Source organism: Phyllopteryx taeniolatus, chromosome 2 (assembly GCF_024500385.1).
Source record: "Phyllopteryx taeniolatus isolate TA_2022b chromosome 2, UOR_Ptae_1.2, whole genome shotgun sequence".
NCBI classification, from domain to species: Eukaryota; Metazoa; Chordata; class Actinopteri; order Syngnathiformes; family Syngnathidae; genus Phyllopteryx; species Phyllopteryx taeniolatus.
In genome coordinates this window covers 15,890,330-16,034,508 of record NC_084503.1, presented here as the reverse complement: position 1 = coordinate 16,034,508, position 144,179 = coordinate 15,890,330, and the positions used below count along the sequence as shown (strand labels likewise).

General features: G+C 43.0%; 1 long non-coding RNA gene across 2 annotated transcripts; it reads right to left on the bottom strand.

The window, feature by feature from the left end:
• Window positions 1-74,049: 74,049 nt before the first annotated feature.
• On the bottom strand, window positions 74,050-128,272 carry LOC133472232 (uncharacterized). Of its 2 annotated transcripts, none has more exons than XR_009786658.1 (4): window positions 128,151-128,272; window positions 127,387-127,587; window positions 107,422-114,184; window positions 74,050-74,289 (listed from the first exon to the last, which is right to left on the bottom strand). It is a non-coding gene; the product is annotated as an uncharacterized LOC133472232 (long non-coding RNA). The 2 variants fall into 2 exon arrangements; XR_009786651.1 differs by lacking the exon at window positions 128,151-128,272 and adding an exon at window positions 127,938-128,113.
• Between the last annotated feature and the right edge of the window lie 15,907 nt (window positions 128,273-144,179).

Sequence of the window (144,179 nt, the reverse complement as noted above, 5' to 3'; positions counted from 1 at the left end):
AATTCCCTCCCCTCTGCATCCACTGGTCTATCGCCTTTTCACGTTGTACATGGTTACCAACCATCTCTGTTTCCTGCCATAGCCCCAGAATCCACAGTTCCAGCGGCATTAACCTTGGTGAGACGCTGCAGGAGGACCTGGGAGCGAGCCCGCCAGATGCTGCTGCGCCAGGGACGGTCCTACAAAGCCGCTGCTGACCGTCGGAGGACACCGGCCCCGAACTACAAAGTGGGTCAGCGAGTTTGGCTTTCGACCAAACATATTCCACTCCGGGTGGAGTCCAAGAAGCTCGCTCCCAGGTTCGTTGGGCCCTTCCCCATCACAAAAATAATCAACCCTGTCACCGTGAAGCTGAGGCTCCCAAGGTCTATGCGGGTCCACCCTACTTTTCACGTCAGCCTACTCAAGCCAGCCCGGGAGTCCCCTCTGGCCCCGCCTTCCAGGCCCCCTCCTCCCCCCCGGTTTGTGGATGGGGGCCCTGTCTTCTCTGTGAAGCGGCTGTTGTCATCTCGTCGGAGGGGCAGGGGGTTTCAATATCTGGTGGACTGGGAGGGCTATGGGCCTGAGGAGCGTTCCTGGGTACCGTCTGCGTTTATCGTGGATGATTCGCTCATTCGGGACTTCCACGTTGCGCATCCAGGGGCCCCAGGGCCGTCTGGGGCCGGCCGTTAAGGGGGGGGGGGGGTACTGTCATATGTGTGTGTGTTCCGGGTTTTGTCTTCCCCCCCTGTTTCACACACACCTGCTCATGTGAGCATCTTCATCACCTGTGCCTCGTTCACCCTAATTACCCCTTGTATATAACCTCGTGTCTCATTTCCTCTCGTTGCCAGTTCGTTGTACCTTGTCGTCGCGTTCCAGCATTCCTTGTTTCCACGTCATAGATTCACAGTAAGACCTGACCCTGTTCCGATTATCGACCTTGTCTCTTTGCCTCATGTTTTTGGATACTGTTGCCTCTCTTGGATTGCCTGCCTGTGTACCGACCTATGCCCGTCTATTAAACCTCTCTTTTTGGAAACTGTCAATTTGTTTTGGAGTCGTGCATTTTTGGGTCCTATCCTCTGTTCCGTTCATGACACATTAATGCTGAAAGGTACATACAGGTTTTGGAGAAACATATGCTGCCATCCAAGCGAAGTCTTTTACATGGACGCCCTTGTTTATTTCAGCAAGACAATGCCAAACCACATTCTGCACGTGTTACAACAGCTTCGTAGTAAAAGAGTGCGGGTAGTAGACTGGCCTGCCTACAGTCCAGACCTGTCTGCCATTGAAAATGTGTGGTGCATTATGAAGCGTAAAATACGACAACGGAGACCCCAGACTGTTGAACAGTTGAAGCTGTACACCAAGCAAGAATGGGAAAGAATTCCACCTACAAAGCTTCAACAATTAGTGTCCTCAGTTTCCAAACGTTTATTGAATGTTGTTAAAAGAAAAGGTGATGTAACAGTGGTAAACATGACCATGTCCCAGCTTTTTTGGAACGTGTTGCAGCCATAAAATTTAATTAAAAGTAAATGATTATTTGCTAAAAACAATAAAGTTTATCAGTTTGAACATTAAATATCTTGTCTTTGCAGTGTATTCAATTAAATATAGGTTGAACATGATTTGCAAATCATTGTATTTTTATTTGTTTAACACGTCCCAACTTCCTTGGAATTGGGGTTTTATATATATATATATATACATATGGCAAAAAATATCCTAAGCCAAAGAGAACGGTCCAGTTGCGATCGATTCAATGCCCTGAGGATGTCTTCCACAGGTTTGTAGTCATGTTCAGCAGGATGATAAGGAACACATTTCTCTGCCCAAAACATAAATCAAACAACACATAATGTAACCAATCCAGGCTTCAAGGGCTACCAGGAGGCCAGCCATAACTACCCTTCATTGTCTGCTGTCAGCAACACCTCCATTGGGACCTGAACATATTAAGGAACTTTACTTTCAGCAATGAATGCTGACTCCTACAAAACACCGTGCCTGGGTGGGTTTTCTCCGGGCCCTCTGGTTTCCTCCCAGATCCCAAAAACATGCGTGGTAGGTTGATTGAAGTTCCCTTAGGTGTGAATGTGAGTGCGAAATGTCGGTTGTTTCTATGTGCCCTGCGATTGGCTGGCGACTGGTTCAGGGTGTATCCCGCCTCCCGCCCGAAGATAGCTGGGATAGGCTCCAGCAGCCCACGACCCTAGTGAGGAGAAGCCATAAAGAAAATGGATGGATGGATAGTTTTTGACACACATTCTCAGTTGTGCTGCTAATGCCACAAATGCATAATTGTTAAGATTAGGGCATCATTTAAAAAGTGAAGTACAAGTAAGCAGGCTTTCCTATTGTAGGAAATGAATTGGAAAGAAGCTTCGTCGCAACAAAAAGTGATAACAATGCAGATTTCTTTTTTGTTTCATGTTTATTTTTTTTATTTTAGTGTCAAATATGAAGACGTTACCTAACTGTAAGTGATTAATAGACAATTTAAATCAGCGGCATACATTTTCTAAGGCACATTTGAGATGTTATGGACAGAAAAGAAAATTCCAAAACAACTTAATTGACAGTATTGTTTTCATTGGACAAAACGCATGAGCCGACACTTCAAGAAAAGGACCTGAAGCCCTCTTAAGTGCATGAATGTATGTACTTAATGTGTAATTAAATAGGCAAAAAAAAAAAAAAAAAAAAAACGACGAGGGGAGTTGTTATTGCACAGTCATTGCCCACAATGTCCAGATGAGTAGTTCAGTGATCTGTGATTCTACTTTAACATATTTTTTTTGTGGACTCCCTAGAAAGCATAGATGTTTTCTGGAATCTTATTTGGTGACAGTAAGATCCACAGTGCAAGGAGCACTGAACATTTGACCACCCTGTGAACACCGCGAAAGACTTTGGTAGTTTTGGATCCAAAAACTGTCATAGTTAAAAAACAAAACAAAAAAAAACAAAAAAAAAAAAAGAAAAAACCCATCTATTTATGGTAATATTAGCCTCAATAGGTTTCTTTAAATAGGTTATGTATTGGTCATTTGTTCATTTGAAGTCATTCAGGAATTGTTGAATTTAATGTGCATTTTTATGCAGTATGAATGTCATCAATCTCGCCTCGCTGCCCACCCCTAGAAACGGTCTCATCCACAGCTAAAAGGTTTTTCAGCGTACAGCTAGGAAGCAAGGGGTTGGTGAGGGGGGCTGAAGAAAAGCAGGTCAGTTGTTGACATGGACAAATGGGGGATAAAGCATCACCATAGCGACCCATATAGGACCCACTTGACAGCAGGATTATGTGTATTTTTTAGTGTATTTGTCTTTCTTTTTCGGTACACTCACGGGTAGTTGACTTGATGTGTATACCCAAAAACATTAGCAAGACATGGTAAGAAGTTCACAAGGTTCCCAGCCGTATATGCAATGCTCAGGATGTTTTTCTCTCCGGTCAAGACATGAAGGCAACCTCTGTGAGACGTAACCCAGATTTTTCAGGCACATGGTGGTGCTAGTGGACTGCTGACCACAGGGTCACAGACAGTTTCAATGCACACCATCAGTATGTCCCCCCACACACACACCAGATCTTTCTCTCAGTCCCACTCTCCTTCTTCAACATAATGTGAGGTATTTTGACAAATTCAGTAAAAAATAAGACAATACTATAGATAGGTTGACTCACCTATGCCATGGGTATGTTTTTATTGTTTCAAAAGCAAGAACCGTGTACCAGTTGTCCTTGAAATTGTGATTTCAATTGATGACAGACTGCTAACCATGAGAAGAGTAGGAATGTCATATTCAGTGGACATGCTGGTACAAGACATTAACGTTTACCCGCTATGATTTCTCACCTTTTTCTTTTCATATGTGTTAGACTAAGAATGTCATGTTGTCATAAATCCTGGTGCACCGGTCGAACCTGCCACTGGCGCACAGTTGTGCGGCCCGCCGCCCCTGAGTTACACCATTCACGACATAATTAGGTTTGATGTTTTTTGTTCCCAGGATTGCTTTTTAGCAACTATTTTAAAGTATATAAATTGGTTTTGATGCATATTATAATTTTGCAGCCATTTCTGAGGTCTGCACTCTACTAAGTACAATCCAATATTTTCCAAAACAGTGTCCCAGGTCTGAGCCTCTCCTCTGTTTAACTTCTTCCTTTCTCTATCACATTACTTTGTTAGGTAAAATGTGTTATTATCGCTCCTTCTGCAATTCTCCTTCATACCAGTCCTCCACGCCATCATCCAATTCTCCTTATACCCAGTCGGTGGTGCCACTCAGAGAATGCTCCTTCATCCTCCTCTTCTTCACTAACTGGCTCCCTCTGCCCTGGCAGTCTGACAATTGTTGGAGCCCACACTGTTAAGCAGTTATCACCAGCCTACAGAGGTGTGTGTGAGTTTGTGTATAATAATAGCAGGGGAATACATACACATATCCATGTGTGTCACCCTGTGCAATCTATTTACATTGATATGCACTGCTCTTTTGTTCCGTAAAACAATACAGACAATGTGTCAGGCCAGTCCCTATTATACCGGAGCCTTGTATTTGTCTTCTACAAGAATGTTTTTTTCAACAATGAGAGGTATATGATACTGAAAGCCTTCAACCCATTTCCTACCTCTGCCAAACATCCCTGGTGTCTGGCCTTCTCTGGATCCATATGAAAGGCACTAATTTGTTTGCCTTCAAGGATTTGATTCGAGTTATAGTCCCATCTGTCACTGGGAGGAAGTTGAAAGAGGAGAAATAATCCCAGCTGGAATAATGGGTCTGTTGAAGGTAGATCACGTTGTAGGAAGATGAGGACAATATTTTTCTGGCCTTGAGGTAGTGAGACACAATGGACACAAGCCAGACTTCTGACCTCAGGAGACATAGGAGGCAAACAATAGTGCTTGGGGAAATTAGGGGATTTGTCCCCCCCCGCTAGGCTTAAATCTTATTCTGTACAGTTGTTTCCACAATATTGTCTGTTTATAACATCAATTTTTTATTTTATTTTTGTGTTTCATTCTGGTCATCTATTTCCACAGTCAGTTCTAATTGAGGGTGTTCTTTTTTTTTTTTTTTTTTTTTTAGCAGCAATGCAGTTTGTAAAGCCACATTGTGGGATCTAGGCAGCTCAAAGACACAAAAAAATAAGACTAATTGATGCGAAGTCATACAAGTCATCAACGCCTCCAACAATTACTAGTGGGGTGCCCTTTAACTTTAACATCTCTCTAGTATGTCCATAGGATCCCGATTCTACATGCAGATATTTCTGGCCTATGTCTAGCATGTTTAATTCAGAATGTGTAAAAAAAATATATTAAAAAATCCCATTTGCGGGGCATGTTAAAGGACAGAAAAGGTGTTTTTAGCGGTGTGTTTGGTTATTATGCTCTTGGATAACAACTAATGAGTGAATTAGAGTTTCCAAGAGAAACTCCGTTGGGTAGACTGGTATAAAATGGGTAATAAGTAACGTTTTGCTCTCACTTGCCTGGAAAATGCCCTCCCCCAATCCAAAAAAGGGAACTAAGTTCAAAGAAGAAGAAGATAATCCCTTACAGTCCCCACAGTAGCGAGGACCCAGGCATATGGAGCAAATGGGGTTCAGTTTCTCCCTCAAGGACACGTTAACAGGTCTGGGGGGGAAACAAGGAGTCACACCAGCAATCTTCAAATTGCAAGACAGCTACTCTAACTCTACCCTTCAGCCATGTTGACCTAAAAAGAAATCAAATAGAAGGCTTTCTGGTCTTCCCACATTGCACAACCAATGTCAAGAGATTTTGTTGATTTCTTTACTCAAATCAAGGACAGTTCAGAAAGTAGTTCTGTTGTAGTTTAAATAGGCTAATAGATGAAGAGTTAGGATGTAGAAAACTGTGGCATTGTATTTTGAGTTGGTTCAGAAGTGCTAGGAGAAGCTGAAGTGACAAAGTGATTCAGAAACTAACCTGTTTCTCCAACAACAACCACATACTGTAGCTATGGTAACCTTCAGCAAAAAAAAAACACTCCACAGGACCATCCAGTGTGTTCACCCAGTTGAGGTGACAAGTGGTGTTTCATTCAAATGAGGCTTGTTTGTGTATACAATACTTCACTTTAAAGAAGGAAAACGTATATTTGGATTACTGGACAATTGGAGGTTAATTGTGCACGCCTAGTCTTTTAATGGGAAAAAGACCGCAGGAGTTTGTGTTGTATGTTGTATGCCTTTATTATCAATCTATTACAGAAATATTGTCTTCCTCAGCATTGTAGGAAGCAGATAGTACAAGCTACATATTAAAAAAAAAAATCAGTTTTGGACTATGGATATATCATTTGGATGCATGCTCCGTCCTTTACATTAAAACCACTTGATGCAGTTTATTACGCTCCAATTAGCTTTATTATTGGTGATGGGTTTATTGTGACCCATCACTGACAAATATACCAGAATGTCAGATGGACCTCTTTGGCTCTAAGAAGAGAGCAGCACAGTTTACTCTTTATTTACAGTATGAGGCCTTTTTTCAAAATTTACTTTCTTACTATACAAATTTGCTTCGCTTTAAGTTGTTTAGTTACTCCACGCATGCTCATAATCCCAAATGGCTCTTAATATTCCATATGGTAAGATTGAGGTTGGAAAAACTGCAATTTTGAGTATTTTGCACTGTGAATAACGGAATAATGTTTGATCACAGCTCCAAGTGGGTGCCTTAATTGCCTTGCCTGGTTGATTGTCTCTATGTGCCCTGCGATTGGCTGGCGACCAGTTCAGGGTGTACCCCGCCTCCCGCCCAAAGATGGCTGGGATAGGCTCCAGCAGCCCACGACCCTAGTGAGGATAAGCAGTAAAGAAAATGGATGGATGGATGGATATAACATGATTTTCCATGTTCGCCCCATACCTGCGTGGGTTTTCTCTGGGGACTCCGGTTTCCTCCCACATCCCAAAAACATGCGTGGTAGGTTAATTGAAGACTCTAAATTGCACGTAAGTGCGAATGTGTGTCCGAATGGTTGTTTATATGTGCCCTGCGATTGGCTGGCGACCAGTCCAGGGTGTGCCCCGCCTCTTGCCCAGAGTCAGCTGTGATAGACTCCAGCACACCTGCAACCCTAGTGAGGATAAGCGGTGTGGAAAATGGATGGATGTTTTTGTAATTCTGCTTTTTGTTTTTGTAATGAATGCTAGCTAGCTCTGTGGAAAAATACTGTACGTTAGTCATAACTCAACCCTTGGAAACCTTAAGAGTAGCGCTGGCCAGTAGATTAGCAACCCAGGCTTTTACCATACTGGTACATGTGATTCTCAGCCCAGGGAATAGTGATTGCATGAGTTTGAAAAGGACCCTGCTGGATGAAGACCCTCATACTTCGTCGAAACCGATCTGATCGGCTTCATTGGATCGACAGATAATTTGTATTTTATGCTTATTTTGTGATTGGCAGTATTGTCTAAATTTGGCAATCGATCAATGATGTTTGGATCTGCGAATTAAGACATTATCGCTGACACAATCTCATTTAATCCAGGGACGGTCTTCGCTGCCGTTTTGTATGTTTGAATCCGGAAGCTAGTTTATTTTTTAACTGTCTTGTGTTTTGTGACTACATCACGCAGTGCAGAGCCGCTCCTATAAATTAATAATTATCTAACTAATCTAATCTAAACTAACTAATCATGTCTTGTAACAGATACAAAATGGCAGTGCGGAACAAGACTGTGTTGCGTAGCCAGCTCCGCAGCTCTGCACCGTGTTTAGCAGGGCTAACCAGCTAGTTAGTATCACTAAACATCACGTCATGAAGTCATTAAATCATGGCCTCCATGGCAGCTTCATCACCAGATTATTATGTCCAATAACGCATACAAGACGGCAGCATGGAACATCCCCGGAGTAAATGACTGTTGGGACTTTTCCACCAACCAGCCCAGGAAATTAGCAAAAGGTTCCTGTGGCTCATGTGGTATGTGTTTCCATCACACTCATTAGTTCAGCGTAGCTGAAGCAAATTACCCTGATGTTGCTCAATACTGTCACCTACTGGATCTAAAAAAAATGCTGCTACTTCAAGCTTTCAAGTTTATGTCTTATTTTACATCTTAATTTGAATTTCAAATATTTCACATTATTATTATTTTTAAACCTAACTCTTTATCCAGGTGAGGCAATTGAGAACTGATTCTCTTTTGCAATGTTGACCTGGCTGCAGACAGTCTTTCAGAATCAGAATCATCTTTATTTGCCAAGTATGTCCAAAAAACACACAAGGAATTTGTCTCCGGTAGTTGGAGCCGCTCTAGTACAACAGACAGTCAATTTACAGAACACTTTGGAGACAAAATTGACAAAAAACAATTTTGCAAAAAGATGCAGAGTCCTCTAGCACTTAGAGCAGTTCGAATGACTAATATTGCAATAGACCGGTGCAATGACCATTGTGCAAGGGGCGCTGAGACTTCAAGGAGTGTATGCGGTTTAAAGTGACGAGTAGTGCGATAATCTGGGACAATGTTGGTTGTGCAAATGTTACAGATACTCCTCAAACAGTGTGCAATGGAGCAGATGCTACTCTGGCAAGAGTGGCCAGTATATGCAAATAGTGCAGCATGGCGAGACAACTACAGTGAGTGCACGAGTAATACATAATTGGCCCCACAGAAATGTGACAACGAAGTCAAAAAATTGCCAGCATGTTGTAATGGAATTGTAGGTCAGGTGTTTAAGAAGTTGTTCGCAAGAGGGAAGAAGCTGTTGGAATGTCTACTAGTTCTAGTTTGCATTGATCGGTAGCGCCTACCTGAGGGAAGGAACTGGAAGAGCTGGTGACCTGGGTGCGGAGGGTCCGAGAGGATTTTGCACGCCCTTGTCTTAGTTCTGGCAGCGTGCAAGTCCTCAATGGTGGGTAGGGGGGTACCGACAATCCTTTCAGCAGTTTTGATTGTCCGTTGCAGTCGGAGTTTGTCCTTTTTTGTAGCAGCACCGAACCAGACTGTGATGGAAGAACAAAGGACTGATTCGATGACCGCTGTGTAGACCTGTCTCAGCAGCTCCGGTGGCAGGCCGTGCTTTCTCAGAAGCCGCAGGAAGTACATCCTCTGCTGTGCCTTTTTGAGGACGGAGTTGATGTTAGTCGCCCACTTCAGGTCCTGAGAGATTGTAATTCCCAGGAACTTAAAGGTCTCGACGGTTGACACAAGGCGGCTGGACAACGTGAGGGGCAGCTGTGGCGAAGGATGCCTCCTGAAGTCCACGATCATCTCTACAGTCTTGAGCGTGTTCAGCTCCAGGTTGTGTCGGCGGCACCACAGCTCCAGCCGCTCCACTTCCTGTCGATATGCAGACTTGTCACCGTCCTTGATGAGGCCGATGACAGTGGTGTCATCTGCAAACTTCAGGAGTTTGACAGTCGGGTTCGCTGAGGTGCAGTCGTTCGTGTAGAGAGAGAAGAGCAGCGGAGAGAGGACACAACCTTGGGGCGTCCCAGTGCTGATGCTGCGTGTGGATGAGATGGTCTCCCACAGCCTCACCTGCTGTGTCCTGCCCGTCAGAAAGCTGTAAATCCACTGGCAGATGGCAGGTGAGACACTGAGCTGGAGAAGCTTGGATGAAAGGAGTTCAGGGATGATAGTGTTGAACGCTGAGCTGAAGTCCACGAACAGGATCCTCGCGTAGGTCCCTGCACTGTCGAGGTGTTCTAGGATGAAGTGCAGTCCCATGTTGACTGCATCATCTGCAGACCTGTTCGCTTGGTAGGCAAACTGCAGGGGGTCCAGCAGGGGACCTGTGACACTCTTGAGGTGGTCCAGCACGAGACGTTCAAAGGACTTCATGACCACAGATGTCAAAGCGACAGGCCTGTAGTCATTCAGACCCGAGTTTGCAGGTTTCTTGGGGACTGGAATGATGGTGGAGCGTTTCAAACAGGATGGAACTTCGCACAGTTCCAGAGATCTATTGAAGATCTGAGTGAAGATTGGAGCGAGCTGGTCCGCGCAGACTTTGAGGCAGGATGGGGACACATGGTCCGGGCCTGCCGCTTTGTTAATCTTTTGTTGGTTGAAGATGCGTCTCACATCCTGTTTATGAATGGTTAACGCAGAAGTCAGAGGTGTGATTGTGGTCGCGGGTGCGGCCGGGTGGGTGTGTGGTGTGAAACTGTCCTTTTCAAATCTGCAGTAGAAGGTATTCAAGTCGTTGGCTAGTGTGCAATTGTTCTCAGCTTGGGGGGATCGTCGCTTGTAATTAGTCAGCGATTGGAATGCATGCCAGACTGATGTAGAGTCGTTTGCGATAAACTGTTTTTCCAACTTTGCTGCATAGTTTCTTTTTGCAATGTTAATTTCTTTAGTAAGCTGGTTTCTAGCTCGATTATACAGGGCCCTGTCCCCGCTCTGATATGCGTCCTCCTTAGCTTGGCGAATCTGCTTAAGTTTAGCAGTGAACCACGGCTTGTTGTTGTTGAATGTGCGAAAAGATTTTGTTGGTACACAAACCTCTTCACAGAAACTGATATAGGATGTGACAGTGTCCGTATATTCATCCAGGCTGCCAGCTGAATTTTCAAAGACACTCCAGTCTGTGCAGTCTAAACAGCTTTGAAGTTCCATCTTGGCTTCATTTGTCCACTTTTTCACTGTTTGCACTGTAGGCTTCGCGCATTTAAGTTCTTGCCTGTACGTCGGTATTAAGTGAATTAAGCAGTGATCAGACGAGCCCAGGGCTGCACGAGGAATAGCGCGGTATGCGTTTTTTACCGTAGTGTAGCAGTGGTCTAAAGTATTATTTTCCCTGGTAGGACAGTCGATGTGCTGCTTGTATTTAGGGAGTTCGTGGTCGAGTTTAGCTTTGTTAAAGTCCCCGAGAATAATGAGGGGTGAGTCTGGGTGTTTTTTTTCAATTTCGTTGACTTGTTCGGCGAGCGTTAGCAGTGCGGCGTTCGTGTTAGCTTGAGGCGGGATGTACGCGCCAGCCAGTATGAATGATGCGAACTCACGTGGCGAGTAAAATGGTTTACAGTTTAAAAATAGCGACTCCAAATGCGGGCTGCAGTGTGTGCTGAGCTCCGTGACGTCCGTACACCATTTTTCGTTGATATAGAGGCATATCCCGCCGCCCTTTGTTTTCCCCGATGATTCCATGTCGCGGTCCGCTCGATGAATGTGGAAACCGGGAAGCATAACAGCGCCATCGGTTACAGCGTCGCAAAGCCAGGTCTCCGTGAAGCACATGGCCGCGGAACGTCCGAAGTCTTTACTGGTCTTTAACAGAAGATGAAGCTCGTCCATTTTGTTGGGTAGGGAGCATACATTCGCGAGGTGGATCGACGGGAACGCTAATCTGTGTCCTCTCTTGCGGAGTTTCACCTGAATGCCGGCCCGTTTCCCTCTGTGGCGCCGCTTCCGTCTCCATGCGGCGAAAACCGCGGACGCCGCTCCGGTAAGTAACTCGGGGAAAAAACTGAGCGGATTTGTGAACGTTGGTGACAGAAAGTTCGGAGTAGCTTCCTTGATGGTTAGCAGGTCTCCCCTTGTGTAAGTGAGTCGTGTAAGGTCTCCAAAGACGGACGAAAAACACAAAAACAAAAACAATACTAGAGAGCGCGTTACCGAGGCGACCACACTGGTAGGCGCCATCTTGGTTTGTCAGATGGGGTGTTTTATTATATACAGGTACATTTAAAAAAATAGAACATCCATCCATCCATCCATTTTCTGAGCCGCTTCTCCTCACTAGGGTCGCGGGCGTGCTGGAGCCTATCCCAGCTGTCATCGGGCAGGAGGCGGGGTACACCCTGAACTGGTTGCCAGCCAATCGCAGGGCACATAGGAACAAACAACCATTCGCACTCACAGTCATGCCTACGGGCAATTTTGAGTCTCCAATTCATGCATGTTTTTGGGATGTGGGAGGAAACCGGAGTACCCGGAGAAAACCCACGCAGGCACGGGGAGAACATGCAAACTCCACACAGGCGGGGCCGGGGATTGAACCCGGGTCCTCAGAACTGTGAGGCTGACACTCTAACCAGTCATCCACCGTGTCGCAAAATAGAACACTATATATTTATTCTATTTTATTGCGATGCCATACCTAAATAGATTCTGTAAAAGAAGCTTGCAGATCACTATCGATGTGATTTATCAGCTGGAAAATGCAATGGGGACATGAGCCTGAAGCCATACACAGTTCCACCACAAATTTGGGAACAATAAATCACATCTATAGTCATCTGCAGGTGTCTACATTTATGTACATATTTAGCTCTTTAAAAAGAAAAACAAGTTTTTCTAATGTTTTGCATTCAGGCAATTAGACTTTTCTTCATGCAAGTTCTCCAGCTTGAGAGAACATCCGCTCACATGCCTTTTACGGACCTTTTATTCACCACGTGCTATGATGTAATGTAATACTTAACTTGACTATATCACCACGTGACTATATCACATTGTACCATTTATGAGTGTATTTGCTTCTGTTTTGCTTTATTTTACTCTGCTGTCTGCAGCCAGGTTGGCATTGCAAATACACTACCTTACTTGTACATTACTTCAGTATTTATTTTTCTGGCGACTTTTTATTTTTACTCCTTATTTTTTAAACACAAATATCTGTATTTTCTACTCCTGCCATTTTAAAAATGAGCTTGTTACTTTTGAAAACCTTCTAAAGTGAGCGACAACTCAACGTAAAAAGCAAAACCTGATAACCGGAACGAGTATCAACGAGTCAGTATTGATCATAGACATCGTCAATATGACACTCTCCTTTGAGCCGCGTGCCTACGGCGACACTAGTGGGGCAAAATGTTGGGGCATTGTATGTAGCTAAGCTAGTGAGGGAAGAGTGTCGGTGGATTCCATGTTTGTGGACGTCATGTCTTCAATCAATCTACCAAGCATGTTTTTGGGGTGTGGGAGACACATGCATGTTCTACCCGTGCCTGTGTGGGTTTTCTCCGGGCACTCCGGTTTCCTCCCACATCCCAAAAACATGCAATGAATTAGAGACTCTAAATTGCCCGTAGGTGTGAATGTGAGTGCGAATGGTTGTTTGTTTGTATGTGCCCTGGCAACCGTTTCAGGGTGTACCCCATCTCCTGCCCGATGATAGCTGGGATAGGCTCCAGCACGCCCGCGACCCTAGTGAGGAGAAGTGGTTCAGAAAATGGTTGGATCGATGAATGGAGAAATGCTGCATTGATAAGAACTTGTGGTGGTTGGTAGACCGCCTTGATGATAGACAACACCTTTCCTTTTCCAGGAGAAATCATGTCGTTATTGTCACACTCCTCATCAAATAAAATCTTGTGGCACTACCCATCTAAATAATAGAAAAGCTCATATGCTGCTTTTGAGGGTACAGGAAGTCATATCTCTCTGTTGAAAAAAATACATTTTAAGCTTCAAGCTGTGTTTGTCATGTGTTCGTAGTGTACCTTCCAAGCTTGGAGAAAAAAGGCATGATTTGATCAAGAAATGACCCTGACTGAAAGTTAGGTTACAAGTTATAATGCTTTTTCAGTCAGAGACATTTTCTTCCTTTTACCTTTTTGGGGAAAGATGTAAAAATGACAGAAATGGAAAGAGACAGTGAGTTATATTGTCTTGTTCTTCCAGAGGAGAAAGCCAGGGGAGGTTAAAATGTTCCCAGAGAGGAGAGTCCTTGCAGGTAGTGCAGGTTAATATTACATCATGTATGAATTGTTAAAAATGTATGAATGTGTTTGTATATGTTAAGTAGCTAATCACAAACCAGCCTTAAGACAATGCCCCTTCCTGTAAGACTTTGCGTACAATGGTATGCTGCTGCGTGCTTTGCACAAAATTACAGAGCCAATTTCTGTAAAACTTAGTGGAGGGGTATTACATTTACCAAGAAAGAATAAAATTTTATGATAAGACCCTTACCTTGGCAGTTTCTCTGGCAGTGTCAGTAAATCACTGTGCAGCATTACAGTGACAACACAGTATTTATATGGTCAAAGCAATCTTACATGCAATAAATTCAACCTTGTCAAAATCAATGTTGTACCTGAGAGAGTTCAATGAATGAAAGTTCATGAACTAGTTTATATCTTCTGTGAACGTGAACTGAAATTAGTTCATTTCTGCATGATGAACGTCATTTTGGCATCAAAGAATGTTTTTCGAACGAAAGTTCATTTTCATTCAAGAGTGCCAGGTTTTGCTAGGGACTTGCAGGACAAAACCCATCTGGACACTTGATATATGAGCCTTCATATGACAGGGATGAATGCCGTATTTGGTATCTGCCATTCATGTTTACATTCAGCAGGCACATCACAGCAGCCTGTGTACACAAAGTGCGTTTACGGACACTATGTAAATGGGAGTAAATGTGTTCTTTGGTTGTTTTGTAATGCAGTACATCATTGAAAAACTTGATTACGAGGAAAATTATTATTTGTATGGGAATGCTTCAGTTAAAACACTATGTGATCACACTGTCATGATATGGATTTTTGTTTTGTTTTGTACTTTCAGACTAGATGACATAACATATTTTGTCAGTATCGTCAGCCAGAGCTCCAAGGAATGCAGAGTTACCAATGTCCTTTCACCATTGCTCCTGTTATAGTGTGTTGTGTGTTTTGGTTGGCACATTAAGGACAAAGGTCTTGTTTTTGTTTTAATTCCATATTAAAAATAAGACTATTCAAGCAACAAGTTTTTTCTTGTTTTTGAGATTGTAGGGTGAACGCTGCAGCTGGCTACTAGTGTGGACTGAATGGCTGACAACAATGGCAAAATGAAATGCCAGTATTTTGAGGGAAATATCACGTCAGCAACATATTGAGGGGAAAAAAACAAAAAACTGATTTAGTTCATTGTTGGATTGGGGAACTGAGTTCAAAATTTGTAATCATGAACTATGAACTGAACTAGTAGTTCATTTTTGGAATGGTCAACTTACGTTTGAACTAGTTCTTGTAGAAAATTAACTTTCCCAACACGCTGTCAAAATCAGATATCACATGTCACCACTCTGGAATGTCATGTAAATTTGAAACATTCAGTTTATAAACTGCATTGTACATTAGAATTAGGACTAATTAGTTGCAGACTTACAGTAGATAATGTGTACAAGTCATACTGTGTGTGTAGATTGTGATGATGTACTGTGTGTACTGTGTATTCAAGATGGCGCCGACCAGTCGCCTCGGTTACGCGCTCGCTAGTATTGTTTTTGTTTTTGTGTTTTTCGTTCGTCTTTGGAGGCATTACACGAGGGGAGACTTGCTAACCATCAAGGAGGCTACTCCGTACTTTCTTTCACCAACTTTCGCAAATCCGCTCAGTTTTTTCCTCGAGTTACTCACCGGAGCGGCGCCACAGAGGGAACGAGCCGGCATCCAGATGAAACTCCGCAAAAGAGGATACAGATTGGCATTCCCGTCGATCCACCTCGCGAATGTACGCTCCCTATCCAACAAAATGGACGAGCTTCATCTTCTGATAAAGACCAGTAAAAACTTCGGACGTTCCGCCGCCATGTGCTTTATGGAGACTTGGCTTTGTGAGGCTGTACCCGATGGCGCCGTCATGCTTCCGGGTTTTCATCTTCACCGAGCAGACCGCATCATGGAGTTATCGGGGAAAACAAAAGGTGGCGTGAGTTCACATCATTCATTCTGGCTGGCGCTCATATTCCGCCTCAAGCTAACACGAACGCCGCACTGCCAAGGCTCGCCGAACAAGTCAACCAAATTGAAAAAAAACACCTGGACTCACCCCTCATTATTCCCGGGGACATTAACAAAGCTAAACTCAACCACGAACTCCCTAAATACAAGCATCACATTGACTGTCCTACCAGGGAAAATAACATTTTAGACCACTGCTATACTACGGTAAAAACGCATACCGTGCTATACCTCGTGCAGCCCTGGGCTCGTCTGATCACTGCTTAATTCACCTAATACCGACGTACAGGCAAGAATTTAAATGCGCGAAGCCTACAGTGAAAACAGTGAAAAAGTGGACCAATGAAGCAAAGATGGAACTTCAAAGCTGTTTAGACTGCACAGACTGGAGTGTCTTTGAAAATTCAGCTGGCAGCCTGGATGAATATACGGACACTGTCACATCCTATATCAGTTTCTGTGAAGAGGTTTGTGTACCAACAAAGTCATTTCGCACTTTCAACAACAACAAGCCATGGTTCACTGCCAAATTTAAGCAGCTTCGGCAAGCTAAGGAGGACGCATATCAAAGCGGGGACAGGGCCCTGTGTAGTCGAGCTAGAAACGAGCTGAATAAAGAAATTAACATTGCAAAGTTGGAAAAACAGTTTAGCGCTAACGACTCTAAATCAGTCTGGCATGCATCCCAATCGCTGACTAATTACAAGCGACGATCCCCCCAAGCTGAGAACAATAGCACACTAGCCAACGACTTGAATACTTTCTACTGCAGATTTGAAAAGGACACTTTCACACCCCACACCCATCCGGCCGCACCCCCGACCACAATCACATCTCTGACTTCTGCGTTTACCATCCACGAACAGGATGTGAGACGTATCTTCAAACAGCAAAAGTTAACAAAGCGGCAGGCCTAGACCATGTGTCCCCATCCTGCTTCAAAGTTTGCGCGGACCAGCTCGCGCCAGTCTTCACTCAGATCTTCAATAGATCTTTGGAACTGTGCGAAATACTATCCTGTTTCAAACGCTTCACCATCATTCCAGTCCCCAAGAAACCTGCAATCTTGAGTCTAAATGACTACAGGCCTGTCGCCTTGACATCTGTGGTCATGAAGTCCTTTGAACGTCTCATGCTGGACCACCTCAAGAGCATCACAGGCCCCCTACTGGACCCCCTGCAGTTTGCCGACCGAGCGAACAGGTCTGCGGATGATGCAGTCAACATGGGACTGCACTTCATCCTTGAACACCTCGACAGTGCAGGGACCTACGCGAGGATCCTGTTCTTGGACTTCAGCTCAGCGTTCAACACCATCATCCCTGAACTCCTTTCATCCAAGCTTCACCAGTTCAGCGTCTCACCTGCCATCTGCCAGTGGATTTACAGCTTCCTGACGGGCAGGACACAGCAGGTGAGGCTGGGAGAGACCACCTCATCCACACGCGGCATTAGCACTGGGGCACCCCAAGGTTGTGTCCTCTCTCCGCTGCTCTTCTCTCTCTACACGAACGACTGCACCTCAGCGCACCCGGCTGTCAAACTCCTCAAGTTTGCAGATGACATCACTGTCATCGGCCTCATCAAGGACGGTGACGAGTCTGCATATCGACAGGAAGTGGAGCGGCTGGAGCTGTGGTGCGGCCGACACAACCTGGAGCTGAACACTGAAGACTGTAGAGATGATCGTGGACTTCATCCTTCGCCACAGCTGCCCCTCACGTTATCCAGCTGCCTAGTGTCAACCGTTGAGACCTTCAAGTTCCTGGGAATTACAGTCTCTCAGGGCGACCAACATCAACTCCGTCCTCAAAAAGGCCCAACAGAGGATGTACTTTCTGCGGCTTCTGAGAAAGCACGGCCTGCCACAGGAGCTGCTGAGGCAGTTCTACAAAGCGGTCATCGAATCAGTCCTGTGTTCTTCCATCACTGTCTGGTTTGGTGCTGCGACAAAAAAGGACAAACTCCGACTGCAACGGACAATCAAACTTCTTAAACACCTCTCCTACAATTCTATTACAACATGCTGGCATTTTTTTGACTTGAGTTCGTTGTCACATTTCTGTGGGGCCAATTATATGTTACTCGTGCACTCACTGTAGTCGTCTCGCCACACTATTTGCATATCTGTCGTTGACCAATACTGGCCACACATGCCAGAGTAGCATCTGCTCCATTTGCACACTGATTGAGGAGTATCTGCAACATTTGCACAATCAACATTGTCCCAGATTATCGCGCTACTCGTCACTTTAAACTGCATACACTCCTTGAAGTCTCGGCCCCCTTTGCACAATGGTCATTGCACCGGACTAATGCCATTACCAGATAACTATTCACCCTTTATTGCTCAGTGACTGTTTTTTGTCAATGTCCTTATGTCTCAAAAGTGTTCTCTGTCAATTGACTGTCTGTTGTCGTACTAGAGTGGCTCCAACTATCGGAGACAAATTTCTTGTGTGTTTTTTGGACATACTTGGCAAATAATGATGATTCTGATTCTGAGTAGAATCGTCTGGTTGTGTGACGGGAGTGAATTTAAGACAAATCAAAGTAGTGTCTTGTATGTCTTATCCTGCTAGTAGATTTTGACATCATAGATATGATCCAGGCGGCACGGTGGAAGACTGGTTAGAGCTTCTGCCTCACAGTTCTAAAGACTGGGGTTCAATCCCCGGCCCCGCCTGTGTGGAGTTTACATGTTCTCCCCGTGCCTGCGTGGGTTTTCTCCGGGCACTCCGGTTTCCTTCCACATTCCAAAATGGTAGGCATGGTAGGTCAATTGATGACTCTAAATTGCCTGTAGGTGTGAATGTGAGTGCGGATGGTTGTTTGTTTATGTGTGCCCTGCGATTGGCTGGCGACCAGTTCAGGGTGTACCCTGCCCCTGCCAGATGATAGCTGGGATAGGCTCAAGCACTCCCGCGACCCTTGTGAGGATAAGCGGCTCAGAAAATGGATGGATGGATGGATAGATATTATCCACTACAATCATGAAACTTTAGTTGGAGCACTTTACACTTACAGTAAATAGTCAGAAAAATAATTATAATTAATTATAACTGCTGTGCCATAGTAGAATATTGTGTTGCCACTATGTAATTCAATAATTTCAAAATCAACCTCAGATATTAGAAAATAATTATTAAATATTAAAAAGCAGGACAAAGCTTGTGTACCAAATTGGTGGATATGTATGTCTGTGTTGAGCTAAAGTACATATGGTGAAGCCAGAAGGTAAGATTCTAGCATCTAAAAACAAAACAATTAGGAAAATGTCTTGGGGATAGCTGGGAAAGGGAGCAGCATTAGTGAGGGGTATTTTAATAACTATCCTATGCATAACTTACAAATTATCAATGTTTTTTTTTCACTTTCTTTTTGCCACATATTGGTTGGCAAGCCCAGGAGACCTATTAAGGAACCAAGGGAAGAAAACACCAGCCTATCCCAGCTATCTGCGGGTGAGAGTCGGGGTCCAACCTGAACCGGTTGCCAGCCAATCGCAGGGCACATAGAAACAAACAACCATTTGCACTCACATTCACATCTACAGACAATTTAGAGTCTTCAATTAACCTACCGTGCATGCTTTTGTGATGTGGGCGGAAACCGCCACATTCCAAAATGGTAGGCATGGTAGGTCAATTGATGACTCTAAATTGCCTGTAGGTGTGAATGTGAGTGCAGATGTTTGTTTGTTTATGTGTGCCCTGCGATTGGCTGGCGACCAGTTCAGGGTGTACCCTGCCCCTGCCAGATGATAGCAGGGATAGGCTCAAGCACTCCCGCGACCCTTGTGAGGATAAGCGGCTCAGAAAATGGATGGATGGATGGATAGATATTATCCACTACAATCATGAAACTTTAGTTGGAGCACTTTACACTTACAGTAAATAGTCAGAAAAATAATTATAATTAATTATAACTGCTGTGCCATAGTAGAATATTGTGTTGCCACTATGTAATTCAATAATTTCAAAATCAACCTCAGATATTAGAAAATAATTATTAAATATTAAAAAGCAGGACAAAGCTTGTGTACCAATTTGGTGGATATGTATGTCTGTGTTGAGCTAAAGTACATATGGTGAAGCCAGAAGGTAAGATTCTAGCATCTAAAAACAAAACAATTAGGAAAATGTCTTGGGGATAGCTGGGAAAGGGAGCAGCATTAGTGAGGGGTATTTTAATAACTATCCTATGCATAACTTACAAATTATCAATGTTTTTTTTTCACTTTCTTTTTGCCACATATTGGTTGGCAAGCCCAGGAGACCTATTAAGGAACCAAGGGAAGAAAACACCAGATTTCTTCTGATTCCCACGAGACTACAAAGATAAAATATCAAGAATCTATTCTTGAAAAGTGTCCCAAGTATTGCAGAAGTTTTGCTGTAAGAGTTTTTTTTCTGTTATTGATCCACTTAGCTTTTCACTCTCCCTTGTGTCTGTGGCAAATTAAATTAGCCGCAATGCGCAACAGCGGCACGGTGACCGACTGGTTAGTACATCTGCCTCACAGTTCTGAGGACCCAGGTTCAAATCTGGCCTCGCCTGTGTGGACTTTGCATGTTCTCCCCGTGCCTGCATGGTTTCCTCCCACATCCCAAAAACATGCATGGTAGGTTGATTGAAGACTCTAAATTGCCCATAGGTATGAATGTGGGTGCGAATGGGTGTTTGTTTATATGTGCCCTGCTATTGTCTGGCAACTGCGATTGTCTGGCAACCAGTTCAGGGTGTACCCTGCCTCTCACAGACAGGGGGAAAACAACAACCAGAAAACACACACCCATGACAGGGATAGGCTCCAGCACGCCCGCGACCCTAGTGAAGATAAGCGGTACGGAAAATAAATGAATGAGTGTTTCCAGCATTCTTCTTCTTCTTCTTCTTATTATTATTATTATTATTTTTTTTTATCCAGCCATCCACTTTCTTTACCGCTTATCCTCACTAAGGTCACAGGCGTGCTGGAGCCTATCCCAGCTATCTGCGGGTGAGAGTCGGGGTCCAACCTGAACCGGTTGCCAGCCAATCGCAGGGCACATAGAAACAAACAACCATTTGCACTCACATTCACATCTACAGACAATTTAGAGTCTTCAATTAACCTACCGTGCATGCTTTTGTGATGTGGGCGGAAACCGGAGTGCCCGGAGAAAACCTACCCAGGCACGGGGAGAACATACAAACGCCACACAGGCAGGGCCGAGATTAGAACCGGTCCCCAGGACTGTGAGGCAGAAGTGCTATTATTATTATTATTATTATTAGTAGTAGTAGTATTATTTATTAATTATAAATATCTATTTGTACATCTATGGCGGCACGGTGGCCGACTGGTTAGAGCGTCAGCCTCACACTTCTGAGGTGCGGGGTTCAATCCCCGTCCCCGCCTGTGTGGAGTTTGCATGTTCTCCCCGTGCCTGCGTGGGTTTTCTCCGGGCACTCCTGTTTCCTCCCACATCCCAAAAACATGCATTAATTGGAGACTCTAAATTGCCCGTAGGCATGACTGTGAGTGCTAATGGTTGTTTGTTTCTATGTGCCCTGCGATTGGCTGGCAACCAGTTCAGGGTGTACCCCGCCTCCTGCCCGATGACAGCTGGGATAGGCTCCAGCACGCCCGCGACCCTAGTGAGGAGAAGCGGCTCAGAAAATGGATGGATGGATATTTGTACATCTATGCCAGCGACATATTGTGATGCAATGACAAACAGAAGAACTATTACATAGTCTTCTCTAGATGGCAGAACGCACAATAAACCTTGTGAGGGATTTGAGGGTGGAAAAGGGGTGCAGGTCAGCATCACGTCTAACATGTACTGAAATTATGAAAGAAATGTAATTAATTTGCACAAAATCAAGAACCAAAACAGCACAGATAACCTGTTTCTCCAAGTAAATTCACACCAAAAGACAAACAATCTACCATACACGCAAGTAACTTCGTGTGCATGCGTGTCCGTGAGTGTTGCAGTCTTCCAAGTAAGACAGTGAGTGAGTATTCTACTGTATTTCTTTTCTTTAGAGAAGAATACTGGTAGCAGCGTTGCCAGCATTTTACAGTTCACTATTGTTTTGTACTTGGCAGTATTTTACTGTTTTCTCTAACTTTATTACTCTAATTGATTACTGTTAAAATATGCCTACTTTTTTATAAAAAGTGCTAAAGTGCTTTATGAATTAAAAGTATATATGCAAGAAAGACAAATTACTTTCCCTTATCAATTTCACCCTCATTCCAAATACTGTACAAAACCGTGCAGTCCTTTTTGTAAATAGTGTATTTTACTGGCTGAAACTCAGTTATGAAGTAAGCTCTGTGTGTTTTGCAACACTTTCAGCATTATTTTAAATTTTTATATATACTGAAAGTGGGTGGCACGGTGGGCGACTGGTTAGAGCGTCAGCCTCACAGTTCTGAGGAGTGGAGTTCAATCCCCGGCCCTGCCTGTGTGGAGTTTGCATGTTCTCCCCGTGCCTGCGTGGGTTTTCTCCGGGCACTCCGGTTTCCTCCCACATCCCAAAAACATGCATGAATTGAAGACTCTAAATTGCCCGTAGGTGTGAATGTGAGTGCGATTGGTTGTTTGTTTGTATGTGCCCTGCGATTGGCAGTTCAGGGTGTACCCCGCCTCCTGCCCGATGTTAGCTGGGATAGGCTCCAGCACGCCCGCGACCCTAGTGAGGAGAAGCGGCTCAGAAAATTGATGGATGGATGGATATACTGAAAGTGTTAATTAAAATGTAGCCATTAAATAAAATCACCATACAGAGACTCAAAAAAGTTAAATTATGTTTTTGAAAGTTTTATTAAAATGGCACCAATGAAGCTCTTTCAGAAAACACTAAATCAAAGCAAGAGTGTTGACTGTTTTCGACGAAATAACTTTTAAAGGCAAAACAAAATATAGGTGACAGCAATTTATGAGCATATCCTGGAACAAATTAACATGGTCCCTTGTTGGTTACATTTTTACACTGCAAACAGAGCTGCCAGCCCTGTCTCGAATGTTTGTTGGAAGCCAGTGAACAGAACACTGATCATTCCCCGCTGAGCAATCATGCGTTCTATTCCACCTGAAGAGTAAAACAGACACATTTCAGTATTAGTATGTGACTACATGCTGTTTACAGAGCTATTTTTGTAGGTATTTAGTTTGCAGCGCTTGTCCCTTAAAGATAATTGGTGAGCTATTTTTTTATCATTCTATGTAGCTCTGTAATCTGAATGTGGTCACTACTTGCAGAGTTCGGGGGCGTGGGACTCTTCACACAGACTTAGTGATAGTAAAACAAAAGTATACAAGTAATGAAACGTCAGCCGACAAATACAATATATTGTAACTGACCATGTGAATTCAAAACAAAGGAGAGGATTCGGATGGATGACGAAAGGCAAAAATATATTCTTTTTATCAGGGTAGGCTAAAACTATATATAAAATCAATCAGTGTTGCCAATTTAGCATCTTTTGACCCATCCAGAAGTTATTTTTCAAATAAAGCGACCAACAACATATCTAGTGGCTTTTTGTGGTGTTATGTAGTCTAGCAGCCGTTGCTTGACAATAGCGAATCTTCGGCAAACCTAGCTGCCAAGTCTTGGGCAAAGGAACTCAGTGTGGGGGTGGTTATTATGTAAAATAAATAAGAACCCTAGGGCCCAACTATTTGCATACAAACAATTATAAAAGTCCATAACATGTACCCTTAAATAGCTCAAAATTACGCCCACACGGCCACATGAGCGATGACTCGACAATATGTCGCAAGAAGATGTGGAAATCCAACAGGCATGTGATGTTTCTATGTATCTTTCTTTTGGTGTTAGAGGTTAAAAGCAGATGACAGAATCCTTTGCAAGAGAGCATTTTGCCCATAGGATTAAGATTGGATGGCTGGGTTTAAAGCTGTCAAAAGAGCAGACTCAAATCCCTCACTCACAACCCTACAGTTCTCACATGAAGTACGTGTGAGCAGGGGTGGAAGGAGATATTTCTCTTTCATGCCACTTACTTCAGTAGCCATTCACCACATCATCTGGATTGTGGAGGTTTTAAAGAGCAGAAGCAAAGACATGAAATTGTAAAAATTTGGTATTTCCCTCCCCTACATTAGTGAGACTTCCGTTACCACTGTTGATGATTCTAGGTCATTAGTTACATGTACTGGCTGCAGTGCCAACCGTCGTGTATTGTATATATAAATAAGTACAGTAACAGCATTTATCGACAAAGATTATATTTTTACTTGCCTTAAATAACCATTTGTATGATAGAAGCAATAACGATTATTGATTAAAATATGCATCATGTATTGCAAACTTTACTCGATTCTTGAACCCACAAATAATTAAACTAGGCACAATAGTATTTTCTGTTTACCACTGCTTTTCTGGATATGTCATTGACTTGATGGTGAGCAGTCATGGGGGAAATTGGAGTGAAGCAACAAAAACGGCAGCTTTAACCTTGTGAGAAGTAATTTGAATAGAATTACAATGTCTAGGTATTTTGCAAAATGATGCATTGTTTGTCTAAAGTGCCATTAACTTGAGATTTATCTGATTAATGCAAATATGATTTGGTTACCTTATTTACCTTCATATTCATAGTGCACTGCCATAATGCAACAATATCAAAACACATTATTATTATTACACAATAATGAATTATTGGTGCTACATCTCAGAACACTGGCAGTTCAGTGCCTTGCTCATGGGCCAATCAATAGAACCTCTCTGAAGTGGGCCAGCATCAATCAAATAACTAGGCCCAGTTTTAATATTTGGGACCCCAGCGTAATTTTAATATATACCTCTCTGACAGTGTCATTCAAAGTTCTGCATTATTGAGTTTATCCCATTAGTTTGTGTTGGTCTACCTAAAATTGTAGTGGGGCTGTAAAAGATGAGGGTACAGTAGCCATGTAAGAGATGTCACTTTACAATAATATGACTCGTCTTCCCCCTACTCAAGTACTGACTAACTGGTGAGTAAATAATAATAATAAAATGGAAATTGTCTGATTAAAATATTGTTCAACAATATCACTTTAAAACCAAAAAGAAGGCTTATTTTACAAAATAGGAAAGTAATGCAATTTTAGCCATAATACATTTTCTTACCTTTCTTTTCTAACTTTTCTGGCACATTTGGATCACCAGGGAGAGATGATTAATTATATAATTATATATAACTTTTATTGTACAATTGTCAGCAATGCTGACATCTGTTTCATTACTCAAAAACATTTTGAGTTCTCCCAACTTACATTTTTTTTCCCCTTCAGTGCTGCTTTTGAATGACAACTATCCTTTCTACAGTGAGGAACTCCGGAGGAACTGCAATTTGCATTCACGTGCTGTGGTTGACCTGCTGGTTTTATGTCACAGAGCATTACACTATTTTGCAAACACGTACCAAGACAGCCTCCTGTAGGTTTTTTTAATTTCCAAGTCGAGTTCTTGTCGGCTAAAATTACATAGCTTTTAGTAGTGGGTGATACTGCAGATTTTATCAATGCGATACCAAATAAATATGGGGCCAGTGTTGCTGAAACCAATACTTTAAAAAAATGAAGGTAGATTGAATGTTGGGACTATGACAGGAAAATCTCGGGAGTTGGTTGACATGATGATTAGGAGAAAGGTTGATATATTGTGTGTCCAGGAGACCAGGTGGAAAGGCAGTAAGGCTAGAAGTTTAGGGGCAGGGTTTAAATTATTTTACCATGGTGTAGATGGGAAGAGAAATGGAGTCGGGGTTATTTTAAAAGAAGAGTTGGCTAAGAATGTCTTGGAGGTGAAAAGAGTATCAGATCGAGTGATGAGGCTGAAATTTGAAATTGAGGGTGTTATGTGATTAGTGGCTATGCCCCACAGGTAGGATGTGACCTAGAGGTGAAAGAGAAATTCTGGAAGGAACTAGATGATGTAGTTCTGAGCATCCCAGACAGAGAGAGAGTCGTAATTGGTGCAGATTGTAATGGACATGTTGGTGAAGGTAATAAGGGTGATGAAGAAGTGATGGGTAAGTACGGTATCCAGGAAAGGAACTTGGAGGGACAGATGGTGGTAGACTTTGCAACAAGGATGCAAATGGCTGTAGTGAACACTTTTTTCCAGAAGAGGCACGAACATAGGGTGACCTACAAGAGCGGAGGTAGAAGCACACAGGTGGATTACATCTTGTGCAGACGATGTAATCTGAAGGAGGTTACCAACTGTAAGGTAGTGGTAGGGGAGAGTGTGGCTAGACAGCATAGGATGGTGGTGTGTAAGATGACTCTGGTGGTGGGGAGGAAAATTAGGAAGACAAAGGCAGAGAAGAGAACCATGTGGTGGAAGCTGAGACAGGACGAGTGTTGTGCAGCTTTTCGGGAAGAGGTGATACAGGCTCTCGGTGGACGGAAAGAGCTTCCAGAAGACTGGACCACTGCAGCCAAGGTGATCAGAGAAGCAGGCAGGAGAGTACTTGGTGTATCTTCTGGCAGGAAAGGAGAGAAGGAGACTTGGTGGTGGAACCTCACAGTACAGGAAATCATACAAGGAAAACGGTTAGCTAAGAAGAAGTGGGACACTGAGAGGACCGAGGAGAGGCGAAAGGAATACATTGAGATGCGACACAGGGCAAAGGTAGAGGTGGCAAAGGCAAAACAAGAGGCATATGATGACATGTATGGCAGGTTGGACACTAAAGAAGGAGAAAAGGATCTATACAGGCTGGCCAGACAGAGGGATAGAGATGGGAAGGATGTGCAGCAGGTTAGGGTGATTAAGGATAGAGATGGAAATATGTTGACTGGTGCCAGCAGTGTGCTAGGTAGATGGAAAGAATACTTCGAGGAGTTGATGAATGAGGAAAATGATAGAGAAGGGAGAGTAGAAGAGGCAAGTGTGGTGGACCAGGAAGTGGCAATGATTAGTAAGGGGGAAGTTAGAAAGGCATTAAAGAGAATGAAAAATGGAAAGGCAGTTGGTCCTGATGACATTCCTGTGGAGGTATGGAAGCATCTAGGAGAGGTGGCTGTGGAGTTTTTGACCAGCTTGTTCAATAGAATTCTAGTGCGTGAGAAGATGCCTGAGGAATGGAGGAAAAGTGTACTGGTGCCCATTTTTAAGAACAAAGGTGATGTGCAGAGCTGTGGCAACTATAGAGGAATAAAGTTGATGAGCCACACAATGAAGTTATGGGAAAGAGTAGTGGAGGCTAGACTCAGGACAGAAGTGAGTATTTGCGAGCAACAGCATGGTTTCATGCCTAGAAAGAGTACCACAGATGCATTATTTGCCTTGAGGATGTTGATGGAAAAGTACAGAGAAGGTCAGAAGGAGCTACATTGTGTCTTTGTAGATCTAGAGAAAGCCTATGACAGAGTACCCAGAGAGGAACTGTGGTACTGCATGCGGAAGTCTGGAGTGGCAGAGAAGTATGTTAGAATAATACAGGACATGTACGAGGGCAGCAGAACAGCGGTGAGGTGTGCTGTAGGTGTGACAGAAGAATTTAAGGTGGACGTGGGACTGCATCAGGGATCAGCCCTGAGCCCCTTCCTTTTTGCAGTGGTGATGGATAGGCTGACAGATGAGGTTAGACTGGAATCCCCGTGGACCATGATGTTTGCAGATGACATTGTGATCTGCAGTGAAAGCAGGGAGCAGCTGGAGGAACAGTTAGAAAGATGGAGGCATGCACTGGAAAGAAGAGGAATGAAGATTAGCCGAAGTAAAACAGAATATATGTGCATGAATGAGAGGGGTGGTGGGGGAAGAATGAGGCTACAGGGAGAAGAGATGGCAAAGGTAGAGGACTTTAAATACTTGGGGTCAACCGTCCAGAGCAATGGTGAGTGTGGTCAGGAAGTGAAGAAACGGGTCCAAGCAGGTTGGAACGGGTGGAGGAAGGTGTCAGGTGTGTTATGTGACAGAAGAGTCTCTGCTAGGATGAAGGGCAAAGTTTATAAAACAGTGGTGAGGCCAGCCATGATGTATGGATTAGAGACAGTGGCACTGAAGAGAAAACAGGAAGCAGAGCTGGAGGTGGCGGAAATGAAGATGTTGAGGTTCGCTCTCGGAGTGACCAGGTTGGATAAAATTAGAAATGAGCTCATCAGAGGGACAGCCAAGGTTCGATGTTTTGGAGACAAAGTTAGAGAGAGCAGACTTCAATGGTTTGGACACGTCCAGAGGAGAGAGAGTGAGTATATTGGTAGAAGGATGATGATGATGGAGCTGCCAGGCAAGAGAGCTAGAGGAAGACCAAAGAGAAGGTTGATGGATGTCGTGAGGGAAGACATGATGGCAGTTGGTGTTCGAGAGGAGGATGCAGGAGATAGGCTCTCATGGAAAAGGATGACGCGCTGTGGCGACCCCTAACGGGACAAGCCGAAAGGAAAAGAAGAAGGTAGATGCATCATCGGATTGCTAAATTTTGATTAATTTCCATGACTTAATTATTTTTGTGAGGTTTCCTTTTTTATTAATAAATAGTGAAAAACAAGGACAAAATAAGGGCAAAGTATAGTGGTAAATACAAAGTATTATCCAAATATTTTTTTCAGAGATGTTTTTTGGTGTTTTCTTTTGCACCATTTTTCATATGGTTAGATAAATTTGTGGTGTTAACACTGTACATTACAGCCTTTTTACAAATTGTACAGCTTGCCGTTGTGTCATTTTGGGACTGCAATATAGCAACACAGCACTCCTTGTCCTCTCTGCCATTCTTCATCCGTATCTCTGCGGATGCATGTGTTGTGTGTGTGTGCTGGTGGGTGGCTGTACCCAAGTTGTTGGCTTGCTTGCTTGTTTTGCACTCCTAAGTCAAGTGACAGCACAACATCAAAACACAAGACGGGGATAGGAGAAGCAAAGTGTGCCTGCTTTGCGCTGACACAGAAGAGCGAAATTGAAACTATTGTATCAATCTCATCACGCTAGCATTGATCCGATACTGATACTGACTTGGTATTGATACTATCAATATTTGGATCGATCCGTGCACCACTAATAGCTTTTCTGTTTTGTGGTCCATTGATACATTTTCTAAACCACTTATACTCACCAGGCCCGGGAAAGATGGAGCCTTAATTAGTAGAGATTCCTACCATGTTTTACTTAATCTAAGTTAAGTCAATTAAAAAACTTTGGTTCTGTGTGGGGCCGCGCCGCCGTGGATACTTTGTGGTGTCACGTGACTGCCTGCGCCGTTTGAGCAACGAAATAAAGTCAAACTCTACGAGTAGTGAGGTTTGAATGGTGAAACAGAGTCATGTGACAGAAGTCTCTCTGAAAAAATAAAATAGATCATACAAGTAAGAATAAAAACCTGTAGATAAAAATACTAGTCGCTAGGAGAATGTAGCTCAATGTAACTGAGTAAAAGTATTGTTTTTTTCTTGACAAAAACATTTAAATAATCATTTTTTAAAAAACTACTCTGACAAGTACAATATATCCAAAAGGTTACTGAAGTAAATCTAACGAATTAAATGTAGCTCATTACTACTCACCTCTGGTCTGTGATAATGGGAGACTGCCTGCCAGCCACATTTCCCATTAGCAAGCGAGGTGAAAATCATGAATTGAGCAACACAATACAGCATGTACAAGGGTGACTCATTAAGTACATGGGTGGCTAGCTCTCTCAACCACTAATTTCCTCCAGAAAAACAAGACCCATATGACAATGGTTATTGTATTGTATTGTATTCTGGAAAAGGGAGGGAACAACAGGGTTTGCCCTTGTTTTACCCAATCTGAGAGGTTCATTTACCAGTACTAAATGTAACCCCCAGGGATGAGTTCTTATCGCAATAAGAAATGCTTGCATCTACAATATGGTGTCTGTAGTAGTGTTGTAAGCCACAGCCCCACATACATTTGAGCTCAATTAACTTGACAAATCAGCCAACCAACACTACTAGATTTACAAGTAACGAATGGCAAACCCTAAAGCAATTCGCATAGAAAAGTTCTATTTCAACTTGTTTTGCAAAAGAAGAACACTAAAAGCTTTCCCTGATTGAATTTATGTTTTTTAATGTCAACTGGCTTCAGCATTAGATCCTGGCAGATAATCAACAGTGTAACTATGCAAGTACTCTATGAATTTACAGCACTGATTGGCTGCAGTAGATTTGAAATACAGAAGTTACAGAGCATTTCCATTCTTTTGTGATGCACACCATTTAAGGTGTGCCAGGGTATCAGATTTCTTTAGAGGGCAAACTGTACAAGATCAAAATTGAAGCCTGTAAGCAAATGAACTCAAGTATTCAGTGCCCTATTAATAGCTGTCCTTCAGCCTTGTCTCTGTCTCTTTGTTTCTGTCTCTGTCTCTCCCTCTCTCTCTCCCCTCTCCCCCTCTCTCTGTCTATTACAGAGAGAGGGTGCATGTTCACAAGGGTCATGGATTTTGGTCATCTTACAAGCGAGATGGATTGCCCCTGTTGACTGGCTAAAGGGACCACCAAGGTTATACTGTATAGTGTTTTGACTCATTTTATAATTTCTGCTTTTGAATTGGATTGTGTTCTCCTCTGGCACAAAATATGATGCCATAACACAGTTAATTGGCATAACTGAACTCACCTCCTTGTGAACTTGGCCATGGTCGATTTCAGCTGTTGTTATGATCATGTTCAGATAATCGCTGTCATAACAAAGAGGTCAGTTGTATATATTGCTGGATTCCATTTATTATGACTTGTGGCTGTGGACCTATGCTGTCGAAATACCTATTGAATAGAGAAAGCTGATGGAAGCTGGGTTTGATTGTGCATGGGAGGACATACCTATGTAATATCAATACAGACTCCAAGGATGAGAACTGCACATACTGTATGCTTATGTGTCAATAAAGTCACATACACAAAGGCAAAGAAAATAAATAACAAAACTTGCAACCAACTGCTGCTTTAAATTAGAACAAGCTAAACACTGTCAATGTTGTACTTGTTACTTGTTATTTGAAACATAACAGCCTATCATCATGATGTGCTTACACTCATTTCTGTGGTGCTGCTGGTATAGTAGTAGATGCTCAATGATGGCATGGAAGCAATCCCCCAATGGCAAATGAATGTTCATCTGCTGAATTGTTTTCCCAAATAAAGCAAAAGGAAAAAGCCAATCAATTAACAGGCACACATAGAAACCCAGCGAATGAAGATAACGAAAGACTCTCCTCACATTCCTCTTCCACCAAAACTCATTGTCAAGCATCCAGCAGGCGGAACAGACCCAAAGTGAAAAAGCCCATGACTATGCTTTCATTGCTTAAAAAAAAGTGTGATGTCTTGGGATTTGTTCTCACTTTCTGCATGTCTTTTCATTAGTAACTCCACTAATGATTTAATACTGCTGCATCTTTTTCCATGTTTCCTTGTGTGTAATAGAAGGATAACATAATAACTCCCAAAACAGTTATGCATGATAATCATTTTGTGCACTGCTATATAATCACCAAGGATCAATTCATTAGAATTTTTTAAATAATCCAGTCTTCCTTTTGTTGTTGTTATTTTTTATTTCTTTTCAAATTTAAGTATCCATTGGAACCCTACAGCTGTTTACATTGCATTACTTTGTCAGTGACCAATGCATAGATCTGAATCACACGAGATGAGGGTGTCGAAGACGGTGACCAATTTTATGCTGATTCATAAAAGGAGTGTTCAGTGCTGCTGGAGTTCTGATAAATATTCAATACCTCTGTTGTCAAATGAGACTGAACAAATATTAAGTCAGGAAAACTCAGTTTAATTCTAATTCTGTATGAAACTGGGTATATTAATGTCTGTACTGATTTGTGAGGCCTGACTGTGCTATGTGTCATGGGTGGAATCAAATGTTAATATTCAAATTCAAGCAAAAAAAATAACTTGGATTCTTATAACACAAAATGCTGAACAATAAAAGTTAATACTCTTATATCGAAGAGTCTTTTATACCAATACCACTGTATTTTGTTTGGCAAAAAACTATTTCAGGCGGCACAGCAGGAGACTGGTTAACACATCTGCCTCACATTTCTGATGACCCGGGGTTCAAATCCGACCACCCCTGTGTGGAGTTTGCATGTTCTCCCTGTGCCTGCGTGGGTTTTCTCCGGGTACTCCGGTTTCCTCCCACATCCCAAAAACATGCATTTTAGGTTAATTGAAGACTCAAAATTGCCCATAGGTGTGAATTTGAATGCGAATGGTTGTTTGTTTATACGTGCCAAGTGACCAGTTCACGGTGTACCCCACCTTTCGCCCCGTGTCAGCTGGGATAGGCTCCAGCACGCCTGCGACCCTGGTGAGCATAAACTGTACGGAAGATGGATGAATGGAAAACATACAGATTCCTCCTAATTCCAGATTAATCTTTCCAGTGTTGTCATGGTGGACCATGTGAGTCAGTACAACAAACATGATTCATCATTTATGCTAATCTGTAACAATACTGAAAGGTGATGGATTTGGCATTGGTGATAACACTGCTAGCACTTAAAATCCCCATATTCAAATGTATTAGAAGTTTTTTTCTTCTACATAGAAACATTTATATAATGTGATGCAAAGCTCAAGTCACATTTACACTTGCCTTTTTCAACACTGAAAAAAAAAAATAAAGAAGCAATACTCCTGCCAAAAGTTCAGAGCAGTTTTTTGTTGCTCCACTTTGGCTCCATTATTGCACTCATGGGCTCAGGAAGTATTTAATCCGATACACAGCATTAGGGAAAATATTTTTTTATGTATTGTGTTCTCTGCTGATGCTCCAAGAATCCTGTAATCCCCATTTCTAAGTAGAAATAGAGGCTGCAGCATATGAAAACGACTACAAATGAGAAGTGTCACTGTTTGCGGTGTTAGCACTATTATTATTATTATTTTTATTTTTTTTCGGTATAATATGGTCGTGAGATATCAACTATGAAAAAAAGTTTATTAAGCCCCATTTCGTCCAACCAGTAGAGTTCAGTGTGGTTCAGTACATTATAAAGGTTTTAACATATTCAAAGTGAAGCGTATAAAAGTAACACTGTACTGTACACAGTCCAGTGGTATGAACTATTGTCATAAAACATGCATGCATTATCTGCCTTTTATCCTGTTCAGGGTCACAGATGAGTTGAAATCCATCACAGCGAAATTTGGTTTTGTCACTGTGACCGGTGGTCTTCTGCGTTGTGTCGGTTCGAAGAATGGTGTGACACCGGGACCTTTTTGGAGACGATCTCCTTTTATTCTGACAGAATAAACAACAGCAGAACCTCCGTATAAATTTCACTGTCCACTCGTGCTCCTACACAAAGAAAATACAGATGACATTGGCAACCCGGAAGTCAGTTCGGCTCTTCTCAACGTTAAGCCAGTGGTCTTCAACTGTTAAAAATACTATTATTAAATGTAACTCTGCTGTCATGTACCCATTATTTTACAGGAAAAGACATAACAATAACATTGAGACTAAAGATGTATAATAAACCAAGAGAAACAATAGGATGGTTCAGGATTACCAACTGAATGAAATATGGTCACCCACCTCGACCACAGGACGATTGTACAAAAGGGCAGAGGCGGGGCCTCAGAAAACATTTATAGTGGGGAGCACAGAAGAAGAAATTACAGGAGGAGGAGCACCGAGCTACATACACAGTTTACACTGGATCGGGAGGCATTTTCCTGTCAGGCAGCAACAGATTTTGTGTAATTATACATAAACTTCATTCAATGTATTAAACAAAAATATACTTGAAATACTTGACCCAACAAATGCTGTACTCATTTACACACAGCGTTTTAACACAAGTAGTCATCTTTTGCTTTGAAGTGTTGCCTAATGTGTCCTTTTTCGTACTTGAAAGTACCCAAGGTCAGTTCGGTCTCCCTGGCAACAGTGTAATACATTTGGCACATTCTCAGGCTATTTAATCAAGACTGCTTCTCTGTGTTTCAGATGAACATGGACATCCCTTTTATCGCTAAAACTGCTGAGTGGGACACCACCTACAACCCCTAAAAAGTGTAAGTAATAGAGAGGAGGAAGATATGTCTTGAGAAGGTGATGGTGGCACTCAGTGAAAATGGTAGAGCATTGAGAAACTCCTTCATGTTGCCTTATTGATTAGACTTTACAATAGGCACCCCAAAATGAAAGAAAAAGAGAAAGGGTTAGGGGAGAAGAAGTTGGTACAAGGGGATTTTGCATCTCATCTGTTGACAGTCAGGTATGTTGTTATCATTGTGGGCTGCCCTCTAGTTTATCTCCCTGCAGAAGATAACAGCTCGCTCCACGTGACTATAGGGCCAGACAGCCAATTATCTATGTGCCCTCTATCCAATGTGATTTAAATCAAGCTGTCCCCTCCCTGCTGCCCCCTCTTGCCTGTAATCAATCCTTTCCAGATCGAATACAAAACAGACCCTTAATAATAATAATACTAAAAAAAAGCTAATATTTTGAATTTGGACTAAAGATAATTAGATTGAATCGTTACAAAAACAAGGCAACGCTGACACCGGAAGGGAGAACAATATGATGGAAAAGTAGGTAGATTGTCCAAACCCTGTCCACTTTAAATAAAATGTGAAATAACCTGATAAGTGCACTTTCGGTTGTTGTCCCACACCCATTTCAGTCATAATTCTAATATTGGTACTCTTGGACATATGAGTCATCCACCTGTTTTCTTCACCGCTTATCTTGTTCAGGGTTACGGGTAAACTGGAGCCGATCCCAGCTGAATTCAGGCAAAAGGCGGACTACAACCTGCACTGTTCATCCATCCATCCATCCATCCATCTCTGCAGCACGGTGTACAAGTGGTTAAAAGGTCTGCCTCACAGTTTTGAGGTTTTGGATTTTAATTGCTGGTCCGGCTGCCTCCCACAGTCTGAAACCTTGCACATGTGGCGTATATTGGTTTGGATAAAAACGTAATTAATTTAGGAGAAAAGAATAAGATGGAAGCGATGCCTGCATCACTTCCGGTTTCGTGTGATTTTAAGTTTCAGCATTAAAAATCTAATTATTTTATCTCGTAAAGGGACACCACGTCTCTTTTTGAAAGTGTAAAACGTCAGTTGGAGCCGCTCAAGTATGACAACAGACACTCAATTGACAGAGAATACTTTTGAGACTTGGGTCCCTCACGTAGGTCCTGCGCCGTCGAGGTGTTCTAGGATGAAGGGTTAATTTGAATATTAACATGTTGACTGCATCATCCTGTTTGCTCGGTAGGCAAACTGCAGAGGGTCCAGCAGGGGACCTGTGATGCTCTTGAGGTATACTAATCTGTACTCTAGTAGACCGCATATTGGACTCACATAAGTGGAACACAATTGAGACAGGATGGTCCATCTCCCGAATGTTTGGCCAGTCCGGTCTGCACACGGAACAGGTGGATATGGCGGAAGGAGGAGGAAGGAAAAGAAAAAAAGAAAGTTACCAGGCAGGGCGGCGACCTGTGCCACCCGCTTCCTTCCCAACGGAGCTTGCTCGTGAGCTGCCCAGGCACCCAAAAGGGTAGCTCTGGGGGCCGCGCTCAACAAAGGGGGCTCCGGCCTTTATGCCCAGCCGCCAAGGGGTGGTTCGCGCCCCCATTGCTCTCAGCCCCACGACCCCTCCGGGCCGAAAGGGAAGATAGACCGCCTATTATTGTTACCTTTCCATTCTAGGATTGGATGGATGGATGGAGGATTATTTTGTGGTTTAAAACCATCCATCCATCCATCCATTTTCTGAGCCGCTTCTCCTCACTAGGGTCGCGGGCGTGCTATCCCAGCTGTCATCGGGCAGGAGGCGGGGTACACCCTGAACTGGTTGCCAGCCAATCGCAGGGCACATAGAAACAAACAACCATTCCCACTCACAGTCATGCCTACGGGCAATTTAGAGTCTCCAATTAATGGATGTTTTTGGGATGTGGGAGGAAACCGGAGTGCCCGGAGAAAACCCACGCAGGCACGGGGAAAACATGCAAACTCCACACAGGCGGGGGCGGGGATTGAACCCGGGTCCTCAGAACTGTGAGGCTGACACTCTAACCAGTCGGGCCACCGTGCCGCGGTTTAAAACCAGTGGGATAAAATATTAATTGCTGGATTTAAGATAACGAGACAATTTTCCAACTTTGCATTGCCACACGCAATGTTTCAATTGTATGTGGTTCTTGAGAACACTGTAATATTCGCGATGTGGCATTTGTGTTGTGTGGGGTAAAACGTCATCCGGTTCAGTTGACAAACATATTTGACATCAGACATTCAAATTTGCAGAAATACAATCACTAGTGGCGCTATTGTGATGGTGAACACTAAGAACGTCCATCCATTCATCCATCCATCCATTTTCCAAGCCGCTGCTCCTCACTAGGGTCATGGGCCTGTTGGAGCCTATCCCAGCTATCATCGGGCAGGAGGCGGGGTACACTCTGAACTGGTTGCCACCCAATCGCAGACTAAGAACGTTCATGCAAATTTCTTGAAATATCATATCACATTCAAATCCAGTGAAGATTGTGATTAGTTCCTCGGGAGTTGCAGTAGCTTTCCACCACATGTGGGTGTCACTAGTGCTCCATCCATTGTCACAGACAGTAGGAACAAATGTCTTCACGAATTGCATTTCTAAGGATAAATTTTAACTTTATCTTGGCATACGGGATTAGCGGATTTTCAAGCTTTTTGGGTCGGTATCTTGAGCCCTGCACACCCAGGGGGTCTCCTGATGACTGGGAGCGCAGGTTTCTGAGGTAACTGCTAATTAACTTAAAGTCCGGTGTGCGGAGTCAGGATTCCTAGTCTCCGCTTTGATGCACTCCTTCGGACTAGCTGGTAATTCATTTTGCGACTGTGTCAGATAAACCAGGCACCCTTGTGGTTGGCTGTCACGAAGGGGGAGCTAAGACAGCGATGCAGCTCAGTCCAGGGTTGGGGGTCACGGCGCCATCGGTGAGGGCATGTCCGTTACACACATTAAACATTCACAAGATCGAAAAGACAAATATACTGAAGTGGTCGCCAGCCAAGCGCAGGGCACATTAGATGTTTTGGAGACACAGTTAGAGAGAGCAGACTTCGATGGTTTGGACACATCCAGAGGAGAGATAGTGAGTATTTTAATAGAAGGATGATGAGGATGGAGCTGACAGGCAAGAGAGCTTGAGCAAGACCAAAGAGAAGTTTGATAGATGTAGTGAGGGAAGACATGAGGGCAGTTGGTGTTCGAGAAGATGCATGGAAAAGGATGACACGCTGTGGCGACCCCTAACGTGACAAGCTTAGAGGAAGCAAAGATTATTGTTGTTATTATTATAATTTCCTTTGTTGTTTCTCTATTCAATTGCTTTTTCTTTTTGCTGTGATAGGAATCCTGCTGGGTCTGAAATAAAGAATAAATAGCAGCAAGACTAGCCTGGTTAAAATGGAGCCTTCTATTCCGATTTAATAACCAAATGAAAATGCTCCATATAAACACCTCAATCGGAATAAACAGGCCGAATCTGAATAGAATTTCATTCGGTTTCATGGGTTTGGAATATTCCTTTTGCCAATCTGATCAGAAGTAAATTATCGCTGTGCTTCGTCTCTACGGAAATGAGCAGTGACATCATTGTTTACGCACAGCGTAAATATGGCAGCATCCAAAGGAGCTATTATGTGATGGAAATCTTGTTTTGAAGGACTTATAAGTTATTTTTATCAAGCCTTTTTTTATATAAATGTATCAACACAATTGCAACTACTGTGCTGAACAGACGACAGACCTCCATCTTCATAAATGATGTGACGTTCACGATTGAGTGCACGTCACATGGGTGTTCCCATTAAATGTAGTGCACCCAATCGGAATAGATCACGTCACATGTAAACAGCTGACCAGTGATCTTCAATTGAAATTATTTAAATCGGAATGACAAAAAAGTCTCCATGTAACCCCGATACTGTGTGGTTGGTCTGTTGAAGACAAGCTCATCACCTGTCAATCAAATATACGTTGACGTTCGCTGGAGTCAACTACAGGCTGAATAACCTGTGCCTCTGAAGTTACGCTTAATAAACAGTTAACATGCTTGTGTTTGTGTTAATTGGGGACTACACACAACAACTCAAAGCGAAGCACTGATGTTTTAAACGACATCGCCGTGGTGGACCGAGCTGTTTAGCTCCTTAACTCGCTAACTTGCTCTCTTGCAGTCTCGCTTGTTAGCTTGTGAGCTAGCTCGTTAGCTCGCCGGCTAGAGAACACAGCACAAAGTTAACATTCCCTTGAAAGTGTCTCTGTTGTGTGAATCTATGCTCTGCAAAAAGAGCAAGGCTGTGGAGTTGGAGTATTGGATGGAGCCAACACTGGCAAGAGTGTACCGGTCCTCCGGTGTTCCATGAGCACAGCTGTCCAACTCGATCATTGTGTGAGCCGCACAATGGCTCACCACAACAATGACAATTTATTGAGTCCGGAAAAAATCATGTCGATCGGGTATTAAGTATTTGGCGTACACATATTTACTGAATTTATGACTTTCATAGTGCTTTTGTTTAGTGACATAGGAACTCCTGTGTAAAATAATTTAAATGATTTTGTACACAAATAATGTTCTGACTGTAATCAATAGAAGACTGACTTTTAGATGACCTTAAAAGCAGTGTTTTTATTTGAAATATTGATATGAAAGACTAGGGATAGTAGAAAAAAAACAAAAAAAAACAAGAACAAAAACAAACAACCCCCATAAGTTTCTCAGCCAATGACATGGAAAAAGTTCCAGAGCAAAATAACCACTTTGACCCGGCAGCCTAAGGCCTATCGTGTCACATCTAAAAGATAAATAGACCTGCAGTATTAGCACATTATGATTATCTAACAGTGCTATGAGCATTACCTCTTCTTATTTACAGCACTTACTTAATTCCTTGGTAGAGTTGTTGGCTCGGCCAATGGTAGTGTGATTTTTGTGTTTTGCGATGTGTCCATGTGCCACAAAAAAAATTCTTTAAATGTTTTTAATGCATGCTTGTTTTCCATACTCTGGGCTCTGCTTCAGCTAGTAGAAGCAAGTACCCAGCAGCTGCTGCCAACACTCGTCACCAAGTGAGGCAGAAGAGAAGACGACCACCCACCAGCAGGAAAGCTACGACACGTTCCAGCCCACTGGTTGTCATTCAAAGGAAAGGTGGACTTGCCATTGGCCCAGAACTATATGGGGCAAGATGAGGGCTGGCTCACGTAATGAGATGGCTGGCCCCTAAAAAAGCGTGATTTTTGCAAGAAAGGAAATCCAAAAACCCCTATGATGACAAACAATTCAGGAAGACGTTTTCCCTTGCCCGACGCGGCTCACCGGGGCCCCCCTCTGGAGCCAAGCATGGAGGTGGGGCTCAAAGGCGAGCGCCTGGTGCCCCGGCCTGCATCCATGGGGCCAGGCTGGGCACAGCCCGAAAGGTTAAAGTGGGTGCGGCTTCCCATGGGCTCACCACCTGTGGTAGGGTCCATAGGGGTCGGGTGCAATGTGAGCTGGGCGTTTGCTGGAGGCGGGAACCTTGGCGATCCGATAACCGGCTACAAATGCTGGCTCGAGGGAAGTGGAATGTCACCTTTCTGGCAGGGAAGGAGCCCAAGCTGGTGTGTGTGGTCGAGAAGTTCCAAATAGATATAGTCAGGCTCACCTCCACACACGGCTTGGGCTCTGGTACCAGTCCTATGGAGAGGAGTTGGACTCTCTTCCACCATGGAATTGCCCACGGTGAGAGGCGCCGAGAAGATGTGGGTATACTTATTACCCCCCCCCCCCCCCCCCCCCCCCCCACCCCCCGGCTCTGCGCCTGTATATCAGGGTTCACCCTGGTGGACGAGAGGGTAGCCTCCCTTCGCCTTCGGGTGGGGGAACGGGTCCTGACTGTTGTTTGTGCCTATGCACCAAACAGCATAGTGAACACTTTTATGGACAGAATTTCTAGGCGCAACCGAGGCGTTGAGGAGGTCTGGTTTGGTAGCCTCAGAATTGCATCTCTGCTTTTTGCAGATGATGTGGTTCTGTTCGTTTCATGGAGCCGTGATCTCCAATTCTCGCTGGAGCGGTTCGCAGCCGAATGTGAAGCGGCTGGGATGAGAATCAGGACCTCTAAATCTGAGAGCATGGTCCTCAGTCGGAAAAGGGTGGCGTGCCCTCTCTGGGTCGGGGATGAGATCCTGCCCTAAGTGGAGGAGTTCAAGTATCTTGGGGTCTTGTTCACGAGTGAGGGAAGAATGGAACGGTAGACCGGTGCAGCGTCTGCAGTGATGCAGACTTTGTATCGATCTGTTGCGGTAAAGAAGGAGCTAAGTGACGGAAAAAACAATATCCCAGATACAAGCGGCCGAAATTAGTTATCTCCGCAGGGTATCTGGGCTCCCCCTTAGAGATAGGGTGAGAAGCTCGGTCATCGGGGCGGGCTCAGAGTAGAGCCGCTGCTCCTCCACATTGAGAGGAGCCAGATGAGGTGGCTGGGGCATCTGATTCGGATGCCTCCCGGACGCCTCCCTGGTGAGGTGTTCCGGGCACCTGCCACCGGAAGGAGACCCCGGGGACGACGCAGGACACGCTGGAGAGACTATGTCTCTCGGCTGGCCTGGCAACGCCTCGGGATCCCACTCGAAGAGCTGGATGAAGTGGCTGGGAAGAGGGAAGTTTGGGCGTCCCTGCTAAAGCTATTGCCCCCGTGACCTGACCTCGGATAAGTGGTAGAAAATGGATGGCTGGATGGAGGAAATAGGGTGTAAAAAATGTGATAATAATAATAATTCTTCATCATTGGTTTATTTTGACGAAAGCATCCCACATACAGGTTATTCAGACACCTACCAACTGTTTGAAGTTGTGGAAAAATGCATATGATTCCTTTAATGTTCATTTTTAATGTTGCTATAACGGCTGATTTTATCCCTTCAGTTTTTCTTGACACTACAATTTTGTCGCTGAGCAGGGCAACCAATCAAAAGGACTTACAACACTATGATTAAATTAAACAAAAGTTTGAGCCTATAAATTCCAATTTATAACCAATTCGGTGGGCAGACTGTTTCTGTTTCCTTTTTAAGTAACAAATATAAATGTAGATGATTGTATGATTTGTTTTCTTGTGCTCTCTCATCGCGTCACTGAGCGAGCTATATTTTGGAGCTGAAGAGTGAGAGAAAATCAGAATACACATGCTAAGAGACTCACAATTGAGCAGTTCATCCACTGTTTACCTAAATGTACACACCCACACACAAATCAACTATTTTTGGAAGCGGTTGTGCATTGCTGAGAATGTGTGTATGTGTGTGCATCAGCCATCTGACTCGTTCTTTGTCCTTTTTGTCCCTCTGCCACTTCCCTCTCAGAAAGCCAGGGAAGATCACATTAAGTGGGCCTACTGTTGCGCAGCTGCATTTGGCTGAGTGCTGAGGGAGATATGGGGCAAGGCATTACTCTAAGTCAGTCCCAAAAGGCTTGTGACGATCCAAAAACAACAAGGCCAATGTAATTCACTCTGCCAGACATCCTCACTTCAGTGGTTCCAGGCCTGTCTGCAACAGTTTTTACCCCTTGTTTTTTGTTGTTTTCGGAAATGGGATTTTTCTGAATATTGAAAGATGTCCTATTTGTGAGTCCATGTAGAAAAAGTCCAGATGTGCGATACATTGTTGAAATTAAATAAGGGATAATTGTAGTTTCTAATGGTTTCTTCTTCATTTTAGTTTGGATATTAAACAGTACTATTTAGGATGACAATAACCTAACTGGAGCTAGACTTTACAACAATCTGATCGGCTTGATCGGTATCGGCTGATAATTAGCATTTTATGCTGATTGGCTTTAATGTCATAATTCGGCGATCCGATCAATGACGTCATTGATCGGCTCCGCAAAAGACATTTACTCCATGTCGCCGTCGTGTACCAATCCAAAAGTGAGTTTATTTTTAGCCTTGTCACATGTCTTGTACTGTACTGTAACTACCTGATGGCCAATAAAGTCTTATTTCAATCTTGTCGGTGAAAAAACATTTAGCGGTGTGGGACATTTTTGCGGTGCCTCAGACAGACAACACGAAATGCCTGGATCAGACTACAAGACAAATTTGGTCTTCCACGATTGCACAACCCCAATTCCAATGATGTTGGGACGTTGTCCATCCATCCATTTTCTGAACCGCTTCTCCTCACTAGGGTCGCGGGCGTGCTGCAGCCTATCCCAGCTGTCATCGGGCAGGAGGCGGGGTACACCCTGAACTGGTTGCCAGCCAATCGCAGGGCACATAGGAACAAATAACCATTCGCACTCACAGTCATGCCTACGGGCAATTTAGAGTCCACGGTTTTTGAGCATGTTTTTGGGATGTGGGAGGAAACCGGAGTGCCCGGAGAAAACCCACACAGGCACGGGGAAAACATGCAAACTCCACACAGGCGGGGGCGGGGATTGAACCCAGGTCCTCAGAACTGTGAGGCTGACGCTCTAACCAGTCATCCAACGTGCCGCCGTTGGGACGTTGTGTTAAACATAAATAAAACCAGAATACAATGATTTGCTTATCATGTTCGACTTATATTTAATTGAATACACTACAAAGACAAGATATTTAATGTTCAAACTGATAAACATTCCTGTTTTTAGCAAATAATCATTAACTTAGAATTTTATGGCTGCAACACGTTCCAAAAAAGCTGGGACAGGGTCATGTTTACCACTGTGTTACATCACCTTTTCTTTTAACATTCAATAAACGTTTGGGAACTGAGGACACTAATTGGGGGTTGAAACTTCACCCACGTCCCGGGGGAGGCGGGGGTTCCATGCCTCCATTGCTGAGGCGGCCGACCAGAGCTGTGGCTGTAAGGTGGTCGGTGCCTGTCGTGGCTGCAATCTCCGAACCCAACCAACCAACTCCTGAGATTTTTCTGTAATAGTCCCAACATATAAAGTCCATCCATCCATCCATCCATTTTCTGAGCCGCTTCTCCTCACAAGGGTCGCGGGCGTGCTGGAGCCTATCCCAGCTGTCATCGGGCAGGAGGCGGGGTACACCCTGAACTGGTTGCCAGCCAATCGCAGGGCACATAGAAACAAACAACCATACGCACTCACAGTCATGCCTACGGGCAATTTAGAGTCTCCAATTAATGCATGTTTTTGGGATGTGGGAGGAAACCGGAGTGCCCAGAGAAAACCCACGCAGGCACGGGGAGAACATGCAAACTCCACACAGGCGGGGACGGGGATTGAACCCCGCACCTCAGAACTGTGAGGCTGACGCTCTAACCAGTCGGCCACCGTGCCGCACATATAAAGTCCCCACATTCAATTCTAGGCTCTGTGCTTTCCTCTTCTCTTTCTGCCTAAGCAGAAGAATCAACATTTACCTTCAAAAAGATGGCTGCAGCGTGGCTGCAAGATCTGTCTTGACCTGCAACACACGAACACCCTGCTGTTTGCATTTCACCTGATGTTGAAACTAACCCAGGCTGTGTAATGAGGGACTTTAAGGGTTTGTCTGGGCTATAGATCTGCTTTAAAGTAAATACGATTGTGTCCCACCTGGAACAGAACCAACCAACTTCATTACTGTGTAGGTTAGTGATTCACCTCTTAGCCATCTGAAATGACAGAGTTGAGGAAGTAGCTAAAAATGCTATCTACTGTATGTTATTTTATGGCCACTTTTTCATTTTAACAACCACCCTGAATATGTTGCGTCACGTTAACGTACACTTTTAAACTGTAACAACTGGTGCTCCCACATGGTTTGCGTCTATAATGCTCACAGAAATTGGACTAGCATGAACAGTTAGAATGTAAACTAAATGCTGGTCGGTCGAACAGGAAGTCGCACCCATAATTCATGCAAAAGCTCGTGGGGGCTAGCAATAAGGTGGAGAGAGATGTCAACATGTGAGACTGTTGCGACTGAAACAGACGGGATTCTGCCAGACGTTGCCAGCAGACCCTCACGATACGTTTGGCCCTGCCAGGTCGGACGGGGATCTTCCCTACCATCGGAGCCAACTCAACACCAGGTGGTGATCAGTTGACAGCTATGTTCCTCTCTTCACCCGAGTGTCCAAGACATGCGGCTGCAAGTACGATGACATGACCGCAAAGTTGATCATCGAACTGCGACCTAGGGTGTCCTGGTGCCAAGTGCACGTATGGACACCCTTATGCTTGAACATGGTTTTCCTTAAGGACAATCCGCGATGAGCACAGAAGTCCAACAACAAAACACCACTCGGGTTCTGATCGGCAGGGGGGTGTTTTTCCCAATCACACCCTTTTCAGGTCTCACTGTAATTGCCCACATGAGCATTGAAGTCCCCCAGAACGATGAACGATGATTGAACAATGGAGTCCCCAGCACCCCCTCCAAGGACTCCAAGAAGCGTGGGTACTCTGAACTGCTGTTTGGTGCATATGCACAAACAGCAGTCAGGACTCGTCCCCCCCACCTGAAGGCGAAGGGAGGCTACCCTCTCGTCCACCAGGGTGAACCCCAATATACAGGCGCAGAGCCGGGGGGGTAATAAGTATACCCACATCTTCTCGGCGCCTCTCACCGTGGGCAATTCCAGAGTGGAAGATAGTCCAACTCCTATCCAGAGGACTGGTACCAGAGCCCAAGCCGTGTGTGGAGGCGAGCCCGACTATATCTATTTGGAACTTCTTGACCACACACACCAGCTCGGGCTCCTTCCCTACCAGAGAGGTAGGTCCACTTCCCTAGAGCCAGCTTTTGTAGCCGGTTATCGGATCGCCAGGTTCCCGCCTCCAGCAACCGCCCAGCTCACATTGCACCCGACCCCTATGGCCCCTCCCACAGGTGGTGAGTCCATGGGAAGGGGGACCCACGTTACCGTTTCGGGCTGTGGCCGGCCGGGCCCCATGGACGCAGGCCCGGCCACCAGGCGCTCGCATTCGAGCCCCACCTCCAGGCCTCGCTCCAGAGGGGGGCCCCGGTGACCCGCGTACCGGCAAGGGAAAATGTCTTCCTGAAATTTTTAACATCATAGGGTATTTTGGAGCTGTGCTTTGTCTGGTCCCTCACCTAGGACCTGTTTGCCATGGGTGACCCTGCCAGGGGCATAAAGCCCCAGACAATTATAGGCGATTATAGGGACACACAAACCCCTCCACCACTAGAGTTATTTTTAATCATAAAAACTACAATTAATTTTTTATATGAATACTAACTAGCAGTACAAACGCATGTTACATACGAACTGTTTAGAAAAAGGTAAAAGTACATATTGTTGCCTGACTGTATACTAGAGTGTTATGTCCTCTATACACATAAAATCATGGCCTCTTGTAGCCACAGATTGAACTTGTTCTGGTTGATCGTATACTACCTCAAACAGCGCAACAACTTCCCGAACTGCGCAAGTACATTTTTAAATGCTACGGGGGCTGATAAACGTTTAGAAAAGGAAAATATTCATCTCCAAATAACCTGCTCTGATGAAGCCAAACAGCAAGTCGCAAATGGCGACTGCTACCTCCGGTGTCTAACGGGAAGTCTAGCTTGTAATTGTTTCTAAATGAGCGCCTCCAGGAATGAGGTGGATATGCGGAAGAGGATACACTGATCTGTGCGTGACTGGCGCATTGTCACTGCTCTTGGTTGATGTGGCAACAGGCAACGTAATTAAATACAGAATCAGGTGACTTAAAAATGTCCGAGGACCTCATGTATCTATCCCCACCAGCATCGTTCGTGCCTCCCCATGGCTATGTGCTGGTCAGTGGGATGAATTAAAAAAAATAAAAATAATGATGATACTAATGGAATCAATGAATTGCTTAATACAATGATTCAGAGGGTTTGATGTCCGCTGTCCACATATTTAGTAATGAAATACGTCTGATCCACCACACGTCTGCGGAGCTCGCATCTGCCTGATCAAATTCACCAAAATCAATTTAGACTAGTGGTCTACCTTGCGCCAAAAGTTAGACGTGGTGTGAGCAGGCATAGGTTTAGACGGACTTTCAGTCACCAAATTGTCACATGTGCCCGGTGGGTGTCAAAGGACACAGCCTTCTGTACGGCCAGCATGGGGCAGTCGGGTCTTGCAAATTGGCAAACTCGCCAGCGAGCCTTGTGCTTGCACGCAAATCAAGGTATGCCACCATCTGTGCTCCGACACATGTTGTGCACAAAAACAGAGCCTGCAGTGTTGACACAGTGTAGATACTGGAGACTAAATGAATGTAAAGGAAGTAAAACCTTTATTTATTTATTTATTTTGTATAGCACCACTTAAAATATTCTTTCTGGAACAAAGAAAACAAGTCATTAATTTTAAGAAAGCACCAAGTGGCATTTTGTGATTTACATTCTTCCAATTAGAAATCAATGATCAAGTGCCTCAAGATAGTAAATGTAGCAATTTGAATATATTAATAGTCTACATTGAGACGATGCTACTGTCGTTTTAGCACATTGGGGATGACCAAGACATCAATAGTATTAGCATGAGTGTGTTTGTGTGTGCAGACATAAATGAGTTGAGACTCACCATTGTAGGAGGTTTCTTCATTCTTGCTTTAGGCCCTACCAAAAGGCCCAAGGACTGATATGGTACAGTTCACCGTCATAACAAATAGACTTCATGTTGTCACTCAGATAATGAAACCAGTGGGTGAGGAGAGTGCAGGGTCAAGGTCTCCCTCAGGATTTCGGCATTTTTCACCCGATGGAGCACACCATCCCAAGAGACATGTGGATGGGGATTGGGTGTATCCCGTGTTATGGGTTTTTCTTGCCTCATCAAAGAGTTTCATGCAGCTCTGCATTGTCTCTCATGAAACATCTGCTCTCACATACTGCAGTGGTTGCTCCTCAGTGTGTTATACAGTACAGTACTTATCAGTAAGAAGCCCAAACTGTTGTCAAAGCTGTCTTGAATAACGCAATACAGCAGACATAGTTTGCAGTCTATTATTTGAAAATAATTACTATTAGTAAAATTAGTGACAGAATTAGTAAAAGAGAAGTAGTTCTGAGCATCCCAGACCAAGAGAGAATCGTGATTGGTGCAGATTTTAATGGACATGTTGGTGAAGGAAACAGGGGTGATGAAGAAGTAATTGGTAAGTTCAGCATCCAGGAAAGGAACTCGGAGGGACAGATGGTGGTAAACTTTGCAAAAAGGATGAAAATGGCTGTAGTGAACACATTTTCCAAAAGAGGCAGGAACTTAGGGTGACCTACAAGAGCGGAGGTAGAAGCACGCAGGTGGATTACATTTTGTGCAGACGATGTAATCTGAAGGAGGTTACCGACTGTAAGGTAGTGGTAGGAAAGGTGTGGCTAGACAGCATAGGATGGTGGTGTGTAAAATGACTCTGGTGGTGGGGTGGAAGATTAAGAAGACAAAGGCAGAGCAGAGAACCATTTCTTGAAAGGTGAACAAGGAAGAATGTTGTGCGGCTTTTCGGGAAGAGCTGAGACAGGCTCTCGGTGGACATGGGGAGCTTCCTGAAGACTGGACCACTCCAGCCAAGGTGATCAGAGAGACACGCAAGAGAGTACTTGGTGTATCTTCTGGCAGGAAAGGAGAGATGACTTGGTGGTGGAACCTCAAAGTAGAGGAAATCATACAAAGAAAGAGGTTAGCTAAGAAGTGGTACACTGAGGACCCAAGACAGGAGAAAGGAATACATTGAGATGTAATGTAGGGCAAAGGTAGAGCTGACAAAGGCCAAACAAGAGGCATATGATGACATGTATGCCAGGATGGACACTAAAGAAGGATAAAATGATCCATACAGGTTGGCAAGACAGAGGGATAAAGATGGGAAGGATGTGCAGCAGGTTAGGGTGATTAAGGATAGAGATGTAAATATGTTGACTAGTGCCAGTAGTGTGCTGGATTGATGGAAAGAATACTTTGAGGAGTTGATGAATGAGGAAAAGGAGAGAGAAGGAAGAGGAGTAGAGGAGCCAAGTGTGGTGGACCAGGAAGTGGCAATAATTAGTAAGGGGGACATTAGAAAGGCATTAAAGAGGATAAAAAATGGAAAGGCTGCCGGTCCTGTTGACATTCCTGTGGGGTTATGGAAGCATCTAGGAGGAGGTGGCTGTGGAGTTTTTGACCAGCTTGTTCAACAGAATTCGAGTGGGTAAGAAGATGCCTGAGGAATGGAGGAAAAGTGTGCTGGTGCCCATTTTTAAGAACAAGGGTGATGTGCAGAGCTGTGGGAACTATAGAGGAATAAAGTTGATGAGCCACACAATGAAGTTATAGGAAAGGGTAGTGGAGGCTAGACTCAGGACAGATGTGAGTATTTGCGAGAAACAGTATGGTTTCATGCATAGAAAGAGTACCACAGATGCATTATTTGCCATGAGGATGTTGATGAATAAAGTACAGAGGTCAGAAGGAACTACATTGTGTCTTTGTGGATCTAGAGAAAGTGTATGACAGAGTACCCAAAGAGGAACTGTGGTACTGCATGCGGAAGTCTGGGGTGGCAGAGAAGTATGTTAAAATAATAAATACCCTCATACATGTATGAGGGCAGCAGAACAGTGGTGAGTTGTGCTATAGGTGTGACAGAGGAGTTTAAGGTGGAAGTGGGACTGCATCAGGGATCAGTCCTGAGCCCCTTCCTGTTTGCAGTGGTGATGGACAGGCTGACAGATGAGGTTAGACTGGAATCCCCGTGGACCATGATGTTTGCAGATGACATTGTGATCCGTTAGAACCGTTAGAAAGGTGGAGGCTTGCACTGGAAAGGAGAGGAATGAAGATTAGTCGAAGCAAGACAGAATATATGTGCATAAATGAGAGAGGTGAAGGGGGAAGAGTGCAGCTACAGGGAGAAGAGATAGCGAGGGTGGAGGACTTTAAATACTTGGGGTCAACAGTCCAGAGCAATGGTGAGTGTGTTAAGGAAGTGAAGAAACAGCAAAGTTTATAAAACAGTGCCGAGGCCAGCCATGTACGGATTAGAGACAGTGGCACTGAAGAGACAACAGGAAGCAGAGCTGGAGGTGGCGGAAATGAAGATGTTGAGGTTCGCTCTCGGAGTGACCAGGTTGGATAAAATTAGAAATGAGCTCATCAGAGGGACAGCCAAAGTTCGATGTTTTGGAGACAAAGTTAGAGAGAGCACTTCGATGGTTTGGACACGTCCAAAGGAAAGATCGTGAGTATATTGGTAGAAGGGTGATGAGGATGGAGCTGCCAGGCAAGCGAGCTTGAGGAAGACCAAAGAGAAGGTTGATGGATGTCATGAGGGAAGACATGAGGGCAGTTCGTGTTAGAGAGGAAGATGCAGGACATCGGCTTACATGGAAAAGGATGACATTCTGTGGCGACCCCTAACGGGACAAGCCGAAAGAAAAAGAAGAAGACATAAAATAGCTAGTGTTAATATTCATCCATCCATTTTCTGAGCCGCTTCTCCTCACTAGGGCGTGCTGGAGCCTATCCCACCTATCTTTGGGCAAGAGGCGGGGTACACCCTGAACTGGTCGCCAGCCAATTGCAGGGCACATAGAAACGAACAACCATTCATACTCACATTCACACCTACTGTCATGAGTATGTGTTAAAGTTGTTGTCTTCCCCCTGTCTCGTACACACCTGCTCCTGAGAGCATCTTCCCCACCTGTGCCTCATTTAACATAATTACCCCATTCATTTAACCTCCTGTCTCATTCTTTCTGGTCGCCAGTTCTTTGTACCTTGTTGTCACGTTCCAGCATTCCTTGTTTCCACGTCACCGACTCATAGTAAAACTAGACCCTGTTCTGATTATTGACCTTGCCTCTTTGCCTCACCTTTTTTGGATACTGTTGCCTTTTCGGATTGCCTGCCCGTGTACCGACCTCTGCTTGTTTATTAAACCTCTCTTTTTTTAAACTGTCCATTTGTATTGGAGTCGTGCATTTTGGGTCCAGTCCTCTATTATTATTATTCATTTTCCATACCACTTATTATCACTAGGGTCGTGGGCGTGCTGGAGCCTATCCCGGCTGACTTCAGGCGAGAAGCGGGGTACACCCTGAACTGGTCGCCAGCCAATCGCAGGGCACATACAAACAAACAACCATTCGCACTCACATTCACACCTACGGGCAATTTAGAGTTGTCAATTAACCTACCATGCATGTTTTTGGGATGTGGGAGGAAACCAGAGTGCCCGGAGAAAACCCACGCAGGCACGGGGAGAACATGCAAACTCCACACAGGCGTGGCCGGGGATTGAACCTCGGTCCTCAGAACTGTTAGGCAGACGCTCTAACCCGTCGCCACCGTGGGAATTTCAATGAGTATTTGCCAGCAAGTAACATTGACCAGCTCATGGCATAAGGTTAAACTGTCTCTATTTCGTATAGCCAATAGATAGGATTACAAGTGGAGGAAGTTCACAACACAGCCATCCAACAGGAAGCAGACTATCGACTTGCTGCATAGCCCAACCTAAATGAAACAAATGAGAAAGCTTGAGGGAAGTTTTTTTTTTTTTTTTTTTTTTTTTTTTTTTTTTTTTAAATCTGTGGTCCAAGTCCGCAATGAACTAATTCATCTCAGTTTTAGCATGTACACTTGAGTCATCGGTGATTTGTTTGTGCTCCTGTTTTGCCAATGTCAGGTAATAGATGCTGAAGCTTTGGGTAACATAATAGTTGATACGCGGTAAGATGGTAAAATATGAGTGATGGTGCATTCATTGTTTTTAAAGAGCAGACAGAATCACTTGATCATCAAATTGATGTACTCATCAGTTATAAAATGCGGACCAGGAAGAAAAACAGGTTAAAGGTAATGTTCTAAAGAGATGAGTAAACAAATCAAGATTTCATGTATCTTCAATTGATAGACGTTCCATTTTACCCTTATTTTTTAATGAAGTTCTGCCAAGCGGACTGTTGAGCACAGATTTTTCTCTGATAGAGAGATTGCTTGTGAAAAGGCTTCCACAGAAATAAAGAAATAAGGCAACAGATGGAAGGAAGAGCCCTTTGGGAACTGAGAAAGAAATATGGACAAAGTATCTCAAGCATTTCATCCAATCCATCATAATCCTTCACTCATTTTCTACACAGCTTCAAGTTAGAAAATAATATTAGAAAGATACTGATGGAGATACATTTATTATACTGGGCACTTTGCACATAATGCCATGATGAGGATAATATGGCTTACCCTTTTCCGGTTCTGCGAATTAATTAGTCGAGTATGAGTTAAAAAGATCATTTTGTTTTTCCAAAAGCAACACGAACAATGTTATGAACAATGTTGTGCTCCAATGTGCATATCATCATCCAAAATCAACGGTGTTTTAAGATAGCAAAGAATTCTCAGCGATGTTGAACTGATTACATGTATTACTCTATGCATGAAAACAATAAATTAAAAGGAGAAATGGACTTGTTTCAGAAAGAGATATGGGAAGTAAAAATGACTACATTTGGATAAGAAAGATTTGCCGGTTCCACTCAGGACATTTGATTCTATACAAGGTAAGATGGGGAAAATCTACCAATAACATTAAGCAGCCCTACAGTTACACTGTGAGATTTTCGTGCTTTGGTCATGGTCTCGTCTTTGTTTGACACTTGAAACAGATTTTGAAAAACAAGAACTTTAATACACAGAGCACAATGTTTGACATTTTCTGCCTACATTACTGTACCATTATATAATAATAATAATAATAATAATAATAATAATAGTAATAATAATAATGGTGGAACGGTGAACGACTGGTTAGCACATCTGTCTCACAGTTCTGAGGACCAGGGTTCAAATCTGGCCTCGCCTGTGTGGAGTTTGCATGTTCACTCCGTGCCTGAGTGGGTTTTCTCCGGGGACTCCGGTTTCCTCCCACATCCCCAAAACATGCGTGGTAGGTTAACTGAAGACTCTAAATTGCCCGTAGGTGTGAATGTGAGTGCGAATGGTTGTTTGCTTATGTGTGCCCTGCGATTGGCTGGCGACCAGTTCAGGGTGTACCCCGCCTCTCGCCTGAAGTCAGCCGGGATAGGCTCCAGCACGCCCGCGACCCTAGTGAAAATAAGTGGTATGGAAAATGAATAATAATAATAGAGGACTGGACCCAAAATGCACGACTCCAATACAAATGGACAGTTTAAAAAAAGAGAGGTTTAATCAACAAGCAGAGGTCGGTACACGGGCAGGCAAACGTGAGGCAAAGCGGCAAGGTCAATAATCAGAACAGGGTCTAGTTTTACTATGAGTCGGTGACGTGGAAACAAGGAATGCTGGAATGTGACAACAAGGTACCTCTCGCCTGAAGTCAGCCGGGATAGGCTCCAGCACGCCCGCGACCCTAGTGATAATAAGTGGTATGGAAAATGAATAATAATAATAATAATAATAATGATACCTTATCACGCACACATGCTATAACTAACCAGCATTTCATTGGCATTTTGGTAAGCTATGTACAATCCAACCACAACGTTAGGAAGATTATTGTCTTATACCTTCATATTTGTGGATGTAAGAAGAGCCATACATCTTATAGCCTTTCTCTAATTTGCTGCTTGGTGCTTTGGATGAGTTACAAAGATGATGTACATCTGTGATGGTTAGTTTGGGCAAGTCCTTTAAATACTGCGTATAGAACAACACATTTTCATAACCTGAAAAGATCGTGTACTTCAGTAAAGCTGCAGATCATCTGCAAAGAGCCCATTACAAACACTGCACCCTATAACCACATATAATAATCATATTGGTAAATATATGCTGCTTAGCAGTGTAAATGAAACTGATAATTATTATATAATGTTATATATATTGTAAAGGCATAATCTTGTACTAAATCTCATTGTGAATGTGTTGTGTACCCCAGTGAGAGTAGGCAAATAGTCTTTTTACATACCATATATTGCAATACATAAACTGCAGTACTTACAGTAAGTTTGATCATTGTATATGATCAAAGATTAGATGTGTATTTTAGTGTTACTCTATAGCCCAGTACAGTACTATCACTGCCTGATACACAGTTCTGATCATATAGAACCATTAATGAATGATCACCAGACCATAATCCCCTCTTACTTTGTTCTCGCTGCAGTCAACCAATCATTAACTTGATCCCAAGACCATTTTTTTTTTAATCAAATGACTATTATTTTGGGCTAAATATACAGCAAATAGACAATCTTAAGTAAGTGAAAAAAAAACTCATACATCTTCCATCTGATGCAAAGGTGTGTTTAGTAAAACAAATAGCATCAAACAAACAAAAAATGATAATGACAACGATATACAGTATGTTTATTGATGACATATGAGCAATACTGTAGACTAGGAGCCGTCAAGATGAGAACAACCCATTGATACAGTATTTTAGCATGTAAATTAAATTATATATACAAAGCACAGGCGGCACAGTGGGCAACGGGTTAGAGCGTCTGCCTCACAGTTCTGAGGTCCGGGGTTCAATCCCCGGCCCCGCCTGTGTGGAGTTTGCATGTACTCCCCGTGCCTGCGTGGGTTTTCTCCGGGCACTCCGGTTTCCTCCCACATCCCAAAAACATGCATGGTAGGTTAATTGACGACTCTAAATTTCCTGTAGGTGTGAATGTGAGTGCGAATGGTTCTTTGCTTATATGTGCCCTGCAATTGGCTGGCAACCAGTTCAGGGTGTACCCCGCCTCCTGCCCGATGATAGCTGGGATAGGCTGCAGCACGCCCGCGACCCTAGTGAGGAGAAGCTGCTCAGAAAATGGATGGATGGATGGATGGATACAAAGCACAAGCAAGCAGATCTAGCAGAAAATGTAGCACCTAGCCAAAGGACATTATGAGGCTACTCAAACCTTTACTATTTCAAACATCCATCCATCCATCCATCCATCCATTTTCTACACCACTTATCCTCACTAGGGCCACGGGTATGCTGGAGCCTATCCCAACTAACTGCGGGCAGGAGGCAGGGTACAACCTGAACTGGTTGCCAGCCAATCACAGGGCGCATATAAAAAACAACAACCATTTGCACTCACATTCACACCGATGGGCAATTTAGAGTCTTCAATCAACCAACCATGCATGGTTTTGGGATGTGGGAGGAAACTGGAGTACCCGGAGAAAACCCACGCAGACACGGGGAGAACATGCAAACTCCACACAGGTGAGGCCTGATTTGAACTCAAAACTGTGAGGCGGATGTGCTAACCAGTTACCACCGTGCCGCCCTTTTGAAAATCAATAAATTTTAGTCATATGACTATTTATATTATTGGCAGTTGTTGTCCTTCAAAAGGTCATAATTGTTTCTAATGAATACAAAATTGTAAAGCAATATTTTTCAACTTTTAATACCAAAATGTCTTTACTGTTAGGTGTCTGATATGAAGTTTTCATAACATATTTTCTGAAGATACAAATTACTTTTTTGGAAATACATAGGATTCCCCCATCCTCCTTTTGCTTCATATTCATTTTCCATGAAAACTAACACAGATGCTTCTAAGTGTCTACAGAGTTCCTTCTTTTGGTTTTACAAAGGGTCCATCTTTGTCACTCAAGCTGTCTTTACCTCATTATGTAGTTGCAATGCACCAGAGGGATATATGAGCTGAAGTGCCAAGATGAGTGTTAAATAAATTGTACAAGTTATCATTTATTTGCTGGCTTGCATTGGTATTGTGGACGATTTTGATGGTTGCTTGCTGACCGTGGGGGAAAGGAAGATGTCTCGCCTTCGGGAAGATGACTCAGCGGGAATCGTCAGAGAGAGGCGCCTTGACCAAGGACACGTGGCCAGGTGTTGGTCTCGTGTCTTCACCTTGAAACCCTCCCCTTAGTGTGTTATGTCTTGTAACTTAGTATGTTATGTCTTGTAACTTAGATACCTCCCTATTTCAAATAAATACAGGAGCAACGGGGGAGATTGTTTAGAGCGCGATAGGAGAATGAAATTGAACAATCTCCCACATGTTCTCCTCATGAGCAAAAAGAAACCAGCGTCTTCATTCCTTTGTGTATATTTTTTATAGGTGTTGGGCGAGATAGATCCAACATTAAATTGGTCCTTCGAGGCGGATGTCAACACACCTGAGGATTCCAGTTGTGGAGCCGACTTCCAGTTAAGAGACCGTGGCCACGGCAAGTAAGACCCTTTATGGGACTGGTCTTCGTTCTCCTCAACTGGGATCTGAAGGTTGACGACAATCCACAGGATTGAAGACGACTTTGGTGAGTTAAGATTTTTTTTAAAAAGGATCAAAGAGTGAGTGAATTACACGACAAAGAAGTCTGGGGCAGAATAAACCTTGTGTAATACTAGTCACTGGCAAGTAAAAGAGGGACGGCGGAGTCCGAGAAATTCCGCGAGGACGGCGGAGTCCTGTACGTACTTAAATTCCGTGTTTGTAAAAACGTTACTAGTATCGTGTGAATGTGTAAAAGTATGAATGTATAAGACAGGATTGTAAGTGACAACTGGGTTTGGAAGCAGATGCAAGAATCCTCCGCCCCGTGTTGGGTAGAAGTTTGGGGATTACCAAAACCCAGACGTTCATTGTTACCCTGTCATTTTGAATAAAGTCAGTATTTAGGTCACTCTAGGTGCAAATAAACTGACTTCCAAATTCACAAAAAGGGAAAAATTAACAGTAAAACGGATCCAAAGGAACACTTAACGTGTAAAGACTGGAAATATGTTCAACTCCAAAACCCTTCCAAAATAAAACATAAACACGTGGATAACCAAATACGGTTTTGCTGGCCAGCTAAATTCGCAAAATTTAACTTCGAAATAAAATGTCGACACAAAAATAATATATCAAAAATAGAAAAAGAGGGATATGACGACTTATTCTTCTGGCTAAACATGGCGTCCAAAAGAGAAAAAGGAAGTAAGAAAAAGGACTTAGAAAGTGAACAGAAAAGGCAGACAAGTAGGGACAAAGAAATGTTGTTTCAAAGACAGGAAGATGACGAGACATCCAAACGTCCAAGAGGACCACAAAGAAACTATTTTGGTCTATAGGACCTGGACTAATGAGGATGTGAAAAAGGCCGTAGCCGGCATCACACCCTACAAAGTAGACATTGTCCAGTTTGTTGAGGAAATGGAAAATCTTAGACAGTCCTATCATTTAAATGGAACAGAAACTCAACAAATTTAGATGACTGCAATGGGGCCTGATTGGCACCTTTGCCGAGGAGATTGGGACCCAAAACACCATGGTGTTGTAATGCCACATAATGACAGAGAATTACAACATCGAGTTAGGGCTTTAATAGAAAGAACCACAGTCAGGTTCCGCAAAAGGGCAAATTACACAGAAATCAGTAGAGTGAAACAAAAAGACGAAGAACCTTTTGAAGAGTATAGGGTTAGAATGACCGCTTGTTTTAAAGCAAACAGCGGCTTAAATGAGGATGCAAATCCTCAGGGCCCTTATCAACAACAGTTAAAAAATGCTTTACATGCGAATTCGAAGATAAACATTGGATAAACCTAGCAACTGGCTCTCTGGAGGAATATGTTAATCATGCCCTCCACGCAGAGAGAGTGTTAGGACTCAAAAAGAAGAAGATAGATGTCTTCCTCAACGAAGAAACAGAAATATACTACCAAGACAGGAGGGAGCCAAATTTTACTATATGTAGATGATGTTCTCCTGGCATCTCCAGATGGAGAGGCATGCATCAAAGATTCATTGGCCTTACTGCATAATCTAGCAGAAGAGGGACAAAAGTTAGCAAAAATAAATTACAATTGTGTAAAAGGCAAGTCAAATATCTAGGCCATAATTTAAGTGTAGGAGGAAAGACTATATTAGAAGACAGGAAAGCTATAGTCTTAAAAGCCCCTAAACCACAGACGAAGAAACAGATGATGTCATTTTTAGGTCTGACAAATTATTGTAGAGCATGGATTCCAGACTATGCAGAAATTGTTGCACCATTGTCAAAATTAATGTATGAAGACAACCTTAAAATGACATCACCTGTTCAATGGAATACAGAGACAGAAAAGGCCTTCTGTGACATTAAACAACATTTGGTGTCCAGTTTGGCACTGGACCTTCCAAATTATGATAAACCATTCATTCAAATGGTAGATTGTAAAAGCTATTACATGACCTCCGTATTTACACAACAATACGGTGATAAGCTAAGACCAATAGCTTATTTTTCGACTAAATTGGACAGCGTGACGTGTGCATTACCGCATTGTGTCAGAGCAGTTATGGCAGCCTCGATGGCAGTGGAGAGCAGTTCCACAATTGTGTTCTTTCATCCATTCACTCTTAAGGTCCCACATACAGTGTCTGCTCTCCTATTGCAAACGAATATGGCGTTTTTATCACCTGCAAGACATTTATCTTGCATGGCCATCTTGCTGTCACAACCACATTTGACTGTTGAGCGATGCACAACCTTAAATCCAGCCACACTAATACCCTTACCTGATGAAGGCACGCAGCATGATTATCAGGAATTGGCTGAACAAGCTGCTGAATTAGTAGCATTAACCGAGGTATTGCAAACTAATGATAAATAAAGATGTTACAATCTATACTGATAGCCAATATGCGTATTCCACAACAAGAACGCAATTATTGGGAAAAACAAGGTGCAAAACTACAAAATCAAATTTACATTAGCATAGAAGGGAAACAAATACTTCCCAAAAACCTATTCAAATGGGCTGCTATATTGAGCCATGGTGTGCCACGTCTCAACCGGAGGGATGGTGGCATAGATACATCGACACTTTACAGCCCTAAAAAATAGCAGAAAGAAACACGTGGGTTCATTTAACACACTGTAAAAGAGTCATTTCAGCTGAGTACTCTAATAGGGAAGGTGAGCAAAAGTCTGATAACGGAGCGGGAGCAGATGTGTAGATTCTGAAAACGCTCGCTGGTCAGTGAAGAAAAAAGACACCAACCCGTTTAGTGAGAACTCAGCAGAATGGCACACCCGCGTTGGTTACGAGATTCAATAGGTTGTTACGTAGCAACTTTGGCTACTATGGTGTTGGTTTTGTTTATGTGGTATATGGGATTTCCAACCCTGAATGATACCAACTGGGCGGTGTAAATCATGGGATCCTATATATCCCGTAACAAAAGCAGACAAACACAAACCAATGTTTTCTACTTTAGTAGCACCGAGTAATTTTACTTGTATAAATATGATTAGTAAAGGCAAGAAATTAGGACCACTGAACGACACACAGTGTAAAATAACCTTAAAAGTAGGACCAAAGTTTATGCCAGTATCACAGAGCGACATCTGGTGGTGGTGTGGAGATGATAGACTGTTTGGTAGATTACCTAAAGATGTATCTGGATTCTGCGCTATTATCACTTTGATATTGCATGTGTCAGTATACCCTATGCCTGTTCAAGATTTAATGGAAAAAGCACCAATGTTGTTGTTAAATCTAGAACATAGACAAAAAAGAAATTTATCCTGGGAGGGGCAAAATAATCCAACATACATCGACGCATAGGTGTTCCTCGTGGGGTTCCTAGTCAATACAAATTAGCTGACCAAGTTGCAGGAGGATTTGAGTCCCTCATATGATGGTGGTGTACAATTAATAAAAATGTTGATGGGATAAACTATATTCACTTCAATGTACAGAGATTAGGAAATTGGACTCAGAGTGGGTTGGAAGCTGTGCATGAGCAGCTCAAGGCTACCTCTTTAATGACGTTTCAAAACCGCATAGCTGTCGACATGCTCCTCACAAGAGAGGAGGTGTTTGTGGTATGTTTGGAGAACAATGTTGTACATACATTCCAAACAATACTGCTTCAGATGGCAGCTTGACCACAGCCATCGATGGTCTACGGACCCTCAATCACAAGATGAAGGAACACTCTGGTGTAGACACCTCCTTGTGGGACAGCTGGATGGACGTTTTTGGTAAATACAAAACCCTAATTTCATCAATATTGATATCAATTGCTGTTTTTGCAGCCTTTCTGACATTGTGTGGATGTTGTTGTATCCCATGCATTCGGGCTTTAATCAGTAGATTAATCACCACAGCAATTACCCCCATGGAGAACCGTATGGAGCAAATGTATCCTTTACTGGTTGTTGATAATGACGATGATGACGATGATGATGATGTTGTTGCTTTACCTGATTTATTTCCTGATCCAGGTGATTACAATGTTTAAACTACAACATTCATGTACGACAAGTTTACTCTGAGTAGAAATGTATTTGTTTCATAAAAAATATTCTACAGTTAAAAATCGAAATGAAGTGACTGTAAGATGATATGAGAATTTGTGCAAATACATGATAAACAGGAGGGAAATGTTAAATAAATTGTACAAGTTATCATTTAATTGATGGCTTTCATTGGTATTGTGGCTTGCTGACCGTGGGGGAAAGGAAGATGTCTCGCCTTCGGGAAGATGACTCAGCGGGAATCGTCAGAGAGGGGCGCCTTGACCAAGGACACGTGGCCGGGTGTTGGTCTCATGTCTTCACCTTGAAACCCTCCCCTTAGTGTGTTATGTCTTGTAACTTAGTATGTTATGTCTTGTAACTTAGATACCTCCCTATTTCAAATAAATACAGGAGCAACGGGGGAGATTGTTTAGAGCGTGATAGGAGAATGAAATTGAACAATCTCCCACATGTTCTCCTCATGAGCAAAAAGAAACCAGCGTCTTCATTCCTTTGTGTCTATTTTTTATAGGTGTTGGGCGAGATAGATCCAACAATGAGGCAGCTATTTTGCTTTCACACAACAGCAGAGATGTTATATATTATATACCGCGGCTGAAATAAGTATTTAACACGTCACCATTTTTCTCACTAAATATACTTCCAAAGGTGCTATTCACCTGAAAGTTTCACCAGATGTTGGGAACAACCCAAGTAATCCATACATACAAAGAAAGTAGAACAAAGAAGATCATAAATTAAGTTGTGTGAAATGACACAAGGAAAAAGTATTGAACATGCCAACTGTTATTTATTTAATACTTTGTACAAAAGCCTTTGTTTGCAATGACAGCTTCAAGACACCTCATATATGGAGAAACTAGTCGCATGCATTGCTCTGGAGTGATTTTGGCCCATTCCTCCACACAAGCAGTCTTCGAATCTTGAAGGTTCCTTGGGCTTCTTTTATGGACCTTGAGTTTCAGTTCTTTCCATAGATTTTCGATTGGATTCAAGTCAGGTGATTTGAGGGTGGAGGATGGGGGGTAGTATCACCCTCCAGAGAAGTATGCCCATACCGCCCATATTAGAAACCACCCCTGCCTGTCTGTACTGATATGGTTACGTTATACTGTACTTGTCACCTTTGTAATAAATAACCCTCACATTCGACGGTACTCATAATAAACAGATACCCTTCATATGGCTAACGTTATGTTAGTAAGGTGGACTAACGTTAATCTCTCGGGTTCCACGACGCGGAATCTTTGTTGGCATTGTGGAGAGAAATGTCTGTGTTACAACGAACGGGTACTCGCTTTGCATTTCACTATGAAATGCTCCCCCACTTTCGCCTTTTTTCTCTTTTCAATTCGGTGTCACGTAGCATCTTGGAACCGCTGGTTTCCCGCTCCTCAACCGAATAGCTTCACTTCCAAGTCCTACTTCCCACGCATCGGTGACGTAAGTGCGTTCCGTCACAAACGTCACTACATGCTTCCGTCTCTGTGGTAAAACTGATTCTGAGTTTTGCTTTTTAATGTTTTTTAGGTGCAACATGCATATTTTGACTCGCAAACTGCGATGCGAGACGGCTTAATTCGAGCCTTGGATATCTATGAATTTGTGAACATGTCATAACTACTTTATGTCTTTACTCTTATAAAAAAGAAGTGTATTTCAATTGGCCCCCACCATGTGCTCTGTCAATAAGGATGCCCTTTACTATGAATGCCTAAAATTAAAAAAATTATCACTTAGATCTTTCGTTCATTTAAAGTTGTTATTGGTCAAATTGTATGAAAATGACCCATAGACTAACTAAACAGATAACATACCCTAATCATTGATGTACCAATGTACCAGCAGTCAATATAGTATTTGGAAATTGTGGTATTTTCACTTGTGTGACCTTATTTCAGTGCTAACATACCATCAGGTAGGTTTTTAGCCCCAGGGCCGTAATTATTTAGGTAGATGATAATTAGGTTTTTCATAATATGCCAGTCTGTCTAACAAAAGTGTTATAAGTATTGTCATGGGGCTTGCATGGCTATTATTTTAACCATTAAGAGTAAAGTTATGATGTATGAAGCAAGCTGTTGAGCGCAACTTGAGCTTCCTTCACTTGATCCCCAGATAATTCCAATTTAATTGTGAAATTAAAACCATCCACTGCGTCATTTATTACATTGTTTATTCAACCACCCTTTTGGCTCTAATTCCTATTTAAGCTGTAATTATAAATGTATATACATCTCCACATTATGAACAAAGATTAAACTGTAATAAAACACCAGAGGATTGCAGGTTATATTTATTGCAATTTTACAAAATGACCTAAAGTTAAAATTAGTGACCTAAATTATTGTCTGAAAGTAATACTTGCGCTTTCAATGACATTATAGAAATTCATATAATTAATTGTGTCATAAATATTTATTCATAACAACATGTAACATTATACATTATAATAATTTGGATTTTATGGAACAAAACCACCATGATGATAACAGTATCTTATCTCAGAATGCAGTGCTACAAACTGTTATGCACAACTGTTAAAAACAGGAATATTCAACTTAAGTTTAGTTCAAAGAGGTCCTGTTCGTGAAATTTCTTTTAGCAAAGGTATGGAAGATCATAATGTCTAAATATTTGGTGTCATATATATTTCAGTAGCCTAGTAGTTCCATATCTGCACGTAATCAGTGCCTCATTCATATCAAATTGATTCAGTACAATTCAAAAACCTTTTCACTATTTTTATTGTCACTGAACATACTGTAGTATGACTGCCGATATGTATAATGTTCTCTAATTTATGAAATAAAAGTAGGGCTGCATTTCAAATAAGAGTAAATAAATAAACTGGGAAAACAGTAGACGTATGTGTAAACATATTTATTCACACATTCTTCAGAAATTAGCATGAAAAAAGTATTGCTATCCACACATACATGCAAAAGGAGAAATACTTGTTACCTACAACATTTGTGTTTGGGTGTACTTAAAAGGAGAGTTTGCAGTTTTTTAACTGCTTGCTAGATTTGAATGTAGCCTCACTTCACTCCTCCCCTTGCATCTCTGACTAAAGCTACACACCTTACTAATGTGAACGTGCACGAGGCGTGCATTGTACATGCGTTTACCCTTGTTTTGTCCCGAGAGCTGTCCAATTCCTTTGGTTAACTTTTGTTGCTAACCCAGGGTTGGCACTGGGTCATGAAACCTCTTAGCCAATGTCGCTAAACAGTATAAAAATCTCCGAGCCACATTATGTGGTAGTTAGCCACAAAATCATGGGTGTTTGTGTTGCTAACCCTTTAGCCACAATTGGCCAGTCCTCGTCACAGGGAAGTTAAGTTGCTTACATGTGCTGTGAAGGCCTAATTTGCTATAAGCTTGATGACAGTCAACTGCTAGCCTCCAGCAAGACCTGAGTTAAAAAAGCCAGTGGCTGTGTGTCATGGCTATCTCCTGAACCTGATTAAACCAGGAAACTTCAGACACCATTAAAAGCTCAAGCTTTTATATATATTTTTTTTTTCATCTGGCCATTTAAGTCTTAGTCTATTTTTCCTTCCTGAAGATTTTAAAAATTTTGCTCAACCAAGTCCATCACCTGCCTACAATCTGCTAGAGAGAACTGTCCAGCGTGCTGAACGGGCTAAGGCCCCACCTGTTGCCCAACCAAGGGGCATCCTCTCATCCAAGGCGACAAATCAAGACACATCAACGTACGTCGTGGTAATAAATATGCATGCCTCAATTTGGCGGCAACGGGTCTTGACTTTCTGGATGTGCCGCTCCCTGCAGCTGGGAAAGCCCGTGACCCTGATTGCTTATAGCCAGCAGCAGCTGGAGACCAGACTGAAGCATTTTACAAAGCGGGGGGAAAACTTAACCATTAACACTGTTCACACATGGCAGAATGAGCCCACTCACTTTAAGTTTTATCATGAAGGGCTTTTGAGTTTTGACGCAGGCAATTGTGATTGGATCAGTGTGGCGAACGTGGATTCACTTCGCCACATCCTCTTATCCTCACTAGGGTTGCGGGCGTGCTGGAGCCTATCTCAGCTATCTTCGGGCAAGAGGCGGGGTACACCCTGAACTGGTCGCAAGCCAATTGCAGGGCACATAGAAACTAACAACCATTCACACTCACATTCACACCTACTGTCATGAGTATGTGTTAAGGTTGTTGTCTTCCCCCTGTCTCGTACACACCTGCTCCTGAGAGCATCTTCCCCACCTGTGCCTCATTTAACATAATTACCCCATTCATTTAACCTCCTGTCTCATTCTTTCTGGTCGCCAGTTCTTTGTACCTTGTTGTCACGTTCCAGCATTCCTTGTTTCCACGTCACCGACTCATAGTAAAACTAGACCCTGTTCTGATTATTGACCTTGCCTCTTTGCCTCACCTTTTTTGGATACTGTTGCCTTTTCGGATTGCCTGCCCGTGTACCGACCTCTGCTTGTTTATTAAACCTCTCTTTTTTTAAACTGTCCATTTGTATTGGAGTCGTGCATTTTGGGTCCTGTCCTCTGTTCCGTTCATGACAGAACGAACTGGCCATAACATGGACCCAGCAGACTCAGATCCGGTGCGCAAAGCCCTTAAAGCGCAGGGTCAATGCATATTGAAGCAGGATTACAATTAGAATTAGAATCATCTTTTATTGTCATGAACATGCATGCATGTACACGAAATTTGTTCTCTGCATTTAACCCATCACAGTGAACACATACACATGTTAGTGGAACACACTGGAGCAGGGGACAGCTGAAGCGCCCGGGGATGAGCAGCTTGCTGCCCTCCATCTTCATCTAAAGGGACTGTCAGACCATCAGGACGCTATGATGAGACAGGTGGCCTCACAGTTTGAAGTTCTAATGAATATGGTTCAGAAGAAGGAACCGGCTGAAGCAGTCACCATGCCCCCACCTGCCACATCCGCTGCTGTCTGCCCACAGCTCTCTCGAGCGGAGAGGTTCTCTGGAGAGTCTGGGAATATTAAGCCATTCATCACTCAGTGCGAACTCCACTTTGAGCTGCAGGCAGCTGCCTTCCCCACCCAGTGGACAAAGATCACTTTTGTCATTTCCCACCTGACTGGTCATGCGGAGGCATGGGCTACTGCTGAATGGAGCCGCAATTCCGCTGCGTGTCATTCTTGGGCTTCTTTCGTAAAGACAATGGAGCAAGTTTTTCAGTATTCCCCACCAGATTGTGTGGCAGCTCGCTCCCTGTCACCTTACAACAAGGCAAGCACAGGGTGTCAGATTACGCGATTGAGTTTCGCATTCTAAAAGCTGAGAGTTAGTGGAACAGCAGGGCACTACTCGATGCATTTTTTCAAGGACTATCCCCCGCCGTCAAGGATCGTTTGGTCCCACGAGACCTGCCGACCAACTTGGACACTCTCATCGCTCTCGCCGTAAAGATCGACAAAAGGCTTTTGGATCGCGAGCTGGATGGAGATCGGCGGAGGGATGTGTCACTGCGCACCTGGAGGACGAGGCTCGGTGACCAGCCAAACCAAGGCAGATCCCATGTTGCTGGTCCCAATCCACTGGCTAGCTTCGCCACGGATTAACCCATGCAACTGGGCAGTTTCCGTCTCTCCCCTGAGGAACGCCAACGCCGGCTGAGGGAAGGGAAAATTGCCTTCTACTGCGGTCATTCCGTGTGCAACTGTCACGTCAAGGTTGCCGGTGCCGGTAACAAGGGTATGAGAGCGGTGAGTCTAAATTTCATTAAGGAAGACCCTACCCGGGTTCTTGCTAAAGTGACACTATGCTCTCCAGATCAAGAGATTCATACAACTGTATTGATTGACTCTGGTTCTGACACAAATTTACTCAACTCCCTCCTCGATAGACGTATGCACCTTAGAATCTTTCAAGTAAAGCGCCACCACAACACCTATGCTGCAGACGGCAGTTTTATGGGCAAGATCACTCACCGCACCCAAACACTCACATTGATATTTCCTGATTCTCACTTGGAACTTTTTGACGCTATGAATTATGACCTTATTTTATGGAACCCTTGGTTGAAATTACATAACCCCCATATTGACTGGTCCTCTGGGCATGTTATGTCATGGGGCAGCAATTGCCCCCAGAACTGTTTTAAGCCTCCATGTAATGTTCAGGGATATGTTTCTAATGAACTTCCAAAGACCCCATCTGGGGATCCTAACTTATCTCAAGTGCCCACCTGTTACTATGACATTAAAGACGTTTCCAAGTCCAGAGCCAAATCCCTTCCATCCCTCAGACCTTATAACTGTGCAGTTGACTTGCTGCCTGGAACCACACCTCCACGGGGGAGGTTGTTCTCTCTTTCAGGGACGGAACACAAGGTTATGAAGGAGTATGTGGAAGAATAATTGGCAGCCGGGATCATTCGCCCATCTTCATCTCCTGCGGGAGCAGGATTTTTCTTTGTGGACACGAAGGACAAGACCCTGCGACCCTGTATCGATTACCGGGGTCTCAATGAGATAACTGTGAAAAACAGGTACCCTCTTCCTCTCATCTCCACCACCTTTGAGTTCCTGGAGGGAGCCAAGGTTTTCACCAAACTGGACTTAAGAAATGCGTATCATCTAGTCAGGATGAGGGAAGGGGATGAATGGAAAACAGCATTTAACACACCAATGTGGCATTATGAGTATTTGGTAATACCTTTTGGACTCCAGCTGATTTCCAAAACCTTGTCAAAGATGTTGTTTAATGTGTATGTTTTTGTCTATTTGGACAATATTTTGATATTCTCCCCGGATGAGGAAACATTCAAGTCTGCATCATTCATGCCCGCTCTGTGTTGCAGCGGTTACTGCAGAATGAACTTTATGTCAAGTCTGAGAAATGTGAGTTCCACAAGGCGTCCGTTTCTTTTCTGGGTTTCGTGCTGGCTAAAGGTGAAGTCAAAATGGACCCTTGCAAAGTCGATGCCGTGATTAATTGGCCCACTCCCACGTCACGCAAGGATGTACAAAGGTTCTTAGGGTTCGCAAATTTCTACAAAAGATTCATTAGAAATTTCAGTTCTATAGCCTCGCCTTTGCATGATCTTACCTCGCCACACAGACCCTTTGTGTGGAACCCGGTTTGTCAGTCAGCTTTACAGAAATTAAAATCAAGCTTTACCTCCGCTCCCATCCTCACTTTGCCATATCCCAAACAGCAGTTTGTGGTAGAAGTTGATGCGTCTGATGCCGGAACAGGAGCAGTGCTCTCCCAGAAATGTCTCAAGGATGGTAAGTTACATCCTTGTGCTTATCTCTCTACAAAACTGACTCCATCCGAGAGAAATTATGACATAGGTGACCGTTAACTGCTAGCGGTCAAGGTGGCTTTGGTGGAGTGGAGGCACTGGCTAGAGGGGGCACAGACTCTGTTTTTAGTATGGACAGATCACAAGGACCTTGAGTATCTTAAGTCTGCTAAAAGATTAAATATGAGGCAGGCTAGATGGGCTCTGTTTTTCACAAGATTTAATTTCGTGTTATCCTACTGACCGGGTTCTGAAAATGGTGAGCCGGATGCTTTGTCACGTATTTTCTGCGAAGAGAATTCTTTGTCTGACATGAATTATTCTCTCTCTCTATCTTCTATTTATCTATCTCCAACTACCTTTCTTTTTGTGTAAATCTTTTTTCAAAGGCCAACAACAAAACAACCCCAAAAAAATAAGAATGTCCTTCAATAAAAAGCCAAACTTCAAACTGCCCAGGAGTTGATAAAGGGCATTAAAAAAAACTATTAAATTATGTTATATTCTTTGTTACAGCCATGTTGCTCCGCACACGACAAACAGGTCTGTCTTTTACTTTAGTGAACAGATAATCTGCCTCCCACCTGTCCTGGAAGTTAACTGTTTTACATCTTTTGTTTGGCCATTTTTGGGAAGGGTAAGTGTAAATTTTCCCGAGGAGACTGGTAGCATAGTTGCTAACAGAAAGGGAAGGGGTGCTCGCCGGTCTAGACTGATGGCCTAACACAATAGCAAAGCATTCTGGTATGTGTAATATTAGTGGCGCATGTGCTATATACTGGCGGGCCAGCTCTAATACACATTTGATATGGTCTTGCGGGCCAGATATAATTACATCGTGGGCCAAATTTGCCCCCCAGGCCTGAGTTTGACATATATGCTTTAAGCTAAAGCCAAAAGAATCACACACATTGTATATTTAAATACAAGACACATCGATCACCAGTTTTATTTATCGCTATTGCGAGCTAGCTAAAATTAGCATTAGATCACGGGTGGGATTTACCTTCAAAGGTGAATATTCGGACACAAAGGCCGTAGTGACACATACAAAAAAGGTAATACAGACCCTTTCTAAAAAAAAAAAAAATTATATCATGGAAAAGTTCATTTATTTCCATAATTCCATTCAAAAAGTTAAACTTTCATAGATTATAGATTCAGGGCCCATTATTTAAACAATTTCAAGTATTTCTTTGTTTATTTTTAACTAATTTGGGCTTGCATGTCATAAAACCCACGAAATCAGGAATTAAAACAATTTGAATACTGTGAAGAAATCACCATTTACTTCTCAGTTTTTGTCGAAAACGAAAAGAAGAAAGACTGATGTAGCCTATTAATACCACCTGCAGGCCCTAGGAATCTGTGAATCTCAGCTGGTCCACTGGTTGCATATGCTGCATAACGTGTAATGATGTCATTATTCCAAATAGGATCGATAAGAGAAATATTAAAAATTTCAGAAAACAATTCCATGGAATTGTTAACCTAGAAACCGGTTCTCACCAATTTTTGATACACGTCCCTTCTCACAGTTCAGCATCTGCAGATTCACCTATCCATGAATTTCTTTTAACATTTTTTTCAGTTTTCCTCCAATTTTGTAACTTTTTCTTTTTTTTTGGGGGGGGGGGGGGGGGGGGGGGGATAGGGGGGGGGGGGCAACCCAGAAAAGGCTTGTTCGTGGTTTATCCTGGCATGTTCAAGATTTTTGGGGTTAAAAAAAAATATATACATATATTTTTATTTATTTATTATCTCATTCATTTGGGGGGCTTCAGAACATTAACATTAACATCCTAACGACGCCACTGGGTTTGCTCATTTGGCCAATGCTGCAGCGCTTAAACTGTCCATACGATGTCAGTAATGGGGAAATAACTAATGGTTGTGAGGAGGTAAGTGATGGAGGTACAGTTGGTGGAGAGCAGATGTTATGGGACCAAGTCTCAGCCAAGTGGCTGCCTCTGCCACTTTGTTCTCCTCCACACCATCAATCTGTATTTTGCCATCTGTGTGTTTCTTCTTTCCTGAACTCTTATTTATGAAATCCCACCACTCCTTGGGATTTTCATTTTTCAGGTGTTTGATTTCATTTTTGTTGTAACTCTCCTTTGCTGCTCTAATGAGTCTTCATACTGTATTTATTTTCTCCCTCCACCCATGTGTTTTCCTTCAACAATTAAAAGCTTTTGATAAAGTGATCAAACAATAAGGCTTGAGACTACACTGGTTTGGATGTATTGTTACCCGGATGTACTCACTGGGCCTCATTCACTAATAAATGGATAGAAATGCTCTCACTCGGCGTACAAGTACTGCATGATTTGGCCCCAGCTCCTCTGGCTGAGTTCATCAGCCAAAGAAACAGCTCTGAGCGTGTCACTCGAGGCTCTGTCAGAGGTGACTGTCTCATTCCTCTGCGCAGGAGCACTTTCAGTAAGTCAGCCTGGTCAGTGAGGAGCACTGGTGAGTGGAACTCAGTACCTGAGGAGGTTAAACTGCTTACAACATACAAGGCCTTCACAAAGAAACTGAAAATGTGGCTAGTTAACACCTATAGCTGCCAACACTAAAAGACAAGTATGTTATGTTGTTTTTTTGTTATGATCAAAAAAAATTATGGTTTTATTCTCTCTTAATAGTATAGTTTGATTATGTATCCTGTATTATATTGTCTTGTATATGTATTTTACTGCTTTTTTAAATCATGGCCAGGGGACTACAGATGAAAACTAGCCTTCTGGCTAATTCTGGCTTTTTTAACCATGTGTACTTCATGTGTTTTATGAAATTGCATTGTCCCCTTTCAAAAATAAACTGATAAACAAGTTGAGCACATATGCAAAATCAACATCAGGTTCATGATACGTGCGTACTGGTCAGTTTTCTTTGCACCAACAAGTGTATGTAATGAATCAGCTCATGCCCCCAATCTGCAATTTACATACACCATGTCCCTATTTCCCGATAAAAGGACGTCCGTCTAACAGATCTCAGCTAATGCATGGAACCTTAGAGTCACAAGAGATTTCTCTAAAACGTCATTAACTTTCTTAATCTTTGGAAAGCTTGCTAAACACAGAAACCGACAACATCTAATAATCATTTTAACAATTTTTCCTTTATCAATTCCGAAGTTAAATTTGAGAATGTGGCACAAAGCATACATATACAAAAAAAAAACTATTTAAGAGCTGAGAATGAAAAAACACTGCATACGGTGTTCAAACAGTAGTAAGGAATAAATATATAGAGCAAAGAGGCATTTGAGACAACAGACAGTCAATTGACAGAGAATACTTTTGAGACAAAAATACATTGAGAAAAACAGTCACTGAGCAATAAAAGGTTGCTAGTAATCTGTAATGCAGGTACAATTATTTATTTTGACAATTGTGCAAAATGATGAGAGTACTATAGCAAATAGAGCAGTTCACTAGAGCAATAGTCTGGTGAAAAGATTGACTGCCCGAAAAATTGTCGGTAACCCCTACCCACCCTTGAGGACTTGCACACTGCCAGAACTAAGACAAGAGCATGTAAAATCCTCTTGGACCCGTTACATCCTGGTCACCACCTCTTCCAGCTCCTTCCCTGAGGTAGGCGCTATCGAACAATGCAAACTAAAACAAGCAGACATTGCAACAGCTTCTTCCCTTTTGTTATTAACTTTTTAAACAGTTAATTTACAATTCCATTGTAAAATGTTGCCAATTTTTGTCTTGAGATTGTTGTCACATCTCTGTCGGGCCAATTATACATTACTCGTGCTCTCACTGTATTAGTCTCGCCACCCTGCACTACTTGCATAACTGTTGCTGACCAATACTGGCCGCTCATGTACTTGAGAAGTATCTGCACCATTTGCACAATTGACATTGTCCCAGATTATCATGCTACTAGTCACGTTCAACTGCATAGATTTCTTGAAGTCTCTGCGCCATTTGCACAATGGTCACTGCACCAGACTATTGCTCTAGTGAACTGCTTTATTTGCTATAGTACTCTCATCATTTTGCACAATTGTCAAAATAAATAAATAAATAATTGTACCTGCATTACAGATTACTAGCAACCTTTTATTGCTCAGTGACTGTTTTTCTCAATGTATTTATGTCGCAAAAGTATTCTCTGTCAATTGACTGTCTGTTGTCGTACCAGAGCAGCACCAACTACCGGAGACACATTCCTTGTGTGTTTTTGGATATACTTGGCAAATAAAGATGATTCTGATTCTGATGGTACACTGGCTCCTTCTAGAGGTACATGAAAGAATCAGTGAATTAAATGTTCAAACTTTGCATAATGTTACAGTGGTTTAAACTTGTACTGTGTCCAGCACAGTACATTTGTAAACTACAGTTTAATTGTATTTAATTTTTAGCACAGTACATTTGTTTAGTACAGTTCAGTTGTATATAAGAAATGTTTGTTTTCAAAATGATTTTAGGTACAATATATCCATCCATTTTCTGGACTGCTTATCCTCACTAGGGTCGCGGGCTGCTGGGGCCTATCGCAGCTGTCTTCGGGTGGGAGGTGGGGTACACCCTGAATCGGTCACCAGCCAATTGCAGGGCACATAGAAACAAACAACCATTCGCACTCATATTCCTACCTACGGGCAATTTAGAGTCTTCAGGTACAATATATTTGAAGTAAATTATTATTTAGGTACATTGTTTTTATTTTTCTATATATTAGTTAATGTTAAAACTGTGCATGATGTATCAGTGGTTTACAATAGTAAATTACTTTTTTTCCAGAAAATATGAGTTGTAATCCGAATTCTACAACTTTCCAAGGTCAGAGCTTGCTGAGCATTCTTTTTATTTTAGTTTATGTATTGTTTATAGCCTCTCTTTAGGCCATTGAGAACAGACAACAACACATAGGAAAACAGCTGGCAAATAAAGTTGCCTATGGATGGCATTTTGTCACCTTCTCATCTTGCATTAGCCATCAGTCTCAATATGCAGTACATGCTCTCAAGCGCAACAGCACACATCCCAACACACACTGGCTAGAGGCAACAAAACAGTGCATAAAGCCACAACCCCTGATGTTTACTTAAGTTGGGAAAGATATATGGCTGAATGTACAGTATATAGTTTTATATAAACATTTAATTTCTGTTCAGGCTGATTCACATTACATAGGTTTTTCATATTTGTAGGTAGCTTACCAAAAAATTTTAACGATTTAAAAAGTTCCAAATTGTTCTGAGCTGCAGCATAAAATATTAAAACTTTAGAGTCTCGACATGAGGTCTTTATCCTGCGGTTTGTTTACAGCGCACTCGAGTCGAGTCCCCTTTAATGTTTGATTGAATGCTGTGATGACTTCTACTTATGTATATTGCAGCAAGATGCAGCATCTGACTACTGAAGTCAGTTTCAGGATAGGCATACATTTACAGAGTTTCCTTCAAAATATTGATTTTCTTTTCAACACATTAAAATAAATAAGCAGCATAAAATATGGAGCACTGTGCTCAAACAGAGCACCGAACCCCCCCTTAGTGTTGGCCTTGTATCTCGAGGTAAGTTCAGGATCCTTCATAGTCATCGGGTCTCTGTCATATTAAATAATCTGTAAAGTCATCACAACAGGTGTTAATGTGGAAAAATATTAGCCAATAGTATTTATACCAACCGATTGTGAATTATTTTATGTGAGGAAAAGGCAATGACATTCAAGGAAACCAAATGGACAATTGTCTGTTGTTTATTGGCAAGAAGTAACAACACGTTGGAGACAGATAGTTTCACGAATGGTGCAACCATGTGTCTGCCTAAACAAAGGAGTGCTATCTGTCTTGTACTCTGAGTAGGGGGCAGGGTGGAAGGTGCCAGAAAATTCCACTCCTTATAAGGCAAACAACAGATGTTAAACCTTCAGAAATAACCCCAGACAAATGACTTAGGCTTGCGAATAGACAGTCAATCCTTTCTGTTCCTTCTCCCAGGCTACGCCTATCCAGATTTCACACAACCTTCTATATTTAACCCTTCGATATGAAGGCATTATATCTTTATAAAAATAAGTAATCAATTCCCCATTTTAACATGACTTTGTCATGTCACAGGGCATGTTTAAACATAAAAATTCAGTTTCTTGGTTATAGGCTTTATCACATTATTGCAGATGTTATCTGCGATTTTATCAACACCCCATTTGATACAAAGGTAGAGCCAGGAGTATTCCAATTCATCATAATTCAAGCACATCCTTTTTAAGAACACTTAACTCGAAGGGTATATTGAACATTGGCATTGTAATGTAGAACAATAACTTAAATAATTTATCCAGCCATCCATCCATTTTCTGTGCCGCTTATCCCCACTAGGGTCGCAGGCGTGCTGGAGCCTATCCCAGCAAACTGCAGGCGAGAGGCAGGGTACACCCTGAACTGGTCGCCAGCCAATCGCAGAGCACATATAAACAAACAACCATTCGCACTCACATTCACACCTACTGGCAATTTAGAGTCTTCAATCAAACTACCATGCATGTCTTTTGAGATGTGGGAGGAAACCGAAGTACCCGGGGAAAACCCACACAGGCACGGGGAGAACATACAAACTCCACACGCCGGGGCCGGGATTGGAACCCCGGTCCTCAGAACTCTGAGGTAGATGTTCAAACCAGTCGCCCGCCGTGCCGCTCAGTGGGCATGTCTATGACACCTATATAATGATTCAAGCAGACACTACAGGTGGATTTTGAACATAAAATGAAATATTCTCAGTTTTAAGCTCATACAAAAATACGCACGCGGGCAGGAGTTTTTTGAATGGGGGTGGGAATGTGCTTGTGCTGCTTACTGTGAGAGGCGCACAACTGTGAAAACTAAAAATATGATTCACACTAAAATTCACACTTAATCGATCAGACACACCTTTCCCAAAGGTTTTGGTCGTATTAAACATATGGTATTGACTCTTACTGCTTGGGACTACCTCATTGTTAATCAACAAATCCATGTTCCCCTCTGTTGATAGTACTTTGAAGATGTGCATTTTCTTGCTTCAATGCAAATTATACTTTACAACCTATTCCCATGTGAATGTAAAACATAAATAAAACATAATTCTCACAAACCAAAAGAAAACATTTCAAATGTGTCCATGTTAGGAAGATGCTGTTAAAAAAGGGCATTACCAATGCCGTAATTGTTTTCAGTAACAGGTAATGTAATTAGCTACTATTTTAAATGTAACAACGCTGTTAGTGTTACTGACAGTGAAATGTGCTGCGTTATTAGTCACTCGCTCAACTAGGTAGGGATATGACAGAAACTGCAAAGAAAATATTTTTTTGTTTTTCTCAATGCCGGTAAGGGGGATTGGTGACAGACATACATGTAAGTTAAATTTTTAAAATCAAATCATAAAAGTAACTAACTGTTAAAACACAGAAAATTAGCATTGATGTAGCTGCGAAAACCTCAACATCATCTAAATTCCCCTAGCACCTTTCACTTTTTGTTATGTTTTTGGCATATAAATGTATTCTAAATTTTGATTTCGAAAAATATAGCTGAAACATAATGTGTGATAATGTTTTAAAAAATGTATGTATTGCTCTGGAACCATAAAGTGCACTGTGTTACCAACTGAAGTTTTTAATAATGGAATGAAGCAGTGGTAGAAGCTGAACTGGAAAACTACAAAGTCCCTTAGCATCAACATCTGAGCTGACATCTGGATGCTTCCTGCTTGCAAAGGTTTCAAACATTTATAAAACTAACCTAAAGGCTGTGCTGCTGCAAAATTGACTACCTAATTATTTAAGAGTTGGTAGCAAAGAGGTGAAGTGTCATACTGCAATATACCTTATATCTGACACAGAATAAGAAGAAGAATAGAAGAAGAAGAAGAAGAACCATCTTTTATTGTCATGAACATGCATGCATGCACACGAAATTTGTTCTCTGCATTTAACCCATCACAGTGAACACATACACATGTTAGTGGAACACACTGGAGCAGGGGGCAGCTGAAGCGCCCGGGGAGCATTTCGGGGTATCAGTGTCTTGCTCAGGGACACCACAGCCGTGAGTCCGGGGGATGTTGGCGGATGGTCCAGTCGGGGTTTTGAACCTAGGTCCCCCACGGTGGCAGGCGATGATCTTAACCATTGGGCCACTGAGAAACGTGAAAAGATGTACAGTTCATAATAAAATATAAATAATTAATGATGAACTATCATGTTGAAAGGCAAAGAAACCAACTGGTAAGATGATTTTTTGTAAAGTCCATTGACCAATACCCATAGGTGTATAGGAAGACAGATTAATCTAAATTCACTATCATCGAGTTAGAGGTATGTTTCTTATTTTATCACGCTCTGAACATTTTTGGAAATAATTCGTTCTCATTTTTTTTCATTATTATTATTATTATTATTTGATGAAGTTCTTGTGCAATTACAATTAGTTAGTTCCATGGGTTGAACGATAAAATATTTAACATCGGAATGTAACTATATTTTACGGTCAACAGGTTTTAGTAACATTTGCAGCAGAATTAGAGATAGAATTTGCAGTTTAAGAACAACGCTTTTTATCATATGTTTTAAAATTGTTTGTATGACCTGACTGTAGAATCTTATTAAAATTATCTTTTGAAAAATCAATCCTCTCTGGCCCCATCTAATGCCTCAAATGTAATTTTAATAACTATTTTACAACTGGGCACAGTGCAACAATATAACTAATCAGAGACTGTTGAGGCAGACCTAATAGTCTCTCAATCAATTGCGCATTTTTTATTTGTTTTTACCTTTGTGCTCTGAGCCTCAGCGGCCTTGCCTAAATGGATTGGCTGGATTATTTAACTCCATTTAGCAACAAAAGTGAAAAAGAAGGAATTGGACAGTTCATTCTGAAACAAATCAAATATAAATATATAACGGTTGTGTCCTATACGCAAACATACGGAGCCCCCCTGGTGCCAATGTATGAGAAAAATAAAAATCATTGATAATCTGTTCCCTCAGTTTAGTAAACTGTACCCTCAGTTTAGTAATCCGTACCCTCAGTTTAGTAATCCGTACCCTCAGTTTAGTAATCTGTACCCTCAGTTTAGTAATCCGTATCCTCAGTTTAGTAAACTGTACCCTCAGTTTAGTAATCCGTACCCTCAGTTTAGTAATCCGTACCCTCAATTTAGTACTGTGTTTAGGAAACACGCAGGCTAATTGTAGCCAGTCCTGCTAGTACTGCTATATAATGATCAACCCCCTCGAACTACAGCAATATTGCCTTTCAGTTGAAAAAATGGGATGTAGTATATATCACGACATGACAATTTATACACAGAATTCACACGAGTAAGAATATAACATACAAATAGAATTAACTTCACTTGAGAGATATATGTAGCTATACGGAGCCCCAGACATTTGCTAAACTGAGGGTACGGATTACTAAATTGAGGGTACAGTTTACTAAACTGAGGGTACAGATTACTAAACTGAGGGTACAGATTACTAAACTGAGGGTACGGATTACTAAACTGAGGCTACAGTTTACTAAACTGAGGGAACAGATTATCAATGAATTTTATTTTTCTCATACCTTGGCACCAGGGGGGCACCGTACAAACGGCTTCATGGCTGGGCTATGAAATTTCCACTGGGCAACGATGTAGAAACAGACAGTGACATCATCGTTCTCAGTGGTTCGGCAGGTAAATTGATCACCTCTCTTACATTTTTAATTGATTGTACATTCCAAAAATTGCAACATCAAACTGGTAACATTTCATTTGGCACACACGTAGAGAGCTGGTGGGGTTTCTTTGGGCAGAGACCCAAGGGGGGCTTCAGTGAGACTACTTTCTCAACTAGCTAGCAGTTTAAAAACTTGCATAATACACCTTTAATTGCCATGTAAATTTAAAAAGAAGGTACAACTGATATAAATAGTAAAATTTTGAAATTAAACAAGCATTGCCTATGAAGACTACAGCTACTCTATCATCTAATATTCCCCCTGTTGTGGCTGGTTATTGAAGTGTTGCAAACTAGCAGATGGAGAAGCAAAACATTGACAGACTGACAGCGGACAAAAATTGACTTTCTGTTTGCAAAGAGGTGCTTTCTGGAATGCCTGCCCACTCAACAAGTGTGAAATTAAACAACAAAGTAAATATTTAGGTATCTGCCCCTTTCAGAAAAATGTGCCCATGAGGGGGCCATTCTGCATGTTGCGTTTCGTGATGTGATCATGCCCCACATACATGCTTCCATAGTTTTGGACATTGCTTTACACACTTTGGTCTCCGCTTCCTCCAGCAAAAGCAAATAACTGGCCACTATGAACATTGCACTGATGCTCGCCGAACAGATCGAGTGCGGCCTTATGAGATTTGCTTATGTCTCCACCTACAGTATAGGACAATTTCACCTCTTTTTGTTTTAGTTTTTTCTTTTATGGCATATTTTCCCCCAAAGACTTTGTTTGAATGCTGAAATATAATGCCATCAGAAGAGAGACAGACAAAGTGACTAAATACATTTTAGTTGAGTTGAGAATAGGAGAGTCTTGATTGTGTCATTAATTAAAATGTTGAAGTACCCATAAAAGCTGTACTTACATTTATCAGAATTTACAGGACTTTCCTAGGTATTGTCATCTAATTAGCCTGAATGAGTCTGTCAACTGTAAAAATGGAGAAAGAACCCCAAATATCTCCAGGCCTTCCTTTGTTAGTGTTATCGTATCCCTGGAGTGTGTGTGTGCGAGAGAGAGAGAGAGAGAGAGAGACAAATGGAAACTGTGCGCCGCACAGAAGCCAAGCTCGGAGCACTCCGACCTGGATACGGGCTAGACTCATCGTCGGAGACCACTCCGGAAATCAGGGAGTTTGAGAAGAATGTGAATCCACCCGTATGCAAAAGGAAAACCACTTACTTTCCAAGTGAAACCAAAAGGTCCACTTTTCGTGTGTTGTAGTTCCGTACGCAAAGAAAAACAGCACTGGCTGGCGACTGAGTGGGTGTACATAGAAACAAACAACCATTCGCACTCACATTCACACCTACGGACAATTTAGAGTCTTCAATCAACCTACAATGCATGTTTTTGAGATGTGGGAGGAAACCGGAGTTCCCGGAGAAAACCCACACAGGCCCGGGAAGAACATGCAAACTTCGCGCAGGCGAGGCTAGATTTTAACCTGGGTCCTCAGAACTGTGAGGCAGATGTGCTAACCGGTCGTCCATCCATCCATCCATTTTCTGAGCCGCTTCTCCTCACTAGGGTCGCGGGCGTGCTGGAGCCTATCCCAGCTGTCATTGGGCAGGAGGCGGGGTACACCCTGGACTGGTTGCCAGCCAATCGCAGGGCACATACAAAAAAACAACCATTCACACTCACAGTCACACCTACGGGCAATTTAGAGTCACCAATTAATGCATGTTTTTGGGATGTGGGAGGAAACCAGAGTGCCCGGAGAAAACCCACGCAGGCACGGGGAGAACATGCAAACTCCACACAGGCGGGGCCGGGGATTGAACCAGGGTCCACAGAACTGTGAGGCTGACGCTCTAACCAGTCGCCCACCGTGCCGCCCCAGTTGTCCACCGTGCCGCCATAACCAAAATCATATAATGATAATAACCAAAACTTTCAATAATACAGGTATTCTTCATGTAAAATGCACTTATCATATTTTCACAACCATAAGGCGCACCGTATTATTGGGCGCAGGCATGGTAAAACATACGCTAGCTTAAAACATACGGTAGCATGCATGCACGCAAAAATGTTTTTAAAAAGGCAGCGGAAGCAAAACTGAGATCGGTTGTACTTTATTGAAGTATTTAACAATGTACTCGTTATTTTTTTATCAATCCTCATCGACAAATCCATCAAAGTCCTCATCTTCTGTATACGAAATGAACAGCTGGGCAAGTTCTCAATCAAACACGCCAGGTTCCCTCTCGTACTCGTCGGAGTGGCGCTATATACCTATATATACCTACTGGGGGCGTGGCTTTAGCGTCCTCCTTCACGCACCCTTCCCCCTTTATGTCTGCATGCTGTCCTCAGCCACGTCCGCTTTTCCTCTGTATAAGCAGCGTCGGCAGGAAATGCCCCCAGTCAGTCAAGCGGTAAAAAAAAAAGTATTTTTTTTAAAAAGGCAAGCGCCGCGCTCATCACACAACAACATTTATAGATGTTAGAACTCGGCGCATTATAAGGCGCTTCGCATTATAAGGCGCCCCGTCCATTTTGGAGAAAATTTAAGACTTTTAAGTGCGCCTTATGGCCGTGAAAATACGGTACTTGTACCAGGCATTTTATATACTGTCATGGGTGTGTGTTCCGGGTTTTGTCTTCCCCCCTGTTTCACACACACCTGCTCCTGTGAGCATCTTCACCACCTGTGCCTCGTTCACCCTAATTACCTATTGTATTTAACCTCGTGTCTCATTCCCTCTCGTTGCCAGTTTGTTGTACCTTGTCGTCGCGTTCCAGCATTCCTTGTTTCCACGTCACAGACTCACAGTAAGATTTGACCCTGTTCCGATTATCGACCTTGCCTCTTTGCCTCATGTTTCTGGATACTGTTGCCTTTCTTGGATTGCCTGCCTGTGTACCGACCTACGCCCGTCTATTAAACCTCTATTTTTGGAAACTGTCCATTTGTTTTGGAGTCGTGCATTTTTGGGTCCTATCCTCTGTTCTGTTCATGACAGAACGAACTGGCCATAACATGGACCCAGCAGACTCAGACCCGGTGCGCAAAGCCCTTCAAGCGCAGGGTCAACGCCTCTCGAAGCAGGATGAGCAGCTTACTGCCCTCCACCTTCATCTAGAGGGACTGTCAAGGCATCAGGACAATATGATGAGACAGGTGGCCTCGCAGTTTGAACTTCTTATGAAAATTATTCAAGAGAAGGAACCAGTTGGCACCACACCCAATACCGCCACGGTATTTCCATGTGAAGCAGTCACCATGGAGCCACCTGCCACCGCCGCTGCTGTCTGCCCACAGCTCTCTCAACCGGAGAGGTTCTCTGGAGATTCTGAGGACATAAAGCCGTTCATCACGCAGTGCGAACTCCACTTTGAGCTGCAGGCAGCTGCGTTCCCCACAGAGCGGGCAAAAATCGCTTTCGTCATTTCCCACCTGACTGGTCGTGCGGAGGCGTGGGCTACTGCTGAATGGAGCCGCAATTCCGCCGCGTGTCATTCATGGGCTTTTTTCGTAAAGATTATTGAGAAAATTTTTCAATTTTCCACTCCAGATCGTGAGGCAGCTCGCTCCCTTGTCACCTTACAACAAGGCAAGCGCAGGGTGTCAGATTACGTGATTGAGTTTCGCATTCTAGCAGCTGAGAGTCATTGGAATAATCGGGCGCTACTCGATGCCTTTTTTCAAGGACTATCCCCCGCCGTCAAGGATCATTTAGTCCCGCTAGACCTGCCGACCGACTTGGACACTCTCATCGCTCTATAATAATCGACAAGAGGCTTTTGGATCGCGAGCTGGATGGACATCGGCGGAGGGCTGCGTCACCGCGCACTTAGAGGACGAGCCTCGGTGACCAGCCAAACCAAGGCAGATCCCCTGGTTCCGGTCTCAACCCACTGACTAGCGTCCCCACGGATGAACCCATGCAACTGGGCAGGTTCCGTCTCTCCCCTGAGGAACGTCAACGCCGGCTGAGGGAAGGGCGGTGCTTCTACTGCGGTCAGTTGGGTCATTCCGTGAGCAACTCTCACGTCAAAGTTGCCGGTGCCGGTAGCAAGGGCACGGGAGAGGTGAGTCTGAATTTCATTAAGGAAGACCCTACACGGGTTCTTCCTAAAGTGACACTATGCTCTCCTGATCAAGGTTATGTCATGGGGCAGCAACTGGGCCCGGAACTGTTTCAAGCCGCCATGTGATGTTCAGGGCTATGTTTCTAAGGACAATCCACAGACCCCATCTGGGGATCCTGATTCATCTCAAAATACAAGATGGCGCCTACCAGTGTGGTCGCCTCGGCAACGCGCTCTCTAGTATTGTCTTTGTTTTTGTGTTTTTCGTCCGTCTTTGGAGACCTTACACGACTCACTTACACAAAGGGAGACCTGCTAACCATCAAGGAGTCTACTCCAGACTTTCTGTCACCAACTTTCGAATATCCGCTCAGTTTTTTCCCAGAGTTACTCACCGGAGCAGCGTCCGCGGTTTTCGGCGCATGGAGACGGAAGCGGCGCCACAGAGGGAAGCGAGCCGGCATTCAGGTGAAACTCCGCAAGAGAGGACACAGATTAGCGTTCCCGTCGATCCACCTCGCGAACGTATGCTCCCTACCCAACAAAATGGACGAGCTTCATCTTCTGTTAAAGACAAGTAAAGACTTCGGACGTTCCGCGGCCATGTGCTTCACGGAGACCTGGCTCTGTGACGCTGTACCCGATGCCGGCATTATGCTTCCCGGTTTCCACATTCATCGAGCGGACCGCGACATGGAATCATCGGGGAAAACAAAGGGCGGAGGGATATGCCTCTATATCAACGAAAAATGGTGTACGGACGTCACGGTGATCAGCACACACTGCAGCCCGCATTTGGAGTCGCTATTCTTAAATTGTAAACCATTCTACTCGCCACGTGAGTTTGCATCATTCATTCTCGCTGGCGTCTATATTCCGCCTCAAGCTAACACGAACGCCGCATTGCTAACGCTCGCCGATCAAGTCAACGAAATTGAAAAAAACCACCCCGACTCACCCCTCATTATTCTCGGGGACTTTAACAAAGCTAAACTCAACCACGAACTCCCTAAATACAAGCAGCACATCGACTGTCCTACCAGGGAAAATAATACTTTAGACCACTGCTACACCACGGTAAAAAACGCATACCGTGCTATACCTCGTGCAGCCTTGGGCTCGTCTGATCACTGCTTAATTCACTTAATACCGACGTACAGGCAAGAACTTAAATGTGTGAAGCCTACAGTGAAAACAGTCAAAAAGTGGACAAATGAAGCCAAGATGGAACTTCAAAGCTGCTTAGACTGCACAGACTGGAGTGTCTTTGAAAATTCAGCTGGCAGCCTGGATGAATATACGGACACTGTCACATCCTATATCAGTTTCTGTGAAGAGGTCTGTGTACCAACAGAATCATTTCGCACATTCAACAACAATAAGCCGTGGTTCACTGCTAAACTTAAGCAGCTTCGCCAAGCTAAGGAGGACGCATATCAGAGCGGGGACAGGGCCCTGTATAATCGAGCTAGAAACCAGCTGACCAAAGAAATTAACATTGCAAAGAGGATCTATACAGCAAAGTTGGAAAAACAGTTTAGCGCAAACGACTCTAAATCAGTCTGGCATGCATTCCAGTCGCTGACTAATTACAAGCGACGATCCCCCCAAGCTGAGAACAATAGCACACTAGCCAACGACTTGAATACCTTCTACTGCAGATTTGAAAAGGACAGTTTCACACCACACACCAACCCGGCCGCACCCGCGACCACAATCACACCTCTGACCTCTGCGTTAACCATCCATGAACAGGATGTGAGACGCATCTTCAAACAACAAAAGATTAACAAAGCGGCAGGCCCGGACCACGTGTCCCCATCCTGCCTCAAAGTCTGCACGGACCAGCTCGCGCCAGTCTTCACTCAGATCTTCAACAGATCACTGGAAATGTGCGAAGTTCCATCCTGTTTCAAACGCTCCACCATCATCCCAGTCCCCAAGAAACCTGCAATATCGGGTCTGAATGACTACAGGCCTGTCGCTTTGACATCTGTGGTCATGAAGTCCTTTGAACGTCTTGTGCTGGACCACCTCAAGAGTGTCACAGGTCCCCTGCTGGACCCCCTGCAGTTTGCCTACCAAGCAAACAGATCTGCGGATGATGCAGTCAACATGGGACTGCACTTCATCCTAGAACACCTCGACAGTGCAGGGACCTACGCGAGGATCCTGTTCGTGGACTTCAGCTCAGCGTTCAACACCATCATCCCTGAACTCCTTTCATCCAAGCTTCTCCAGCTCAGCGTCTCACCTGCCATCTGCCAGTGGATTTACAGCTTTCTGACGGGCAGGACACAGCAGGTCAGGCTGGGGGAGGCCACCTCATCCACACGCAGCATCAGCACTGGGGCGCCCCAAGGTTGTGTCCTCTCTCCGCTGCTCTTCTCTCTCTACACGAACGACTGCACCTCAGCGAACCCGACTGTCAAACTCCTGAAGTTTGCAGATGACACCACTGTCATCGGCCTCATCAAGGATGGTGACGAGTCTGCATATCGACAGGAAGCGGAGCGGCTGGAGCTGTGGTGCGGCCGACACAACCTGGAGCTGAACACGCTCAAGACTGTAGAGATGATCGTGGACTTCAGGAGGCATCCTTCGCCACAGCTGCCCCTCACGTTGTCCAGCTGCCTTGTGTCAACCGTCGAGACCTTCAAGTTCCTGGGAATTACAATCTCCCAGGACCTGAAGTGGGCGACCAACATCAACTCCGTCCTCAAAAAGGCCCAGCAGAGGATGTACTTCCTGCGGCTTCTGAGAAAGCACGGCCTGCCACCGGAGCTGCTGAGACAGTTCTACACAGCGGTCATCGAATCAGTCCTGTGTTCTTCCATCACAGTCTGGTTTGGTGCTGCTACAAAAAAGGACAAACTCCGACTGCAACGGACAATCAAAACTGCTGAAAGGATTGTCGGTACCCCCCTACCCACCCTTGAGGACTTGCACGCTGCCAGAACTAAGACAAGGGCGTGCAAAATCCTCTCGGACCCTCCCCACCCCGGTCACCGGCTCTTCCACCTCCTTCCCTCAGGTAGGCGCTACCAATCATTGCAAACTAGAACTAGTAGACATTCCAACAGATTCTTCCCTCTTGCAATCAACTTCTTAAACAGCTAACTTACAATTCCATTACAACAAGCTGGCAATTTTTTTTGACTTGAGTTCGTTGTCACATTTCTGTGGGGCCAATTATGTATTATGTATTACTCGTGCACTCACTGTAGTTGTCTCGCCGTGCTGCACTATTTGCATATAGTGGCCACTCATGCCAGAGTAGCATCTGCTCCATTTGCACACTGATTGAGGAGTATCTGTAACATTTGCACAACCATTGTCCCAGATTATCGCACTACTCGTCACTTTAAACCGCATACACTCCTTGAAGTCTCAGTGCCCTTTGCACAATGGTCATCGCACCGGACTATTGCGATATTAGCCATTCGAACTGCTCTAAGTGCTAGAGGACTCTGCATCTTTTTGCACAATTGTTGTTTGTTGTTGTTTTTTGTCAATGTCTTTATGTCTCCAAAGTGTTCTGTAAATTGACTGTCTGTTGTACTAGAGCGGCTCCAACTACCGGAGACAAATTCCTTGTGTGTTTTGGACATACTTGGCAAATAAAGATGATTCTGATTCTGATTCTGATTCTTATTCTGAAGTGCCCACCTGTTACCATGACATTAAAGACTTTTTTTTCCAAGTCCAAGGCCAAATCCCTTCCACCCCACAGACCTTATGACTGTGCTGTTGACTTGCTGCCTGGAACCACAGCCCCACGAGGGAGGTTGTTCTCTCTTTCAGGGCCGGAACACAAGGCCATGAAGGAGTACGTGGAAGAATCACTGGCAGCCGGGATCATTCGCCCATCTTCATCCCCTGCGGGAGCAGGATTTTTCTTTGTGGACAAGAAGGACAAGACCCTGTATCGATTACCGGGGTCTCAACGAGATCACTGTAAAGAACAGGTACCCTCTTCCTCTCATCTCCACCGCCTTTGAGTTCCTGGAGGGAGCCAAGATTTTCACCAAACTGGACTTAAGAAATGCATATCATCTAGTCAGGATAAGGGAGCGGGATGAATGGAAAACAGCATTCAACACACCAACGGGACATTATGAGTATTTGGTAATGCCTTTTGGGCTTACTAACACTCCAGCTGTTTTCCAAAACCTTGTCAATGATGTCCTGCGTGACATGTTGAATGTTTATGTTTTTGTCTATTTAGACGACATTTTGATATTCTCCCCGGATGAGGAGACTCACATTATTCATGTCCGCTCTGTTTTGCAGCAGTTACTGCAGAATCAACTCTATGTCAAGGCTGAGAAATGTGAGTTCCACAAGGCGTCCGTTTCTGTTCTGGGTTTCGTCCTGGCTCAAGGTGAAGTCAAAATGGACCCTTGCAAAGTCGATGCAGTTATTAATTGGCCTACTCCCACGTCACGCAAAGATGTACAAAGTACAAACTTCTACAGAAAATTCATCAGAAATTTCAGTTCGATAGCCTCTCCTTTGCATGATCTTACTTCGCCACACAAACCTTTTGTATGGAACCCGCTTTGTCAGGCAGCTTTTCAAAAACTTAAATCGAGCTTTACCTCCGCTCCCATCCTTACTTTGCCAGATCTCAAACAGCAGTTTGTGGTAGAAGTCGATGCATCTGATGCCGGAATAGTAGGAGTGCTCTCCCAGAAATCTCTCATGGATGACAAATTACATCCTTGTGCTTTTCTCTCAAAAAAACTGACCCCAGCTGAGAAAAATTATGACATTGGTGACCGTGAACTGCTGGCAGTCAAGGTGGCTTTGATGGAGTGGAGGCACTGGCTAGAGGGGGCACAGACTCCGTTTTTAGTATGGACAGATCACAAGAACCTTGAGTATATTAAAACTGCTAAAAGATTAAATGCTAGGCAGGCTAGATGGGCTCTGTTCTTCACTAGATTTAATTTGATGTTATCCTACCGACCTGCTTTATCACGTATTTTCTCCGAAGATAATTCTTTGTCCGACTCTAAGACTATTTTGCCCAAGTCATGTTTCATTTCCGCTTTTGTTTGGAACATTGAAACTGCGGTTAAAGGGGCTCTGAAAAACACTCTTAGCCCTGAAGATTGCCCTGAAAACAGGCTTTATGTGGTTCCGACCTTAAGGGGAAGAGTCATCCACTGGGCTCACACGAACCGAACGGTATGTCACCCAGGCATTGCCAAGACTCAATCAGTGGTCGAACAGCGCTTTTGGTGGCCTAATGTTAGGAGGGATGTTATCGATTACGTCAACGCTTGCCAGGTATGTGCTGCTAACAAATCCTCTCGTCAACATCCTTCTGGGGAGTTGCGACCCCTGCCAATACCACAACGTCCTAGGTCAGACATTTCCGTAGACTTTGTGACAGGATTACCGGCCTCAAAAGGTAATACCACAATTCTCACCGTAATTGACAGGCTCTCTAAAATGGCTCACTTCATTGCACTCCCGAAACTCCCCTCAGCTAAAGATACTGCAGAGTTAATGATCAATCACGTATTCAAATTCCATGGTTTCCCCAAGAATGTGGTGTCAGATAGGGGTCCCCAATTCATTTTGCAATTTTGGAAGGAGTTTTGCAATCTCATAGGTGCTACCGTCAGTCTGTCATCTGGGTTTCACCCTGAAACCAACGGCCACACTGATACGCTGAACCAGGACCTGGAGACTGGGCTCCGATGTCTCGCTTCACAGGAGCCGCGATCCTGGTCTCAGAAACTGGTTTGGGTCGAATTCTCCCACAATTCCCACTCCTCTGCATCCCCTGGTCTATCGCCTTTTCACGTTGTGCATGGTTACCAACCATCTCTGTTTCCTGCCATAGCCCCAGAGTCCACAGTTCCAGCGGCATTGACCTTGGTGAGACGCTGCAGGAGGACCTGGGAGCGAGCCCGCCAGATGCTGCTGCGCCAGGGACGGTCCTACAAAGCCGCTGCTGACCGTCGGAGGACACCGGCCCCGAACTACAAAGTGGGTCAGCGAGTTTGGCTCTAGACCAAACATATTGCACTCCGGGTGGAGTCCAAGAAGCTCGCTCCCAGGTTCGTTGGGCCCTTCCCCATCACAAAGATCATCAACCCTGTCACCGTGAAGCTGAGGCTCCCAAGGTCAATGCGGGTCCACCCTGCTTTTCACGTCAGCCTACTCAATCCAGCCCGGGAGTCCCCTCTGGTCCCGCCTTCCAGGCCCCCTCCTCCCCCCCGGTTTGTGGATGGGGGCCCTTTCTTCTCTGTGAAGCGGCTGTTGTCGTCTCGTCGGAGGGGGTTTCAATATCTGGTGGACTGGGAGGGCTATGTGCCTGAGGAACGTTCATGGGTGCCGTCTGCGTTTATCATGGATGATTCGCTCATTCAGGACTTCCACGTTGCGCATCCAGGGGCCCGAGGGCCGTCTGGGGCCGGCCGTTAAGGGGGGGGGGTACTGTCATGGGTGTGTGTTCCGGGTTTTGTCTTCCCCCTTGTTTCACACACACCTGCTCCTGTGAGCATCTTCACCACCTGTGCCTCGTTCACCCTAATTACCTATTGTATTTAACCTCGTGTCTTATTCCCTCTCGTTGCCAGTTCATTGTACCTTGTCGTCGCGTTCCAGCATTCCTTGTTTCCACGTCACAGACTCACAGTAAGATTTGACCCTGTTCCGATTATCGACCTTGCCTCTTTGCCTCATGTTTTTGGATACTGTTGCCTTTCTTGGATTGCCTGCCTGTGTACCGACCTATGCCCGTCTATTAAACCTCTCTTTTTGGAAACTGTCCATTTGTTTTGGAGTCGTGCATTTTTGAGTCCTATCCTCTGTTCTGTTCATGAGAATATACTATATATATATATATATATATATATATATATATATATATCTCCATTCATCCATCCATTTTCTGAGCCGCTTCTCCTCACTAGGGTCGCGGTCGTGCTGGAGCCTATCCCAGCTATCATTGGCGGGGTACACCCTGAATTGGTTGCCAGCCAATTGCGGGCACATACAAACAAACAACCATTCACACTCACATTCACACCTACGGGCAATTTCGAAGTTGTCAATTTTTATTATTTTGTGAACTTTATACCTTCTGCCAGCGAGGTACCCGCAAAAGGTGGGTGAGCCAAAATCTGGCTGAAAATGAAATATTTTATCAGAAAACAAGTGTAAAATTTCTACTGAGCCCATATTGGGAAATTCATTTTTTCAGACATAAGTTTCACGGGTGGCACGGTGAAAGACTGGTTAGAGCGTCTGCCTCACAGTTCTGAGGTCTGGGGTTCGATCCCCGGCCCCGCCTGTGTGGTGTTTGCATGTTCTCCCGGTGCCTGCGTGGGTTTTCTCCGGGCACTCCAGTTTCCTCCCACATCCCAAAAACATGCATGGTAGGTTAATTGACGACGCTAAATTGCCTATAGGTGTGAATGTGAGTGCGAATGGTTGTTTGTTTATATGTGCCCTGCGATTGGCTGGCAACCGGTTCAGGGTGTACCCCGGCTCCTGCCCGATGATAGCTGGGATAGGCTCCAGCACGCCCGCGACCCTAGTGAGGAGAAGCGGCTCAGAAAATGGATGGATGGATGGATAATTTTTACGACGAGTACTATGGAATAAGTGGCAATGTTCTCACCATTAACAACGTTTAAGTCTGGAAAGGCTGAAGCTTCCTTGTGAGCCAAACAGGGTTAGCAGTATATAATATTATTGAGCAAGAGTGATTGACTCTGAATTAGAGTATCTCCTTCCTCTGAATGTAGTCTCTTCTGTCTGAATTCCATTTTGAGAGATACTGTAAGAATACTGTATACATCATAGTCAGCAGGGATATTTCAAATGTGACTTTGGAAACATTCCAATTACTGTGTCTTAAAAGTGGACTCCTTTAGAATCCACAAATGGGCTCTGCAGTTTTCTGACAGGGTTGATTGGCTCCCTCTGAAATTCATCAAAAAACAACAAAGCTGAGCACATTGTGGTCTGCTGCATTGATTGATGCGTGAACATTAAAAGTCACCTGTCTTTTACCATTGTGTGACTATTCCATCAAACCAAGGCCAGTGTGCCTGGCTGACATTAGTGTGCATGGAGATGGCGTGTCACAACTTTTCTCTGCTCCCGCGTGAAGTGACACAACCTGTCTGTTTTTCTTTGTGTGTCAAGGTACTTTCCATCTGGGCAGATGCACACTGCAACAGTGGTGCTGGGTTTTCATCAATCTGAAAACAGAACCTATCAACCATATTTCAGTTTCAGGACTTCTCTCTGATGGATGATAACAAACAAACAAACAAATAAATAAAGAAAGAAATAGAAAAGTAATAATGAACCTTTCTTCATTGTACATTTAAAATTAATTATGTACCCACAATACTTTAGTTTTCCTCACTGACCAGCTAAGATTTATTTTCATGTTTATTTTAAGAAAGTTTCATCCATAACTCATTCACTTTTGTCAATTAACACAGACAGATCAGGGTTCCCACAGACTTAAAAAACAAACAAAAAAACAAGCATTTGACAGTATTAATCATGTTATATTAAAGTTGCCATGAATTCCTGAGTTCCAGAAATTTTTCTGCCAACAGGACTGAAATCAGGTCATTCGAAATTTCTTGAGTTTATCCACATTACTAGCAAAGAGCTCCGCATCCCTCTCCGCTCCAGAGCCAGCGGTGTTAACATAAACACGTGGGTCTTCTACACGGAGGCAACCAATCAGAGGAAAGGGGGCCGTCTTAGGCAAATATGGACAAAGTGAATACAAAACTGTGTTAGACACAGTGATACAAGAAGTAGCTGCCAGAGGGGCCTTTTGTGGACACTCGTATGACAAAACCAAGGTTTTTTTATAAATGAAATTGACACTTTTATACTTAGTCCATGTTCGAGAGTCACTCTATGGAGTTGTAAGTAGCCAAATAATGGGACCTTTGCTGAAAAAATTTGAGCGATATGGCATATGAGTTGTAGCATACAAGTGGATGAATGAAAACTTGACAGATTTCAAAATAGTGGAACATCGATAAAACAGACCCCAATATAACGGGTATCGGATAAACCAGATCATCAGGACTGAACAATGTGTCGGAAAAGTTTCCATTTGTCACTAAAAATTCTGTTGACAAATTATGTTAGTTCCAGAATTTGCCGCTGATGTTTACTGGCGCTGTGGCGGAATGCAGGCAGAGAATGGGACTGACATATTTCCGGGTCACAGATATACAATAATAGTAGATCCTCCCATGCCTACGTGGTGGCCATGTGATGATGTTATATCTATTGTCTATTGTACATAGAGTGGAGAGAGAGCGTCATGGCTGCAGCGTTAACTCTGACGAGCACAAAACAAAAGTCTTTGTCGTCTGGAACATGCTATTTTTGGTACAGTAAAATTTTTTTATTTTTTTTGTCAAACCGTTAACCCTTGGCAACAGATTTGGAATTAAGAAGCACACAAATTTCCCACAGATCATGAAAGCTACTCGCCTATGATGAGTATTGTACGTTAACAATATCACCATGACCAAGCACACCGGTGGTCTGGTAAGTTTGGATAAAATGTGAAACTTTCAAACATTTTCAAGCTTTTTTTAATATTTATTTTCAATAACAACTTTCAATAACTTTATACTGTACTGGTTTAGGCTATGAAAAAAAATGCAAAACAATTATTTTGTACAGTAATATGGCTGCATATGGCCACAAAAAAAAAATAAAAGTGCTTCAATGTAACAGAGGATCGGCTATATTGGATGACCTCACCCCTATTAGTCCATTCTATCGAGGTTCCATCCATTCATCCATTTTCTGAGCCGCTTCTCCTCACTAGGGTCGCGGGCGTGCTGGAGCCTATCCCAGCTGTCATCGGGCAGGAGGCGGGGTACACCCTGAACTGGTTGCCAGCCAATCGCAGGGCACATACAAACAAACAACCATTCGCACTCACAGTCATGCTTACGGGCAATTTAGAGTCTCCAATTAATGCATGTTTTTGGGATGTGGGAGGAAACCGCAGTGCCCGGAGAAAACCCACGCAGGCACGGGGAGAACATGCAAACTCCACACAGGTGGGGCCAGGGATTGAACCCGGGTCCTCAGAACTGTGAGGCTGACGCTCTAACCAGTCATCCACCGTGCCGCCCTATCGAGGTTCCACTGTATGTATTTCTTTTGTCTGAGTTTGTTGTCACATTTCTGTCAGGCCAATTATATACTACTCGTGCACTCACTGTAGTAGTCTCCCCACGCGGCACTATTTGCATATCTGTTGTTGACCAATACTGGCCACTCATACTAGAGTAGCATCTGCACCATGCTGCACTATTTGCATATCTGTTGTTGACCAATACTGGCCACTCATACCAGAGTAGCATCTGCACCATTTGCACACTGACTGAGGAGTATCTGCAACATTTGCACAAGCAACATTGTCCCAGAATATCGCACTACTCGTCACTTTAAACTGCAGACACTCCTTGAAGTCTCGGGCTCCCTTTGCACAATGGTCATTGCATCATCGGACTATTTCGAGATTAGTCATTCGAACTGCTCTAAGTGCTAGAGGCCTCTAAATTGTACCGGCATTACCAGATAACTAGCAACCCTTTATTGCTGAGTGACTGTTTTTCTCAATGTCTTTATGTCTCAAAAGTGTTCCCTGTCAATTGACTGTTTGTTGTCGTACTAGAGCGGCTCCAACTACCGGAGACAAATTCCTTGTGTGTTATTTGGACATACTTGGCAAATAAAGATGATACTGATGTGAAATTTATTAATGAATATTAAAATAAAGATTACTTATGGGGTTCCCCAAGGATATGTGTTGGGCCCCACATTATTCATACTATATATTCATAATATGTGCAATATCTCCAGTCTTCAAATGTGTCTTATTTGCTAATGACACAACTCTCTGAATAACTGGTTGGATATTAATGGTAGCATTTTAATCCAGCCCTTCCGGTTAACATGGATATTTGACTTCTAAAGCCGTCAATGGCAGTGAATGTGTTAATATCAGTCATTAAAAAAATAGTATGTAGAACATACAGAGGGCCAAAATTAATTCCTAGAGCCCACTGTCACAAAAACAATTAATTAAAAACCAAAATGATCAAACATAAAACATCCATTCATAAATGCCCTTTGATGTGTGAAGTGGTTATAAATGAAAGAGGAGGTCTGGAGTCTTCACCAGTGAATCATAGATGTTGCAATCACACCGTGCATGACATTACTCCCATTAGCGACAGGCCATAGGCGTTTCAAAACCATTTTGGGCGTAAAAGCGCCCTTGAAATTTGAGAGATCAAACAAAATGTTTTCTTCAACTGTATATCATTTTAAAACAACTTAGAAAAGTATAAAACTATGCAGTAATTTGTTGTAACGTAATGTTTGAACAAAAAAATTATTAAACCCCCCATCGTCTCAAAAATTGTTTGCTCCTCCCACTCTCTACCTGCATGGAGAAATACGCTGTCTTCCAGAGATATGATGTAAGTATTTGGCTTAAACCAGGATATGTGGTTTCTTACCAGTCCTCATTTTTGTTGCATTTAATCGTAGGTCATTGTTTATGTTGGTTTTGTTTTTCTTTTAGTTTTAGTCAGCAGTTCGGCAACAGAGTGACAGGAACAAGCAATTTGATTGGAGCTGAATCAGCAGGCGATCGATAGCATCGATAGCATGGGACGACTTAGTGTGGGTATGCCACATGGAAGCCAAGCTCGAAGCGCTTCAACCTGGGTACAGGCTACACTCGTCGTTGGAGACCACTCCGGCCGGCAATTGGGGAGTTTGAGAAGAATAAAAATCCACCCGAACGCAAAAGGAAAACCACTTAGTATTCAAGTGGAACCAAAAGGTCCACTTTTCTAGTGTCGTGGCTCCGTGCAGAATGAAATATAGCATTGGCCACTGAGTGGGTGCACACGTATTGTTTACCATACGTTTAGGGAAGTGTTGGAGCAGTGTGGCGGAAGTGACGTAGGCGGTTTGAGTTTGAGCCTGCGCCCGGGAACGTGCAGCGCTTCTGTCTGGATGAACTCGAAGTGTCGGTTTTCCTCTTCGAAGAGCACAACCCATCGCCCAGGTGTGAGGGAACCGGCCGGCGCGGCGGACATTTTTGGCGAGGCAGCGAAGTCCGCCGAAGTGAAACGCGTCCTCCTCTTTCTACTCGGCTAACCTCGCTAGCCGCCGAGCTAACGTGCCGCCAGCTAGTTGGTTACACCGCGGCGGAGGGAGCTCCTCGTCGGCGGCGCACGAAGGACGAAGTGACCGAATTTGCCGGCTCCGTCGAAGACGAAGCCCAGCCGCGCACAGGCAAGTGTTATCATGTGTGCCAATGGGCCTCCACCACCACCGACGGCTGGGCCTCCACCACCACCGACGGCTGGGCCTCCACCACCACCACCGACGGCTGGGCCTCCTCCACCACCACCGACGGCTGGGCCTCCACCACCACCACCGACGGCTGGGCCTCCACCACCACCACCACCGACGGCTGGGCCTCCACCACCACCACCACCGACAGCTGGGCCTCCACCACCACCACCACCGATGGCTGGGCCTCCACCACCACCACCACCGACGGCTGGGCCTCCACCACCACCGGCTGATGCGGAAGCTGGCAGCGTAAAGCTATATGCAAACATTGCCAATAAAAGAAATAGGGGGCTGCCAAACCCTGCAATACTAAAGCACCGGAAATGGAGGGCGTTCCAAACCGTTAATAACTCTAAATTAATATGGGACTCAACACGTAAACCAAAAGGCATTCTTTGTGCACACTTAAATATACGAAGCATTTTAACGAAAAGTGATCAGGTCAATCACCTTCTCACTGACTCAAATATTGACTTCCTCTGCCTATCTGAGACATGGCTCCATGAATCTTCGCCCTCAGCAATACTATCTGTACCTGGTTATAAAATGTTTAGAAACGACAGACAGGGTTCTAAGGGAGGAGGTGTTATGATTTATGCCAAGGACACTTTTAATTGTAATGAAATACATGTTACAGATGAGAATGGATTAGAATTCCTTGGACTAACTGTTTCTTTGTCACAGCAAATGTCTTTTATTCTTGTAGTTATTTATAGGCCTCCCTCATCAAATGCCGCTTTCTATGAAAAGCTGGAAATGTTACTGAAACAACTCAATCTTGCAAAAGAGGTGATAATAATGGGTGACCTAAATGTTAATTGGGAAGTTAACAAAGTTAGGAAAAAATTTAAAAGGTTTATGGATGATATGGATATGACTCAGGTTATTAATGGCCCTACGAGAATTACAAACTCCACCCGAACTCAGATTGATCTAGCCTTTACTAATAGGCCAGAAAGGATCTTGAAGCCATACAATATGCTCACAGGATTGTCTGATCACAATCTTATAATGGTCGCAAGAAAATTAAATAAAAAGCGCTTCAAACCCTTGGCCACCACTGAATCCAATAGGATACCAAAACATGAACAACAAAATTTCCAAGATTCCATCCAAGAAGTAAACTGGGATGTATTACTCGCTGGTAAAAATTTAGATGAGGATTGTTCTAAATTTGCCAACAAAATACAATAAATTATTATACAATTTACACGGATAATTAAACTAAAAGCTAGATAGAATGGCCTGCCTTGGTTAAACACATTTATTCTGAAACTGATGAAAAAACGCGATCATTCCTTGAAGTTGTCGGTGAAATCAGGATACAATAGACAGCCCTTTATCTCACTGAGAAATAGGGTAGTGAAAGAAATAAGAAAATCTAAAGCTGACTTTTTCATTACTGCTCTGCGAAGGGAAATTCAAAAATAACCTGGAATTATATTAAAAAACTATTGGGTGATACACAAAATAACAAAACAAAACTAATGCAAATTCAATTAAATGGAAACATCCTGACGGAACCTCAAGTGATGGCTGATGCTTTTAACAACTACTTCATTGAATCTGTGTCAGAAATCTCTTCTAAGTTTGCAGTAAAACAAAGGAAGGAATACCCTGCATTGTCTGCAACGCAGTTCTTTACTATTACAAATATTACTGAGACCAAAGTTATCGATTTAATTCATTCACTCAAACCATCTAAGGCAAAGGATGTTTTTGGAATGGACACGAGCATGCTCAAAGATCTAGGTTCAACTCTTGCTCCTCTTATTGCCTCAATCATTAATCTTTCAATTTCATCTAGTCACTTTCCAAAGGCCTGGAAATCTGCTATTGTTACCCCTGTCTTTAAATCCGGTGACTTAACTTCTTTGAATAACTACCGACCTATAAGCATTCTTCCGGCCATTTCCAAAGTTGCAGAAAAATGGGTGTCAGACCAGATTGTCCATTATTTAATCAGCAGCTCCCCCTCTCTCCACGCCATGCAGTTTGGTTTCAGATCCAAGCATTCCACTGAAATGGCTACATGCCTCTTCATTGAGAAAATAAAATCTTCTCTCAACAAGGGTGAAGTTGTAGGGGCGGTGTTCTTGGACCTCAGGAAAGCTTTCGATACAGTAAATCACTCTGTTCTTCTTACCAAGCTCTCAAAATTTAACTTCTCACGCAAAGCTGTGAGCTGGATTGAATCATATCTGCATGACCGAACACAATCTGTATCAGTTAACAACTGCAGATCAGAGTCTCTTAGGCTAACCTCTGGAGTCCCTCAGGGATCAATATTGGGCCCCCTTTTATTTAGTCTTTATATCAACGATTTGCCCACTGTTTGCCCTGAAGCAGAGTGCGTAATGTATGCAGACGACACAGTTTTCTTTGTTCATGGTCGCTCCAAAGATACTGTTGCTGCTAAACTCACTAATACAATGTCCCGTGTCACAACTTGGTTGCAGGAGTGCTGTCTACAGCTAAACGTTTCTAAAACTGTAGGAATGTATTTCACTAAAACAAATAGAGTATCACCTGACCCCGACATACTTGTTAATGGAGAAAAAATGCAAATTGTCAGCCAATACAAATATCTTGGGTTAATAATAGATTCACAGCTTTCCTTTAAAGCCCATATTGACAAATTGTGTAAAAATATCAAATTAAACCTCGCAAATTTTCGTGCAATTCGGAATGAAATGTCAACTGAAGCTGCAAAGATTTACCTGCATTCAATGATTCTTAGTCACTTTAACTATTGCATAACCAGTTGGTCCCAGGCTGGTCAGAATGCAAAAAAAACAAGTTTTTGTACAAACAAGTAATTAAAGTGATGGATAAAAAACCAAGGCACTATCATCACTGTGCAATTTAAAAAAAATACAGTCTTTTAAACTGGGACAGTCTTCACATATTTGCAGATTTAAATTTGATTTATAAAGTACTGCATGATTTGGCCCCAGCTCCTCTGGCTGAGTTCATCAGCCAAAGAAACAGCTCTGAGCGTGTCACTCGAGGCTCTGTCAGAGGTGACTGTCTCATTCCTCTGCGCAGGAGCACTTTCAGTAAGTCAGCCTGGTCAGTGAGGAGCGCTGGTGAGTGGAACTTGGTACCTGAGGAGGTTAAACTGCTTACAACATACAAGGCCTTCACAAAAAAACTGAAAATGTGGCTAGTTAACACCTATAGCTGCCAACACTAAAAGACAAGTATGTTATGTTGTCTTTTTGTTATGATCAAAAAAATTTATGGTTTTATTCTCTCTTAATAGTATAGTTTGATTATGTATCCTGTATTATATTGTCTTGTAGATGTATTTTACTGCTTTTTTACATCATGGCCAGGGGACTACAGATGAAAACTAGCCTTCTGGCTAATTCTGGCTTTTTTAACCATGTGTACTTCATGTGTTTTATGAAATTGCATTGTCCCCTTTCAAAAATAAACTGAACTGATAAACCATGGGAGAAATCAAACGTAGTCAAATATAAAAATACTGCACACTAAAAGCTTATACAGTCTTATGTATGAGTAAAGTAAATTATGTATAAATATAAATATTTAGGTAATGTACATATGGAATAAACATTCGACCCCTTGCTTCTTCAGTTTCTTGTTTATTTTTAATGCCTGGTGCAACTAAAGGTACATTTATTTGGATAGATATAATGATGACAGTGAAAATAGCTCATAAATGTTTAATATACTGTAAGAGCTGATATCTAGCTGTAGCAATTTTCAATGGTTTTCTTAATAATAGCCAAAATCATATTTAATAATAAAATTAAACCAATGTATTTTTTAGGTAAAATGTAATCAGTGGTACCAGGCATTAAATTAACAAGAAAGTGAAGAAACAAGGGTGGTCTAATATTTGTCTTTCATAACTGTATATATAACAGATATACTGTATATAGTATTTTATACACATACAAACACGCGTATGATAATTTTATACACACACACACAAACACATATATATATATATTGTGTATGCTCATGCAGGTATTGATCTAATTATTTTGAAAATGACTAAAGTTAAGAATGGGCTAATTCCATTATTAAATCATTTTTCAATTTTATCATAATTTTTAAAATTAATAAACGTATGAAAGTATTTGAAGTTGTTTTGTCAGTTTTCATTCCATAGCTTTTTACTGATATTTTAGATTTTTGCAGTGGTATTGTGTCAGTACCGGTATCAAGGTGCTTATCAAGGTACTTTGCATCTTTGTTTGTAATAATATTGGGAGCTGTACCTAGTTCCTGATTTGTTTTTTTGTAGACTAATACTATTACTACTACTACTACTATTCCTAATATGACTGATACTAATAGTACCACCACGACAATGTATCAATGTGTAATAATGTGAGGAATTTGAGTGAAAGTTAAGGTTGCCGAATCCCATATTGGAGTCCTGTCTCTTCCTGCCTGTGATCTGACCGGCACAACATTTTGTTTACAGTTAGCCCCCATTTCACAAACTAGCCCAGATTATCACCTATTTGGTCCTTCGAGACGGTTATCTGTATTTAGGATGGACCCAGTGGATGAGATGTATCCTGCATTGAGACCTGAGCGATGAACCCCGCCTCCTCCTACACTACAGGACTACACTACAGCCACAAGATTTGCCACCACCAAGTACAGTCAGAGAACCACCACCCCTGCAAGAGTATGGAGCTAAACAACCCATCTTCCCCTCAATTCTTCAATGGGAATGCTGTCCACGCCGAGACACATCAGCTTGCCCCAAGTTATCTCCAGAGAACCAGCGCGGAATGGGACAACCTGCCTCAGTCCACACCTGCCAGAGTCTTGTAGCAGGCCAGCTCCTACCACAGCTACAACTTCCCCCAAGCGATCAGAAATAAAGGAGGAGAATGCAAAGTTGCACCAATCAAAGCAGTGCATCCAGTCAGGCGTAAAGCAATTGAATGAGGCCCGAATTGAGATTAAGGTACTGTACAAATAGACATTGCCTGCTCCTTGAAAACAGAAATGGTCCAACAAAGCCCCACTCCAATGATAGAGAAAGTGTTGTAGACCCTATTAGCTGTCCCCTCAAAGCAGGCCCTCAGGAGGAAAAGGAGTTCCCTCTTCCACCCTGGGCCGAACCCGCGTCAGACCTGCCAAGAAATATGCAATTCCTCAAAATGGAAGAGGCCATTAACCAGCCCTTTTACCCTCACTCTCCTTACGACCCTGTTTACCCCCCTGAATGGCCTCCTCCGCCTCCTCCATGTCCATTCCCAGCTCCAGTGAATGCAAAATCAAAGCACCCGGCACCTGCACCAGCTCGGCAGCCCTTGACCTATCACGTTCCTCCTCCTAGTCATAGCATCCCACCAGCTGTATCTGAGCCGCTCGATAGAGTTCCTAACCCTACCATTCCCTTGTTTAGCAATCAAGACCCCTGTAAGTTTGCAAGGCAGCGCATAGCTTTAGAGAACCTGCTTCCAGCCAACGCCACTGTGCTTTTTCGCTATCAAATACTTGTAGACCACCTCATGTTGGAAGAAGCCAGGCTTATTGCTGATGCCCATTTGAACTCCTCAACCCATATACTGTCACCACGGCAACCCTCAATAAGAAGTTTGAATAACCGCACCAACTTGCCCTGAGGAAAATAGTGTGTGGGGTCCCCTGAAGTTCACTGTGGTGACATTGCAGCATTCTAGAGGTTTTCCCTTCAGATACAATCCCTACGAGCCTATTGCAGACCCTCGATCCAGATGGGGAAATGGAACTGAAGTGTGGCTCACATGTAGCATGCTAAGTAAGCAAGCTCCCCGCTGAACAGCGTGCTGACTTCTGCCGACACCAGTTTAAGCAGTCAGGAACTAGCCACACCCGCCGTGACCTGTCGGAGTAGCTTTGTTATGAGTCGTGGTGCCAGGGATTTGACAGTTACACCACTACACAAGCCGGTAGGGTGAGACCAAGCATGAGGAATGACAGTCGGACTGCCAAACAAACAGTGACAGTCCTGCATGGTGCTGGTGAGCCCACAAGGGCGTTCCGGAAAATGTTCTTCGGTGCACAGTAAGACAGGACATTGAAGTACTTCCTGGGTACACAGTGTCTTTGTGTGTCTCCCCACATACCAATCCTCGTGCTACCAGATCAAAGGTGCGTTTACAGCCAGCCATCTTTGCCTCGCCCAGCACACCTGCCCTATCGAACGCCTTCAGCAGAATTTCACAGACAAGAGACGAGACAAGACCCCAATGTCTGGCCAGAGAAGCCTCATACAGAGTCACTTTAAGATTTGTCAGAGCGCCGCAAGACTTCCTTCTGTACCCTGACAGTTACCTTGCCTACAAGCCTTAATGACTCTGTGTATGACATGTGGCAGAAGTTAATCGAAGTCAGATCCCAGGAGCTCCATGGACAGAGCTCCTCCAATTTCCTTCCAAGTGCTGAAGAGTATCAGCACCCCGAGACACTCGTGTTGCTGCAGGCACAACAACTGTCATTTCCTGATGACTGCGAGCTGCTAGCCTAAGGGAAACCCTGTCTTATCCAAGAGCTGCTCACTTACCTCATAACCTTAACTGGATAGGTCCTTTGGCCTAATAAGATTAGGTGGCGTTTAGGGGGCCTTAGTGACTCCATCTGTCATCCAATTATTCTGGACCCATCACATTCAGTCACCCAGCTGCTCATCCAGAAATACGACAGTAACCTTCACAATCCTGGTCCAGACCGGGTCTATGTTGCGGACGTCGTTCTGGATCCTCAAAGGCAGAGAACCAGTCAGCAGTGACCAGCACTCCTGTGCTCAATGCCGATGCTGGAGAGCTCAGCCGTCCAACCCAAAATGGCAACACTACCAGCTGCCTGCCTTTGACTGTTCAAGCCAGCCTTCTACTCCACGGGAGTAGACTGTTTTGGGCCAATGTTGGTCAAGGTGGTCAGATGTCATGAGAAATGCTGGGGAATCATTTTTAAGTGGTCAACAACACAGGATGTCCATCTGGACCTTCAGAGAAGCATGGGTGCTTATGCTTACCTGATGGCTCTAGGTTCATAGCTAGATGTGGAGCCCCTGCATTGTTCTGCTCTGACTGGGAGACCAATTTCAAAGATGGAGAGTGTGAACTTCAAGAGGCCTTCACCAACGTAGCTCCTACTCTACAGCAAGAGCTTGTACGTCAATGGATTAAGTTCCGCTTTAATCCCCCTGTGGCCTCTCACTTTGGCGGGGAGTGGAAGTGTAAAATCTGCTCCTTGAAGACCGCCCTGTACGCCTGTGTCAGAGCCGAACCACTCTATGAGGATGTCATGCTACCTGTCCTGCTGGAAGTACAGTCAATCCTTAACTCCAAACCCTTGGGCTACTGACGTGACGTGACGTGGCCCTGTGACTCCAAATAGTCTGCTGATGAGGTGACCAGCTGGATCGCTCCCTCAAGTTGTGTATCCTGAGACAGATACTGAATTGCAAGCGCTGACGGCACTCCCAGGTGCCTGCTGACCAATTCTGGTCCAGGTACATCAGGGAGTATCTTCCTACAATGCAGATCAGACAGAAATGGCATTCTGTTCCCCTGGGGCTCCGAGAGAAAGCATCGGTCATGGTAGTGGACCCCCAGCTGCCCAGGACTTTGTGGCCCATTAGACAGGTGACCAAGGTCCACAGTCGTGATGACGGATGTATTAGGTCAGCTGATGAAGACATTAGAGGTCATGAACTTCCAAGATGGCAACTACCAGTGTGGTCGCCTTGGTTACGCGCTCTCTAGTATTCTTTTGTTTTTGTGTTTTTCGTTCGTCTTTGGAGACATTACACGACTCACTTACAGAAGGGGAGACTTGGTAATCATCAAGGAGGCTACTCCAGACTTTCTTTCACCAACTTTTGCAAATCCGCTCAGTTTTTTCCCTGAATTACTCACCGGAGCGGCGTCTGCGGTTTCCGGCACATGGAGGCGGAGGCGACGCCACAGAGGGAAGCAAGCAGGCATCCAGGTGAAACTCCGCAAAAGAGGATACAGATTGCCGTTCCCGTCGATCCACCTCGCGAATGTACGCTCCCTACCCAACAAAATGGACGAGCTTCATCTTCTGATAAAGACCAGTAAAGACTTCAGACGTTCCGCCGCCATGTGCTTTACGGAGACCTGGCTCTGCGACGCTGTACCCGATGGCGCCGTCATGCTTCCGGGTTTTCATCTTCACCGAGCGGACCACATCACGGAGTTATCGGGGAAAACAAAAGGCGGCGGGATATGCTTCAATATCATTTCATCCTTGAACACCTCGACAGTACAGGGACCTACGCGAGGATCCTGTTTGTGGACTTCAGCTCAGCGTTCAACACCATCATCCCTGAACTCCTTTCATCCAAGCTTCTCCAGCTCAGCGTCTCACCTGCCATCTGCCAGTGGATTGACAGCTTTCTGACGGGCAGGACACAGCAGGTGAGGCTGGAGGAGGCCACCTCATCCACACGCAGCATCAGCACTGGGGCACCCCAAGGTTGTGTCCTCTCTCCGCTGCTCTTCTCTCTCTACACGAATGACTGCACCTCAGCGCACCCGGCTGTCAAACTTCTCAAGTTTGCAGATGACACCACTGTCATCGGCCTCATCAAGGACGGTGACGAGTCTGGATATCGACAGGAAGCGGAGCGGCTGGAGCTGTGGTGCGGCCGACACAACCTGGAGCTGAACACGCTCAAGACTGTAGAGGAATTCAGGAGGCATCCTTCGCCACAGCTGCCCCTCACGTTTTCCAGCTGCCTTGTGTCAACCGTCGAGAACATCAAGTTCCTGGAAATTACAGTCTCTCAGGACCTGAAGTGGGCGACCAACATTAACTCCTTCCTCAAAAAGGCCCAGCAGAGGATGTACTTCCTGCGGCTTCTGAGAAAGCACGGCCTGCCACGGGAGCTGCTGAGGCAGTTCTACACAGCGGTCATCGAATCAGTCCTGTGTTCTTCCATCACAGTCTGGTTTGGTGCTGCTACAAAAAAGGACAAACTTCGACTGGAACGGACAATCAAAACTGCTGAAAGGATTGTCGGTACCCCTCTACCCACCCTTGAGGACTTGCACGCTGCCAGAAATAAGACAAGAACGTGCAAAATCCTCTCGGACCCTCCACATCCCAGTCAGCAGCTCTTCCAGCTCCTTCCCTCAGGTAGGCGCTACCGATCAATGCAAACTAGAACTAGCAGACATTCCTACAGCTTCTTCCCTCTTGCGATCAACTTCTTAAACACCTAACCTACAATTCTATTACAACATGCTGGCAATTTTTTGACTTTAGTTCATTGTCACATTTCTGTGGGGCCAATTATACATTACTTGTGCACTCGCTGTAGTAGTCTCGCCACGCTGCACTATTTGCATATCTTTTAACCGATACTGGCCACTCATGCCAGAGTAGCATCTCCTCCATTTGCACACTGATTGAGGAGTATCAGCAACATTTGCACAACCAACATTGTCCCAGATTATCGCGCTACTCCTTGAAGTCTTGGCGCCCTTTGCACAATGGTCATTGCACCGGACTATAGCAATATTAGTCATTCAAACTGCTTTAAGTGCTAAATGACTCTGCATCTTTTGTACAATTGTCAAAAATAAATACATAAATTGTACTGGCATTACCAGATAACTATTTACCCTTTATTGCTCAGTGACTGTTTTTTGTCAATGTATTTATGTCTCAAAAGTGTTCTCTGTCAATTGACTGTCTGTTGTCGTACTAGAGCGGCTCCAACTACCGGAGACAAATTCCTTGTGTGTTTTTTGGACATACTTGGCAAATAAAGATGATTCTGATTCTGATGTCTACACCCCTCCTGTCACTCAGGACCCACTAGTGTGGTTGGCTCCTCTACCATCTGGGGAAGATTAGACTCCTCTCTATCCTCTTTGAGGAGCCTTTATGAGGAAGCAAACGTGTCTTGCACATTTGGGGGCAGCTGTATTCAAGACTTAGCCCTCTCTGTAGTTAAGTAACTTGAGGTCACGTTCATTGTATTGCGTTGTTACGGACAATTCTGTTTCCAGTTTTGAAGTTCAGTACGATCTCAGCAATCCAGCAAAATAAGTGTCTTGTTGCCTCATTGGCCATTATTGCCTCAACTCACTGATGTTCTTCTCAGCATTGAGTTAATGACACAAAAGAAAGTGAATGTTCTGTGCTCGTATCATACAGTTTATAAGTCCGTGCGGGTTAGTTAGCCAAACTGGGCCACAGCCATTGGCAGTCATTAATATGCTCATATCAGGGCGTGTGGTTGGGTATTTGGATACTATTGAGTCACCTAATATTACAATGATTGTTGCTCATTGCTGCGTTAATGTGGGGGAGGGAGTGGGATTTATGTTGGGTTCCATGTTGTCACTATGTGGTAGTTATCTTTACGGCCACTAGATGTGCCATTACACTGTCTTTTCTTTGGTGAGTGGATTTGTTTTGATTTTACCTGCTTTGTGCTTGCCAATACGGTAGGGTATCATATCTTCATTTGTTTGTAATAATATTGGGAGCTGTACCTAATTCCTGATATTAATCCTAATGCTACTGATACTAATAATAGTACCACTACAATGTATCAATGTGTATTCATGTGAGGAATATCAGTGCACGTAAAGGCTGCTATATCACATATTCGAGTCCTGTCTCTTCCTGCCTGTGCTCTGACTGGGTCACCATCTAGTTTATAGTTAGCCCCACATTTTCGAACTAGCCCAGATTATCGCCTCAGTAACACAGGGGTCGGGAAACATTCTGGCCAAGAGAGCCTTGAAAGCCACATACTGTATTTTAAAATGTATTTCAGTGAAAGCCATGTAATTATAATTATAATAATTTAATAGTTATATTTATTTAAATGTATTCATTTTAATAACGCCATACAGAGCTAACCAATAATAAATAAAATATTTCTTACCATTAATGCGACTTCTGGTGCTGCATGGTTTTGCTGAGAGCTTTGTAGTCTGGTTGATACGTGGTGAGGTAAAGATTCATCATGGCTTCCATCCGTTAAACATGGCTGTAGGTTGGGCTTGATGTTTTTTAGGGAATGACTGCTCACATGCATACCTAGAGCCGTTTCAATATTCACGATAGAGTCCCAGCTTGCTTTCAAATGCAAACCTTGCTTGTTGAAGGAATAAGACTGGATTTCCAATGCCTTGCATTTTCACATTGAGCTCATGCAAATGTTCAGTCACATTCACTATATAAAATAACTTAAATGTCAGATGACAATGATGTTATGGGGTCAGTTAAAATTCATATTTGCATTGTTTATATGTCATGTAATACATGCACGTAACTTTCTGCAAGTTTTCAACTATAGCTAAAAATTAGGTTTTTATGACGCATATTGAGCCCTCCCCGAACATACCCAAAGAGCAAGACACTGGGGTGTGCTTACTCTATCCACCACAAGGACTACCAGAAGTGACGTTGCAATTGACAAACAGCGCGCTACACACTATAAGCAATAGCGACCAACATGTTGAATATGAGGAGGAGGAGGATTTTGTCGTACAGGCGCACCCAACTGAACTTGGCATCGTCAAACCGTACATGTTTGAGCCGATCAGGAGGTCGGAACCTGACAGTGACGTAGCCAAGTAGCAGCTGTACAACAGAAAAAGAGAGTGGCCACTGGCTCGATGTGACGGTATGTCAAAAGCATGTCTGTTTATACAGTCATGGTTTGAAATAATGGCACCCAGGGGTGCCAATATTTTTTAGCATGACTATACGTATTATATATTCATATATGTTTCAGTGACACGGCACAAGCTTTTACATAGTATGCAGTATTCCTATATATTGTGTGCCTCGAGTAGCGTTATAACATGGCGCACAGAAAGTCTTTGCTGTGTCTGTTGCCTTGTTATATAGGTACAGACGATAGTACTGAAAAATACTGCGTGGGTCATTTTTCCTCATCCCCAGTGCATAGGAACCATAATAGAGTCGTAGGTATATACAAGGAAATCCTCACCTCTTGTCTGCACCGCTTGTCTGCACCTGCGAGATTTAGTTCTGTTGCTGGCGGTTGAGGTCCCGATGGAGGTAGGAAAAATAGTTGGCACCGCAGCTGGTTTCAGCCTCTACCTCTGTATCCAATGCTTTCTGCTAGTCTTTCTCGAAACATGCCGGTTCGAAGTGATCACCACATAGTTTGGAATGCTTGCTAGGCACCCATAGCTGACCACGGTTCTTCCCCCGTCGATTGACTTTCCCTATCCACTGGTCATGTATTCCTTTTTCACTTGGAAAGCCAGGCAAGCTGCAAAATGGCTAAGCGCTTTCCCTCTTGAGAACTAACGCTGTGCAAAAGCAGAATGGGATAATTATTCCCAACTTCATTCAGTAGTTTTTTTAAATTGCAGTGTTTTACAGCTCATGCAACAATAAAGTTGACCTCCCGAATGACCAGAGACATCACCTCACCAAGATGCTTGCCACATTTTTGAGCACAAAGCACATCCCGATGTAGAATGCAATGAAAACTTAGGACAGGTATCTCTTCATGTTCGCCAAGAAGGGCAACAAATCCTCTGTATTTCCCCACCATACACCATCAGTCCACACCAATATAAGTTTATCCATTGGTAATTTCTTTCTTTCATAAACTCAATGAAAGGCTTGAATAAAGGAATCAAGGAAAATATTTTTTTTACATAGTGAACTTGTGTTTGATAGCAAATGATAAACAATATTTTATGGACAGATGAAAAAAATAGAGCTTTTTAGCAATGCACAGAAACAGACAGTGCAATAAAGCCTTTAAGGAAAGAACACCCTGCCAACAGTCAAGCATGGTGGAGGATCCATAATGCTGTGGTGCTGCTTTGCAACACTTGGTACTAGAGGCCTTGAATTCACAGGTATCATGAAATAAGAAAATTGTCTCGAGATTTTAGAGCAAAATATCTTACCCAGTGTAAGAAAATTTGGTTTGAGGTATAGATCATGGGTCCTACAGCAATACAAAGACACAAAGCACACAAGAATGGTTGTAAAGAAAAACAATTACTGTTTTAAAATGGCTAGCAATGAGTCCTGCTCTCAATCCAATTGAAAATCTTTGGGTGGGAGGGTGCTGAAATCTGCCATTGGGGATAGGAATCCTGCAAATCTTCAAGAGCTTGAATACATTACAAAGAAAGAGAAGGAGAAAATACCACCGGAGAAGTGCAAAAAGCTTATAGATGTATACAAGAAATGTTTGGAGGCTATCATTGCTCCCAAAGGGTATGCCAACAAATATTAAGGAGGGGTGCCAATATTGCTGCACATGCTGTTTTATTTTTTTTTCTTTGCAATTACAATATCTAATTTGAAAAAAAAAACAATTTCCTTTGTTAAATTACTTTGGACCTCCAATTAAAAGACCCTGATGATATCAGTTCAGCACATTTCCATTTATTTCAGAAGAAATTAGACAGGTTATGCAAAAAATGAAGGCGTACCAATCATGATGAGCACAACTGTATGTTCAGGATGGGTTCAAGACACAAAAGGGCATAAAATTGAAATAAAATGAATGAAGTAACTTTAATATTAAATAACAATCATATAGTCCTATATGATTTGCAGTCTATTGAACAGTTGGTATGAAATCCCATTCAAAGTATTTCTTCACACTCGAAGGAGGCTCAATGTAATGAAATGCACTCCATACTTAATGCATTGAACACATCATTTACTGTGCATGATGTAGGAGCTTATGAAACTTGAAGTAGCACTATGTGTCCCTGAGGGTTTGTTTGGCTCTTTGCCTAATACTGTATAACTGTTTTGAACAATCGTTTTACAGCATGGACCAGAGCAAAACATTAACCTCTGCTCTTTGTGGGCTGCTGATGCTGTAGTGCATTTTAATTATGTCATTTTTTTTCTTTTCCTAAGTAAGAAACATTGATTTTCTCTTTCCAAAGGGAGTTTAGGTTGGTTTACTTGATGCTCTGCGTTGCACTGTTAAAAACAAAAGACAAAAAAAAAAGATGCTCTTCTGCTTTTCTTTTGCGATAATGCCAGCCCCGGCGATCAAGAGTGACTGACTGCATGGCTAAATAACAACTTTGAAATTATGAAGTATGTATGCATGTAATATTGTGACGCAGACGTGCTAGCCAAATGCTCCACCGGCGTGGTACCATCACATCCCACAACAATGTTTTTCTAAGTATCAATATCAAATATCAATGGTAACATATCATGGTGACCTTACTATATGTCAAGGTGTAGGTTCATTTTGGAATGACTAAAATTCAAATAAATATTTTGAACATCTTTACAACAAAAACAAAGTTGACACTTTTCTGTCAGTGTCTTACATACCTGGGGCCAAATAAAATACCTTAAAATTAATGTGTTGAGCCACTTCATTTACACTAGAACTCCCAGAGAGCCATCATTTGACGTGATCCCCTATCTGTACTTTAGGGCCATCACTTGACAGTATGGTTTTTATCTAATATCCTAAATTACCTGTGAATGGTCGCCTTTGTTCTGTAAATGAAGCAATTACTTGCAAGGCAGTGCTCTAGTCAGGGAAGGGTGTTGGGGGTGAGGGGCACATAAATGTGAGTTCATAGACAAACATGTCCCAACACACTTCTGTCCTGTTGCCATGTGCAACTGTAGACTTTTGGATCTCGTCAAGGATCTCCCAACTCATGAAAGACGAGAAGCTCTGAAAGTAAGTTTTGACGGTTCTTCTGAATTCATCTGTTGGCACTCCCTCACATTTGTGTGGCTCTAGTTGGCCATGAGGATGTGGCCTCCCTACTTCTTTTTCAACCCACAATAGGGGCTTTCCCACCGCAGGATCCTTTGCAGAAACTTCCCTAGCTTCCTCGGTAGCTTGAGTTCCCCCTGTGTCCCCACTGAAAAAAAATACCAGGGTACAGAAGGTTCCCCCTGGATTATTTTGTTCCTCCTGTCAGGTAGGGTCTTCCTAGCGCTACCAGAAACTCTTTGAGGGGGAAGGCTGTGCTAACAAATGTTGATTGGTTGATAGGCCTCTGTAGGCGTTTACTTAATCATTCACAGCGTTACGCAAGGCTCAAAATAAGTGGATTAAAATACAAAGGCAAAACTTCCAAACACCGACCTTTACGTTTTCCTGCTGAACCGCATTTGGTGGACATGAAGCAGGCTGGAAAAACTCTGTGCTCGCAGAGTTTACTTTGCCAGGCCAAAGCAGGGCTCCCCCCGAGCAGCAGCCTTTGCCACAGAGAAATCCGCCACTGCCACAGGCTCAGCGGCGCGATCCACTGCTGCTCTGGCGGCAAGGTCCACCGCTGGCTAACTCAGTCCCACAAAGGAGCGTTGGTCCGGACCCAAGCGGGCGTGTGTGTCTTCCTCGACCAGGCCAGAGGAGAACACCGCCGCTGGGGATGCTCTGATGGTCCATTCCAGTCAGTGGCATGGGAAAAAATAAATAAAAAACGTTCCCAGGCAGGAGCTCCTCCAGCCTGCAGAAAAATGCTGCGTTTGCCATAAGGCAAGACAAGGAAATGAAGCCTGGCTTTTTGTCTGTGTTTGTACGTTCACAAATAAATATTTACAATGTACAGTTTTTTTTTTTTTTTTATGCAAACACATTTACAGATACCAAATACTTAAAACTGCTGTATTTACCAAGAGTATGAAGACGTGTAGTTTTTATTTATTTTTTAAACCTTGTACAGGTCAGGTATTTGCCATGCCAACCTGGCTACAGACAGCAGAGTAAAACAAAGCAAAATAGAAGCAACTACATATACAAACTGTACAATCTGATATAGTAACAAGTGAAAAATTACATTACATCAAAGCACATGGTGAATAAAAGAACCATAAAAGTCATGTCCCTATTGCATTTTCCAGCTAATAAATCACATCCATAGACACCTGCACGTTTCTGTTGCACAATCTATTTAGGTATGTCATCTTAATAAAATAGAAAAAAAGTATATTCAAATTTATTTAATGTACCTGTATATAATAAAACTCTACCTCGAAGACCATCTGCAGCCAGATTGGCTTTGCAAATGGCAATCAGTTCTCAATTGCCTCACCTGAATAAATATAAAAAATATTTGATATTTAAATTAAGATATAAAATAAGACATTAATTTGAAAAGCTTGAAATACCAGCATATTTTTAGATCCTGTAGCTGTCAGTATTTAGCAACATCAGCCTCATTTTCTAAATCTACCTTGAACTAAGAATCTAACTAACATAACGAACTAACTAATAAATGAGATGGAAACACAAACCGCATGGGCCTCAGGAACCTTTTTCTAACAGGAACTCAAAGTTCCTGGGCTAGTTGGTAGAAAACCCCCTCAAGTGCTTTCTCACTGTAGGAGTTTTGCTCTCCCATCAGGAACACATCATCACCTGAAAAAATTGTCACAGTCTGAACTCTCCCCTCCATCTGAGTCACAATGGTCCATACTTTGCAGCATAGCCAAAGCCTCAGCCTCAGCAACAGTGTACTGTATACATGTTTGTCTTGTCTTGGCAAAACCACGTACCGGTACTGTGTAAGGTTCTTATTGTGGAACTGTTTAAAGGCTTTTTTATACTCGTGTGGGCGGCGACGTCGCTGACGTCGCTGTGGCTATCCCGCACGCAGTTTGCCTTTATACTCGAGAGCAACCCACGCGCGCTATTTTGAAAATGTGCTGCAGTTCTCATCCAAGTCGGGGTGTCACTACGGCTGGTATTAGCTAGGATACCACAGCGTGGAGTTTCCTCTGCATTTTATGACCAATTCCGGTAGTCGTTTTTACTTTCCGGAACAAGGAACAAAGCAACAACAACGGTGACCGTTGAACAGTGCCTGCTAGTACAAATGGACCGAGATGACTAAATGACGCGTTTAATTATATTGCAAAATCGATCAAAAAGTTGGTGGCGTAGGTGGTATGTGCGGCCACTAAAGGAAAGTTGGAATGGCGTTATTGAGGAACCAAGGGGAAAGCTGATACGTCATCACAGCATGTGACTAAAACGGACCAATCACGAGAGAAGATTTCCACGGCATTCTGCCTGTGTCAATCATCAAGACCTTCAAGTTCCTGGGAATTACAGTCTCGCAGGACCTAAAGTGGGAGACCAACATTAACTCCATCCTCAAAAAGGCCCAGCAGAGGATGTACTTTCTACGGCTTCTGAGGAAGCACGGCCTGCCACAGGAGCTGTTGAGGCAGTACACAGCAGTCAACGAATCAGTCCTGTGTTTGTACATCACAGTGTGGTTTGGTGCTGCCATAGAAAAGGACAAACTCCGACTGCAACGTACAATCAGGACTCCCGGAAAAAACGACAACGCCTTGAGGACTTGCACGCTGCCAGAACTAAGACAAGATGCATGCCTCTTGGACCCTCCACATCCTGGGCACCACCTTTTCCAGCTATTTCTCTCAGGTCAGCCCTATCGAGCAATGCAAACTCAAGCAAGCAGACATTCCAACAGCTTCTCCCTCTTCCCATTAAATTGCTAGAGGACTGCATCATTTGCACAACTGTAATTGTATCAGCATGATCACATTATTGGTAACCTTTTTTGTTAAGTGACTCTCTGTAGTACCTTTGACGTATTTCTGTCTAGTATTTTGTTTTTGATATACTTGGCAAATAATGACGATTCAGAATTTTGATTCCCAGGTTTAGCTCGCCATCACTGTTCACACCCCCGCCCACCATGCCTCACAGCACACTCATGAGTGAACTATTGCTCACTGGGAGAGGGGAGGCTCCTACAGGCAGGCATAATGACAAAGCATGCAGGCATCTATAAAACAAAATTAACTGCTATGCAATGTGTCTTTAATATTGACAATCATCATTCAATAACTACAACTATCCACTGTTCTTTTAGATACAAAAATAAATACTGTACTGACAATTTGCGAGCAACACCTTTACATGTAAAACCACCTAAACAATAGAAGAAAAAAAAGAAGGCAAAAATAGAATATTTAAAAAAATTATTTTCTCAGTTGTGCACGTCCATGCTCGCCTGTTAAACAGTGGTTCTCAACTGTTCTCACCCTGGGACCGACATTTTCCTGTTGATGCAAATTTGCGACCCACTTTCATAAAAATTAATAGTGAAGGCTTTTTGTTTAAAAATAGCCTCTGAAAAAACATGTACAGTATATTTTATTTTTAAATACTGTTTCAAATTAGGCGGCACGGTGGCCGACTGGTTAGAGCGTCAGCCTCACAGTTCTGAGGTGCGGGGTTCAATCCCCGTCCCCGCCTGTGTGGAGTTTGCATGTTCTCCCCGTGCCTGCGTGGGTTTTCTCCGGGCACTCCGGTTTCCTCCCACATCCCAAAAACATGCATTAATTGGAGACTCTAAATTGCCCGTAGGCATGACTGTGAGTGCGAATGGTTGTTTGTTTCGATGTGCCCTGCGATTGGCTGGCAACCAGTTCAGGGTGTACCCCGCCTCCTGCCCGATGACAGCTGGGATAGGCTCCAGCACGCCCGCGACCCTAGTGAGGAGAAGCGGCTCAGAAAATGGATGGATGGATGGATGTTTCAAATTAGGTGACATGGTGACCGACTCGTTAGCCAATGTGCCTCACAGTTCTGAGGGCCCAGTTTCAAATCCGGCCTCGCTTGTGTGGAGTTTGCATGTTCTTCCCATGCCTGCGTGGGTTTCCTCCCACATCCCCAAAACATGCATGGTAGGTAAATTGACGACTCTAAATTGCCCGTATAGATGGGCAAAAGCATAGATGTCCACATAGATTTCGGTAACAATCGATCTCAGTTTTGTGACACTAAGCGATGTTAAGCATTTTCCATAGTGAGCATACACCACAAGCCTTACCTGTAAGATTGGACCAGTATTATACTGTATTTTTAATTATGAAGCATTTTACTGTATGCAATGCAATATGGGGGCAAAAACAAACGAAAAAAATAAAGCACTACTGTAATCCTTCATTTTTACTAAAAATGTAAATGTAAAATTATTTTTATTTTTTTACTGCGTTGCATCATGGGAAGGAGGACAGAAAAGAGAGGGGTGAAAATGTACCGATAGCCACCAATGTTTTCTTCCCTGCGGAGAATTTTTTTTCCTAGCCAGGAAGTTGGACAACTTCTGCCACTTGAATATAACTTGTCAGTTGGGTGTCTGGAACTGATGTAAGTCACATTTTTTCTCCCTAATGTCACGTGGAAATTTATTTAAATTAATAAAAAAATTTTAGGGCTTAAAAACCGTCGATATCAAATGCCTGTGATAAGGTTTAGTCCGCAGCGCGAGAGACATGTTAGGTGCTTTCTGAGAGTTGTTTTTGTAAATTTTTTGAAATAAAAGGATTAATGTCTTGGCGTGTAGTATTGGAAGGCCTTATGCTATGTTACAGCTGCGTCTTCAAACGCGTGTGGTTCTAGAGCGAGAGGCACACTCGAAGTGCTATCTGAGTCATTTTTTGTTACTTCTTGTTGCCCTATAATAAACAAACTAACCTCTCGGCGTGCTACAATACTTTACAATTGTTAACGTATATGTGCTACGTAAACCCGTGAGAAAATATTGTTCCCTGTTTCTGTGGCAAAGATGTGTCGTGGCACGTCATAATCATTCAACATTCCTGTTATATCACGGCTCAAATTAAGCAGACTCGGATCGCAGTTTGCGAGTTAAAAGCATTTTGCGCCTCGAAAAACACATTTAAAAGCAAAACGGCAAATCACAGTTTTACTGCGGAGACGGTCGCGAAGACGGAAGCACGAAGAGGCGTATGTGAAATAATGCGCTTTTACGTCACCGATGCATGGGAAGTAGAATACGGAATTTTTTGGAAGTTGCTCGGTTGAAGGAGCAGCAACATAGTGGAAAGATGCGACTTGAGGCTGAGTTGAGAAGAGAAAAAGCACAACAGAAATGGTGAACGTGTGGTAGCAATTCATAGTAAAATGCAAGGCGAGTTTGTTGTAACACGGACCTTTTTCTCCACCGAAGATGCCGGGTTGTGGGACCCGAGTGAAGAATTAACATAGCGCATATCAGTGAGATAAACGTTAGTCTAACATAACGTTCACTCTGCAGAGCGTTTCTGTTAACTATGAGTGCAGTTGAACGAAAGTTCATGAACTACTTCATATTTTGGGCGAACGTGAACTGAACTTAGTTAATTTCTGTCTGATTAATGTTATGGAGAATGCAGTCATCTGGCGCTGTGAGCGGTTTATGAATGCATGTTAATTTTCATTCAAGAGTGCCAGATTTTGTTCGGGAATTCCAGAACAAAACCCATTTGAACACACTATATACACAAGCTTTCATATGTCAGAGGACAAACGCCGTATTTGGCAACCGATGCAGCCCTACATGGTGTACAGATGTCATGGAGCTCAGCACACACTGCAGCCAGGACTTGGAGTTGCTGTTTTTGAACTGTAAGTCATTCCACACTCCACGCGAGTTAACTTAATTCATACTCGCCGGTGTTGGTATCCCCCTACAGGCTGACCCGAACGCTGCACTGCAAACGCTGGCTGACCAAGAAAAAGAGCTTGAGAAAAAGCACTCTTAATTATTCTTGGGGACTTTAACAAGCAAAACTCAATCACGAGCTCCCTAAATACAAGCAGCACATTGACTGTCCCACCAGGAAAAACAACATTCCAGACCACTGCTATACAACGCTGAAGGACTTGTACCATGCTATTCCCCGTGCAGCATTGGGCTCATCTGATCACTGTTTAACAGGCACAAACTTAAATGTACTAAGCCTGTGGTGAAAACAGTGAAGAGGTGGACCAATGAAGCTAATGAAATGAAACTTCAAGACTGTTTAGACTGCACATATTGGAGTATCTCTGAAACTTCCAATGGCAGCTTGAATGAATATACATTACATCCTACATCAGTTTTTGTGAAGATGTGTGTGTACCAACAAAGACATTTCGAACATTCAATAACAAGCTGTAGTTCAGTGCCAAACCTCTCCAGGCTAAAGAGGACGCGTATTGGAGTGGGGACAGAGCCCTGTACAATCAAGCCAGAAACCATCTGACAAAGGAAATCAACATGGCAAAGAGAAATTATGCAGATACACTGGAAAACCTGTTTGCTGCGAACAACTCTGTGTCAGTTTGGTGAGGATTCCAATCCCTGACCAACTACAAGTGATCATCCCCCAAGCGGAGAACAATTAAGAACTGGATGACGACTTGAATACCTTCTACTGCAGATTTGAAAAGGACACTTTCACACCCCACCACTGACGACCACCATCACACCTCTGACTCCCTCTTCTGCATTGACTATTCATGAACAGGACATGAGACGTATCTTTTCCAACAAAAAAACAACAAAGCGGTAGGCCCAGAGAGTGTTTCCCCCTCTTGCTTGAAAGTCTGTGCGGACCAGCTCACTACAGTTCTTACACAGCTCTTCAATAGATCTTTGGAACTGTGTTAAGTCCCATCCTGCCTCAAACGCTCCACCATCATACCAGTCCCCAAGAAACCTGCAATTTCAGGACTGAATGACTACAGACCTGTCGCCCTGATATCTGTGGTCATGAAGTCCTTTGAACGCCTCGTGCTGGACCACCTCAAGAGCGTCCCAGGACCCCTGCTGGACCCCCTGCAATTTGTCTATCGAGAAAACAAGTCTGTGGATGACGCAGTCAACATGGGACGGCACTACATTCTGGAACACCTCAACGGCGCAGGGTCCTATGCAATGATCCTGTTCATGGACTTCAGCACTGCGTTCAACACCATCATCCTCAAACTCCTCTCCTCCAAGCTTCTCCAGCTCAACGTCTCGCCTGCCATCTGCCAGTGGATGTACGGCTTCCTCATGGGCAGGACACAGCAGGTGAGGCTGGGGGCAACATATGGGGGCCTGGAAGTGCAAAAAAATATAACAAATTGTGAAACACTTACATTTCAGAAAACAAATTAACAAAACACGAAACAAATTAACAAAAACGAAACAAACTACAATTGACACAAACTGGAAAGGGATTCCCACACTCTCACAACACTGGGGCCCCCAAGCATGTGTTTTCTCTCCGCCGCTCTTCTCTCTCTACACAAACACAGTCATTGACCTCATCAAAGACGGTGACGAGTCTGCGTATCGACAGGAAGTGGAGCTGCTGGAGCTTTGGTGCGGCCAAAACAACCGAGAGCTGAACAAGCTCAACATGATAGAGATGATCGTGGACTTCAGGAAACTTCCTTCGCCACAGCTGTCCCTCATGCTGTCCAACTGTCCTGTGTCAATAGTCAAGACCAAGTTCCTGGGAATTTTCTCAGGGCCTGAAGTGGGAGACCAACATCAACTCCATCCTCAAAAAGGCCAAGCAGAGGATGTTAAGAAGTTAAGAATGACTGGGATATGCCTGATATAATATTAGTGAGAAAACTAAGTAGCATAAAGTAAGTTATAGCCTCTTAATAAAGTGCTTGCCAATTGTTAGAGGTCTTCGCACTGATTTGTTCAACTGCATCTACTTCAGCGCAGTCCTGTGTGTGTGTGTCTCCGCGTGTCTGCGCGTGTCCGTGCATGTTTTAGTAGACTTTAGAATGCGATAATAATTCATAATTATTTTTTATAAAGTCAATGCTGCTGAACATAAATGATGTTAAAGGTGTGTGTGGTGTTGTGCAAGAACTCTGGCAGGGAACTCGAGGAAGGATTGTGAGCGGGGACGATACCAGTGGAAGGCCAGAGAAGTGAGATAACATTCATGAAGTGCCTGTTATGCATCTCCCTCAGGACGCTTCGTCTAGTCTACTCTCTTTAAAGACAACAGAATATTCTATTGAAACTACATTAATTTTTAATTCTAAATGGCACTCCCTGGCTGTTTCCTATTGTTTTTTCAAGCGAGTGAGTTGATATCCCTTTATTGTTCCCATGTAGCTTTTATTATCTGGGGGAATTGTGTTATGATGCCTCTTGTGTGCTGACTTTCCTTTTTCTGCCTCTTTTCTCCACTCTCTTTGTTCTCTATTCTTTGCCTTCTTCTGGCGCGTTCTTGCTCATGTTATTTGTGCACTTGCAGCTTGACTATAACTATACATAATACTCAGGAGATTTTTAAGTTGATTACAAGAAAATATAGCAGCACGGTTACTCAAGAAATAGTCACAATGCGAGTTATTGCATTTTTTTTGGAGATGATGTTTGCCTGACTGAATGACACAATTGCCCGTTTATTTTTTAAAGTTGGCACATAGGAGTACCTCTGAGGCACAAGACTTTTTCACATTATGATGAGAAAATTATCCTTTTCCTTCTCGACCGAGGATGATATTAATTCATTGAGTTAATGAGATATGATTCCAGCAGTAGCAGGTGTGGGCAAAAACAGGTGCTGCTGTGCGAAAATGCATGTCCCTCATCTCTCCATAAGAACCTTGTCTACCAGCTGCTGCTACCTTGTGAAGTGAGAACTAAGAGGTTTTAATTACGAGTGAGTGTGTCATTAATTACATATATCATTTACACTCATATCACTGTCTTACTTAATTCCTTTTCACTTTTTGGCTCCTCCCTTTCCCATTCCCCTTCGGGCAGCTGAAAATACCTGAGAATTTAGGTCTATTGCCCTGTGGGAAAGAGGGAATCAAATTTGTTAATTTGATGTATCACTCTAAGTTCCATTCATGCCACTATATATACACTGAACAAAAATATAAACGCAACACTTTTGTTTTTGCTCCCATTTTTCGTGAGCTGTACTCAAAGATCTAAAACCTTTTCTACATACACAAAAGGTAATTTCCCTCAAATATTGTTCACAAATCTGTCTAAATCTGTATTAGTGAGCATTTCTCCTTTGTCAAAATAATCCATCCCACCTCACATGTGTGGCATATAGAGATCAGAATCATCTTTATTTGCCAAGTATGTCCAAAAAACACACAAGGAATTTGTCTCCGGTAGTTGGAGCCGCTCTAGTACGACAACAGTAAATTGACAGAGAACACTTTTGGACATAAAGATATTGACAAAAAACAGTCACTGAGCAATAAAGGGTTAATAGTTATCTGCTAATGCCAGTACAATTATTTATTTATTTTTGACAATTGTGAAAAAGATGCAGAGTCCTCTAGCACTTAGTACAGTTCGAATGACTAATATTGCAATAGTCCGGTGCAATGACCATTGTGCAAAGGGCGCCGAGACTTCAAGGAGTGGATGCAGTTAAAAGTGATGAGTAGCGCGACAATCTGGGACAATGTTGGTTGTGCAAATGTTGCAGATGCTCCTCAATCAAGATGCTGATGAGACACCATGATTATTGCCCAGGTGTGCCATAGGCTGGCCACAATAAAAGGCCACTCTGAAATGTGCAGTTTTGCTTTATCGTGGGGTTTTGGGGGGGTCAGAAAATCAGTCACACCATTTGCCTCACGCAGTGCAACACATCTCCTTCACATTCAGTTGATCAGGTTGTGGCCTGTGGAATGACGCTCCACTCCTCTTCAATATCTGTGCGAAGTTGCTGGATATTGACAGGAACTGGAACACGCTGCCGTATACGCCGATCCAGAGCATCCCAAAGATGCTCAATGGGTGACATGTCCGGAGAGTATGCTGGCCATGCAAGAACTTGGATGTTTTCAGCTTCAAGAAATTGTGTACAGATCCTTGCAACATGGGGCCATGCATTATCATGCTGTAACATGAGGTGATGGTCGTGGATGAATGGCACAACAATGGGCCTCAGGATCTCGTCACAGTATTTCTGTACATTCAAAATGCCATCAATAAAATGCACCTGTGTTCTTTGACCATAACATACGCCTGCCCATACCATAACCCCACCGCCACTATGGGCCACTCGATCCACAACGTTGACATCAGCAAACCGCTCACCCACACGATGCCACACACGCTGTTTGCCATCTGCCCTGAACAGTGAAAATCGGGATTCATCCGTGAAGAGAACACCTCTCCAATGTACCAGACGCCATCGAATGTGAGCATTCGCCCACTCAAGTCGGTTACGACGACGAACTGCAGTCAGGTCGAGACCCCGATGAGGACGACGAGGATGCAGATGAGCTTCCCTGAGATGGTTTCAGTTTGTGGAGAAATTATTTGGTTATGCAAACTGATTGTTGCAGCAGCTGTCCGGGTGGCTGGTCTCAGACGATCTTGGAGGTGAACATGCTGGATGTGAGGTCCTGGGCTACACGTGGTCGTGGTTACACGTGGTCTGCAGTTGTGAGGCTGGTTGGATGTACTGCCAAATTGTCTGAAACGCCGTTGGAGATGGCTTATGGTTGAGAAATGAACATTCAATTCACGGGCAACAGATCTGGTGGACATTCCTGCAGTCAGCATGCCAATTGCTCACTTCTTCAGAATTTGGGCTTTGTGATAAAACTGCACATTTCAGAGTAGCCTTTTATTGTGGCCAGCCTATGGCACACCTGTGCAATAATCATGCTGTCTCATCAGCATCTTGATATGCCACACCTGTGAGGTGAGATGGATTATCTCGACAAAGGAGAAATGCTCATTAACACAGATTTAGACAGATTTGTGAACAATATTTGAGGGAAATGGCCTTTTGTGTATGTAGAAAAAGTTTTAGATCTTGGAGTGCAGCTCATGAAAAATGGGAGCAAAAACAAGTGTTACATTTATATTTTTGTTCTGTGTATCTCTGAAAAATGGGAGCAAAAAACAGTGTTGCATTTATATTTTTGTTCATTGTATCTCTGAAAAATGGGAGCAAAAACAAAAGTGTTGCATTTATATTTTTGTTCAGTGTATCTCTGTCCCAAGTATTATTTAGTACCTTTTTAGGTTTGATCTAGGACTCCAATGAGGAGTCATGTTTGTAAAGGGAGGCCCCTGAGAGCTCATGGAAAAGGCCAGAATTGAAGTGAGAGGGGGATTACATGCAGCACAGATGAGTCTCTTCAGTGACTTGGGGAACAATGAAGAGAGAGATTTCATATGAAATGCATCTCGGTTCATTACGCCAACTAATTTAATTTCTCCCTTCTGTACATGTGAGACGATGAGGTGTGGAAACCTGAGACAAAGATTGTTGCAGCCAACAAAGTGATAAAGATGTAACGTGATTACATTAAATAGACGTATCCCGTATATTGGTGTGTGTGTGTGTGTGTGTGTATATATATATATATATATATATACGTATACGTATAAACATAGATGCATATATACGTATATGTATATATACGTATACATACATATATATACATATATGTATATATACGTATACATACATATATATACATATATGTATATATACGTATACATATATATATATACATATATATACATATATGTATATATACGTATACATATATATATATATATATATATATATATATATATATATATATATATATATATATATATATATATATATGTATGTATATGTATGTATACGTATATATATATATATCTTCTTTTCCTTTCGGCTTGTCCCGTTAGGGGTCGCCACAGCGCGTCATCCTTTTCCATGTAAGCCTCCTTCTCCTGCATCCTCCTCTCGAACACCAACTGCCATCATGTCTTCCCTCACGACATCAATCAACCTTCTCTTTGGTCTTCCTCTAGCTCTCTTGCCTGGCAGCTCCATCCTCATCATCCTTCTACCAATATACTCACTATTTCTCCTCTGGACGTGTCCAAACCATTGAAGTCTGCGCTCTCTAACTTTGTCTCCAAAACATCAAACCTTGGCTGTCCCTCTGATGAGCTCATTTCTAATTTTATCCAACCTGGTCACTCCGAGAGCGAACCTCAACATCTTCATTTCCGCCACCTCCAACTCTGCTTCCTGTTGTCTCTTCAGTGCCACTGTCTCTAATCCGTACATCATGGCTGGCCTCACCACTGTTTTATAAACTTTGCCCTTCATCCTAGCAGAGACTCTTCTGTCACATAACACACCTGACACCTTCCTCCACCCGTTCCAACTTGCTTGTACCCGTTTCTTCACTTCCTGACCACACTCACCATTGCGCTGGACGGTTGACCCCAACTATTTAAAGTCCTCCACCCTTGCTTTCTCTTCTCCCTGTAGCCTCACTCTTCCCCCACCACTCCTCTCGATCATGCACATATATTCTGTTTTACTTCGGCTAATCTTCATTCCTCTTCTTTCCAGTGCATGCCTCCATCTTTCTAACTGTTCCTCCAGCTGCTCCCTGCTTTCACTGCAGATCACAATGTCATTTGCAAACATCATGGTCCACGGGGATTCCAGTCTAACCTCATCTGTCAGCCTATCTATCGCCACTGCAGTGGTCCAGTGTTCTGGAAGCTCCTCCCGTCCACCGAGAGCCTGTCTCACCTCTTCCCGAAAAGCTGCACAACACTCGTCCTGTCTCAGCTTCCACCACATGGTTCTCTTCTCTGCCTTTGTCTTCCTAATCATGCTCCCCACCACCAGAGTCATCTTACACACCACCATCCTATGCTGTCTAGCCACACTCTCCCCTACCACTACCTTACAGTCGGTAACCTCCTTCACATTACATCATCTGCACAAGATGTAATCCACCTGCGTGCTTCTACCTCCGCTCTTGTAGGTCACCCCATGTTCGTGCCTCTTCTGGAAAAAAGTGTTCACTACGGCCATTTGCATCCTTGTTGCAAAGTCTACCACCATCTGTCCCTTCAAGTTCCTTTCCTGGATGCTGTACTTACCCATCACTTCTTCATCACCCCTATTACCTTCACCAACATGTCCATTACAATCTGGCCCAATTACGACTCTCTCTCTGTCTGGGATGCTCAAAACTACTTCGTCTAGCTCCTTCCAGAATTTCTCTTTGACCTCTAGGTCACATCCTACCTGTGGGGCATAGCTACTAATCACATTACACATAACACCCTCAATTTCAAATTTCAGCCTCATCACTCGATCTGATACTCTTTTCACCTCCAAGACATTCTTAGCCAACTCTTCTTTTAAAATAACTCCGACTCCATTTCTCTTCCCATCTACACCATGGTAAAATAATTTAAACCCTGCCCCTAAACTTCTAGCCTTACTGCCTTTCCACCTGTTCTCCTGGACACACAATATATCAACCTTTCTCCTAATCATCATGTCAACCAACCCCCGAGATTTTCCTGTCATAGTCCCAACATTCAAAGTCCCCACATTCAGTTCTAGGGTCTGTGCTTTCCTCTTCTCTTTCTGCCGAACAACCCGCTTTCCACCTCTTCTTCTTCTTTGACTTCGACCCACAGTAGCTGAATTTCCAACGGCGTCCCGCAGGTTGACGCCGCCGGTGGCGGACGTTGTTAACCCGGGCCACGACCGATCCGGTATGGAATTATTTGGATGAACGCTCATATTTGTTTGGCAAGATTTTAAGCCAGATGCCCTTCCTGACGCAACCCTCTGCATTTATCTGGGCTTGGGACCGGCCTACAGTTTGCACTGACTTGTGCCCCCCATAGGGCTGCATTTATATATATATATACTGATAAAATAGAGATGAAAATCACTAACAATCAATGGCAAGTGGAATGACACAGTCACTAGGTTTAAAAAAAATTCCATTGAAACCAGACCGTTGTATTTGGAATGACAATGACATGTACATCTTTGATAGTCACTTTGAGTTAATATTTTTAAAGTACACTTTGGTTCAAATTATTAGGCAACAACCAACAAGTTGCATTTGACTTGAGTCAACTTTCATGGATTACCTGTCATGATATGTGTATCTGTGGTTTAGAGTTTTTTGTTTTTGTTTCATGTTATGTCTTGTTTTCTTGTGACCCATGTTCATGTCTTGCCTTGCTCGCTAGGTTTTCGTTTCCACCTGTTCTCATTAACCCTGTTCCTTGTGTCTACCAATCAGTTCTTTCCAGCCATATGTCTTATCCAGATGTGCCACGTTTTCTCATCAGTTTGCTTGTATTTAGTTCCCTGTTTTTAATCAGTCTGTGATGGACCATTGTAATTGTCACTCACGGTTCCCGGGTCATCTCGTGTTTCCTTTTGTGGGGAGTCTATTCCCATTGTTTGTTTGTTACTTTGAATTTTAATTTTTTGAACTTTTAGTATTTTTTGATTATTCCGTGTCTGTTGTTTGCCTTTTTATTTTGAAATAAATCTTTTTTATTGAGACTCCTGCACTACCGCCTTGCCTCCCTGCTTCCCTGCATTTGGGTCCACGACCTCTTGCCTACAACACCACGTAAAGATCCATTGTGAAATTAGCATGACTTTCCTACCTGAAAGGCCAACATGCCAACATTTGTATTTTTCATTTTTGAATAGTAACTCACTCTTTTTAGCTAAATAATTTGTGACTGATAGTTTCAGCCATGGTGGAGCACATAGACCCTTTCCCAAAAAATTTAATATCATGGAAAGGCTTATTTATTCCAATAATTCCATTCAAAAAGTAAAACTTTCATAAATTATAGATTCAGAGCCCATAATTTAAACAATTTCAAGTGTTTATTTCTTTATTTTTACTTTTATTTTTATCTTCCAGCTCATAAAACCGTTTAAATCAGGAATTCAAAAAATACTGTGTAGAAATCAGACCAAATCTTTCAGGCCATAAATGTTTTAAACTCAGAATCACACACTAATGATCTCCTAAAGTCAAAGCACCTGCACAGGTTTCATCAGTGATACCCTCTATAGGATGGGTAAGCCACAAACGTTCATAGCTAATGAGGTTGGCTGTTCACAGAGTTTTGTGTCCAAACATATCAATGGAAAGTCTAGTGGAAGGACAATGTGGGAGGAGAAGATGCACCAGCAAAAGAGATGACCGTGGGCTTCAGCGGATTATCAAACAGTGAATATTCAAGAATCTAGCAGAGATCCAAAAAGAGTGGAATGAGGTAGGAGTCACAGCTTCAAAAACCACCACATTCAGACGCATCCGGAAGATGGGTTACGACTGTCGGGTTTCTCGGTCAAGCCACTTCTGAGCCAGAGGTCCAAGGGTTTTTGGGGTGCAATGTCCAGTACAGGTGTTGGTAAACTCTGCTTTCTTAAATCCAAGGTCACCGCAACAGTCGACCAGAATGTTTTAGAGGACTTCATGATTCCTTCTGCTGAGGATCTTCATGGAGATGCAGATTTCATCTTCCAGCAGGACCTGGCCCCTGCCCATACTGCCAGAAGCACCAAAACCTGGTTTGATGCCCATGCCATCACAGTGCTTGACTGGCCAGCCAATTTGCCGGATCTAAACCCCATTAAGAAACTATTGGGTATTATCAAGAGGAAAATGAGGGGCACCAGACCCACAAACAAAGAAGAAATGACAGCAAGCATCAAGGACATCTGGGCTTCCATAACTCCCAGGCAATGCCACAGGCTGATAGCCTCGATGCCACAGCGCATCGAGGGAGTGATTAAAGCAAAGGGATTCCCAACCAAGTATTGAAGATTAACATATCGTTTTGAAAGTACCATATTTTTATTGATTTAATGTGACCCGAATTTCTTTTTGCGTTCTTTCTACAAAAACTGAGAAATAAATAATAAATAAATGGTGATTTCTTGACAGTATTTTGATGATACTTTTGATGAGAATCAGCACCTCCAAATCTGAGACCATGGTCCTCGGTCAGAAAAGGGTGGCGTGCCCTCTCCAGGTCGGGGATGAGATCCTGCCCCAAGTGGAGGAGTTCAAGTATCTTGGGGTCTTGTACACGAGTGAGGGAAGAATGTAACGGTAGATCGACAGGCAGATCGGAGTGTCTGTAGTGATGCAGACTTTGTATCGGTCCGTTGTGGTAAAGAAGGAGCTAAGCCGAAAGGCGAAGCTCTAAATTTACCGGTCGATCTACGTTCCTACCCTCACCAATGGTCACGAGCTGTGGTTCGTGACTGAAAGAACAAGGTCCCGGATACAAGCGGCCGAAATGAGTTTCCACCACAGGGTGTCCGGGCTCTCCCTTAGAGATAGGGTGAGAAGCTCGGTCATCCAGGAGGATCTCAGAGTAGAGTCGCTGCTCCTCCACATCAAGAGGTGCTAGATGAGGTGGCTGGGGCATCTGATTCGGATGCCTCCCGGACGCCTCCCTGCTGAGGTGTTCCTGGCATGTCCCACCGGGAGGAGACCCCGGGGATGACCCAGGACACGCTGGAGAGACTATGTCTTTCGGCTGGCCTGGGAACGCCTTGGGATCTCCCGGAAAAACTGGATGAAGTGGCCGGGGAGAGGGAAGTCTGGGCGTCCTTGCTAAAGCTACTGCCCCCGCGACCCGACCTCGGATAAGCGGAAGAAAATCGATGGATGGATGGATGGATGACAGTATTTTGGAATTCCTAATATCCTGGGTTTTATGAGCTGGAAGCCCAAATTACAGTATGTAAAAATAAACAAATACATACTTGAAATTGTTTAAATTTTGGGCCCTGAATCTATAATCTATGCAAGTTTAACTTTTTGAATGGAATTATGGAAATAAATAAACTTTGCCAAGACATTCAAATATTTTGGAAAGGGTCTGTATAGGGCTATAGCAGCCGCTCCTCTTTTCTTAACTACACATTTGGGAGATTATGGCCCATACTGGCTAAGATTAGAATGAATAAATCCCTGTATGTCTACTTTTAATTAGGATCTAAACTTTTTCTCATTTCATCTGTCACATGTATAATGGTTGCTTTCTTTGTGCTGGCCCCCAGTTCATTTCCGTATTAATTTAACTTTTTAAATGCGTCTATGGTCTCGCCCCAATGTATCTGTCCAAGCTGCTCCAGCCGACTAAACAACTGGACGCTCCCTCAGGCAGACAGATAAGTGCTTGTTTGTTTTTCCAAAGAGAGAGAAAACTTAGAGTGAACTCCGCCTTTTCAGTTGCTGCCCCAAATGTGAGCTGCATCTGCACCTCAGAGTGGTTCACTTCATGTTTTATAGTCCACTTTTTTTTTCTTTGGCTTTTACCACAGTTGAAGATGTTGACTTTTATTATTTTGTTTCGTTTTTTATTGTTACAACAGTTGATTTTAGTTCTTAGAGTTCATTTATTTTACACAACTGGAGTTTTAAATTTGTGTTGGATTTTAACGAAATGGTTTTAACCTCACTGTTGTGGAAAGCACATATACACCAGTAAGGTTAAAACCATTTGGCTTAGTAAAAGAAAATGCTCAAAATTAAGTTACATTGTAATGGAATTGGTATTACTCCTACAGATACAGTATCTGCCTCCTGATATTTTTTTTCACTTCACCTCTATCTACTGCGACTGGCGACCAGTTCAGGGTGTACCCTGCCTCTCGCCCGAAGATAGCTGGGATAGGCTCCAGCACGCCCGCGACCCTAGTGAGGATAAGCGGTACAGAAAATGGATGGATGGATGGACCTCTATTTATTTTAACTTCACACAAATAATCCTCTTTTACATGACACTGCGATCACATTTCACGACAGAGGGAGACATTATGGTGCATTTTCTTACTTTTTTTGCTTGTTCTCCCCATGCCTGGGTGGATTTTCTCCGGGAACTCCGGTTTCCTCTCACATCCCAAAAACATGCGTGGTAGGTTGATTGAAGACTCTAAATTACCCGTAGGTGTGAATGTGAGTGCGAATGGTTGTTTGTTTCTATGTGCCCTGCGATTGGCTGGCGACCGATTTAGGGTGTACCCCGCCTCCCGCCCTCCGATAGCTGGGATAGGCTCCAGCAGCCCGCGACCTGAATGAGGATTAGTGGTGAAGAAAATGGATGGATGGATGTTTGATAGCGTGTACCTGAGGGAAGGAGCTGGAAGAGGTGGTGAAAAGGATGTGACTGGTTCAAGAGGATTTTGCATGGTCTTGTCTTAGTTCTTGCAGCCTGCAAGTCCTCAAGGGTGGGTAGGGTGGTACCGACAATTTTTTCAGCAGTCCTGATTGTCTGTTGCATTCAGAGTTTGTCCTTTTTGTGGCAATACCAAACCAGACTGTGATGTAAGAACACAGGACTGATTCGATGACCGCTGTGTAGAACTGCCTCAACAGCTCCTGTGGCAGGCCATGCTTCCTCCGAAGCCAAAGGAAGTACATCCCCTACTGGGCCTTTTTGAGGATGTAGTTGATGTTGTTCTCCCTCTTCAGGCAAATTGTAGGGGATCTAGCAGGGGTCCCGTGACACTATTGAGGTGGTCCAGCACGAGGCGTTCAAAGGACTTCATGACCACAGATGTCAGGGTGACAGGCTGTAGTCATTCAGACCTGAGATTGCAGGTTTCTTGGGGACTGGGATGATGGTGGTGCATTAGAAACCGGACGGTACCACGCACAGTTCCAGAGATCAATTGAAGATCTGTGTGAAGACTGGATCGAGCTGGTCCACACAGACTTTGAGGCAGGATATGGACACAAGGTCTGGGCCTGCCAGTTTTTTTTTAAATCTTTTGTTGTTTGAAGATATGTCTCATGGATGGTCAACACAGCGATGATGGTCGGTGGTGCAGCTGGGTGGGTGTGGGAAAGTGTCCTTTTCAAATCTGCAGTAGAAAGTGTTCAAGTCGTCAGCTTGTCCTTTATTGTTCTCAGCTTGGGGGGGATGGTCTCTTGTAGTTGGTTAGCGATTGTAATCCATGCCACAGTGACTTAGCATTGTGAGCGGTAAACCGTTTTTCCAGCTTTCCTGCATAAATTCTGTTTCCAATGTTAATTTATTTAGTCAGCTGGTTTCTAGCGCAATTATACAGGGCTCTAGCCCCACTTCGATAGGTGTGCTCTTTAGCCTGGCAGAGTTGGTAGAGTGTGGCAGTGAACCACGGCTTGTTGTTATTGAACGTGCAAAACATCTTTGTTGGTACACACATATCTTCACAGAAACTGATATAGGATGTGACACAGTCCGTATATTCATCTGGGCTTTCAGTTGAAGTTTCAAAGAAACTCCAATGTGTGCAGTCTAAACAGTCTTGAAGTTCTAACTTTCCTTCATATGTCCAGTTCTTCAATGTTTTCACCATATGCTTCGCACATTTAAGTTTTTACCTGTATGTTGGTATTAAGTGAATTAAGCGGTGATCAGACAAGCGCAGAACTGAGTGGGGGATAGGACGGTATGCATCATTTAGCGTAGTATAGCAGTGGTCTAGAGTGTTGTTTCCCCTGGTGGGACAGTCAATGTGCTGCTTGTATTTAGGGAGTTCGTGGTTGAGTTTAGCTTTGTTAAAGTCCCCAAGAATAATGAGGGGTGAATCTGGTTGCTTTAGTTTTCCAGTTTGTTTACTTGTTCAGCGAGCGTTAGCAGTCCGCCATTCGTGTTAGCTTGAGGAGGAATGTAGACACCCGCGAGTGTGACTGAAGCAAACTCACGCGGTGAGTAGAATGACTTACAGTTAAAAAATAGCGACTCCAAGTCCGGGCTGCAGTGCGCGTTGAGCTCGGTGACTTCATTAGACCATTTTCCGTTGATATACAAGCGTTTTGTTTTCCCCGATAACTCCGTGACGCGGTCTGCCCGGTGTAGTTGGAAGCCCGGACCCAGTACGGTGCCATCGGGACGCGTTCACAAAGCCATGTCTCCATGAAGCACAGGACGAGGGAACGACCGAAGTCTTTATTGGTCTTTGTGAGGAGATGAAGCTCGTGCATTTTGTTGGGTAGGGAGCTTAGATTTGCAAGGTGCGGCATTCGGAATCCTCTCTTACGGAACTCGACCTGCATTCCGGCTTGCTTCCCTCTCTGGCGTCGCCTTCAACTCCATGCGCCGTAGACCGCGGATTTGGGAAAGTTGGAGAAAGAAAGTCCGGGGTAGACTCCCTAATGTTTAACAAGTCTTCCCTTGTGTAAGTGAGTCGCGTAATGTCTCCGAAGATGAACGAAAAACACAAAAACATTGACAGTACTGGAAACCGAGGTGACCACACTTTTCAAAAGATTCGTTCAAAAGATTTGTTCACCAACTCGTTCAGTTCTTTTTCATAGAATCATTCAAGTGCTTCCTCATTCCGTTAATGATTTAGCCCTGAAGTGCACCTTCACTCAATACGTTCACTGAAGGACTCTACGTTGTTGTTGTCACGTATTGTAAACGAGGAAAGGCAGGGAGATTTTAAAAAATCTAAATAAATAAATAAATAAAAAACAAGCTAAATTATCACCTACCTATCTCTCGCTCTCAGCAAGCTCCTGAACACCCGGCTTCGGTTGTGACTCGTGAACATGTGTGCGGCGAGCTCAGCTACCGCATACATCCTTCCGCGTCCCCTCTCCATCCACACAGGCTCCCGCTGGCCGGCGAAACTTGTATGCATTCTGACACCAGCACCCGGGCTTCCTGTTCACCCACCATACTGTTGTTGTCACCTGATTAGTGGAAAGCATCTATATAAGTTTAATGTATTATTATTATTTATTAAACAAAAAGCTTTGATAATCACATTAGAGACACAGAGGGGATAATAATTATGTGTACATATATATATATTTGTTATTAATTTACATTTACGTTTGTTTTCATGTGCTTGACTGACAACATTAGTCATTAGCTTAAAGAAATGGCTGCCAGTGAAAGCTATCCCTACGAGGACGTCAGGACGAGTGATTAAAATCACTCATGAGTATGTTCACTGCGTAGTACAGTGATTCCTTTCGCGAAAAAATATCTCATCGTTTTCGTTCGCAGTGAACTTCCACATGAATCACCCCATACGTACTAGTACATCACTCCTAAACGGATTACGAACGAAGAAGTTCAACGAATGAATCACTTGTGGCTAACGGATCGCGGTTGAAGAACTTCAACGAATGAATCACTCTTGGCTAACGGATCATGAACGAAGAAGTTCAACGAATGTATCACTTGTGGCTAACAGTACATTCAGTTCATCACGACATCCGGTTCAATAGTACATTAAATTCAGTAGTACATTCAGCTCGCCCCTCTGCTGCCTGCACAGTGCTGCCTGATGCTGGCTGCTCAATGGTCATTCGCTGAAGTGAGTGACAACGCTGGCAAATCGCAAATCACATGGCAATACGTTCAGTCAAGTCCCGCCCCTGCCTGCACACTGACGGCTCATTGGAAGATTCAGAAGTGAGTGACAGAACGCTACAGCAGTTCCGTTTCTGCTTCTCTCTCACGGCGGCGGCCAAACTCAAAACTTGAATCATAAACTAATTCAATTCAGTAAGTTCAATAAAAAGGCTCGTTCTTTAGAACGAAATGTTCGCAAACAAAACAAAACTAATTCACACCAAAGGATAATTTAGATTGTTCAGTGAACCCAACTGTGAGGATGCTGAAGTCTCTTGCACTGTGCCGCCCTCAATGAGAGCCCAAGAAACAACAAAATGTGTTCTTGATGTATTTTTAACCGTACACCTGCTGATTTTTACAATTGCAAAAAAGGCTCAGTAAATGAACGAGCAGCCGTCGGTTATGACGGCAGTGTTATTTCTGATGAGATCACTTAAATAATGGAATGCCTGTGTGCATCACTGCTGTCTAGTTCTAAATGGCTTTATGATTACTGCACCACACGCCACAGTTAGTTAGACGGTAATGGTAGTCAATTTGTTTGAAAAATAGGCCATAACTGCAGCAATTCTTGGTTTATGGTTCTCATTTGTGTGTGTGAACACACACACATCAGATATTTCTCTCCAAAATCACTTGCTTTCAAATTCAGAGACGTCCGTCCATGTAGAGATTGTATTTTGATTTTAGAACTAAACGTGAACCAAGCGTAGTCATTGGCTAAATATTTTCATTTTCATCATTTGTACTAACTTGTAATATTCTCAGTAGTCTTTTAGTAAAGGACAATATTAATTTCCTCCTGCTACCACTTTTCTCTGTTGCAACCTGCTGGTGACACTCTGACACTCTAAACTCAGTAGCCACTTCCCTCTGATATACACACCCCCACATCCAACATTCTGTTTAAAGCTTCGCAATGGCGAGATACTGTTTACCAATTGTGAGGTGTCGTGTTATTCTCATGATGTCAAATAGCAGGAAGAAGCTAGTGTACTGTTTAAATACCCATTCTGAATTAACTAGGAAATGTATTCGTCGAGTCATCGATCAAACACCTTTGTGAGTTTTGCCATTCAGTTCAGAACAGCAAGTTGTGCAATTGTAATGTATGTATTTTTGGTTCATTCTGAAATTTCACCTGAAAGACAACTACATAAAAAATACGTAACATGTTGTGAGCAGTGTAAATTTTATGTGTAGTGCAGTTCTACACCACTGCAAACTGCACCCCCAATGACAACCATTTTGTTAAATTGATGTCTTTGTGTGTTAATCAAAACTCTTTATGTCTCAAATGATCTATTTAAAAACAACAGCAGTCTTACCTGTTTATTACAAAACTAATTTGACTACCCTTGTGTGTATTTTTATGTAATGCAATCGCAATGACCATATGATGAGTTTAGACCATCACTCATTCATGAATCTATTTCCCATATCCCATGCATTGCTCTTTTTCCCCTCAATGCTGGTGATGAGCTAGACTAGCTGAAAAATGCATTTGTTACAATATTGAAAAACAACAACAATATGGCCTTTAATTGCAGATTTGATGCATGCAGCATATATAAGAGCCCATTCTTCCCCCCGGCTAATTCAAAACAAGGGGTTTTAGGGAAGGAACACCCCAACAACGTCAGTGGACAGATAACTCATAAAAATCGCTTTAGAGCCTGGCCTTGTATGACAATTAGGTTGAGATGGTAGAGTAATTATGTTAGCATGCAAAGTAAAATGGGCCTGTCGGGCATATAATCCATATCCATTGTGCCACAAGAACATTTTGCATTGTTAGTGATTAGCATGCAGCATCTTTAACAGACCCAGCAATCAACCCCCTCTGCATATAACATAACACAATGTAGGAATACAGAGAAGTTCCTCAGCCATTCTTCATGGATATACAGGGGACATGTCCAATGCATCAGCTCAAAGATTGGAACCTGGTACCACAATAAGTGCTTCTGCCCGCACATTCTGTACAAATAAAGTTCATCTATGTAGCTTGTATGGATACCGTGCTACTTGATCAATACATGAGTTTCAGTACTGAAGAATGATTTAAAATCGGAAAACTGCAACTCTTACTTTTGGTGATGATACAGTCCATCCCTTAGCTACAAAGTCACATTTATCACACAACGTAAAAGTCAACCAACAACCCAATAATTCTGAATGTCATGGGAATAGAAGGATGTGATTATATAGAGTTACTATCTAAACAAATGGAATTTTAACACATTTTAGCAGATTTCCAATCTATTATCACTTGGTTTTTAATAACGTTCTCCTAACTGATAGCACACAGGGGGTTGTTAGTCAGGAAAGGCTTCATGCAGAAGGTTGGTGGCTTGATTTTTAATTACCTTGGGGATTTATTTATTGACATTGTGCCTCTTAAAGTCCCTTATTAATATAACAGTGAGTATGTGTGCTTTTATACTGTTTGTTTAGAATGCCACATCCTGGAGAGTGTTCTACGAATCAATATAATTTTAATGCAAGCAAAAGGGCCTCAGGTAAAAGTCATACCAAAATATAGAGTGGAATTCAATATGTGGACATTTTTGTGTGGGTTGAATAGCACGTGTGTACCTCTAGTCTTGAAGGTCAGACACCTTGTCAGAGTGGACAAACATATCTAAAATACTTCTGCTTTCTCATTCTGTTCTTTCCTCTCATCAAAACAATAAAATATTCATAACAGCACAATTTTCCTTTTGAACTTAACAAGGGGGAGTAAAATGATATGAAACTGTAGTCAAATTGGTATAATTCAATTTTACTGGTCCATACCTTGCAGAGCTGGACTGAGACCAAGAAAATCAGTCATGGCATTTTTTGCTTGAGACCAGCCCCAAATACAACCCCGATTCCAATGAAGTTGGGACGTTGTGTTAAACATAAATAAAAACAGAATACAATGATTTGCAAATCATTAAACCTATATTTAATTGAATACACAACAAAGACAAGATATTTAATATTCAAACTGATAAACTTGATTGTTTTTTAGCAAATAATCATTAACTTAGAATGTTATTGCAACACGTTCCAAAAAAGCTGGGAAAGGGTCATGTTTACCACTGTGTTACATCAGCTTTTCTTTTAACAACATTCAATAAACGTTTGGGAACTGAGGACACTAATTGTTGAAGCTTTGTAGGTGGAATTCCTTTCCATTCTTGCTTGATGTACAGCTTCAGCTGTACAACTGTCCGGGGTCTACGTTGTCATATTTTACGCTTCATAATGCGCCACACATTTTCAATTGGAGACAGGTCTGGACTGCAGGCAGGCCAGTCTAGTACCCGCACTCTTTTACTACGAAGCCACGCTGTTGTAAGACATGCAGAATGTGGTTTGGCATTGTCTTGCTGAAATAAGCAGGGGCGTCCATGAAAAAGACGTTGCTTGGATGGCAGCATATGTTTCTCCAAAACCTGTATGTACCTTTCAGCATTAATGATGCCTTCACAGATGTGTAAGTTACCCATGCCATTGCCACTAACACAGCTCCATACCATCACAGATGCTGGCTTTTGAACTTTGCATCCATAACAGTCCGGATGGTTCTTTTCCTCTTTGGCCCAGAGGACACGACGTCCACAATTTTCCAAAACAATTTTAAATGTGGACTTGTGGCACCACAGAACACTTTACCACTTAGCATCAGTCCATCTTAGATGAGCTCGGGTCCAGAGAAGCCGGCGGCGTTTCTGGGTGTTGTTGATAAATGGCTTTTGCTTTGCATAGTAGAGTTTCAAGTTGCACAGATGTAGCGCTAAACTGTATTTACTGACATTGGTTTTCTGAAGTGTTCCTGAGCCCATGTGGTGATATCCTTTACACATTGATGCAGTGCCGCCTGAGGGATCGAAGGTCACGGGCTCTCAATGTTGGTTTTCGGCCTTCCTGCTTATATGCAGTGATTTCTCCAGATTCTCTGAACTTTTTGATGATATTATGGAACTTAGATGATGAAATCCCTAAATTCCTTGCAACTGTACGTTGAGGAACATTGTCCTTAAACTGTTCCCCGCCTGTGTGGAGTTTGCATGTTCTCCCCGTGCCTGTGTGGGTTATCTCCGGGCACTCAGGTTTCCTCCCATATCCCAAAAACATGCATGAATTGGAGACTCTAAATTGCCCATAGGTGTGAATGTGAGTGCGAATGGTTGTTTGTTTGTATGTGCCCTGCGATTGGCTGGCAACCAGTTCAGGGTGTACCCCGCCTCCTGCCCGATGACAGCTGGGATAGGCTCCAGCACGTCCGCGACCCTAGTGAGGAGAAGCGGCTCAGAAAATGGATGGATGGATGGATGTTTGAACATTAATTATCTTGTCTTTGTAGTGTATTCAATTAAATATAGGTTGAACATGATTTGCAAATCATTGTATTCTGTTTTTATTTATGTTAAACACAACATCCCAACTTCATTGGAATTGGGGTTGTAAGTAGCAGAGCACGACCGACTAGTAATTTATGTGTGTGCTCAGACGAAAGACTGCATTTTACTACTATCCCAAACCCCACTCTAATTATTGTGACATATATGTTACATATGTATTTGCTTATAGTCTCTCTTCTCTCGCAACTGCTACCTCAAGACCCTGGCTTGACTAGACTGCTGAAAGAATACATCAGTGTTCCCTGGATTATAGGTCTTCTGTGGAGCCTTCTCAATGCTTACTCCTTGCTTCTTGGTTTACCTCAATAATATGATGACTTCCATGTTGCGGTGATAGCACAGTCATTTCTGAACAGTATTCTTTGTAACGCCTCTTTACAACTGTGGGACTGTGAAGCCCTTTGAGACTCTTTTGTGATCAAGGGCTATGCAAATAATCTTTGTTTTCCTCATGTCAGGTAAATTTGATTGTTTCTTGTCTCAATTTATTGTTTGTTTTGGTGACTTTCTAGCATCCCTCCTTGCCCTGCTCGCCACTCACAGAAAACTACATCCCTTTTTCCTTGTGTTCTACTTTTGTTGTGGTTCCTTTTTCTTTTTCTTGTAAACATACTTCTCTGAATTTGGAATTCTTACCTACATTTTTACCCATATTATTCAGATTCTCTTTTAGTTTTTTTCCTGTTTTCTTTGCACTTTTTGTTGCACTGTTCCTATTTGTTCCTACAAGGTAATTAGGTCCATAAAGACTTTGTTGCTTACATAATGTATATTCCACCATATTCTGTTTCTGCTGAGGGGTCCTGTCAGTTGCAAATTGATAATTTTGCTTGAATTGAGGAGGAATTTTTTTTTAATGTATATATTAATATATGTATTGCATTTCATGTTTGACCAAATTGATTATTCTGGTCAGGGTCACAGGTAAACTGGCAGACGTTGGGGTGGCCTGATAGCTACTCAATCATAGGGACAGACATTCACACCTCAAGGCTATTTAGACTTTTCAATTAAACTGCAATGCATTATTTTGGGGAAAGGAGAGGTACCATGAGTACCAGACAAAAACTAACACAAGCATTGAAGTTTGAGCATGAAAATGACACACAAAAATATCTGAGCCCACATTTGAACCCAGAACCTTTGCCTGTGAGGCAAATTTGAAAACCACGTGCATAACCAAGCTGCATGTTTCACAGTTTATTATGTGAATGTTCTGACACTATCACTCACGAAAAAAATCTCACGTTTTTTTTGTCTGATATCCCAGTGGCTACAGGGGTCATTCTGCTGTCTACAGCATATGCTAATCAAAATACCTCAGGAGGCTCTTTTCTTCGTGGCAGTGCCAACACTCCTATCATCACTCCCTTGAGTGGCACTGAGTTGTACCTGCCTTGGAAGCTGTAAGGCACTAGTAATGCAATAACATGTGATTATTTGCTGCTACGGAGCTTTTCTGAGAAGATGTGATTTCAACGGAAAATTACAAGTTATGTAAAAATTGGATTCAAGAAATGTTGAAAAAGAGGAATGCATCCTACAAAAGTACTGATAATTAAAGGGCGATGAAAAGGGAATTTGTGGAAGAACTGCTCAAGTCTCATAGCATTCCATAGTAACATCTGCATTTAACATCAATGGGAACATTGTGTTGTGTGATGTTGTGACACTCGTACATATTGCATGATAGCAAAGCAGCAATCACACTTTCAGCAGTAAGTCAACACTTCAAAATTGGCATTTATGAAGACTCCTAAATATCCCAATGGTTTAATTTCTATTAAATAAAGGTTAGTAACGTGAGTAATATTATTTCTATCCAATCTCAATCCCAGGACCATCAGTTCTTAATCAGCTGTGACACCAACAATCACCACTCAAACACGCAGCAGCCCCTCGACCCCCCGCCCTCTCTCCCATCCTCATTCCCTTATATACCATACAAAAATGGCATTTTCATGTAGTGTACAGAAAATTACTTGATTCATTTAGTGTGTATGCTCTGTAATCATAATACTGTAGGTTCAGCCGCTGAATATTAACTGCGAGAAGTGATTCTAGATCTCTTTTGAATTTAGTTTGAATTTGTGAATCCAAGGCTTGACTTTTGAATTAATACATTTTGTTAAGACACATTTCTCTTTGCTTAAATCACACCAAACAATGACCCAAGAGGTCCTTGTTCATAATTGAATTAAATCAATATATCTGTAAATGTACATTTCTAACACTCTTTGTATAATCATGTATTTAATCCCTCATTAATCAGACACATAAAATAAATGAATTAATTAATAAATTAAGCAATTTGGAAGACTGAAGAGTACAATAAGACAAAATAAACACATTTTCTTCATGCAGAGAAACATTGATTTACGCCGCTCAAGTACATGATGTACAAATTTAAGATTAAAATTAAATTTGCCTCATTTCTTTGCTTTTTTGTTTTGGCCTCCAACTTGAGCAAGGCTTATCTCCACCTGCAAAGGATGCCTGCTTCAAGCTGTGCCACATGAATAGCATCCTCCTCTTTAAGCACTCATTCAGGAAAATTGACTAAAATCATTGTCTGTTTCACTTCAACAAATACGACACTGGCTGATATGATGAGCAAAAATGTAGCTTAAACATAAGAGTAGCAATAGAGGATGTCCGCTCCAGAGATGGGTAGAGTAGCCAAATATTGTACTCAAGTAAGAGTACTGGTACTTGACAATAATGTGACTCAAGTACAAGTAAAAAGTAGTCCTCCAAAAAATTATGAATAAAAGTAGAAAGTACACAGTGAAATATTTACTCAAGTACTGAGATAATAGTAGCTTCTGATTTTTTTTAACCACAGCATGAACATCAATAAAATAAAAATAACATAATAAAATATGAATGTGCAAATTCTGATATTACTGTGTGTGCGTGCGTGTGTGTGTGTGTATGTGTGTGTGTGTGTGTGTGTGTGTGTATACACAGCCAAAACGACAACATATACAATTTACTGCAAGGTGTTTTCTCAAGTTATAAGTGGCTAAAATATCCACGTTTGGACGGACAGTGCCAGACAAATACGACAATAAATGAAAGCTGTTGGTTTTGTTTGTCTAAATGTAAACACGAGTCACGCGCTATTACCTTCATGGTAACGACGACCATCCCAACATGGTGGCCACAAAGGCACGACGATCAGTCGGGCTGGCGTATCTAGTGTTAATACCAATCCCGGGAAGCCCAATAGAAGACGTTATGTGAGGTCATGTGACTTTCTTGCATAGTTTGATTGGTGAACTAGACTTAAATGTCACTATGCTTTAATTGGATTGGAGTAAACAATCCCCAATGCGGAAGTCGAAGTCTCTCGCGCACAAAATACACTGAACAAAAATATAAAGGCAACACTTTTAGTTTTGCTCCCATTTTTCGTGAGCTTGACTCAAAGATCTAAAACTTTTTCTACATATACACAAAAGGCCATTTCCCTCAAATATTGTTCACAAATTTGTCTAAGTCTGTTTTAGTGAGCATTTCTCCTTTGTCGAGATAATCCATCCCACCTCACAGGTGTGGCATATCAAGATGCTGATTAGACAGCATGATTATTGCACAGGTGTGCCTTAGGCACAGTGTTTGTCCTGTTTGCCATGGAAACAAAACATGGTTAAGCATGTCTCCATCTAATGGACATTATGGTAACTAACCCACTGTGTCTACTTTTAGTACCACATGTTAGCTCAGACCCAATCAATCATGTAACAGTGTATATATACAAAAATCATTCCTTATTACATAATCAAATATCATTAAAACCACACAATGTATTATCCATCCATTTTCTGAGCCGCTTCTCCTCACTTGGGTCGCGGGCGTGCTGGAGCCTATCCCAGCTGTCATCGGGCAGGAGGCGGGGTACACCCTGAACTGGTTGCCAGCCAGGGCACATACAAACAAACAGCCATTCGCACTCACAGTCACACCTACGGGTAATTTTAGAGTCTCCAATTAATGCATGTTTTTGGGATGTGGGAGGAAACCGGAGTGCCCGGAGAAAACCCACGCAGGCACGGGGAGAACATGCAAACTCCAAACAGGCGGGGCCGGGGATTGAACCCATGTCCTCAGAACTGTGAGGCTGACGCTCTAACCAGTCGAACAATGCCGCCCACAATGTATTAAGTAAATAAAATTCCACTGCAATTCTCACTTATACAACGAAAGGTCCTCATACTTAATCAACTATCACATATCACGGTGTGGGCACAAATGACTTATGTAATAAGCTGTTACAGGTTATATATGTTTGCGAACATGCATTGAGCAAGCAAATCAGCGCAATGGCTTTTCTGTGTCGAAAACATTTTAACCTCTACTTTGGCTCCATCTCATGGACAAATTGTCGTTATACATGACTGGTTGGCTTCCATTTCTGGCTCCCCTGTTGGACTTTTGTAGTAATGTATTTTTGGCATCATCTGGTAGACATTTGTAATATCTCTAGCCAATTGTATTAATAGCTTTCTGAACCTTTATCCGATCAAAAATAAGGGTATATTTTGTACCATTAATTATATGTCATTTATTACATTATGCACTATTTATTTTGTGCCACTAGTTAGATGCGATAATGCTACATTATGCCACCACTCGACAATACACATACAGTATATTATGTTTTACAGTAATAGGCCTACCATAATTTCTCGTGTTAATATGTTTTCGAGTATACGCACCCCCAGAATCACACTTGCATAGCTGAATTTTCCTTGTACCTATGTATAATACGCACCTCAGAATTTCTGGTATTCATGCTCACAAAATGAAATATTATCCACATAGTAATTTATTTTTTGTCAGGTTTTTCAAAGAAATTGGTATAGTGAGAAAAGCACAGCTGTTGCAACCTGGCGAAAAGGTGAGCGTGGCCGTTGTTTTCTCCTTCGGCGCCCACAGCGCCAGATTTAGTCACAGAGGGAACTGAGTGGTAGTTGCGATAGTGGTGGTGGTAGAAGTCCGGTAGGGTACGCGTGAGGGCTCCCTTTGGAGCTCACAGCGTTGGATGAGTCGAATCGTTGGTGCATAGATCACTGGGCATTGTTATTTTGTCGGCCGGTGTTGTGCTGCGAGCAGAGGTGTCAAGTAACGAAGTACAAATACTGTACTTTTACTCCTTATTTATTCACACAAATTTCTGTACTTTTTACTCCTTACATTTTATAAACAACCTCATTAGTTTTAAAACATTACTTTTAAAACATTCTCAGGTTAGCGCAAGACAGCGTAAAAGACAAGATGCGAATATTGCCCACATTTTGCACGCGACAAAGGTCTTGCCTGATAAAATTTGAGTGCATGCTCAATTTGATGTGTGTGAACTGTTTTAGTGGTTTATTTTTTTTCCCTCGCTTTGTGAAATGCTTCAATCCGTCGTCCAGCCGTTGCTGTTGAAGCAGACAGACTAACAGGGTATCCCAGTTGCGGGATAGCGGCACACAGGGGGAAAAATACCAGGTGCCACTGCTCGGCATGAAATTGAAGCATATTACCGCGATATATGTTAGAACTTTGATGGTCAATGTGTCCTGCACTTCACCTTAGCTCTTGCAGCTAGGTAGCTGCCTTCTTTATCAATGCACGAGCCGCTACTCACAGCTTGAATGTCATGCTGAGCGGCAAAGTCGCTGTCTCAGCCCAGGCCTTAGCTAGTGATGAGGGAGCCTAGGGAACTCCCCCACTCCCTTTCCACAACCACATTAATTAAAGCATTGTATTTTATTTCAAAGTTGACAAAAGGTGAGCTATGTAATTTAGACCACCTTTTTTCCATAAGTGAATCATCTCAACACTTTTATTGTAATTGATAAGAACATGGTAGCACGGTGAACAACTGGTTAGCACATGTGCCTCACAGTTCTGAGGACCCGGGTTCAAATCCGGCCTTACCTGTGTGGCGTTTGTATGTTCTCACTGTGCCTGCGTGGGTTTTCTCCGGGTACTCCGGTTTCCTCCCACATCCCCAAAAACATGCGTGGTAGGTTAATTGAAGACTCTAAATTGCCTGTAGGTGTGAATGGTTGCTTTTTTTTTATGTGCCCTGCAATTGGCAGGTGCCTCAATAAACGTTAAATATGAATTCAAATAGTTTGTTTTAAAATTTTTGTTTGGTGTTTTGGCCTTGGTTCACCCATATTTTTTTAAGATAATAGATAGATGCTAATACAACTAATTGTTAATAAATAATTTTTGTTACACAAAATTAAGTGTCTCAGTGTCTGTTTGGGACTTTAAGGAAATGGGGAGCCTTTTTCACATTACGTCCTGGAAACCTGATGGGGCATAACAGCGGCTTTGGATTTATCGCTTAGATGCAGCTGCTCGGCCATGGAAACCCATTAAATGAAATTCTCTGCACACTGTTTTTGAGCTAATCTGAAGCCCACATGAAGTTGGGAGGTCAGTTGAGATTGATTCGGCAGAAAGTTGGCAACCTCTTCGCACTATGCGTCTCAGCTTCTGCTGACCCCACTCCGTCAGTTTACGTGGCCTACCTACAGTCCCTGATTCCTATTTGAATGGGTGAGGGATTACTTTTTGCAATATATATCAAATCCCGACCCCCCGAGTTTGCATGTTCTTCCCGTGCCTGGGTGGGTTTTCTCCGGGCACTCCGGTTTCCTCCCACATCCCAAAAACATGTGTGGTAGGTTGATTGAAGACTCTAAATTGCCTGTAGGTGTGAATGTGAGTGTGAATGGTTGTTTGTTTATATGTGCCCTGCGATTGGCTGGCGACCAGTTCAGGGTGTACCCCGCCTCCTGCCTGAAGATAGCTGGGATAGGCTCCAGCAGCCCACGACCCTAGTGAGGATAAGCGGTAAAGAAAATGTATGGATGGATGGATGGATGATTTAATTTGAGTTTGATCAACCCGTTTAATATAGTTGTGTTCATGTGACAATCATATCTTCATATCTCATTAAAAAAGCTTCAACTTTCATTTAATCAAGTATCTCTTTGAATTAACGTGCTTTCCCCCCGTATAATATAGAAGTATACAGATGCACCAGCTGAAACTCCATCATGTCTTGTCAACTAATGAGATGCAATAAAAGAGTGGTGATGCAGATTGTTTATATTTCTGTGGTCATGATTGTCAAAGATGTAGAGTAAACTGCCCAAAAAAATAATATAATCATCCAATTGTAACTCCCAGATCAATCACACTTCTCAGATATACAGTTAGGGAATTGTTTTGAAGGTGACCAAGTTTGTGGCCCGATGAGAACGAATGGTTTTTACAGGTCCTCTAATAGCAAGAAACCGTCGAAGTGAAATGAAACTGAATGTGTCAAGTGACTCTATCACTTCAATGTGGACTGCTCTTATACTTAAGCATGTGAAGATGACAGCCCACCTTTTGTTTTTGGATGTGTCCTCAGGTTCTCTTTGAAGAAACAAACCATGGGCCAAATACTTCTATGCCCACATTTGTGAATGGAGGGTCTGTTGAGAGACCGTCGAGGGAAGTTAGACATTTTCTGTGGACTTAGAGGAGCTCGAAGGCGTTTGCTAGTTATACATTGATAGATGATAGTGCTAATCTTTCTCTTGCCTCTGACAATCCACCATCCTGCAGCACAAACAGCTCCTTCTGTGAACAAGCGATCTTGGTGATTAGTTTGTTCATGGTAGTGTCTGATGAGAAGTGCTGAAATATGATGGTGACCAGGAATGACGATGGGGTTCTTTTCATTTTCATTGATGCTTGACTTAGTGATGCGACCAACTACTGCTTGGACCCATTTGTGTCCAAGCAGGGGTCCAAGTTCTTTAAAGGACTTGTTTTAGGAAGTTTGTCTTGTCTTTGTATACACTTTATCTCTTCAGTATGCATTTCCTGTTGCACTGCTCAAATGACAACATTTTGGGCTTGATTGAGCTCAGTTAGAGTGAGTCCTGTTTCACAGTAGTACCTGCCATGACACTGTTTTGCCTTGCGTGAGGATGAGCTGAAACAGTGACTGATGTGCAGGAGACGACCAAGTGCACAAGTGAGATCTTTCCAGGTAGAAAACTTTGAAAACCGGTGAGAGCCGAGTTGTTTGGAGCGGGCAGTGGTTTTGAGTGTGGCTACTTGAGATCTGACATCTGCATCAGTGTTGGGCTCAACAAGGTCATAAGTGTCATTAACAGACTTTTGACTTTGGAACAGAATGTCTGGGCCAGTGAGCCAGTTAGTAAGAGGCATTTGATACACAGGAACTGAACAAGTAGCGTGATCTGTGGGGTTCTGACTGCTGGATATGTAATGCAACTGGCTCAGCTGAGATGAGCTGTTGATTCTGTTGACACGGTTGCTAACATAGACATAGAATTTACGTGTTTCTTTATAAAAATAACCCAAGACAACTTTACTGTCTGAGTAAAATGTAGTGTTGTCTAACCCAAGGTCTAGTTCATCGGAGATTAGATCTGCGAGCTCTACTGCTAACACAGCGGCACCAAGTTTCAATCTTGGTGTGGTCTGATCTGAGCGTGGTTCTAACTTTGCTTTACCCATAACAAAGCCAACGTGACAGTCTCCCTTTGCATCTGTGACTTTTAGATAGGCTACTGTTGCTATTGCCTTGGTAGACGCATCGGAGAAAACCCCTTTCTTTAGAGCACGAGAAGGGGAAATGTCTGTGTACACTCTTGGGATTGACAGTTCAGACAGCTCTTTGAGTGAGTCTTTCCAAAGTGACCAAATTTATTCAATTTCTGGGGGCAGTGGAGCATCCCAATCTCCATTTTCATCAGTAACCTCACGGAGGATAGACGTTACCTGAATAGTGACTGGCGCTCACAACATTTTATTAAAAAGACTCCGAAACCTGGTAGGCCTCTCTGGTAATGTTTTTAATTGTTTCACTCTTTCTTCCATGGGCAGCCATGGACCAATGGTTAAGATCATCGCCTGCCACTGTGGGGGACCTAGGTTCAAGACCCTGACTGGACCATCTGCCAACATCCCCCAGACTCACGGCTGTGGTGTCCTTGAGCAAGAAACTGATACCCCGAAATGCTCCCTGGACGCTTCAGCTGCCCCCTGCTCCAGTGTGTTCCACTAACATGTGTATGTGTTCACTGTGATGGGTTAAATGCAGAGAACAAATTTCGTGTGTATGCATGCATGTTAATGACAATAAAAGGTGATTCTTCTTCTTCTTCTTTGTAAAAATGGATACACATTTCTCCTGAACATAGGAAATTTAGTTTGGTCTGTATAAGGTTACATTTTAGGTCCATCCATTCATCCATCCATCCATTTTCTGTACCGCTTATCCTCACAAGGGTCGTGGGCGTGCTGGAGCCTCTCCCAGCTATCTTCGGGTGGGAGGCAGGGTACACCCTGAACTGGTCGCCAGCCAATCGCAGCGCACATAGAAACAAACAATCATTTGCCCTCACATTCACACCTACAGGCAATTTAGAGTCTTGAATTAACCTACCATGCATGGTTTGGGGATGTGGGAGGAAACCGGAGTGCCCGGAGAAAACCCACAAAGGCACAGCGAGAACATGCAAACTCCACACAGGCGAAGTCCTCAGAACTTTGAGGGCCAACCAGTCTTGCACCGTGCCGCCAATTTTAGGTCCAATTATTTTTAATACAGTATATATGTGCTTCCGCTTGGGGACATCATCCTGTGCTGACAAAGACCAGAGGGCAAGAACACATTCCACCGGTTTTAAGATCACTGCATTGCCTTACTGTGTGTTTTAGGATCGATTTTAAGGTTGTTTTACTAGTTTTTAAATGTCTTAACGGTCTTGTTTCATTTTAATGTCTAAATATTGCTATATAAATAAATTTGATTTGATTTGAACAATCCGGATGGTCCTTTTCCTCTTGGAGGATATGATGTCCAAGATTTCCAAAAACAATTTAAAATGTGGAATCGTCAGACAACAGCACGTTTTTTCTTTGCGTCAGTTTGTCTAAGATGAGCTTGGGCCCATGGAAGCCGGCAGCATTTCTGGGTGTTGTTTATATATGGCTTTCAATTTGTATGGTAGAGTTTTAACTTGTATTTGTAGATGTAGCAACGAACTGTGTTAACTGAAAATTATTTTCTGAAGTGTTCCTGAGCCCAAACTGCAGTATCCTTTACACAATGATTCCGTTTTTTAACGCGGTGCTGTCTGAGGGATCGAAGGTCACGTGCATTCAATGTTGTTTTCCGGCCTTGCCACTTATGTGCAGAGATTTTTCCAGATTCTCTAAATCTTTTGATATTATGGACCTTCGAGGATGAAATCCCTAAATTCCTTGCAATTGTACATTGAGAAATCTTCTTAAACTATTTGCTCATGCAGTTGTTCACAAAGTGGTGAACCTTGTCCCATCCTTGCTTGTGGACAAGTGAGCCTTATGGGCCTGTGAAATGTTCCGAACAGGTGTTGTTGTTTTTTTAGCATTCCTCAACTTTCCCAGTTTTTTCTTGCCCATCCCAACTTTTTTGGAACGTCTTGCAGGCATCAAATTCAAAATAAGAGAATAGTTACAAACAAAATAATGTTCATCAGTTTGAACATTTAATTTCTTGTCTTTGTAGTGTATTCAATTGAATATAGTTTGAAAAGGATTTGCAAATCATTGTATTAAATTTTAAATTTAATTTCACACAATGCCCCAAATTCATTGGAATTGTGGTTTGTGGATGAATTGAATATATGCTTCATAGGGTTTTACAGGTCACTAGTAGTTTACGTAAAGTTGATTCACAACATGAAGGAAATATAATTAAAAAAGACCACAATTAAAAATAATTTCTCTTAAGCCAATACACTATCAAAAAAAAAAAAGTTTAAAGCCAGAAAAAAAAAAATTACTTTAACTAATTCATCTTTGAATTCCACTGAAATACAAGTACATTTTTTTGGAATTATATTTAACGGATCAGAAATAAAATTGAGCATGTGTGTGTGTGTGTGTTTGGGTGGTTTGCAGAAAGGCTCAAGTCTGATAGGGTGCACATCTCACTAAAGCCAATCCTGCTGCTTTAGGGCTTAATGTCAATCCTGCAGTTGGAGATTGGGGGGTATGGGGGGGGGGGGGGGGGGAGTCCCAGGCATGATTATGAAAGACCAGATTGGTTTTTCAGAGTGTCAAACATATTTCCATTTCCCTAGACAAAAGTACAAGATTCGTAGAGAAAGCAGTGTGTCGATCACTTTTCTACTATACTGTTACATTGACAGGGAAATCATTTCTGGATATGCGCAGTTCACAGTGAGCTACATGTTTGAAACAATCTGACAGTGATCCATGGCTTTACCCCTTAAACCTAAAGTACAGCCCAGATTTGAAAGAAACTGAGCTGTCTTCTCAAGTTTGAATATCGGAGATGGGTAACTTTGATTAGGGCCACAATTGTTTTATCTGTACTACAAAAGAAAGTCATCATTTTTTTTTTAATCATCATGTGTGTCAACAGTCATTAATTCTTTTAGAGTAAAAATGGGGAGCTCGCA